Genomic DNA, 144,179 nt, shown 5'->3' with positions numbered 1-144,179 from the left:
GTAAAACAATTATTGAACTGAAAAAAACTATTGTTTATTTGGTAGTATTCATAAATACTTAAGACAAATCATTTCTGACATTAAGAAACATTATCACAATACGTTAACTCTTTCGACGTTTTGACCCATTAAATAAGCATTCCACAAGATTACCTCAGCAAGTAAAAAAAAAAAAGTCGCATAATAATTTTTTTCTGTAAATCTGCAAAAAATGTCATATGATATAGGTATCTAAATGATTGCTCTTTATAGGTCATTAATGACACACGTTACCATACGTTACGTTACCAAACAGACCTTAACTGACTGAACATCATTTCACTGACTATGGAATTGCTTGCTGAATATGACTCGCATGCATATCATTGAATATGATGTCGAAAAGTAAAGAAAAAAAAGTTTCGTGACTGAGAAAGTGGGCTTTATGTTTTATATCCAGGCAGTAAAATATTTCACAGTAGTAACCTATATAACAAACCCATGACCCATCAGTTTGACTCGCACAGTATGTATAAAGGACAGTCTGGAATGTCGGTTATCAGTCAATGTTTACTTTGTTTCATTTATTCTTGTTGTTTTTCCTAAAATGCTCATGTTGCGTCTTGAGAACAGGCCATTGGCCGTACAATAGTCCGCCCGTGTTCCCGTACTCTTTGCACTCTTCTTGTCTCTCCGTGCGTCTCCGTATGTCTAATGCTAACGTCCATATTCTAAATATATTTCTGTTAATAATTACGATGTAATAATTAATTGCAATGTTTTTAAAAGCGAATATATGAAATGCTTTTATTTGAGAACATATGTTTATTACTCTTGTTTAATCAAGTAATCCGCGTGTGTGGGGTGGGTGGGTGCGGGTGTGTGCTGATTATCTGGTTGCGGTTTTCCGTAACGTATCTTTATTCTTATCTTATCTGTCTATTATCATCAATGTGCAGTATAGTAGGCTATGTTTATAATTATATTCAAATAATGTTTCTTAATTCTTTCATTCTTTCTGGTTTTACATTAAGAATACTAGTTATTACCTGCAGTGTGTGGATGTATGTATGAAACGGTGTATGTGATATTTTTTACATTTGTATCTTCGTAATATTCGTAAAAGCTGTTGTTGACTTTTACAGTTATGGTCCCCATGTTGTTTACTTGTCTATGTTGTGATAATGCACCTGACCAAATTTCTCCAGTTGGAGATAATAAAGTTATTCTTATCTTATCTTATCTTGTCTCACTCTCTGTTTCTGTTCGTGTGTTTGTCTGTTTTCCCTTGCTTTCTCTCTTCTCCATCTCTCTGTCTCTGTCAGTGTGCATGCCTTTCTGTTTATGGTCTGTGTATTCCTGTCCTTTCTCTTTTTGCTCTCTCTGTCTGTTTGCCTGTCACTGCCTTCCTGTTTGTACCACCCTCCTCTCCATTAATTTTCTATTTCACTTGATGTCAGTGCAAGTCGAAGTGAGCAGCCCTGGAAACAATCGAGCGATCATCTGGGGATACCTGGCGCTTATGAATAGTGTGACTGTCATGTAGTAATGTAACTGTCATGTAGCAATGTAACTGTCATGTAGTAATGTAACCGTCATGTAGTTATCCCATTGCCATATAGTAATGTAACCGTCATGTAGTTATCCCATTGCCATATAGTAATGTAACTGTCATGTAGTGATGTAGCCGCCATTAAGAGATGTAACTGTCGTGTAGTAATGTAACCGTCTTATAGTAATGTAACTGTCATGTAGTAATGTAACTATTTCGTAGTTATGTAACTGTCATGTAGTAAAGTATCTGTCATGCAGTAATGTAACTGTCATGTAGTGATGTAACCGTCATGTAGTAATGAACCTGTCACTGACGTAGTTACATAATCGACTTTTACGTATGTGTCACAGTCTTTGCAGCAGCTATTCAGAAATATTTTTTTTGGGTATAAAATCTTTTCTTTTTCATTCAGGCATATGTTTTATTTCTTTCTTATGACGGGCGCAATAGCCGAGTGGTTAAAGCGTTGGACTGTCAATCCGAGGGTCCCGGGTTCGAATCACAGTGACGGCGCCTGGTGGGTAAAGGGTGGAGATTTTTCCGATCTCCCAGGTCAACATATGTGCAGACCTGCTAGTGCCTGAACCCCCTTCGTGCAAGCAGAAGATCAAATACGCATGTTAAAGATCCTGTAATCCATGTCAGCGTGTGTGTGTGTGTGTGTGTGTTTGTTGTAGTCTTCAGTTTAACGTCCTCCACTTTAAGTGATATTAGTGTGTGTGTTTTTGTGTGTGTGTGTGTGTGTGTGTGTGTGTGTGTGCGCGCGCGCCTCTAAGCTTTCAAGCACTGCCCATAAGCATGTCTATGTAAATGTCTCCAGACTCGCCTTCATTGCAAACAGCATTCAAGTGTATGGACAACATTCAAGGTAAACCTAACATCGCCAATATAAATACTCTCAAGAATAGGATAATGGGGAAAAAAAATATACAAAGGGGCACCATAACTTAAAACACCCTTCCGCTGTCTTTTGACCCTAGGTCACTCACTCCCCCCCCCCCCCACCACCTCCTCCTACGGGGCTGGTGACTAAGTGCTCTCCCCAACCCCCCCAACCTAGGAATCCGCGCTATCTTTCGGTTCTCTTTCACCCTGAGATTTTAACTTTGCGAAAGGTACCCCATACAGTTCAATTGGATTGCTAGCAGCAGAACCAGGATTTATATTTCAGGGCTACCATGGTATGGAAAGAGAAAACGTTGTTGATGTGTGGGTTTGCATGTGGGCATTGAATAATCCGTATTTCTTAGAATAAAAAGCGAGTAAATATGTAGATGTGTGTTCAAGTGTTATTGTCACTTTTTTTTTCCCATACCGTTGAGTGTTTTGTATTGATTAATGGCTTACCGTGGTATTCGGATTTTGTGTGTGTGTGTGTGTGTGTGTGCGTGCATGCGTGCGTGCGTGCGTGCGTGCGTGTGTGCGTGTGACTATGTGTTTGTACGTGTTTTCATGCGTACATGCGTTTGACTCTCTCTCTCTGTGCGTGTGCGTGTGCGTGTATGTGTACGCATGCGCGCGCCATACTATTGCGTTTTCTTTGTCAGGGACAAATTTACGAACCGGTAGTCCTTCACGTTGACACACAACACACAGCCGGAAAGGGGTCTGTATGGGTTCAGCGAGTCCTCTCCCACACCCAACACCACGCTTCTCTTCCAGCACACTAGTTCTGATAACACTGCAGATCGAGGGTGGGGGGAGGGTACAGGTCGTGGAGATGGTGGCTGAGAAGGAAAGTAGGGGCTGAGTGGCGAGGATAGGGGGACGGGGGGTGTGGGGGGTGGCTGGCTGGGAAGGGAAAGGATGGGGGTGGAGTTTGGGGACTGGGGTGGTTGGGGCGTGGAGGAGAACTTTTTGAGAACGATTTAAAAAAAGAAAAGAAGAAGAAGAAGAAGAAAAAAGAGAAGAAACAAAAGTTTTGAGCCTCGATCACATGGTGACCTCGTATGCTCTGCTCCTTTATCGAAAGATTTTTTTTCTTTTAACCGAGTTTACTATTTTCTTTTGCAGGAAACGAAGAGTGAGTTGACTGACATATTGTTCTGTTCGGTTTCGGAGTGTATCGAGACAAAGATGTTTAAACTGAATTTCGGATTTCCTTTCCACGATACAAAGAGTGAAATTGACTGACGACTGAGAAGGGATATTCATTTCTACTGCAGTGACCATAGTCCAAGTGAACATTTTAAGGCGACTTGAAAGAACTTGCAAGGTAATGCAGTATCTTCATTTTTATGTTTCCTCAACTCGTTCTTGTCGTCGTCGTCATTGTTGTTGTAACCTTTGCCAGTGAGGTTATGTTTTCACTTTGGCTGGCTGACTGATTGGTTTGTCAACAGGAGTATGCAAAAGGCTGTGCATGGATTTTTCGGAAATTTCACAGGAGTGTTGGTTATGGACCGGCAGAGACCAGTTCAAAATTTGCCATTGATTCGATTCAGTATCCAGATTCAGGGATTAGAAAAGAAAAGAAAAAAAGTTTCCTTCATCACTATGATAACGAGATAAGGGAGTTAATTATGTTTCTGTTCAGCATTGAGGCTCTTGGTGCGCCATCTCTAAAAAAATTGATATGTTGTTGTTGTTGTTGCAGCTGCTGTTGTTGTTGTTGTTGTTCTTCGTGTTGCTGCTGCTGTTGCTGTTTTTTCTTCTTCTTCTTTCTACCCCCACCCTCCTATTTCTCATCTCTTCTTCTAATGATCACCACAATCACTCATGTTCTTTCTCATCTTCTCTTCCTTTCCCCACACACGCGAAGTTTATCTGTATCCTTTTATCCTGTATTCCTGTATTCCGTTTGGTTCTATATATAAGGCGGCCTTTGTGTTCCGTTTGGTTCTATTCATGGCTGCCTTTGTGTTCCGTTTGGTTCTATACATGGCGGGTTTTGTGTTCCGTTTGGTTCTATACATGGCGGCCTTTGTGTTCCGTTTGGTTCTATACATGGCTGCCTTTGTGTTCCGTTTGGTTCTATACATGGCGGGCTTTGTGTTCCGTTTGGTTCTATACATGGCGGCCTTTGTGTTCCGTTTCGTTCTATACAAGGCGGCCTTTGTGTTCCGTTTGGTTCTATACATGGCTGCCTTTGTGTTCTGTTTGGTTCTATACATGGCGGCCTTTGTGTTCCGTTTGGTTCTATACATGGCTGGCTTTGTGTTCCGTTTGGTTCTATACATGGCTGCCTTTGTGTTCCGTTTGGTTCTATACATGGCGGGCTTTGTGTTCCGTTTGGTTCTATACATGGCGGCCTTTGTGTTCAGTTTGGTCCCGTATATGGCGTGTTTTTTGTAAGTGTCCTTTTGGTTCTACGTACGGCAAACAGTTTGCCCCTTTTGGTCTTACGTAAGGCGAACAGTTTGCTCCTTTTGGTCTTACGTACGGCGAACAGTTTGCCCCTTTAGGTTTTACGTACGACGAACAGTTTGCCCCTTTAGGTTTTACGTACGGCGAACAGTTTGCCCCTTTTGGTCTTACGTATGGCGATCAGTTTGCCGCTTTTGGTCCTACATACTGGGAACAGTTTGCCGCTTTTGATCCTATACTGGGAACAGTTTGCCTCTTTTGATCCTATACTGGGAACAGTTTGCCTCTTTTGATCCTATACTGGGAACAGTTTGCCTCTTTTGATCCTATACTGGGAACAGTTTGCCTCTTTTGATCCTATACTGGGAACAGTTTGCCTCTTTTGATCCTATACTGGGAACAGTTTGCCCCTTTTGATCCTATACTGGGAACAGTTTGCCCCTTTCGATCCTATACTAGGAACAGTTTGCCTCTTTTGATCCTATACTGGGAACAGTTAGCTTCTTTTGATCCTATATTGGGAACAGACAGTTAGCCTCTTTTGATCCTATACTGGGAACAGTTTGCCCCTTTTGATCCTATACTGGGAACAGTTTGCCCCTTTTGATCCTATACTGGGAACAGTTTGCCCCTTTCGATCCTACGTACGGCGATCAGTTTGCCCCTTTTGTTCCTACGTACGGCGAGCCTGTTGTCCCTGTTGATCCTGTATATACGGCGGATTGTATGTTCCTTTTGGTCTTAGATGTGTCGATTTTTACTCATGTCCCTTTTAAACTTGGATGTGTTTATATGTTTGTTTTTATGTTGGGCACGTGCTGTTGCCAAAAAGGAAATCTCTGTACCTAAGTATAGACAATAGATTATGTGTATTGTATTGTCTTGTATTGTATTGTATTGTATTGTATTGTCGATTTTCACGTCAATTTTTGGTCCCTCAAATAGCGATTTTTATCTCCCTTTTGACATGACAGTTTTTAAGTGTCTTTTGGTCCCTCACACAGCGTGTTGTGTGGTCCTTTTGGTCCTATAAATGGTGAGTTGTATGTTCCCTCTGGTCCTATAAAAATTATGGTCAGTTGTATGTTCTTTTTGGTCATATCTGCGGCAAGTTGTATGTTCGTTTTTGTTCAATATACAGTGAGTATCTGTGTCCCTTTTGGTCCAGTATATGGCGATCTTTATCCCCCCCCCCCACTTCTCCCCACCTTGCATTGAAGGTATTCGTCTTTCAGTTCGGTGCATGGATTTGATTCCAAAGAAGATATAGAACTGATTTATGCACGCGTGTTTTATCAACAAAATAGAGAGAGAATAAAGAGAGAATTCAACAATATCAGTCACAACAACAACAACAACAACCATCATCATCATCATATCATCATCAAAATCACAAATCTGATGCTTTAAAGTGTTTTTTTAATGTTGGTCTGTTTGACTTCCGTCGTGTTTCCTGACAGAGGATGACCCAGCTGTGGGTGACAAAGTCGGTCAAGAGGGAACCTACTGCAGAGGAAAGGTCGTCAGGTTATCAAGTTAAGGGGGCCTCAGCCAAAACAGTGCAAGACAAGAAGACTTCGTTACACACATGTGTAATACACACACACGCACGTACGCATACACGCACGCACGCACGCACACACACACACACACACACACACACACACACACACACACACAGAGCGGGTACATGAAAAAAAATCACGAAAAAAATATTGGCTTTCAACAATATACGCGATAGTGGCAAAAATTAACATGCGTTTTCTTAGAATGTGATTATACAAGCAAGAAGAAATAGAATCGACATGTTTTAATGAAGTAACCGACAGTGGAAAACAGCATTATTAGCCACAAGCCCGACAATGAATCAATGGTTAAGTCAGAATGAATGCATTATCACTCCCAGAAAAGTTATTAGCAGTGGGAGATATAACCTCTCTAAAAGGTACAAATCTGAGAGCAGTATATCCATCCAGTTTATCTTAAAGTAGTGTTCAAGTGTCACTTGAAAAATAATTTTTGATTACAATGTGGAGACACCCGTTTAGTCAAAAACCTTAGTCTTAAGGTTTGTGTACAATGCTGACTTTCAAATGTGAGAGCAGTACATTCAGACAGTTACTGAAGTAACATTACAATCTGTCATTGTGAATGTGAGGAAACCCATGAAGTATAAACACACAATAAAAGCTCATCCTCAACGTTAAAGTACAACACTGATTTTAAAAATAAATTTTTATGTTTTAAGTTTCTTATTGCGCTCGGCTCTCGGGACCTGATCTGTCAAATCTTAGCAGCTGGATTGTGTTGAAAACGCCCCCCCTCGCCCCCCCCCACACACACACGCACACACAGACACACACACACACACACACACAGAGGTTTTCGACATCCTGTACAGCAAAGAAGGCCACGTCGATTGTCAGTGAAGAAAGGTCTCTGTGTGGTTTATACCTTGCATGAGTCTGCTTCTGCAAGGCGGACCAGTCGGGGGTATATGTGTGTGTGGAAACGGAGGAAGGTAAGGCCAAGGAAATGTTGGGGTGGATACTATACGGGTAGTCGTTGCATGTGGACATACGGATAAGGTGAGGTTGACTGAGTGGTTCTTAATGCTTGCGTTACAGTTTCCTTGTAGGTTTGTTAGCCTGGTTGTTGTTGTTGTTTTTGCTTTTTTGAGGGGGTTGGCATATTTTGGTTCATTTTGCGTTGCTGTTTGCTTTTGTGTGAATAGAACAGATTTTGTTTTGGTCATGGAACTTGACGTTTGTTGTCAGATGCAAACCAATCGGTTTAAAAACAAGGATGAATGCATCAACTATACAAGAAGCTGTTGTACATTGCTGTCATGTCAGTAATCGTGAGTGACTGTCGATTGAGAATACGTTATCTTCAGAAAAGAAATGTCAGAATCTTTCAAATTTTCTTCAGCTTTATTCTCCCGGATCATTAATGACAATTCTGATTAGCACAAGGTCTGTTACATATTATGACGAATTTTATCTTCCGCTCCCAGACCCTTCTCCTGTCTCTCTAACTGTGAATGTTTGTTTCCTCTTGGAAAAAAAAAAACTGTTCTAATTTCAATGCGTTAATGCATTTTTACGTACCAGGGCTAGGTGAGAAAAGCATGTTAATTGCTTTTCTCATTTCCCCGGTTGAATAAAATTTCGTTTCGTTTCGTGTCTCTATCTCTGTTTGTCTATCTGTCTGCATTCTGTATGTCTGTCTGTCTTTGTGTCGCATCCCTCTCTCTTTGTCACTCCCTCTCTGTTTTGCTGTTGCTTGTTGCTTGCATCATTAGCATCATCGGCTTCCTCATCATTGTGTACGTATAATGATATGATTGTGTTTATCTGTTGTCCTAAATGTCTGCTCTCTCTCTCTCTCTCTCTCTCTCTCTCTCTCTCTCTCTCTCTCCGGTCATATCTCTTTCGTTTATTGTATGTGGGTGTTGAATTCACGTACCGAAATAACCTCCAGTTAATGTATTTCTAGATGTATCTTGCTACTATCTGCTTATTTATTACAACATGCATTAACTTTTTTCCGTGTGTGTGTGTGTGTGTGTGTGTGTTCCTTTCATAATTGTTATATGATTATTATCACGATGATGATGATGATGATATTATCATTATTGTTGTTGTTGTTGTCACATTGACAGATTGGAAGACTAGGTAATTCCATAATATTCTCCTCGTGTAATGAATTCTTGAGTCTTGAGTCTCTCTCTCTCTCTCTCTCTCTCTCTCTCTCTGTGTACAATGAGCTTATTCGTGGAAAGAATATTCCTGTTTCTTCCGTGTTGCTATGTTCATGACAAATCTGCTTAGTGAAACAGAATTGTTGAATGCCTGTTTATGCCTGTCATGTCATTTAAACGACGCCGTATGTTTCTCACTTAAGAGGTGACGAATTATGCTAATTGAATGATCTAGCACCCAGTCAGTAGCATACAATGTTAATTTTGTTACTTTGCAATGCTGTCTGGAAATGTCATTACATTATGTCTCCCACAGAAGGGTCATGTGTGTGTGTGTGTGTGTGTGTGTGTGTGTTGTCAGTTTTTGATCTAGCACACCATCATTTTGATTCTTTTGTTTTTCTTTCTTGTGACTGAATCTGAATTGACAGACTCGAAATTTGTGGTAAATATTCGCTAGCACAGGATCACATAATGGTTCCTGGTTGACTCACTTGTGTAAACAAAGTGAGTCTATGTTTTAACCCGGTGTTCGGTTGTCTCTCTCTCTCTCTCTCTCTCTCTCTCTCTCTGTGTCCGTGGTAAACTTTAACATTGCCATTTTCTCTGCAAATACTGCGTCAGTTCACACCAAATTTGGCATAAAAATAGAAAAATTCAGTTCCTTCCAGTCATCTTGTTTAAAACAATATTGCATCTCTGGGATAGGCACAAAAAAAAGAAAAAAAAGAAGCCAAATTATATGCAAACTGAACTTACTGTTACATTTGTACTTTTTTAATTCTCTAAACTTGGCACTTTGATCTGATATTCTGACACAACAACAAGAGCAGTCATTTTTATAATTTTTTGTTCAAACAGGAACTTCTTTTGCTAAGCATGGAAGTTATATTTATTTTGCATGTCTTTGGTGCAGATAGTAAAAAAGGGAAATTAATCTGCAATTAATGTTAGGGGGCTTAATTTGCTTTAAACTGATCTTTCTCATCTTAAACATTACATTTTGAAATTATACTCAATACATAAAAAGCTTGTGTGTTTTTTACTCTCAGTGTACAGGGCTTTCACTATGTTCATTCACCCAAGTGGTCTTTTTTTCGGAAAATACTAAAATCAATAATACGAGTGGACTTTGTAGATCTATTGGCTGAGCCCTGAAGGTCATGGGGAAAAATTAACTGCGTACACATATTTATACATATTCAAAGCGCGTGCTCATATTCTTCGCGAACGCGAAGGACGCCATTTTGTTTCAAGTTGTTGACCTGCCCGTTCAATCCTATATTCAATCGACAATACACGATAACATGTGATGGAAAGTTGGAGAAGGAGACCGTTATATATTTATTCAGAGAAAGATTTGTGAACGCCTCATTACTTACTGGATTATGCCCCAAACTGCCATAAAAATATCCACAGAATCAGTTGGAATTCACAGTTAAAAATAATAAACCACGAGAGTTAATACCCTTGAATTGATGAAACGTAAAAATTTCCAGTCTTGACTTTTCTTAAAATGAAGTCCTTTTCACTTCATACGACGTTTAGAAGTACTCGTACTTGGCTCTACATGTTATTAGTTTAAACAGCTTTAAAACTAGAATGAACATAAAAGAGAAATTGAATCGACCGTGTCAACAGGGTGTAACTAGACTTGTACATCTATCTAGATCCAGAGAAAACGGCTAAATGTTGCAGTGTGATTGTTGCGATAGCCACGTCTCCTTTACCGCGGACTTAAAAAAAATTTTAATTGCCCTTACAGATTTTTTGAATGCCCAAGATACACCAGAATAATATGATTTAAACAGCGTTCTCACTGCGAATACCGCAATTGATTTATCGCCCTTTAAAAAAGCATGTTTAAATATTATATTTTTGAACGTCAGTGAAGGAGCCACGATAGTGTAATGGGTAAGACAGTTACTTCTCACCCGAACACGCGGGGTTCGAATCTGCCGTTAGGACTTTTTTTTTCTTTTTCTTTTGACCCGAAGCTTTATAATAACAAATACAGAACACATTTTAACAATTAGATTTTTTTTAAAGTGTATTACAAGTGAGTCTTGAAGGCCTTGCCTCTCTTGTTTTAGCACGATAAAATACCCAGAAATTAATATTGCTACACATACTTCTTTGTCAACTTAGGATTTAGTTATATACTTTATATGTACAGCTTCAAATAGAACTACCCATGGATGTGTTTTGCAGAGGTCCAACCAGTCTAGAGGTTCCACCGTGCGTTGCCAGACATGGAGATGACATCAGCCAGCCAGAACTCAAACCAACCAGAATATCAGAACGTCAATTCTGCTTTCAACCGGACGAAGATATTGAAGCTGGCGATAACGTAAGAATTGAGTGGGTTTGTTTGTTTGTTTTTAAAGATGTGAGAATGCATTGTGCATTGATTTTTTCTATCGCTTTTTGTATTATTATCAATGTCCGAATCTGTAACTTGTCTTTCCAACTGATGGACATCAGCCAATCGAATACATCACCACTCTTTTTCCTGTACAAGGTCATAAAAATACAGTAAATTGATGTAGCAGATAAACACAAATCTTCTTTTTTCTATTTGTTCGAGATAATGTGTATTTCATTTTATCTATTTATTAAGACATCTTGCTATAGTGCATGTTCTTGAAGCTGTATGCGCCTTTTCGCTTGAAACGAAACGAAAAAAATATCTAAAAATCGTCGTAGAACAAAAAATAAAAATGCATCTTCTTTACCTCGAAAAAACAATGAAATAAATGCATTCATAAACCCCGAATTCATCGCAGTAAAAGCTGCTCTCCTCGCCCCAAACCCTCTCGCTCCTCCCCTTGTTTGCCCGAGTAGGTCTTTTTTTTATGTTTGATTAGTATTTTTGACATCAAACGTTTTGTTGTATGGTGTGTGTGTGTGTGTGTGTGTGTGTGTGTGTGTGTGTGTGTGTGTGTGTGTGTATACAAAGATGCATGTGTGTAATGTTTCAATGGCTCATGAAAAAATACAACACTTCTTGCTTTGCCTTATCCTGTCTCCGTCTCTCACTCTCGTATATATGTATATGTATATATATCCCCACCTGACAGAAGATAACCAAAATGAACCCTGAAGCCGCCCAGGCAGCCTCTCCTGAGCACCCGCCGCCCAACGGGGTGCATATTGAGCAGCAGCAGTACGAGCAGGAGATGATGACAAAGACGACCCCCAGGAGGAACGTGGTGGGCTCCATCCAGAACTTCCTCAAGACCCAGGTGCAGAAACACAATCGTCAGGTTGGGGTGGCGGTCAGGTGTATCCTCCTGGTCCTCTATTTTGCTTACTTCGGGTAAGGTTTTAGGGTATGAAGAGAGAGAGAGATAGGGATTATTATTAGATTATTAAATTTATTTATTCATCAATAGGCCTAGGCCCCTTATGAAGGGGTAAGTGACAATATAAGTAATAACAAACAAAATGAAAATATATAACCAACCATAATAAGTACACATATTACATAAACGCTGCAATGAAGTACAGCATCTTAAGATGTCACGATATCCCGAAATTTAAATGCCTGGTGTAAAAACAGTGCCAGATTCCATATATCAGCAAGTCTCGTGGATGACAATAATAAACTCAGCTTGAATAACATGTCTGTCGATAGTACTTAGGTGGTATATATTTTTCTCTAATTCTACAAAGAGCTGGACAACTAAAAACAAAATGTACCTCGTCTTCTTTGTCTTCTTCGTCTGAGAGAGAGAGAGAGAGAGAGAGAGAGAGAGAGAGAGAGAGAGAGAGGTGTAATGTTGGTGGAGGTTGTCTCTGGTGGTGTTGGTGGGGGTGGTTTTGTGCACGCGCAAGTACATACATACATGCATGCACACACAGTAGAGAGAGAGAGAGAGAGAGAGAGAGAGAGAGAGAGAGAGAAGGAGGGGCGGATTGACAGACAGACAGACATACGGACAGACACACATACACACACACACGAGAGAGAGAGAGAGAGAGAGAGAGAGAGAGAGAGAGAGAGAGAGAGAGAGACAATCACATAACAACATAATTCTAATAACATACAGATTTCACAGAAAAAGTTTAGGACCACTTCAAAACAAAACAAAACAAAACACACACAAAAAAAAGAAAGAAAGAAAGAAAGAAAGAAAGAAAGAAGAAGAAGAAGAAGAAGAAGAAGAAAATCGGGTGTGTAGTCATGAAATTAAAGAAAACCGAGAGATAATTTATTATGCAGGGTGCAGTCCGTCACCACCTCTGGCCTGTCATTGAAATGTCAGGTACACGTGCAACGTGAATATCCTGAAGAAAAAAAAGCCTTTGAAACGCCGATGTTTCAGTAAAAAAAAAAAAAAAAAAAGCAATTTTTCAGTAGTATATAAACGAAGCCGTTGCTTTTCATTGTAAAGAATCCACAAGAAGGCGTCCCTGGTTACGTATGATGCTCACTACATTGCTTTGCATGCACCGCTGTTTGCTTTTAAAGAAATTCAACGTCGTTTCGCATTGCTCAATAAAAGAAAAACGGTACAAAATGGTCCTTTAACTGTTTTGGTGAGCACTGAATCTATTGTGAGTAATATAATGTAATATGGTATAATATATTAGTGCGCATGCACAAGTTCATATATTGATATGCACATGTATGTGCGTATCTGCACTTGTAAATGTTTTTCCATTTATGTTTGTTACCTTTTTATGTACTACCCCCCCCCCCCCCCCCCCCGTACTCCCCTCCTCCGATATTCCGTGTAACCCCCAGTACACTTGGTAATAGATACATATTCTGTTCTGCTCTATTCTATTCATTATTCTCTCCAGCTACTGTATGTATTAGCGGTTCGGGGACGAAGGTATAGTTGGTAGTAAAAACATGATTATGTTCTATTCTATTCTATTCTATTCACATTCTCTCCAGCTGCTGTATGTGTTAATCGTTTGGGGAGGAATCTACACTTGGTAATAATGACATATTCTGTTTTATTCATATTCTGTCCATCTACTGTATGTATTACCGGTTCGGGGACGAAATTACACTTGGTAATAGAGACATATTCTGTTCTATTCTTTTCATTGTATTGTATTGTATTACTCTTTTTTGTCGCATCAGATTTCTCTGTGTGAAATTCAGGCTGCTCTCCTAAGGAGTGCATGTCGCGACACTACCAGCGCCACCCATTTTTGTTTTAATGGTGTTTTTTTTTTGCCTACAATTTTATTTGTTTTCCTATCGAAGTCGATTTTTCTATACAATTTTGTCTCTGACAACCCTTTTATTGCCGTGGGTTGTTTTACGTGCGCTAATTGCATGCTGCACACGGGACATTGGTTTATCGTCTCATCCGAATGATTGGCGTCCAGACCATCACTCAAGGTCTAGTGGAGGGTAAGAAAATACTGGCGACTGGGATTTGAACCAGTGCGCTCAGATTCTCTAGCTTCCTTGGCGGACGCGTTACCTCTGGGCCAACACTCCACACTCCATTCACATTCTCTTCAGCTACTGTATGTATTAGCGGTTCGTTGACGAAGTACACTCGGTAATAAATGCATGATTATGTTCTACTCTGTTCTATTTTATTCTCATTCTATCCAGCTACTGTATGTATTAGCGGTTCGGGGACGAAGTTACACTTGGTAATAAAGTCATAATCTGTTCTGTTCTATTCTATTCTGATCATATTCTCTCCAGCTACTGTGTGTATTAGTGGTTCGTTGACGAAGTACACTCGGTAATAAATGCATGATTATGTTCTGCTCTATTCTATTATATTCTCATTCTATCCAGCTACTGTGTTCGGGGACGAAGTTACTCTTTGTAATAAAGACATAATCTGTTCTATTCTATTCTGATCATATTCTCTCCAGCTACTGTGTGTATTAGTGGTTCGTTGACGAAGTACACTCGGTAATAAGTGCATGATTATGTTCTGCTCTATTCTATTCTCATTCTCTCCAGCTACTGTGTTCGGGGACGAAGTTACTCTTGGTAATAAAGACATAATCTGTTCTATTCTATTCTGAGCATATTCTCTCCAGCTACTGTGTGTATTAGTGGTTCGTTGACGAAGTACACTCGGTAATAAATGCATGATTATGTTCTGCTCTATTCTATTCTCATTCTCTCCAGCTACTGTGTTCGGGGACGAAGTTACTCTTGGTAATAAAGACATAATCTGTTCTATTCTATTCTGTCCATATTCTCTCCAGCTACTGTATGTATTACCGGTTTGGGGACGAAGGGTCCATGCGACTGCTGGTGTGCACTGTGTTCGGATGCCTGCTGATCCTTGTCCATCTCTTGCCAGCCACCTTCAAGGCCAGACTGGTATCAGGCTGCACCAGTTGCTGTAGGCGCTCGCCTCGCTTCAGCGTGATATTCCGCTGGTGAGATCCTGAGAGGGTTGTGTGTGTGTGTGTGTGTGTGTGTGTGTGTGTGTGTGTGTGTGTGTGTGTGTGTGTGTGTGTGTGTGTGTGTGTGTGTGTGTGTGTGTGTGTGTTTTGCTGCCTTGTTGATTGATTTTTGTCCTTTGTTTGTCTCTTCCATGTCGCTTGTCTCTGTCTTATCTTCTTTCCAACATTCCCTTGCCTGTTGTGTCTCTTTCTGTCGATCGTTGTATTCTGCATGTGTGTGTGTGTGTGTGTGTGTGTGTGTGTGTGTGTGTGTGTGTGTGTGTGTGTGTGTGTGTGTGTGTGTGTGTGTGTGTGTGTGTGTGTGTGTGTGTGTGTGTGTGTGTGTGAGAGAGAGAGAGAGAGAGAGAGAGAGAGCGTGCCACTGTGTTTTGGATGGGGTGGGGGTAGGAGTGAGTGTGTGTGTGTGTGTGTGTGTGTGTGTGTGTGTGTGTGTGTGTGTGTGTGTTTGTTTGAAATGAAAGTATACAAGACAATCAGAAGGCAGTGTGTAAGAAAAGGGAGTGGATGCATGTGTGCTTGTGTGATATTAGTGTTATGTGTGTGTGTGTGTGTGTGTGTGTGTGTGTGTGTGTGTGTGTGTGTGTGTGTAAAGGATATAAGAAAACACGGGGGGCGTAGGATATTTATGCTTTGGAGGACGTGGGGAGTCCACGTGTACCTACACTCACTCTCTGACAGGTCCACGTGTTCCTACACTCTCTGATGATAAGTGCACGTGTACCTAGACCCTCTGATGATAAGTCCACGTGTACCTACACTCATCGATAAGTCCACTCGTACCTACACTCTCCCTTCGCAGGACGCTGTACGTACTGGTTCTGGGCTTCATCGTGCTCTACACGGGCCTGGACATGGGTCGAAAGAACCCCCGGAACCTCATGTCCCTGTGTGGCATCGCTGTTTTTATCCTCTGCCTCTACCTGACATCTGCCAGCCCCGCCAATGTGAGTATTGCGAGAGTATACTGATACTGACACTGACACTGACACAGGTGGGCGTATCCGAGTGTGTGCTTTTCACTCGGACGTTTCTTGCTCGTGCGAGTGGATGCGGAAGGCATGTTTGGCTTGTACAGTGGGCCGTTGATTTAATGATGGGGGCGGATGAACACTCGCATACTAACAACAAACAACACACAATACGTACACACGAGTCCCTCAAACCGGGACCAGGATTTTGATTTCAGCCCCCTCTCCGGCCCCCTCCCCTCCTCCCCCTTTCCAGTGGCGACGCACTCTTCCCGGAGAAAGCAGCCCGAATTTCACACAGAGCAATCTGTTGTGACAAAACGTAAAACAATAGGCTACATTACCATTTCTGTAGACATATGCTGGTACAATACAATACAATGCAATATGATGCAGTACAATGCAATGCAAAACAATACCCCTTTCTATAGATATATGCTGGTATGATACATTCGATACAATATGATACAGTACAGTGCAATACAATGTAATGCAATACAATACAATGCAATATAATGCAGTACAATACAATGCAATGCAACACAATACAATGCAATATAATGCAGTACAATACAGTGCAATGCAGCACAATACCCTTTTCTATAGACATATGCCGGTATGATAAATTCAATACAATATGATACAGTACAGTGCAATACATTGCAATACAATACAAAACCCCTTTCTGCAGACGTTATTATGTTGATCCAATGTGTCCTGACAGGTGAACTGGCACCCGGTGTTCTGGGGCCTGTCCATCCAATACATATTCGCCTTGCTCATCATTCGCACGTCCTGGGGATACGAAGCCTTTGATTGGCTGGGGGACCGGGTCACGGAATTGCTGGCTTATTCCGACAAAGGAGCGCGCTTCGTTTTCGGTGATAAATACACTGACCACATCTTTGCCATGAAGGTTTGTGAAAGAGGCTTTAGGATTGGAGATTTTGCTTTATTCTTTTACATTGGGGGAATTCGATGGGAACTTTTTTCTTTCTTTTCTTAAACCTGCACCTTTCATTTTTGCCTGTGTTTAGGTTAACCGGAAACCTGTTAAAGATAAGAATTTAAAAAAAAATTTAACTGGAAGAACAAATCAGAAATGGACTGAAGTTGTGTGGTTCTTTTTCGTGAAAGAATATAAGTCACTGTATTTGTTTGATGTGATTTTGATATTCATTTCTTCTTGGGTCATTTAGATTTTAGTTTTTGAATTTGTTGACGGTGAATGCTAGTTGTGAATAACTCAAGGGGTTTCTGTTAATGTCTGTCTACACCTGTTTGTCTGTTTCCACATGTCTCTCTGTCTGTGTGTCTGCCTGTCTTTGTCTGTTCGCTTGACAGTCTTGAGTCGTGAGTGAGTGACTGGGTTGTGTGTGGAGGAGCGGGAGGGAGAAGAGGGTTGGGGGATGCGCGTGATTGTGTGTGTGTGTGTGTGTGTGTGTGTGTGTGTGTGTGTGTGTGTGTGTGTGTGTGTGTGTGTGTGTGTGCGCTCAAGCGCGTGCTTGTTGTTTAATCCGTGTGCAGTTGCCCGCACATATGCAGGTATGAACACTTTTGTGTGTGAGCAACGTGTGTTTGCTTAGCAGGGATGTAGAAATTCTTCCTTGCTCGCAACAATGATCAGTGAACACGATTTCTTATGCTCTTTCCTAATTTGCTTGCTCTGTTTTTACTTTGTCTGTCTGCCTACCTACCGTCCCGGTTGTCTGTTTGGCTAATTTTCTGTCTTGTTTACTTGTCTGTATACCTGCGTACATGTCTGGTTGTCTGCCTATCTTACTTTCCAGCTGGCTGGCTGTCAACACTTTCAAATTATTTTTTTGTTATTTTGTTCGAACCTATTTATTCTCTCTTCCTCTAGCTCTGCCTCTTTGTTTCAGTTTGTCTGCAGCTGTAGGTATTATGATTATATACATGAGCATGTTTACCAATGTATTTGAGTGTGTTCGAATGTCTTGTGTGTACTCCATCAATCCTTTGATTGTGTTTGAATGTTTTGATTTCATTTTCTCTTTTGCCCAAAGGGATGGATGTGAAATGGCTTATTGTTGCCGTATCTCTCTCTCTGTGTCTCTCTCTGTCTGTCTGTCTCTCTCTCTCCACACACACACACATATATATATATTGTTATAAATTCAAGTGCTATGATTATGTACATGTTATTCATGCATTCCAGTCTATTGGCACGATGATTATAATGCCATGCTTGTATTTCTACAACCCTTTGTTACTTTTTGTGTGTGAATATCTTGACATCTTTGTGTTATTGCCCTGAGGCCCTGGATGCAAAGAAGCATATGCATGCTTATTCCACTTCCCTCGTTAAAAAAAACAACAAACCATTCGTTTGTTCGTTCTTCCTTGTCTGTTTGTGTGTTCCTGTCGCGCTCAACCCTCCGTACCTTTGTTACCTCGTGGTTTTCAGGCGTTACCTGTGATCGTGTACTTCAGTTCCCTCATCTCTGTCCTGTACTACCTGGGGGTGATGCAAGCGATGATTGGAGTGGTGGGCAGGTTCCTAGCCTTTTGTCTCAACACCTCCCCTACAGAATCTCTTAGCGCAGCCGGCAACATCTTTGTTGGACAGGTCTGTCTAGAACCTGCCGTGTGTGTGTGTGTGTGTGTGTGTGTGTGTGTGTGTGTGTGTGTGTGTGTGTGTGTGTGTGTGTGTGTGTGTGTGTGTGTGTGTGTGTGTGTGTGTGTGTGCGTGCGTGTGTGTGTGTGTGTGTGTGTGCGTGCGTGCATGTGTGTGCGCGCGCGCACGTGTGTGTGTGTGTGTGTGTGTGTGTGTGTTTCTTTCTGACACCTCCCTATTAGACGTTAGGATTTTTTTTTATACGACAGACATTAGCCCCTCTGGCAGTGTCACAGACATCTATGTTAGAAATTGTTCCCTTTTATCATATTCTGTTGCTTTTTCGTCACAACAGCAGACTTCTCTGTGTGAAATATGTGGTCTGCTCTCCCCCCGCGGAGAGCACGTCCCCACGGTGCAGTGCCACTCATTCTTTTCTTTCTTTTTTTTCTGTCTGCAAGTGTACTTGTTTCATTAACAAATTGGGCGTTTCTACAGAATTTTGCCAGGGGACTTCTTCTTCTTCTGCGTTCGTGGGCTGCAACACCCACATTCACTCGTATGCATACGAGTGGGCTTTTACGTGTATGACCGTTTTTACCCCGCCGTGTAGGCAGCCATACTCCGTTTTCGGGGGGGTGCATGCTGGGTATGTTCTTGTTTCCATAACCCACCGAACGCTGACATGGATTATAGGATCTTTAACGTGCGTTTTTGATCTTCTGCTTGCGTATACACACGAAGGGGGTTCAGGCACTAGCAGGTCTGCACATATGTTGGCCTGGGAGATCGTAAAAATCTCCACCCTTCAGCCACCAGGCGCCGTCACCGTGATTCGAACCCGGGACCCTCAGATTGACAGTCCAACGCTTTAACCACTCGGCTATTGCGCCCGTCAACGGCCAGGGGACAACTCTTTTGTTGCCGTGGGTTCTTTTCGTGCGCTTAGTGCAAACTGCAAACTGCACAACAGGACCTCGGTTTTAGTCTCATCCAAGTGACAAGCGACCAGATAACCACACCAGACATTAGCCCCTCTGTTATTGTCACAGGTCTTTGTGTTAGACATTAGCATCCCTACCAGTGTTACAGGGCTCTCTGTTAGACAGCCTCTTTTATGCCATTGTTGCAGGCCTCTGTGTTTGACACTAGCCCCCTTACCAGGGTTATAAGCCTCTGTGTTAGACATTAGCTCTCTGTTACTGTTATATGCCTCTGTTAGACATTAGCCTATCTGCCAGAGGTGCATGTCTCTGTGTTAGAATAGCCTCTATGTCAGTGTTACGGGCCTCTGTTAGCTCCCTTGTGAGTGTTACAGGCCGCTGTGTTAGACATTAGCCTCTGTCAGTGTTACAGGGCTCTGTGACATTAGCCTCTACAAGTGTTACACGCCTCTGTGTTAGACATTAGCCTCTACCAGTGTTACACGCCGCTGTGTTAGACATTAGCCTGTCTGTCAGCTTTACAGGCCTCTGTGTTAGACATAAGCCTGTCTGTCAGCTTTATAGGCCGCTGTGTTAGACATAAGCCTGTATGTCAGCTTTATAGGCCGCTGTGTTAGACATTAGCCTGTCTGTCAGCTTTACAGGCCGCTGTGTTAGACATTAGTGTCTGTCAGCTTTACAGGCCGCTGTGTTAGACATTAGCCTATGTCAGCTTTACAGGCCTCTGTGTTCGACATTAGTCTGTCTGTCAGCTTTACAGGCCGCTGTGTTAGACATCAGTCTGTCTGTCAGCTTTACAGGCCGCTGTGTTAGACATTAGTCTGTCTGTCAGCTTTACAGGCCGCTGTGTTAGACATCAGTCTGTCTGTCAGCTTTATAGGCCGCTGTGTTGGACATCATTCTGTCTGTCAGCTTTACAGGCCGCTGTGTTAGGCATCAGTATGTCTGTCAGCTTTACAGGCCGCTGTGTTAGACATCAGTCTGTCTGTTAGCTTTACAGGCCGCTGTGGTAGACATTAGCCTGTCTGTCAGCCTTACAGGCCTCTGTGTTAGAAATTAGCCTGTCTGTCAGCTTTATAGGCCGCTGTGTTAGACATCAGCCTGTCTGTCAGCTTTACAGGCCGCTGTGTTAGACATTAGACTGTCTGTCAGCTTTACAGGCCGCTGTGTTAGACATTAGCCTGTCTGTCAGCTTTACAGGCCGCTGTGTTAGACATCAGCCTGCCTGTCAGCTTTATAGGCCTCTGTGTTAGACATTAGCCTCTGTCAGCTTTACAGATCGCTGTGTTAGACATCAGCCTGTCTGTCAGCTTTATAGGCCGGAGTGTTAGACATTAGTCTCTGTCAGCTTTACAGGCCTCTGTGCGAGACATAGCCTCTGTTTATTGTATTGTATTGTATTAATTTGCATCGTATCGTATCGTATCGTATTGTACTGTACTGTACTGTACTGTACTGTACTGTACTGTACTACCTTTTGTGACAACAGGGTGTCTCTGTTTGTGTCAGACAGAAGCCCCACTAATGATCCGCCCCTTCATGGAGAAGATGACCAAGTCTGAGCTTCACGCCATCATGACGGGAGGCTTCGCCACGGTGTCCGGCTCTGTGCTGGGCAGCTACATCACCTTTGGGGTGAGTGCACTGTGGCACCTTTGTCACGAGTACAGTGCATTGTGGCGTCTTTGTCATGAGCACAGCGCATTGTGGTGCCTTTGTCACGAGCACAGTGCATTGTGGCGCCTTTGTCACGAGCACAGTGCATTGTGGCGCCTTTGTCACGAGCCCCGTTCAGACCAGCGCGTAGTGTTCATGTGTGAGTCAGACAGTCGCTCAAGGTATGACACTCTCGCCCTTCGTTCGCCACCACTGTGTGGTCCTTTCTTCTGTTTGTTGCTCCAGTCTGCCTAATGTGATGCGGGGGCTACATAGTGTTGTTTGCACACCATAATGCCTATTTGTAACATTTCATTCCTGAAATAATTTGCTATGAACAATACTTTTTTTTCTCCCCCCTCAACTCTGTGAAGAGCTGTTGGGGTGCCACACAGAAATGTTCACCAGATTCTTCCAGTTCTGTCGATTGTGTGTCAAAGCCTGTATCTCTCTGCAAATTATTTTTCTATTGATTCTGCAGTATCATCAGTCCATCGTTGTTGGTTTCCCCTCCGTCTTCGTCCCTCAACAGTTTCTCGGAGGAATGTTTTAGCAAGGCCGTTGGATCTTGTTACGTGGCCACGTCAGCGTGGCTTTCTTTTCACAACTGATGTCAGCAGATCTTCATAAGGTCCAGTGTGTTGCTTGGTGGTTTGGGTCACTTGTTCATTTGTGATTTGATCAGTGTGTCTGATGTTTTAGTATCTTGTGATAACACCTCATTTCCTTGTTGTTCATTGGTGATGTGATCAGAGTATCTGATGTTTAGTACCTTGTGATGACACCTCATTTCCTTGTTGTTCATTGGTGATGTGATCTATGTATCTGATGTTTAGTATCTTGTGATAACACCTCATTTCCATGGTTTGATTTCTTTTCTTTTTTCCAGATCCACTGTGAAGGTCCATGTCTCGCATGCATACAGGAAGATGGAAAATACCACTGCACGCGGGAGTCTAATCTTGTGTTTCATGAAGATGTTGCTGTCCTTTCATATAGGTTTCAGTCTGGACAGTGCTGACGTTATTTTTGCTGTCCTTAAGAGGACATCTGATTAGGACCCTTCATTGCTGATGCTGGATCCAGAATAAGTGAGCTGTTGAATAATTCCTAGCTTTTGTCCCTGGACAGTTGTATCAGCAGTGATGGCGGTGTTGTGGATGGCCATCAACGTTCTGTTTTCGGCGCTGATTAAAATTGTCATATCTTGTCGATGCTTCGTCCAGTCTTTTAACAAGCTGGACGAGTTCTTTCTCACTACCTGCCAAGCCGTCGATGTCCCCTGAGAAGCGAAGGTTTGTGATGGTCTTCCTCCAGTGTTGACTCTGCTGACATGATGGTGCGTTCCAGGGATATGTTGAACAGCATGGGAGACAGAAGGCAGCACTGACTGACTCCAGCTTAAATATAGAACCAATATAGAACCACTCCCTTATTGCAACCTTTGTGAATATCGCACTGGTCGCTTCGGAGTACAGTTGCTGGGTGGTCTTGATAAGCTATTGGCCGATATATATATTTTTTCATAGTGGCCCATAGTGGTTCCTGCCAGACTGTCAAACACCTTGAAGACTATGAAGCCGTGGTAGAATTTCCTCTGGTGTCGAAGGTGCTAGTACCAGAGATAACCAATACAGACCTACCGAAAATAAAATAAAAAGAGAGGGAGCGATGATTTCACGGTGTTCTCAGTACGAAAGTTCAACAAGGGGGCGGGGGGTGGGGGGTGGGGGGGTGGGGTGGGGTGGGGTGGGGGTGTGTGTGTTAAGCATGAAACACTGGAAGCCCACAGCTGATTCGTATTGTTTAGAGCTCACCAGGTTTGCTTGCAGGTAAAACGCTTATCATTGTTATTATTATTGCTTCTATTCTTCTTCTCCTTTTTCTTGTTCTTGTTCTTCTTTAATTATCTATTTGCTTTCTTTTCTAAATACTTAAATTTTACAGTATTTTTTGTTTGTTTGTTCATTTGCTGACCAGGTGAAGGCCAGCTATTTGCTGGGTGCCTCTGTCATGGCTGCCCCTTGTTCCTTGGCTCTGTCCAAGCTGACCTTCCCAGAAACCGAGAGAAACACAATCGATGCCAAGGAAGTGTTCAACATTGCCAAAGGGTGAATATCCATGTCAGCTGAATAAGTTGTTTTAATTTTGTTTAATCTCAGGGTTTATTTTATTTTTTTGGTTACGTGTATTTTTCCCCATCACGTCTTCCGTCGTAAATTCTTTTCTCCCTTCCAACCTTCCCTCAGTCTTTTCTGCATAACGTTATTTAAAACAAATTCAGCAAAGAATGAAGATATTTTTGGAGTGCTTAATCTAAATCAGGAAACTTCACTACAGTCACTTGCAAAATATATTGCAGAAGCGAATAACATGCGACGAAAAAAACCTCAACAATAATAAAATAGTATCAGGTGTTGCTAATTGTGAAAAGTGAAATCTGTGTTGTCATTCTCATATGGAAAATATTTATGTTATACATTTATATATGTTTTTGTTTTTATTTCTCACTACATGCCATTACTTTGAATGCATGGTCGAACTGCACTTTGTTGCACAGATTGATTGATTTCGTTTTGGCTTTGTTTTCATCAATATTATTACTATTGTTGCATGTTGTTATTTGTATTATGAACCCCCATGTCATTAGGGCTGTAAAGCTATTGACATTAAAGTGTTCAGTGTTCAGTGTTCAGTGTTCAGTGTTAGGTTATACACAACTATTTAAATCTGAAATATCTGAAATGTCACAAACACCATTCCGTTTACAAAAAAGGGAATAACAGAAAAGAAACTGGCTACACCTGCACCACTTTTTCTTCCTCTGTTTCTTGAGACTGTATACACACACAGTAGTTTTCACATACTTCCTAAAACGCCCCCAGTATACTCGGTGTACATATGCCACTTCCGAGAAATGATATGGGCATACTGTAAAAACTGTCTAATCCAGTTGGTGGTGACTCCAGTTGCTAATGGAAAGGGAGTAAGCAGCATATACATGCGCGCACACATTTACACACACACACACACACACACACACACACACACACACACACACACAATAAGGGAGGTAAGGGGGTGGGGGTAGTGGGGGCGAGAAGAACAAGGCAACGCTTACATGCAACACCTTTTCCCATTCCCAGCTCAGCCAACAACGTGATAGAAGCAGCATCCTCTGGAGCCTCCACGGCCATTAAGCTGGTGGCCAACGTGGCCGTCAACGTCATGGCCTTTCTGGCCATCCTGGAGTTCCTCAACGCCACACTCACCTGGTTCGGGGACCGTGCCGGGATAGATGGTCTCAGCTTTGAGGTGAGGGTGTCCGCCCATACGAGGGGACGATTCATTAAAAAATAGCGAATAGTACATTGCAACGTGATCTAATGTTCGTAGTCCACTGTCGTTTTAATCATTGAAAATAGCTAAGTGTACACTGTAACGTAATCTTAAGTTTGTAGTGTACTGTCGTTTTAATCATAAAGAAATGGGTAATGGTACACTGTAATGTAATCTAAAGTTTGTTGTGTACTGTCGTTTTAATCATAAAGAAATGGGTAATGGTACACTGTAACGTAATCTTAAGTTTGTAGTGTACTGTCGTTTTAATCATAAAGAAATGGGTAATGGTACACTGTAATGTAATCTAAAGTTTGTTGTGTACTGTCGTTTTAATCACAAAGAAATGGGTAATGGTACACTGTAATGTAATCTTAAGTTTGTTGTGTACTGTCGTTTTAATCATAAAGAAATGGGTAATGGTACACTGTAATGTAATCTTAAGTTTGTTGTGTACTGTCGTTTTAATCATGAAGAAATGGGTAATGGTATACTGTGATGTAATCTAAATTTTGCTGTGTACTGTCGTTTTAATCATAAAGAAATGTGATGTAATCTTCAGTTTGTACTCTACTGTCGTTTTAATCATAAAGAAACAGGTAATGGTACACTGTGATGTAATGTAAAGTTTGTAGTGTACTGTCATTTTAATCATAAAAAATAGCTAATGGTACACTGTATTGTAATCTTCAGTTTGTAGCGTACTGTCATTTAAATAATAAAAAGTTAGCCAATGACACACTGTGATGTAATTTAAAGTTTGTAGTGTACTGTCGTTTTAATATGATATCCATGTCTGTTTGTGAATTTAATCTCATAACAATATTTTCTACGCTATGATATAATTATAAACTATGGGGTGGAATATTCTAATTAATCACACACTGTAAAATCATCAGTGACGTTAACCTCCTGCCCGTGTCACATTGTCATTTCGAGCTAATGTCTATGACCTGCATGCATGGACATTCACTGTGTAACGTAAAAAGCTAATAATGCATTCCACACATTAGAGTAATGTGACTAATGTCTTTTCCGTGCTGTGATAATGAGAAAAATAAGTGTCTATGTCACTCTATAATATCAAGCTGATGTCACTATTACATTGTGACATTAAGCAAGTGTTTGTGTGTTATGCTGTGGTGTCATAGTAGTATTTGTGCCAGGTATGATATTAAACTGAAATGATAAATAATGAAGCGATAAACACAAGTGTCCTTGTGATATTACGTGGGTATCTTGTAACACTGTGACACTAAGTTAATTTCTGTTTCACGCTAATGTCTTTGCCACCCATGTATGATATCGAAAGCAGCCAGTGTATTTGAACGCTTCAAACTACGTAGTACCACCCTAATTCACAGCACTTAAACTCCACCCACAAATTCGCATACCACTTTAATAATAATTTTCACAACACTAAACCTACCCTACCCCCAAATCACGTAACACCCTAATATACAATACTAAAACCCATCCCCCGAAACCACGTATTACATCAATTCACACGACTGACCCACTGACCAAACCCCGGAACACCTTAATTCCCGACGCCTACCCGCCCCCAAAACCACATTAAGCTTTAATTCAACACACTAACCCTCCCCCTCACAACCCGCATACCACCTTAATTCCCTACACTAACTCCCCACCCTTATAAGCCCAGTTTCCCCCAACTCACCATTCCCACTTCTCTTCAAAACGATAATACTCAAAATGTATACTTTAATACTCTAATAAGATGTCTTCAGTCACCGATATGTCTGAGGGGACATTAAACAAACTTCCTCCTCCTCCTACCTCAAATTCCCTTACCGCAGTTCCTGTGCTCCTACCTCTTCTACCCGGTCACCTTCCTGATGGGGGTGGACAGCGAGGACTGTCGCCGGGTGGCCCAGCTCATCGGCTACAAGGTCTTCAGCAACGAGTTCGTGGCCTACACAGAGCTGGGCCACCTGCTGGACAACCGGGACACGCTCCACAACTACACCACTACTTTTGGAGCCAACACCACCATCCTGTACGATGATCTGGACATCATCTTGCCCCGCTGGAACAGCACCAGGCTGCATGGGGGAGTTCTGATGGTACGTGACAGACTGTCGCAAGGGCCACATACAGCCCTAAAGCGCGAACTTTCCGTTTCTTTTTTCCCAATAGCGCTTGTACGCAAGACGTTAGTTATAAAGCGCGCCCTGAGATAGCTCAAATATTGTCCACTTGTTTTTTTGATTATAGTGTCCTATTGGTTGGTTGTTAACTGTTTTAGTCTGCCGTTTAATCACAGTGTCCAACTGACTGTTTTTATCAATTACAGAGACCAGTGGACAATTCTGGAACTGTTTTCTGTTGGAAGTTAGAGAACGTGATTCAGTTGGCCATATCGTTCAGTTTGCCATTCAATGACATTATCCAGTTCTTTGTTTGATGACATTGTCCGTTGGTTATATGATATGACATGGTCCAGTTTGTTATTTCATGACATTGCCAAGTTGATGTTTGATGACATAGAGTCTAACTGGCCACACAAGCCATTTGTGTTCATGAAAATGCGATGTTGCAAAGGATGAAGTTTAGTTGGTATCGGTATGCGAAAACCTTTATCTTTCTCTTTCCATCCCACCCCCCTTTAAAACTTTCCACTCCAACCCCCATCCCAACTCTGTCTCTCTTCCATCTCCCTTACAACACTGCTTTTCTCTTTCTTTCTGTCTGTCTGTCTGTCTCTGAGTCTGTGTCTGTGCCTCAATGTCTCTGTCTCTCTGCCTTTGAGTCCATGCCTTTGTCTCTATCTCTCTGTATCTCTGCCTTCGTCTCTCTGTCTGTCTCTCTTTCTCTGTCTGTCTGTCTCTCTTTCTCTCGCTATTGTTGGCACAAGGACAGATGGAAGACAAGGCAATGCCTAAATTTAATCTTCATCTTTGAGTAATACATTTTTGAATTTTTGAATCTCTCAACTTTCCCCTCTCCTTTATCTCCAGGCCCGGTCCGAGGTGATCGCTACATACTCGCTGTGTGGCTTCGCCAACCTGGGGTCCATGGGCATTCAGCTGGGAGGTCTGGGAGCCATGGCGCCCTCCCGTCGCTCCGACCTCAGCCGTCTGGTTTTACGGGCCATGATCACTGGCTGCATCGTCTGCTTCACTACCGCCTGCATCGCGGGTATGTATGAAATGTATGATACTCAGTCATGTTCGACTATGACCATCAGAACAGCAGAGGAGGCAACTGCTGTCTCGACTATCTGGGCTAGAATTTGATTATAGTGGAGAGTGTCTTGCCAAAGTTACATCCCCACTTTCTAGGCCAAGAGGGTTTTAGGACAGTCGGTGTTGGGGTGGTTCCCAAAGGCCAACTAGTCCCCAAGGCTGCAGCACTAAGAGCCAGTGCAATTTTGCCTCCTGGTTTGAGAGTCATAGTCCTTCACAACAGACTAAGCTGTAAATAGTATGGTGTTGGGATGGGCTGGGGTAGGTTTTCCGTTTCAGTTTCTCAAGGAGGAGTCACTGCGTTCAGACAAATCCATATACGCCACGTCACACCTGCTAGGCAGATGTCTGACCGGCAGCATAACCAAACGCGCCTAGTCAGGCCTTGAGTACATGCATGTATATTTGTATGTTTGTGCACCTATCAGAGTGGATTTATTCCACAGAAGTTTGCCAGAGGACAACCCTCTTGTTGCCATGGGTTCTTTTTCAGTACGCTAAGTAAGTTCGGGTTGGGTTATGGTTATGATTGGAGTTTATTTGGTTGGGCTGTGCTGTGGTGTAGCATCCCCCCCCCCCGGCCCCCCGCACACTCCCCCAATAAAAAGGTGTGGCCTGGTGTGATGCATGAGGTTGTGTTTTTTCGTGTCGTGTCATGTCGTGTATGTGTTGCGACTTGTGAATTTTCTGTGTTTTGCTGTGTTTTGTAACGAACCAAGCTGTTCGAAGAAAAGGACACACAAAAGAAAGAAGGAAAAATATGAAAGAAGGTGAAAAAAGAGGAATGGAATGCTAAAAGGAAGTTAAAGAGTGAAGAAGAAACTCAGGGGAAAAGGCAAACCGATACAGATAGTAAAGCAAAGAAATAAAAGCGGAATACAAACGTCAGAGTCACCAACATCATAATCTTAATTCCTGCCTGTGCTTATTTGTCCTTTAGCGTATTAGCATGATATGTGATGTTATTCCCAACACATTGTACCTTTATTATTCATTATAGGTCCTACTGAGGTCGAGGGCTCCATGAAAATAAAATGCACACCCGTGCTTATGTATGATCCTGACAAACAAAGAACACTTTCATGTCTTGTCTTGTTCTCTTTCTCTGTCTCTGTCTGTCTTTCTCTCCCACTTTCTCTCCTTATCATCTCTCCGTCTGTCTGTCTCTCCAACTTTTTTTTTATTTGAAAATTGCTTTAGTATCTATCCCTGTTTTGTAACATGTGCATGCTTGTTCAAATTCAGATTTTATTGATTGAACACTATCAATTTTCCTGCCTCTATCTGTCTCTGCCTCTCTCTGTCTCTCTGTCTCTGTCGCTCTCTCCACAAACACCAATATTGTGAACGTTGCAGGCCCTAACTGTTTTTTAACGTTGCAGGTTTATTTTTCGAGGAACATTGATCTTTCAAGCTTCACACATCTACCGGCACAAGATCTGATATCGTTGTCACTGGGAAGCACGTGCCTACAGACCACATGGCGTATCAACGCAGCATTTTCCAGATTCCATTGTTCGGAGGATTTATCAAAGATCTCTTTACCACAACCCATGGACAGTTCTTAAATGAATGTGAAATACACGTGCTTTCAGAACGAATCCGAAGCATTTCGTTTTCATTTCAATGTCCCTGTTCTGTGACATCATATTTTGTTCCTATCTCTGCCTGTCTGTCTCTGTGTCTGTCTGTCTGTTTCTATGTGTATTTTTTGTGTGTGGTGTTTTTGTGTTTTTGTGTTTGTTTGTTTGTGTGTGTGTGTGTGTGTGTGTGTGTGTGTACGTGTGTGTGTGTGTGTGTAAAGAGAGAGAGAGAGAGAGAGAGAGAGAGAGAGAGACGAACCGTCGTTAAGCTTCAGTGATTTCATCACTGGTGGTACAGAGTTGCCGGCCTTCCTTAGTAACAACTAGGTGCGCTCTTGGCGAACGAAAATGGCACTACTTGGTCCGTGTATTGTGATCGTGTTCCTGAGTCATGATTTGCAATGCACCCGGAGCCTAAAATAAGAATCCTAAGTTTGGTAAGTGGTAAACATTTTTTAGTTGTACTAACTGACTTCTTTCATATGCAAAAATACATTGATTTAAAACAATTGTAAACAAATTCGCAAGTGTAAAATAAACGCAGGTATATTCGTTTTTCGACTTCCATTTTCATCCATTTGGAGTTTTTAAGAGACAATCAGGAAAAACAACAACATTGTGACAGTTATTGCAAAACTTTGGTACAACGAAATGCTTGTTGCATGCTTATTTATTCGTTTATTTATTTATTCATTTTTCTTTGTCAAACTTTTAGTCTGAACGATCAAGCCTGCCAAGCCTGCAGGCTGTATAGTTGAAAAAGCTTACAGTGAACCGATGCAGAGGATTACTAAAAACCTCTAATCCAATAATCCATAATGACGGGCTCAGTCACATGGAGATAATCTTTGCAAGCCAACATATGCGTGCGACATTAAAGTGTAAGACCGCGACTGTGTTTCCTATAGAAACTTATGGCACTCAAACATGGAAGGTACGTCTGTATAGTTTACATTGTGATTTTATTGAAAGCGCGTTATTTAGGGTCCATGTGTGAAATGTTGGTTTATTTTGGTGTTTTTTTTTTATGATGATGACAGGGTTTTAAAAGTGGGTTCTTGTTTCAACACTTCACATAACAGTCATACCACTTGCGGAGGACTGTTGACTTGCTCTTTCTCTCTGTCTCTCTGTCTGTCTCTCTCTGTGTCTGTCTGTCTGTCTGTCTGTATGTCTCTCTCTCTCTGTTTCTTGGCTGGTTGGTTGACTGATTGGTTGATCATCGATTGGTTGTTCTTTTTGTGATTAGTTGGTTGGTTGATTAAGTTTGTGATTATCCGTCTGATTCTTTATTCTAATCTCTCTCTGTCTTTCCCTATCTCACTCTTTGTCACTCTCTCACTCTCTCGCTAGCTCTCTGAAACACACAAGCATGCATTCAGGAATGCACGTACACGGACGCAAACAGATGCCTATAAGCACACACACACACACACACACACACACACACACATCAATATATCTCTATATATTTGTATATATATGTACATGTATATATATATATATATATTTACACACACACACACACACACACACACACACACACACACACACACACACACACACACACATATATATATATATACTGACTGACTGACTGACTGACTGACTGATGATATATATATAGTCGCAGGCGCGCTTATACACATATACATGCATTCAGAGAGAAAACCAAAGACACTCACATTTTAAGCGACACACACTGCATAAGAATGGACATCTGGGCCTATTGTTATCTCTCTCCAGTACCTGGGCGAAATCCTTAATAGTGTTTTCGTTCATTAAAAGAGCAATGCGAATAATACGAATGATTACAGCCTTCACAGATTTGATCAGCAAATGATATTCGCACATTTTGAACGAAAGACTAAAAAAAACAAAAAAACAACAACAATAAAAAACAACATTAGTGATGGTTTTATAACCCATCAGTAATAGTACAAATGAATCGTATTTTCACTGTGTGTGCTTGAGTTCAAAATTATCTTTTGCAAAATACAACACTTTATACATTTTTGGTGGACATTATTCTGTGATTCAAAACATTTTGTTAAGAATGAAGGCATCAAAACAAGAGCCGCCTCTCTCCGTATCGAAAAGACGTCCAAACAAGAAACAGTGAACACTGTAAGCTCGGTATTGCCCTCGGAAGCATACGCAATTATATCTTTTATATACCTGACACATGTATTATTCCACCTTTTTCGAGAGTCCACAGGATGTATATCAAGGCTGCCTGCTCAGTCCTCAGTCTTTTCCTCATTCATGAACTGGTTGTTGAGGTACTGAATATGGGCAGAAACGGAAACCAGATGATTCCTGGGGCAGTGGAATAATAATAATAATAATAATAATAATAATAATAGCAACAACAACAAGAACAATAATAATAACAATTAAAAAGACTGGTGTTGTATTTTTGTCCGATACAACGAAAGGTTGCAAAACTCACTACCCGTTCTCAACAGTGTCGCAGATGGGGGTTGTCCTTTGCGCATGAACATTTTTTCCCCTGCTATTTCATCGATGGACTCAACTCCGCTGCAGATAACAGTGAATCTCGGAAAGACCATTGTTTGTTTTCTGTTTCAATACAGAGCTTATCCTGGTGTCTAATTACAGAGTGAACGCTTCTCCCAACTGAACAGATGGAAGAATGAAATCTCTGGGAGAGGAGCTCTCCGCAGAAAGAAAAGGAGATGGTAAGACCTTCATTCATGCTGTAATGTTATCTTCTGCGCAGAACTATCACCTATCGAGCAACTTTCACTCCAACAAAGGAAGGCAACTGTTCGGATTTTCAGCGACATTAAAAAGCTTTCAGCATTTTAAACGTCTCAAACCAGAAACTTTCTTTCATTCTTTTCTTTCATTCTAAATAACACACACACACACACACACACACACACACACGCACAAACACACAAACACACACACACATACACACACATACACACGCACACACACACACATTCTCAAAAAAGAAAAAAAGAAAAAAAAGGAATATACATAAATACATCATTTGCATGATTATGTTTGTTACCTTCACTCGCTATCTAATTTCCGCAAGGAATATATTAACCGTTTTTGCGTGTGTCGTGCTCGTTACGTCAAGAAATGTGAGTGTGTGTGTGTGTGTGTGTGTGTGTGCGCGCGCGGATATTGCCATTGCACGGCGTGTTTTGTTGGTCTAGTCATCACTGTAAAACACCAATATGGACCCTGCTGTATACATGAACAATTATTCAGTCCAATACTTGTATTTCGTATTCATTTAAAACTGGACGAAACCTCCTTCTGTTAAAAATAATGCTATGTGCATTTAATTGTAAGCTTTTGCAGAGAACGTGTTACTCCACGCAATGGAATTTTTGCCATGATAAAAATGTCCCCACAAATCTTCCATGGTTTTTTGTTGTTGGTACTTTTATAACATGAACTATTAATCATTCAGCCCAGTACTTGTATTATGTATTCATTGAAAAGTGGACAAAACTTTCTTCCGTTAGAAAAATGATGTTATGTGCACCTAATTGTAAGCCTTTTGCTGAGAACGTGTTTCGCTCCACGCAATGGGATTTCTGCCATGATAAGAATGTCCCCATAAATCTTCCGTGCTTTATTATTATTATTATTTTATTTTATTTTATTTTTGAACCTTTTATCCCAGAGGCCGTTTGACGCCATGCAGGACGTGCGAGGCAGCACAGACACCGTGCGGTCCAGGTCTGCACGTGCAACACGCCACAGGTCGCGAGAGAGACAGAGGGACAGGTCAGCGAGCAGGTGCAGCAAGAGTCGGGACGGCAGGCACAGGTCTGTGGACTCCAGCAGGGACTGGGACGGCCGGAGTGCCAGCAGTTCCAGGAAAGGACGCAGGAAGAGAGAGCAGTGAGTTGTGTGCCTGATGTGTGTGTGTGTGTGTGTGTGTGTGTTTTGACACACAGACATAGACTACAATAGCAATGACATTATCATGTATACTCCTTGAAGTAGTTTCTACTGTGTATTGCTTTGCTGGTTTTTTGATGCAAACTGATTATGTAGTTTTGAGATTTGTATTATGTATTTTTGTGGTTTGATTACATGATTTTCTTTTCTTGACAAACATAACCTTCACTTCAAGGGAAAAAAATCGATGACAAAAAACAATAGCAACAACGAAAGTAAACACGAACAATAATAATAATGATTAATAATCATGATGATGATAATGATAACAATGACAATAATGATAATGATAATAATAATGGTGGTGATGATGATGATGATGATGATGATAATGATGATGATTATCACCATCATCATCATGATAATAATAAAAATGATAAGGAAGATTACGAAGAATGCGACGATGATGGTGATGGTGATGATGATGATGATGATGATGATCATATTCATCATTCTACCATAACGACAACTACTACTACTATTGATGAAGATGATGGTGTTGAATGTGACGATGACGACGACGATGATGATGATGATGATGATGATGACAACTGTCCATCTTCCTTCCTCACTAAAATGGGTCACAGAACACATTTCACCAAAATCGAGTCTTCCCATTTGAGCCCACAGCGCACCCAGATATTGACAAGAACCAGCGACGTTCTCCTCCTCCTCAGTCGTCACCATCGTCGTCGTCATCATCATCATCATCATCATCATCATCAACAGCATCATCATCATTATCAACATCAGCTTCAGCATCGCCGCAACCATCAGCACCACCACCATCATCGTCTTCTTCTTTTGTTCCTGACGCCAGCTTTTTGTCCATTGGTGACAGGACTCCAAAGAGAAGGAAGCTTCAGCAGGCTGGTTACGCACAAGTCAGCAGCAAGGACCGTAAACGTCTGGAGGAGCTGGAGCACAGAATCCTTGTGAGTGAACACCGTAATTATGCGGTGCATTGTTCAAGAAGCATGTAGCAGGACACTCAACTGTATGTCATCATGAAATTAATAAACAATAAAGTCAGGAGATCAAATGATTAACAAATAGTAAAGAGTGGTAACTCTACATACACAAGGTACACATCACGTCATCAGTTTGGCTTTGGGTCCAGTCAACAGCTACTGTGCTGTTTCAGGACTGTGGAACACGAAAACTTCAGCTGATAAATGACATGCATATTATGAGCGAGATACGCACATACTCAGACCACGGTCAAGGGTATCGGATAGTGGATGTTTTTATTGTTAGTGAATGTGGGTATCATAGTGATGTATCGGTAGATAAAAAAAAACTTAGGTAGCCGTGGAAAATATATGTCACATTGTGATAAATTGCGAGGTTTGTCTGTTCCTCTCTGTTCCCTCTCTCCGTGTCTCTGTCTGTCTGTCTGTCTCTGTCTGTCTGTCTGTCTGTCTGTGTCCTTTTCCTATTTCGTTGTTCCTTTCTATTTCTACCGTGCCTCATCCCAAGATATTCTGTCTACTTAACCCATCTGTTGCTACCAACCTGTCTATCTTTGTAACTCTCACTATGTCTGTCAATCCACCCACCCACCTGTTTTGGATAACATGATTTGAGATTTAAACAATATCTGTTGTTGTTGTTGTTCAAGTCATAGGCATCTATCTTACAATGCAGCATGTAAGAAAGAATGTTAGCGTTGTTTCACACTGTTACACTGTAACATTCTGATTGTCTTTCAGGGTACAGAGGACAGAAGATCTAGAGTGGACAGGGATCAGAGAGAAACAGGTTCTTGTCAGAAGTCCATCTGCCAAAGGTACGGCAAAACCTGCTTTTGGACGTTTCTCATTATATACAATGATCGTGAGCCAAACTTCGACTAAATCACCAAGCTTTGTTTGCTTTTATTTATTTATTTTTTAGCACATATAATCTTTCACAGTTGTTTGCGTTTCGTTTCTTTTTCTTTTGTTTTTGTTACTTTGGGTGGTGGTGGTGATGGTGGTGGTGGAAGCACGAAATCATTGAGGCGAAAGGGGGAGATAAGATGTTAGAGACTGAGAGAGAGAAATAGAGGAAGGACAAGAACGGAGAGAGAGAGAGAGGGAGAGAGAGAGAGTGAACCATTGACAACATTCACTTGCGCATGAATTGTGTTTTACACATTGTGAAAATATCAATGTTAGTAAAAAGATTCATTAAAAAAACAACAACACACACACACACAAAAACCCCACAACATACCCGGATGACCCCCCCCCCTTTTTTAATACCTGTTACCAATCAATAAAAAGACTGTCTTTGTCTTAAATATCATTTAAAAAAAATCAACGGTTTCATCGTGTTTTTCCCCCTTCATGATGTGTTAAGAAAAGGCAGTGGGTATAGTCCGTTTCATCTCAAATCGCCAGTGTTATACATATATATGGGACTAAGTACATTCAGTTTGCTTTCAGGATCATACTGGGCAGTATATCAGACCAGCAGGTAATGCTTTATGGTGTTGGGGAAATAGACTATACGTTTGGTGATAATATTTTGTATTTCACTTATTGTGTTTGTCTTGCTTTGCTAATTTATAGCTTGTGAATTTGCCTATGGTTTTGGTTTTCCGTCTTAATTTCTTTTCTGAAGATGTTTTCATTCTTGCTGTCAGTGTATTTTTTTGCTTATTCCATGTGCTTTTGTTAACTCCTTTCTTGATTTGGCTTTGTGTCTTTCATTCTTTCAATCCTTTCTTTTTCCTTTCAGTCTTTCTTTTCTTTCCCTAACCTGTTTTAAGATTATCTACATGGCACTTATGAAATGCATTATTTGCCGCCCTGACGATAGGATAAAACCATTCTCTGACCAGCTTTCAGTTTCCACTTTTCCCAGTGACTTTATGAATTCCAGTATGTTGCGTGCGCAAGCCACATCAATATGTAACACTGACCCCGAGTTGTGAAATCTAAAATTAAATGACATTTGGCGCACAGTATTTGGCATAATTTGTTAAAACAAGCAAACACACACACAGAGACACACAGAGACACACACAGACACACACAAACACAGACACACACACACACACACACACACAACCACTCCAAAAAAACTTGGAGTCTGGATTAGATACTTTCTTGCGAAAAAAAAAATCCAGGGTAGGTTTCAGTATGTTTGATAGTGAAGATAATTTCATTTATTAAATACTTATCGTCGTGTTAAACAATAAATACGTCCCAATGGTTAATTTCTCTCATACAAGGACGTGCTACTTTGAGCCGATACTTCTTAGTTCTACCCATCAGTTTACCCGCCGGTTACTCATTGCATTTGGTATCAAGTCCAGAAGCACCTGTTTTGATTGGTGGAGAGAACATAAAATTGATGGGCTATCGGCATCGTGTGTCAGTCTCCATCGCCGTGTACTGCGCATTGTTTGTCACATTTTGTCTCAACCAATTTTGACATGAATTTTTTTTTTCGCATCTTATTAGTTCGCCTATGTATTCGGCTACTATTCACTGTCTTGCTTCTCACCCCCCGCACTTCCCTCATCCACTCTTGTATTATATTGGTCTCATAGTCTTTCTGTCTTCTCCCATCAGTCCATTACACATGCACCAAAACAGACAGACGCACGACCACGCGCGCATGCTTGCACACACACACACACACACACACACACACACACACACACGCACACACTCACACATCCTCGAGCATGCTACAGAGAGAGAGAAGAGAGAGAGAGAGAGAGAGAGACAGAGACAGAGACAGAGACAAAGAGACAGAGAGAGTTTCGCTACCCCACTCCCTCCCCACATAAACTTCGCAACCACCATTTACATGCCTAACTTTATATTTCAGCAGGAAGAAAGGCAAGTCTACAATCACCAGTGTTGCCCGGTCACAGCGCACGTGCACCTTCGACGACATCCACTCAGATGCTTCCAGCAGCGGGTTTTCCTCCTCCACCCCGAGACCTCGAACCTTTAACCCTACTCCCAGTCAGTCTGCTGGGCCAGGATTGTCTGGAACAAAGCAGGCTGCCCAAACACCCAGGTCAGGCAGAAAGGGAAGGAAGAAGGGAGAGCTGTACACGGTGGTTGGTTCAGCCCCGTGTCGGTCCTACGGCCAGGTGCATCGTGCGGGTCTAGGTGTCTGCGAAAACTACGCCCCTGTGGAAGGGAAGGGACAGTGGGGCAGCGACGCGGAGCGAGACATAGGTAGCATTGACCTGAATGTGGAGGAAGAAAGCCACAGCGGACATCACCATGGCTACGTTCCTTTTCCTCCTGGACCGGTCAGGAAACTGGATGAGGACAGTCTTGATGCGCGTGCCAAGAGAGGCACGGGCACAACTGTTTCTTCTTCCGAAGAAGAAGGTACTGACGAAAGTGAGGAGGAGGAGGGGGAGGAGGAAGAGGATGCAGAAGATAGGAACAGCAACACAGAATCTGAGCACGCTAGCGAACAGTCAATGATCATCAACGAAACTGTAGCGCAAAAGCCTGTGCCTGGTTATTTCATGTCACTGGACCCACAGTTTCTGTGCACACCCCGCTCCGTCAAATCCTCTCTCAGTCTGCCGTCTCCGAGAACTCCACGTGTGCAGTGTAGTCAACACACACCAAGAGGACACGTCGTGCCCACCGCTGCTCTGTCCCAAGTTCAAGTGATCATCAACACCGAAAGGAAGACCGACACTTGCGAGATCAAGTCCCAGCAAGGCACTCCTTACAGGGAGGGTTTACCTAGTGACAAGAAATTGAAGACTTTATCCAAAACGTCTATCGACCAGTTTTCTTATACGACAGAACAACAGAAAACTGCTGCACACACCCGGGCTGCGGTGGGGAAAGTGAGCGCAGAGGACGAACGAGCTTTGGATGAAACAGGACATGACGAAGTGAGCCGAGCAGAAGGGGACATTCAGGGCTACACAGGAAATGAAGAGTATGTCAGCAAAGACAAGGACTTGGCTCTAGATTGCTCAGCCTTCAACTCCATCATTGCAACCAGCACACCAAGAGAAAAGACGGACAGAGCTGACGTGCTGAGGATCCCTATCAAGGAAGGTCAAGCACATACTCAGCAAACACCAGGGAACACAAACACACGCCAGGACACAAAGATTTCTCTTGAACAGTCTACAGAACATCAAGATCAAGTACCAAGTGAAGAGTCAAACAATGATTCTTTTGATAACGATGGTGACCTGACACACAGAGGAACGCAAACGGAAGAACCTGCCCCTCTTCCGGTATCAACTGACTCACCAGTGCCGTCAATTGCTGACGTCACTAGCACTGAAGAGAACGAGAAAAAGCATGTGTGCCATGACCCAAAGAGAGCCCTGGAGCTTGAAGGACTGGACATCGAAAGAGGAGACGATGAAACATTAGATCTTGATACAGCCCGAGGCAAGCTGCCAGAAAACTCACAAATAAAAGCCATGGCAGAAAGAGGAGATGAAGGCATCTTGAAAATGCCAAAAGCCCCTTCAAGAGAATCTTCTGGGAAGAAAAACGGAATCTATCGTTTTTACTATGAAGATGACAGAGGGCTGGAGAAGGAATATTTTGTGGGTGATCCTTCAGCGCAAGAAACATATCTGACGTCACGAGGTGTTGCAGCAGATGAGACGATGAGCAACATGGGATCCCGACCCAGCACTCGGCCATCGTCAGCCTGTAGTCAGTCCTCACAGGCAAGCACACTGTCCCCTGAAACTGCTGTGTCCAAGAAAACGGCTGCTTCTGGAAAATCATCAGCCTCTGACAAATCGACAAGTAGTCGAAAATCAGCAACACCAGTGAAATCCTCCACGTCTCAAAATTCCATGACTCCATCAATTTCTCAAAAATCAGCAACGCCTGTGAAATCCTCCAGCTCTCATAAATCTGCCACGTCATTGAAATCGTCTGACTCTCAGAAAAGCAACGTTTCTAATAAAACGAAAAGTTCTGAGAAACCTGTTGTATCTGACAAAGTCTCATCTGATAAAGTCAGACGCTCTGAGAAAGTCACGGACGGGAGAGAAAAGAGCAGGACGAGGTCCTCTTCGAGAAGTAGTAAAACATCAAAGAAAAGTTATATGCAAGAGATGTCAGTGACTTCTTCTCCACTCGCAGACTCTACGACAAGTAACAGAGGTGAAAACAGGTTGAATACAACTGAGGAATCCAATACTGAAAATGTCGATCAGAATACAGGAAAAACAACAAATTTACCACCTGAAAGTGCTGACAAAGAAACAGTATCGGAGTTACAGGACAAAGCACCTTCGCAAGAGAATCCCAGTGCCATGCTCAACGCTCGTCTTGTGTTGCAGCCGAACCAGGAGGCGTTACTGTATAAACATAGTCGTTCTCATTCTGCTGGAAGTTCCAGGGGTAGCCTCACAATTCAGCAGACAAGTGTCCCTGGCTCTGGTTATTGTATTTCCAGTGAAAACCTTCGGGGTGAAGACGATGGCAACAGAAACTTTCCACAACCTGTTATGGTCCATTCTGTGGCTGCTGCCAAGGATCAGAATGTACACTTTCCAAAGTTGTGCATGCGATCCAGTTCACTTATTAGCCAAGCCAATTCAGAACCTGGAAACTTGGTGTACTCAACCAGAAGCTACGAGACCAACTATTCCTCTGTAAAACAGTATTCGGCAGATGTTTCTGAGTCAGTGGTGGAGACAGTTGTTGAATCTGATGCTTGCATGGTGGAGCCATCTTCTGAAGTCTGTCCCGATGCCAGGCCTCATAGCAGGACGTCTTCGGTTTCCAGCCAATCCTTTCACCAACAGCCATCCATCAAACACTTGCCTCATGCTCCTTCTCCATTGTCAAGGGCAGATTCTCCCAAAGTCAATTATAGAAGTAGATCTTCCTCAAAGGACAGTCATACCTCCTTTTCCAAAAGAGTGGACAGAATGAGAGAACAAACAGATGAGTTAGCGAAAGAAACAGCTGCCATTTTACATGACAGCCTCGATGGCTCAGCTGTACTGGCTGAACAACCTTCCTCAGCCCATCATAGATCCCCAGCATTCGCTTCGCCACAAGTATCGAGACCATCCTCACGACAGCATAAACATAAGCAAAGTGGCGAAAGTTCAGACAGATCCATGTCTGATTTTCCCCCAAAGCCAAGTCATGATCATGTCGAACATGAAAGAAATCGGCGACTGTCATCATCAAGCGCTAGATCCATTCGTAGCCTAGCTTCCGCTGACTTTCACGCCGCTCACCTTGAAACGCTTGTTTCCCAAGGATCGGACAGAGGCGTAAACGTACCCCACACTGGTGACTGTTCCCTGCCGATGAAGCAACATCACTCATTTGCCAGCAGCGCTGCGGGACCGGTGACAGATGTCGAACAAATATCGACAGTCCCTCCACTGGATCTGGACAGTTCTGTCACTGGAGTGAAACACCCAGCTGTACAACTCGCCAGTTACCCGCCAACACCTGGTTCCACGGTCAGGTCAGTGGATGCGTCACAGTGGGCAGCCATTAATAACAGTGCCAACTACGACCGCCCTTCCACCTCAACCCCCTTGACCTCTGCAAGAAAAGAAAAACCCTACACACCCAGCTCCCCAGCCAGCCATGGATCAATGAAAGACCAGGGAGAAACTGCACACTCGAGAACTGCTTGGAAAGCGGCCATGTCTTTTGAGCAGTCTTACGATGATCGTATTGAGGGTCCTCAATCAGCAACAGTCTACAGCTATGCATCTAATTCTGCTGTTGGTGAATATCCAGCAGAGGGGAATATGGACGCTACAGAAAAGCATGCTGAAGAAATAAGTGCAACAGACGTTGAGTCTTTTGTGAGAGTTGAAGACTATCAGTGGTCTAGAATTGACGGAACCGTTTCTGTTACTGCACATGAATCTGAAAAAGAAAGAGTAGAAAGAGAAATATCCGTCAATAGCATTATATCCGGAAAGGACAGCTCTTCTGTAGCAGAAATGAAAGACCAGAGAGAGAGTTTCATTTTAGAACAGAGTCAAAGATCTGATAATGAGAGGCCGTTTTCTCGAAGTGATCAGCTACTTGGAAACGATAGATCTTTTGCTGGTGAGAAATCTTACAGGGATGAACCACTGTCTGCTACCGGGGAAAGATCTGAAATGGAAAGGTCACCATCAGTGGCCAGTCAGAGATCTGAAAAAGAAAGACCACCATCTGTTGCCAGTCAGAGATCTGGAAAAGAAAGACCACCATCTGTTTCCAGTCAGAGATCTGAAAAAGAGAGACCACCATCTGTTACCAGTCAGAGATCTGAAAAAGAAGGACCACCATCTGTTACCAGTCAGAGATCTGAAAAAGAAAGACCACCATCTGTTACCAGTCAGAGATCTGAAAAAGACAGACCACCATCTGTTGCCAGTCAGAGATCTGAAAAAGAAGGACCACCATCTGTTGCCAGTCAGAGATCTGAAAAAGAAAGACCACAATCTGCTGCCAGTCAGAGATCTGAAAAAGAAAGACCACCATCTGTTGCAAGTCAGAGATCTGACGAAGACAGACCACCATCTGTTACAAGTCAGAGATCTGAAAAAGAAAGACCATCATCTGTTGCAAGTCAGAGATCTGTAAAAGAAAGACCACAATCTGCTGCCAGTCAGAGATCTGAAAAAGAAAGACCACCATCTCTTACCAGTCAGAGATATGAAAAAGAAAGACCACCATCTCTTACCAGTCAGAGATCTGAAAAAGACAGACCACCATCTGTTGCCAGTCAGAGATCTGAAAAAGAAAGAACATCATCTGTTGCAAGTCAGAGATCTGACGAAAACAGACCACCATCTGTTACAAGTCAGAGATCTGAAAAAGAAAGACCATCATCTGTTGCAAGTCAGAGATCTGTAAAAGAAAGACCACCATCTGTTTCCAGTCAGAGATCTGAAAAAGAAAGACCACCATCTGTTGCCAGTCAGAGATCTGAAAAAGAAAGACCACCATCTGTTGCCAGTCAGAGATCTGAAAAAGAAAGACCATCATCTGTCGCCAGTCAGAGATCTGGAAAAGAAAGACCACCATCTGTAGCGAGTCAGAGATCTGACATCCAAAGACCACTGTCTGTCGCCAGTCAAATATCTGAAACAGAAAGACCACCATCTGCTGCTAGTCAGATAACTGAAAAAGAACGACATCCGTCTGTTGCCATTCAAAAATCTGAAATAGAAAGACCTTTGTCTGTTGCCAGTCAAAGATCTGAAAAAGAAAGACCACCATCTGTTGCCAGTCAAAGATCTGGAAAAGAAAGACCACCATCTGTTACCAGTCAGAGATATGAAAAAGAAAGACCACCATCTGTTGCGAGTCAGAGATCTGAAAAAGAAAGACCACCATCTCTTACCAGTCAGAGATATGAAAAAGAAAGACCACCATCTGTTGCGAGTCAGAGATCTGAAAAAGAAAGACCACCATCTGCTGCTGGTCGAACATCACAACAAGAAAGACCACCATCTGCTGCTGGTCAAGCATCACAACAAGAAAGGCCACCATCTGTTGCCAGTCAGAGATCTGAAAAAGAAAGACCACCATCTGAAGGCCACCATCTGTTGCCAGTCAGAGATCTGAAAAAGAAAGACCACCATCTGTTACCAGTCAGAGATCTGAAATAGAAAGGCCGCCATCTGTTACCTGTCAGAGATCTGAAATAGAAAGACCACCATCTGCTGCTGGTCAAGCATCACACCAAGAAAGACCACCATCTGTCACCAGTCTGATGTCTGAAAAAGAAAGACCATCATCTGCTGCTCGTCAAACATCACAACAAGAAAGGCCACCATCTGTCACCAGTCAGAGATCTGAAATAGAAAGGCCACCATCTGCTGTTGGTCAAACATCACAACAAGAAAGGCCACCATCTGTCACCAGTCAGATATCTGAAAAAGAAAGGTCATCATCTGGTGCCAGTCAGAGACATGGAAAGGAAAAACCACCATCTCTCGTCATTCAAAGATTTGAAAAGGAAAGATCACCGTCTGTGGAAAGCGATAGATCTGAGATCGAAAGACCACCGTCTGTGGCCAGTAGAAAATCTGAAAAAGAAAGAACACCACTGGTAGGTGGTCAAATATCCGATAAAGAAAGACCAGCATCACCGGCCAGTTATAGGTCAGAAAAAGAGAAACCCCTGTACATTGTCAGTAACACATCTGACAGAGAAAGACTGTCATCTGTTACCAGTGACACAAGTGAGAGACAAAGACTCCCTGCCTTTTTTGGTGAAAGATATGGAGAGATAACACCGTGTGCTGCAAGTCAGGGAAGTGAGAAAGAGAGGTCTATGTCTGTTGCTCACCTGAAGTCCCAAGAGAAATCTCCAGTCATCACCACGGACAGATCTGAAGGAGAAAGGCATCCATCAGTTTCAAGTCAAAAGTCTGGAAGGGAAAGATTTTTGTCTATCAGCAGTGATATCTCTGTTTTCAGTGAAGAGGATATCCCTCAGTCTGCTGCTGGTCAGAATTCTGGAAAGGAAAGACTCCAATTATCTGCCACAAAAGGACCCATGGACGTGTCTGAAAGCAAGAAAGCGGTGTCTGTGACCAATGTGCAGTCCAAAGATGACAGGTCGTACTCTCATGCTAGCCAGAAATCTGAAAAGGAAAGACCGCCGTCTGTGTCAGTCAAAGATCTGAAATGGAAAAAACACCATCTGTTGCCAGTCAAATATCAGAAAAAGAAAGACCAGAATCTGCCGCCAGTCAAAGATCTTTTAAAGAAAGGCCGCCATCTGTTGCCAGTCAAATATATTTGAGGGAAAGACCACAGTCTGTTGGCAATGAGACTGCTGAAAAAGAAATCTCTCAGTCTGTTTCCAGTCCGAAATCTGATAAAGAAGGGCCACTTTCTGTTGGCAGTCAGAGATCTGAAAACGAAAGACCACCATCTTATTCCAATCAAGGATCTGGGAGGGAAAGACCGCCATCTGTTCGCAGCGAGAAAACTGAAAAAGAAAGACCTGAATCTGTTTCCAGCCAGAGATCTGGAAAAGATAGATCACCATCTGTTGTGAGTCAGGCCTTTGAGAAAGAGAGACCATCTTCTGTTGCTAGTCAGAGATCTGAAAAGGGAAGACCACCATCTGTTGGCAGTGAGAAAGCTGCAAAATCTAGGTCACCACCTGGTTCTTCTCAGAGACCTGAGAAAGAAAGACCACATTCTTGTTCCAGTCAGAGATCGGAGAAAGAAAGACCGCCACGAGTTGCCAGTCAAAAATATGACAAAGAAAGACCATATTCTGGTTCCAGTCAGAGATCTGAGGAAGAAAGACCATCACCTGTTACTAGTAAAAAATCTGAAAAAGAAAGGTGTCATTCTGGTTCCAGTCAGAGATCTGCGAAAGAACGACCACTATCAGTTGCCAGTCAGAAATCCGAAACAGATAGGCCGCCATCTGTTGCCAGTCAAAGAGCTGAGAAGGAAAGAACACCATCTGTGGCCAGTCAGACTGAAAAGGAAAGATTGCAATCGTTCACCAGCCACAAATCTGAAAAGGAAATACCCCCATCTGCTTCCAGTCAGAATTGTGCTGCCTATCAGATTGAAATGTCTGACATGAACTCCATTCCCATTTCTGTACACCAGTCTCCTTCTTTGGCAAGTCACATACAGGAGGACACAGTCCTTTCAGAAGATGAAGAGGTATCTGACAAGTCTAGAAAGATAACCGCTGTTAGCAGCTTGCACAAACATGAAAGGTCATTGTCAATGTCCAGCCAGACATCTCACAAAGAAAGATCATCTGTTAAAGAACAGAGGAACGAAGAGGAAAGACCATCGTCAGTAAATGCTGAGAAGCTGGAGAAAGAGAGACCGCCATCGGTTAACAGTCAGGGGTCAGAAAGGCGAGCATCAATAGAAATAAAAAGATTCGAAGAAGAAAGCCTTGTCTCATCTCGAACTTTCGAAGAAGATCCTCCAGTGTATGTTAGCACCCCACGGCAAGGAAAAGAAAAAACACAGTCGGTTAGCAGCCTGAGAGGTGAAGACGAGAGACCACCTTCTGTCAGCAGTTACAGACATGAAGAGAGACTGTCTTCTGTCAGTAGTCAGAGACATGCAGAGGAAAGACCACCGTCTGTCAGTAATCAGAGACATGAAGAGAGACCACCGTCTGTCAGTAGTCATAGACATGAAGTGCAGAGACCACCGTCTGTTAATAGTCAGAAACATGCAGAGGAGAGACCATCGTCTGTCAGTAGTGAGAGACATGAAGAGAGACCACCGTCTGTCAGTAGTCAGAGACATGAAGAGGAGAGGCCACCATCTGTCAGCAGTCAGAGACACGAAGAGGAGAGACCACCATCTGTCAGTAGTCAGAGACATGAAGAGAAACCACCGTCTGTCAGTAGTCAGAGACATGAAGAGAGACCACCGTCTGTCAGTAGTCAGAGACATGAAGAAAGACTACACTCTGTTAGTAGTCAGAGACATGAAGAGGAGAGACCACCGTCTGTCAGTAGTCAGAGACATGAAGAGAGACCACCGTCTGTCAGTAGTCAGAGACATGAAGAAAGACCACCATCTGTTAGTAGCCAGAGACACGAAGAGAGACCAACATCTGTCAGTAGTCAGAGGCATGAAGAAAGACCACACTCTGTTAGTAGTCAGAGACATGAAGAGAGACCATCGTCTGTCAGTAGTCAGAGACATGAAGAGGAGAGACCACCATCAGTCAGTAGTCAGAGACATGAAGAAAGACCACCCTCTGTTAGTAGCCAGAGACACGAAGAGAGACCAACATCTGTCAATAGTCAGAGGCATGAAGAAAGACCACACTCTGTTAGTAGTCAGAGACATGAAGAAAGACCACCATCTGTCAGTAGTCAGAGACATGAAGAGGAGAGACCACCATCTGTCAGTAGTCAGAGACATGAAGAAAGACCACCCTCTGTTAGTAGTCAGAGACATGAAGAAAGACCACCTTCTGTAAGTAGTCAGAGACATGAAGAAGAGAGACCACCGTCTGTCAGTAGTCAAAGACATGAAGTGGAGAGATCACCTTCTCTTAGTAGTCAGAGACTTGAAGAGGAGAGACCACCTTCTGTCAGTAGTCAGAGACATAAAGAGGAGAGACCACCCTCTATCAGTAGTCAGAGACATAAAGAGGAGAGACCACCCTCTATCAGTAGTCAGAGACATCAAGAGGAGAGACCACCTTCTGTCAGCAGTCAGAGACAAGAAGAGGAGAGACCACCATCTGTCAGAAGTCAGAGACATGAAGAGAGACCACCGTCTGTCAGTAGTCAGAGACATGAAGAAAGACCACCCTCTGTTAGTAGTCAGAGACATGAAGAGGAGAGACCACCTTCTGTCAGTAGTCAGAGACATGAAGTGGAGAGACCACCATCTGTCAGTAGTCAGAGACACGAAGAGAGACCACCATCTGTCAGTAGTCAGAGACATGAAGAAAGACCACCCTCTGTCAGTAGTCAAAGACATGAAGTGGAGAGACCACCTTCTGTCAGTAGTCAGAGACATAAAAAGGAGAGACCACCGTCTATCAGTAGTCAGAGACATGAAGAAGAGAGACCACCTTCTGTCAGTAGTCAGAGACGTGAAGAGAGACCACCTTCTGTCAGTAGTCAGAGACATGAAGAGGAGAGACCACCTTCTGTCAGTAATCAGAGACATGAAAAGGAGAGACCACCTTCTGTCAGTAGTCAGAGACATGAAGAGAGACCACCATCTGTCAGTAGTCAGAGACACGAAGAGAGACCACCATCTGTCAGTAGTCAGAGACATGAAGAAAGACCACCCTCTGTTAGTAGTCAGAGAAATGAAGTAGAGAGACCACCTTCTGTCAGTAGTCAGAGACATGAAAAGGAGAGACCACCTTCTGTCAGTAGTCAGAGACATGAAGAAGAGAGACCACCTTCTGTCAGTAGTCAGAGACATGAAGAGAGACCACCATCTGTCAGTAGTCAGAGACATGAAGAAAGACCACCCTCTGTTAGTAGTCAGAGACATGAAGAGGAGAGACCACCATCAGTCAGTAGTCAGAGACATGAAGAGAGACCACCGTCTGTCAGTAGTCAGAGGCATGAAGAGGAGAGACCACCTTCTGTCAGTAGTCAGAGACGTGAAGAGAGACCACCTTCTGTCAGTAGTCAGAGACATGAAGAGGAGAGACCACCTTCTGTCAGTAGTCAGAGACATGAAGAGGAGAGACCACCTTCTGTCAGTAGTAAGAGACATGAAGAGGAGAGACCATCGTCTGTTAGTAGTCAGAGACATGAAGAGAGACCACCTTCTGTCAGTAGTCAGAGACACGAAGAGGAGAGACCACCTTCTGTCAGCAGTCAGAGGTCGAAAGAAGAGAGACCACCATCTGTCAGCAGTCAGAGGCACGAAGAAGAAAGGTCACCATCTGTTAGCAGTCAGAGGCTTGAAGAGAGATCACCGTCTGTCAGCAGTCTGAGGCATGAAAAAAACATACGACCATCTGTCAGCAGTCAGAGGCACGAAGAAGAAAGGTCACCATCTGTTAGCAGTCAAAGACTTGAAGAGAGATCACCGTCTGTCAGCAGTCAGAGGCCAAAAGAAGAAAGGTCACCATCTGTCAGCAGTCAAAGACATGAAGAGAGACCACCATATATCAGCAGTCAGAGGCATGAAGAAGAGAGACCGCCATCTGTCAGCAGTCAGAGACATGGAGAAGACAGACCACCATCTATCAGCAGTCAAAGGCATGAAGAAGGGAGACCACCATCTGTAAGCAGTCAAAGGCATGAAGAAGAGAGACCACCATCTGCAAGCAGTCAGAGGCATGAAGAAGAGAGACCGCCATCTGTCAGCAGTCAGAGGCATGAAGAGGACAGACCACCATCTGTTAGCAGTCAGAGGCTGAAAGAAGAGAGACCGCCATCTGTCAGCAGTCAAAGGCATGAAGACGGGAGACCACCATCTGCAAGCAGTCAGAGGCATGAAGAAGAGAGACCGCCATCTGTCAGCAGTCAGAGGCATGAAGAGGACAGACCACCATCTGTTAGCAGTCAGAGGCATGAAGAGAGATCACCATCTGTTAGCAGTCAGAGGCACGAAGAAGAGAGACCGCCATTTGTCAGAAGTCAGAGGCACGAAGAAGACAGACCATCATCTGTCAGCAGTCAGAGGCACGAAGACAGACCACCATCTGTCAGCAGTCAGAGGCACGAAGACAGACCGCCATCTGTCAGCAGTCAGAGGCCGAAAGAAGAAAGACCGCCATCTGTCACCAGTCAGAAGCATGAAGAAGACAGACCACCATCTGTCACCAGTCAGATATCAAAAGAAGACAGACCACCATCTGTCACCAGTCAGAGGCACGAAGAAGAGAGACCGCCATCTGTTAGAAGTCAGAGGCACAAAGAAAACAGACCGCCATCTGTCAGCAGTCAGAGGCATGAAGAGAGACCACCGTCTGTTAGCAGTCAGAGGCAGAAAGAAGAGAGACCGCCATCTGTCAGCAGTCATAGGCACGAAGACAGACCGTCATCTGTCAGCAGTCAGAGGCATGAAGAGAGATCACCATCTGTTTGCAGTCAGAGACATGAAGAAAGACCACCATCGGTTAGCAGTCAGAGACAGAAAGAAGAGAGACCGCCATCTGTCAGCAGTCAGAGGCACGTAGAAGACAGACCGCCATCTGTCAGCAGTCAGAGGCACGAAGAAGAGAGACCGCCATCTGTTAGTAGCCAGAGGCATGAAGAGAGATCACCGTCTGTTAGCAGTCAGAGGCATGAAGAGAGACCACCATCTGTTAGCAGTCAGAGGCATGAAGAGAGACCACCATCTGTTAGCAGTCAGAGACATGAAGAGAGACCACCATCTGTTAGCAGTCAGAGGCATGAAGAGAGACCACCATCTGTTAGCAGTCAGAGGCATGAAGAGAGACCACCATCTGTTAGCAGTCAGAGACTTGAAGAAAGACCACCATCGGTTAGCAGTCAGAGACTTGAAGAAAGATCAGCATCGGTTAGCAGTCAGAGGCAGAAAGAAGAGACACCACCATCTGTTATCAGTCAGAGACCCGAAGTGGATACATCACCGTCAATAAGCAGCCAGAAACATGAAGTGGACAGGCTGCCATCTGCTTGGAGTCAGAAGGGGGAACAAAGACCTGCATCTGCTAGGAGTCAGGCAGGAGAAGAAGTACCTCCATCTTCTAGGAGAAGGAAGGAAGTAGAAAGACCTCCTTCTGCTAAGAGTCACAAGGAAGAAGAAATGCCTTCATCCGCTAGGAGTCAGAAAGAACAAGAAAGATCTCAATCTGCTAGGAGTCAGAAGGAAGAAGAAAGACCTCCATCTGCTAGAAGTCAGAAGGAACAAGAAAGGCCTCCATCTGCTAGGAGTCAGAAGGAAGAAGAAAGACCTCCATTTGCTAGAAGTCAGAAAGAACAAGAAAGACCTTCATCTGCTAGGAGTCAGAAGGAAGTTGAAAGACCTCCATCTGCTAGGAGTCAGAAAGAACAAGAAAGACCTCCATCTGCTAGGAGTCAGAAGGAAGTTGAAAGACCTCCATCTGCTAGGAGTCAGAAAGAACAAGAAAGACCTCCATCTGCTAGGAGTCAGAAGGAAGAAGAAAGACCTCCATCTGCTAGGAGTCAGAAGGAACAAGAGAGATCATCTGCTAGGAGTCAGAAGGAAGAAGAAAGACCTCCATCTGCTAGAAGTCAGAAGGAACAAGAAAGACCTTCATCTGCTAGGAGTCAGAAGGAACAAGAAAGGCCTCCATCTGCTAGGAGTCAGAAGGAACAAGAAATAATTTCATCTGCTAGAAGTCAGAAGGAAGAAAGACCTTCATCTGCTAGGAGTCAGAAGGAACAAGAAAAACTTCCATCTGCTAGGTGTCAGAAGGAACAAGAGAGACCTTCATCTGCTATGAGTAAGAAGGAACAGGAGAGAACTTCATCTGCTAGGAGTCAGAAAGAACAAGAGAGACCTGAATCTGCTAGGAGTCAAAATGAAGAAGAAAGACCTCCATCTGCCAAGAGTTTTATGGAAGTTGAAATACCCCCATCGTCTAGGGGCCAGAAGGAAGTAGAAAGACCTGCATCTGCTGAGTGTCACAAGGAAGAAGATATACCTCTATCTGCTAAAAGTCAGAAGAAAGCTGAAAGACCCCTATCAGCCAGGAACCAGAATGAAGAAGAAAGACCTCCATCTGCTAGAAGTGTTAATGAAGAAGAAAGACCTTCATCTGCTGTGAGTCAAAAGGAAGAAGAAAGGCCTCCATCTGCTAGGAGTCAGAAAGAACAAGAAAGGCCTCCATCTGCTAGGAGTCAGAAGGAAGAAGAAAGACCTTCATCTGCTAGGAGTCAGAAGGAAGAAGAAAGACCTTCATCTGCAAGGAGTCAGAAGGAAGAAGAAAGACCTTCATCTGCTAGGAGTCAGAAGGAACCAGAAAGACCTTCATCTGCAAGGAGTCAGAAGGAACAAGAAAGACCTTCATCTGCTAGGAGTCAGAAGGAAGAAGAAAGACCTTCATCTGCTAGGAGTCAGAAGGAAGAAGAAAGACCTTCATCTGCTAGGAGTCAGAAGGAAGAAGAAAGACCTCCATCTGCTAGGAGTCAGAAGGAAGAAGAAAGACCTTCATCTGCTAGGAGTCAGAAGGAAAAAGAAAGACCTTCATCAGCCACGAGTCAGATGGGAGGCAAAACCAGGAGACGACTTCCAGAAATACATTTGTCCCCAAAGCACGAAGATAGAAGGCATTCGGCTGAGAGTCATACACTTCAAGCATCAAGCATCCAGGAACATTATTCTAAAAAGAGACCATATTCTGCACACGGTTCTTCACCATCATCAGTTAAGGTGTCAGATACAACTTCCCCGTGTCCGAATAATGGCAAGACTATTCAGTCCTCGTCACCCGGTGACCAGTTCGGCCATACGAAAGAAAAGCAAACATCTTCCACGACACACAAAACAGAGACCAGTCAAACCTCAGCACACCGACAGAAGTCATTTGAAAGTCTGCTGGAGTCTTCGGTTTCCATCAGATTGTACTCATCTCAAGTAACCGATTCCAGGCACGCAACAGACGATGATGCAGAGTCTCCACGCAGACAAAGATCCCAGTCAGCTATACTTGTCAAAGATACAGAGCACCTTGCTCCGAATCGACCTAACGCCCAGCAAACAGGGAAGAAAAGGCCATCGTCAGCAAGTCCTCAAGCTGTCGTTCGGTCAGAGAGAAGTGTTTATCAAGACGCGTCAAAGAGCACTTCATCTCCAAGCGGTTCTAAACAGACCGATCAAGCACGATATACACAACACCCATCAGACGAAGGGATGCGGAACACCCAGGCACCAGTTCACCGTGGAGGGTTGAACCCAACAGCTCCATCAGCAGACTGCAAGCTATCTGATGAGGGCGGAGATCCCAGTACCGTTTTTCTGGAGGAGGTGAAATTCTCCACTGCCGATTCAGACAAGCCAGTTTCGTATAAAGGTTCATATGGAGAAACTGAAGGTCTTGACTTGTCCACGTGAAAGTTCTTCGTGAATCGGGAATCGCGCCTTTGCTGTTAATATTTCCAGTCATTGAGACTGTATTTGTGCTTCAAACATTATTTTGAAGATGTTATAATCCAGCATGCCCATGACACACATGATATCATACATGGTGTGCTTTAAAAAAAAAATTTTTTTGATTAAATAAAAAATTTTGGCACCCCCCCCTTCTAGTTTGCGGAAAACTTATTTCCACATAGAAAACCAATCCTACCACAGACGATATTTTCATAGTGGCATTCCTGTTGAGAACGCTTTATTGTAAGGACATATGAAGACATTAATCTCAACTTTTCTTCACTGCGGTGAATGTAAAATGTTTCTCAGATCAACAGCTATCAACTTTCACTGGATACCATGGGAATAATTTTGCTATGAAAACCAGTGGTTCATTAGTAAGGAGTCTAAGTTCATACCGAAATTTCCATTGACGAATCATTGGAGCTGTGCTTTCCCCACTTACTTTTAAGCAAACGGGTATGTGTATTCATGTGTCTCCAAATTGGATTGTATTGCTGTTGTTGTTGTTGTTATTTTGTTTAAAAGAATGTTTCATTTGAATATTATCGACATATAAGAGTGGGAGTGTTTCGCATTAATGCATTCTGCATATTAGCATGAATTATGTGCCAGAATACATCTTATCTTAAAGTTGTTTTTTTTTCACTTTATGAATATACTACTTTTTTTATTTATTGAATAACCTGATTATTATTATTATTTTTTAAAATCTATGTTTTGGTATCTCTTATTTTATTTGTTTCTATGATGACAACAGATTATATTGCTTGTGTAACGAGCGTCAAATGATATAGCATGTGTGTGTGTGTGTGTGTGTGTGTGTGTGTGTGTGTGTGTGTGTGTGTTGCTTCATATAAATAGATATTTTATGGGCTTTGTTGATTGTTCCAAAAGCTATACATTACAGTTATATCGAAACATTGATTTCCTTCCTTTCCTTTTGTACATTCTGCATTTTCTTTTGTTTTTTGATATTTTTCTTTTTAAATGTATATAGACAAGGTGTGCGTTCCCCTTTTCTTTTTCATACTTTCCTCTGAAATACAGGTCTTTTCTTCATTTTGAGCAAATAAATCATTTATTATTTTGTGTTCGTGAAAATTGTGTCAAAACGTATTACTGGGTTCTCAATAGTTTGTGATTATCATTATTATTTGTTAATGAATGATGTGTTTGTTGTTGTTGTTGTTGTTCTAATTGCCTTTAATGAATCATTTCTTTCTTCTAACATAATTCTTGACGTTTGAAGATAGAACATCATAAAGGTACTCACTTTGTTTGCTTTGAATTGCTAATTGGTGAAGAACGCGTTTGAAACTTTACAATTGGTTCAAACTATGTAAATGATATACGTCTTGGCATATCTGCCTTGGAAACACTCGTTCACACTTGACCTGTGATACTTAAACTAATGGATCAAATTGCGATTTAAAGATTTTGTTGTTGTTGATAACCCGTGGTATTTAGAATAATGAATCAGAACTGTTATTGTTTTCCATTTGGTACTAGAGCATGGTGCACAGTCCCATTTCCAGTATGTGTTCGCACTTTGTTATGAACGACGATTAATCGCGCACTTTGTCATCATGTTAGCGTCATTTTGTTGCGGTTGTGACGATTTGTTCTTGTTGTTCATTTGCAAAAAGTATTACGAAAGTTTGGCTTCAGCTATTCTGTACGCTATGTTTTGCCTGTGATACCCTCTTATTTGAACTGCTTTGTCGTCGTAGGTGTTGGTACAGTGGAGAGGAAGGATAATGGAAACTATATATATATATATATATATATATATATATATATATATATATATGCATACGTTGAATATTGTCTCAACATTATGAATATGTTTTTTTTCTATTGATTTTCAGAAAGTCTGAGGACTTTTTTTTTACATTTTTTTTATACGTTTGGTTATTGTTTTGGCTGTTGAATTTGTCTCATAAGCAAAACGATGTTGTTGTTTATAGCTGTTGAATTTGCCTTGTAACCAAACCATTATGTATAGCAGAGAAGACGGAAATTAAAGATAGTACACGAATCTTGCCCGGCATATTTACCTCTATTTCTTCACGGATATTTTTGCCCTAAAAAAAAAAAAAAAAAAAAAAAAATGTTGTTAAGGTTTAGGTTCGTCACAATCTTGATCAGTTGTTCTTATGATCTCATACTCTTCATACGGTTTAACATGGTTGCTACGTTCAAATAAATAACAACCAATACTGGAATGAATACGTTTATTTCATTTGTTGATTGAGACCACATTTCCCGGTAAATTGTAGATTAGATGCAAATACTCCGCTAGTTTTGAGTACATTTTGTGTGTGTGTGAGAGAGAGAGAGAGAGAGAGAGAGAGAGAGAGAGAGAGAATAAGGGAATGAGTTTATCATGTTTCTAAAAGCGTAGCAACTCACGGTGTTAGCTACTGATCAACACATGACTGTAATAATAATAATAATGGATACTTATATAGCACACTATCCAGAAATCTGCTCTAGGTGCTTTACAAAAACGCTTTTGATAACATAAAACATTATATCTATGTTACATACACACACCAAAATGTGACCACACACACACACACACACACACACACACACACACACACACACACACTCACACACACGCACGAACGCACGCACGCACACACACTGTAATTGAACGTATATCAAAATGTGTCTTTTCTTCGCATCACATACTCTTTTAATTGTGAATTAGCGTTTTAATGTTAGAAATTGATAATATGCTTCCGGGGAAAGTCATTGGTTACTTTGTGTAGTAAGGTTCGATTACATTATTATGATAATCATTTACTCACTTCAACTTTCCCCCACCATTTTGAACAGAATGTTGCATCTTGCCAACACCATTTCAATCATCTTATGACCTTGTTCCGAAGAATGCTGCTAAATGCTCCCGATGCCTTGCAAAATACAAGAGATGATAATATCAAGTCTGATCCAGTAATTGTCGCCGTTATCTGTTAGCTCGTTGGTCCTGCTGAATAAAAGAACATCAAAAATCACTGATCTCATTGATGATGACAGTGCGAATCACCAGAACAGACAGAGTACGATATTAGTTATTTCTTCTCTTGTGAGAATCGGGAAACATGATATATATTTTTCTTCTTCTTCTTGTTTTAAGATGTTTTCTGATGAATGAATGATGATGTATCATCAAGACGCTTTCTGATAAAGATAGACGTTTGCCATTGAGACTATGCATTGTAAATTGTGCGACTTTAAAAAAAAAAAAAGAAAAAAAAGAAAAGAAAAAAAAAAAAGAGTGCTGTGTATGCTAATCTTTACCATTTCAGTATTATTTACGAATCTCGATGGATAGTTGTTGTGAAGAACTCATGTTTCATGTGATACGTTGCTGTGGATTTACCTTTGAGAAGATTTTGTTTCGTTCTGATAGATCAGCATGGTAATACATATATGATCATAATTTGGCTGTATCAAGATTTTCTGAGTGTTGTTATCATTTTTCTTTCACACACCCACACCCATCCAACCCCGTCCACCCTCCCCATCCTCACCCCCACATATATATAAATTGAGAAAAAAATGTATATATATATAATGCTGTATAATTTTTTTTCACCGTTTTAGTATCATTGTTGATTCTTGTTACAAGTTTTTTTTTGTGCTTGTTGTTTGTTCGTTAGGTTATTTTGTGCATGATAAAAACAAACCGAACATGTGTGTAAAAGACAATGTTTATTGGAACATTATTCGTTTGTCATGGAGTTTGATTAGTGATTAATGTTGTTTATTTTATGCATGATAAAAACAACCCGAACATGTGTGTAAAAGACACTGTTTGTTGGAACATTGTTCCTTTGTCATGGACTTTGATTAGTGATGAATGTTGTCAAAAAGAATATGATTTTTTTTTTGATACTTATTTGTTTGCGTCCTCAATTTTGTCTATATCTAAAATGATTTTATCACTTTGGTCTTGGTCTTGTCTAGAAGTGATGTTTCACATGAAATACAATTCGCTCCGGGTACTGTGCTTTGCTTAAGGTGTTATCATAGAATCGAAGGTTTTTGTCTTCAAGTTATGTGATTATGATCAGCGTAATGTCTGTATTCTCTGAACTGTACTTTCTGCATAATTGGTACTGTGCTTTGCTTAAGGTGTTATCATAGAATCGAAGGTTTTTGTCTTCAAGTTATGTGATTATGATCAGCGTAATGTCTGTATTCTCTGAACTGTACTTTCTGCATAATCATTACACTATTCTAAAGAATGGTATTAAATTTATCAGTCTGATCTTCACTGTGTTTTCTTTTGCGTTGCTGTCACGTAAAATGAGAATAGTCGTGGAGAGAATGATGGGTCAGTTGTTCTTGTTGTGTATTTTCTGTCGGTTTATTTTATTTTATTTTATTATTTTTTTGTTATTTTTACTTTATTTATTTCATTTTATTTATTATTATTGTTATTTATTCTTATTTTATCATTTTATTTATTTATTTATTTTTTATTCATTTATTTACTTTTTTTTCTCAAGGCCTGACTGAGCGCGTTGGGTTACGCTGCTGGTCAGGCATCTGCTTGGCAGATGTGGTGTAGCGTATATGAATTTGACCGAACGCAGTGACAGCCTCCTTGAGCTACTGATACTGACACTGATACTGTCGGTTGAAAAAGTGACATGTTCCAGTTCGTGCTCTGCACGTGTGTGACAATAAATGAGTATAACGTTCATCTTTCCTTTTGGAGCGCACGTGTCTTTCTTTTCTTTCCCGTTATTTTTCCTCTGTTTTTCATTCTTTCTGTTAAATTTCTATTTTCGGTTTCGTTTTGTGGGTGGAATAATGTAACTGGAGATTAGGCCTCCTTCCATCCGCTTTTTTTTTTCACCTTTTTCCCCCCATTTGATTTATGGTCATTAGTGAAAAAAAAAGTTTTTCTTTCTGTGTTTCAGTACACTGATTCTTAGTTATGTGTCTTTGTGTCTTGTACATAGCCTCAATTATGTGTCACACATAGTTCATGCATTATTAAAGAAATTGTAGCTGAAGATATGTGCGTTTTGGCTTCATTGTCTCTGTGGATTGTGCCCCCCTCGGCCCCCTCACCCCCCTCTCCCAACAAAAGAAAAAACAACAAAAAAAAAAAAAAAAACAAACAAACAAAACCCCCCAACAAAACAACACCACCAACAACACAAAAACAAAACAAAAAACCCCCAGTGAACACGTGTCACACGTGTAAATGCACCTGTGGATGAAATCACACCCGCATGCTTTCGAGCGCTCACATCACATGCACACACACTTTCTCCTCTCCTCCCCATTCCCCGTCCCCAACCCCTTCGCCTGCCTCTCACATACTGATTCACGCACACACCATGAAAATACTCATATATGGATACACATACATGCTCGTAGAGGTCGATATACGTCAATCCCTCAGTTACGCCCTCCCTCCCTCCCTCCATCAACACATACCAACATATGTGCGTACCTGCATATATGTATGCCTGCATGCGTGTATTTATCCGTCAGTCCGTAAGTTCGTCTGCCTGTCCGCTCACACACATATATCCGAAGCCATCTTTAATTGATTAGTAAGTTTAATCGTACGCCTTTATGTACATGTTAAAAAAAATCGAATCACTTTCATACGTTAGAAAGCTTCTAGTGCTCTCTTGAAATATGACAATTTACGTCTCTTGGCCTCAAGGCGAACCATTCATCTTGCATGCTGAACACTGTCTGAAGCGAGAAAACAACAACATTATTTCACTGCTTATATGAAATAGAATAGCATATTCAAAAATTGAAGAAAGCATGCAATGCAACAGGAAGAACCTAGAAAAGACGATGCAGAGGAGAGACAAAAAAAAAAGAAAAAAAAAGAAAAAGAAAAAGAAAAAAAAAGAAAGAAAAAAAAAAGAGCAATGAAAATAAAGAAAACAAAAAACGGAACACGTACATATATGTCTACCAGAAATATAGATTTTTCCAGTGACATTATATTTTCAACAATTGTGACCTTTTAAATGGGAATAGGTCTTTGAAGTAAAATTTGCAACAGTTCTTATCCAGCCTACGCAGAAACCATTGGCTATTGAATGTCATGTTTAAATGAAGTAAGACAGAGAAGAATAAACGAATGAATGAAAAAGAAAAAAAATTACTAAAAACAACAACAACAACAACAAACCGAAAAGGCACTCGCTTGCTTGCACACACACACACACACACACACACACACACACACACACACACACACACAACATGTAACACACGCGCGCGCACACACATGCACACTCATACAGGGACGGGCGGACAGATGGGCAAGAAATAAAGTGAGGGGAAGGACGAGAAAGAGTGAGACTTTAGAAAGTCAGAGACAGTAAAACACACACCACACACACACACACACACAAAACGCAGAGAGACAGACAGAGAGAGAGAGAGAGAGAGAGAGAGAGAGAGAGAGAGAGAGAGAGACAGACAGACAGAGAGAGAGAGAGAGAGACAGACAGACAGACAGACAGAGAGACAGAGAACGAACGAACGAACAAACGACCATTATAATTGAGGGAAGTGGAATAAGCACAAGATTCAGCGCTATATGTATACCATTATTATTATTATTATTTACACCCAGCCCTCGGGCCAAAGAGAAAATGAAATGAAAAATATTCACAGAGTAACAAAGAGAGAGAGAGAGAGAGAGAGAGAGAGAGGAGAGAGAGAGGAGAGCGGAGAGAGAGAGAGAGGAGAGAGAGAGAGGGAGAGGAGAGAGAGAGGAGAGAGGAGAGAGAGAGAGAGAGAGAGGAGAGAGAGAGAAGAGAGAGAGAGAGAGGAGAGAGAGAGAGGAGAGAGAGAGAGAGGAGAGAGAGAGAGGAGAGAGAGAGATATAGAGGAGAGAGAGAGAGAGAGGAGAGAGAGAGAGAGAGGAGAGAGGAGAGAGAGAGAGAGAGAGAGAGAGAGAGAGAGAGAGAGAGAGAGAGAGAGAGAGAGAGAACAAGATAAGCCAAGACAAGAAACTATAAATTTCATTATCTCCGAGGTTAATATGTATCTATTAATAGGCACTGATGTACTTTTTTTTTAACATCATGTCGTCGCCCTGAATAGGGTCTACACAATAGAAAACGAAGACATGAATATGGTGGTAACATGATAGGGGAAAAAATAACATAAAAAGGCACCGAGAGAGAGAGAGAGAGAGAGAGAGAGAGGGAGAGAGAGAGAGAGAGAGAGAGAGAGAGAGAGAGAGAGAGAGAGATGATGGTAACATGATAGGGGAAAAAATAACATAAAAAGGCAGAGAGAGAGAGAGAGAGAGAGAGAGAGAGAGAGAGAGAGAGAGACAGACAGACAGACAGACAGACAGAGAGAGAGAGAACTAAAATTCGCGACGGTTAACATTTACATTTTCATTGATCTTATAAGGAAAAACAACACGGGGTGAATGCGTAAAGCAACGGTATCCATGACAGATGCCTGCAAGTCAGTACACTGCCATCAACATATACAATGCACCGTGGGTAAAAAAAAAAAGTTAAAAAGAAGAAAAAAAAAGAATAGAAAGTTAAAAAAAAAAGAAGAAAAAAAAGAAGAAAAAAAAGAAGAAGAAAGAAAGTTCACATACAAATACAAATTTCGAACTGGAAAACCCAAACCTGTCATTGATTCTGCATACATATGAAGCTGGTGTATTATGTACAGTTAATTAAGTGTTCAGCTGTAACACAAAGTTTGGATCATACGGAATTCAAACTCTGAAAGCGAATATTCAAATAATATACATTCACATTACAAAGACGGTCATTCTCAGCATAGAATCATGTATAGGAAGATGTTCACACGAAAAGTATAACAGTAAGTCTATATTTTGGCACATGTACACTGACTGTAGTCATATTACGGTTAAAAGAAAAGTACCATAACATGTTGGCATATATTCAGTGTACAGCGTCAGCATCACAAGTCAACTACAGGACAGTTCACTGAGCAAAAAAACCTTTGCCATCGTCGAACGGTTAGCTGATTAATTTGCTCAGTTGCCCAGATTGAATCTTCCTTCTTTTCTTTCTCTTGGGTAGTAAATGTGGTAATTGACTTTGCCTATTCTTTTTTTCCTCTTAATCTGCCAATGATGAAAAAAAAATCTGTAAAACGAATTCTGGACCCGGATGCAGCTATGGATCGCCACCGGAATCGTTATCATCATCATCATCATCACCACTAATTTTGCTGTTTTTGTTGTTGCTATAATTAATCTTTATCTCACTATCTACCATTACACTGTCATGTAAATACATTCATGTTTTGTTTCGGTACATTACACTAACTGATACTTCGTTCCATGTTGTGAAGATTCCTTTGAAATTCCCCTGGACCTATCCGGATCATAACCAAAACCATATCAATAGGACCATTGTTCAGAACGGACAAAATGTTCGAAAAAAAAAGTCTTCGGCTCGTTGCACCATTCGCTGACAGGCAAACAATTCATTATAACATAACCTATAGGTACAGGCAAAGAGCCAGCATTATACAAGTCCATCTTAAAGATGTATATTCCACAAGTATTTTCACACAGTTTTGCGTGGTATAATAATTCTTCAGCCTAACTTTCACGTTTCCAGTTGGTAGGTCAAAACCGAAGCATGGGACAGTACAATAATGCGTGCCATTCATTCGCTAATTATGCTCTCGGGTGAGTTGAATGCGTGCGTTAGTCTTGCATTCGTATTAATCAATGGTAGAATAAAAATACATGACAAGTAATATCATCCAAAGCTGGCTCTGCAGAAGCTGACATTCTTCAGCTACAGGGGTAGACTTTGCCATCGAAGTTGAGCGAGTAGATTTCGAAGTCCACGCCGTTGTGTGCCTCGTGGATCTCCTTGATTTCGCCCACAAGGTCTGGCGATACCGTCCTGTTTGTATGGATCTGCAATACAGAGAGAGATGTGGATGGGGAGATGCTATGCATACTTCCCTTTGTTCAGATCCATCAGTCGGCTAAAACCGTCATGATCATCGTCATCGTCACCATCATCATAATCAACGACGCACACACCATCACTATCACTACTATCACAATCATCATCCGCATCCTATCCTTTCCGTCATCATTAACATCATCAGTTCCACCACCGCTATCATCATTATCATCGTTGTTGTTGTTCGTTTTTCCTGATGATGATGTTTCTGTTGTCCTCATTCTTCTTTTTCTTCTTCTTCTCTTCATCGTTATCAGCATCAACAGTATCATCACTATCATCACCATCAGTTGCAATTCTTTACTTTTATTGCAATTGACTGACCTTCACAGTGTAACATTCGTCAAAATTAATACTTCGAAGGCGTCCAGGGAAAATATCATATGGGGTCATGTCATCGCAGAAACACCGTTCGCCTGTAGGACCACGGATCTTTGCCGATCACTAATTCAGTGTTCGGTTACATATTGGGATCGATTGCAAATCCGAAAATCCTTTCCTAGGGCCGAGCATATAATACGCTACATGATCAAAAGCTTCTTTTCCCCCTTTCCTTTGCAGACCTGTTCGATTTGCTTCCGGATAGGAACAGGCATTATTGTGCTTCTGGTTAACTTTTCGTCTGTAGGTTCAAGCAATATATGTGGTGTGTGCGTGCGTGCGTGCGTGTGTGTGTGTGTGTGTGTGTGTGTGTGTGTGTGTGTGTGTGTGTGTGTGTGTGTGTGCGTGTCTGTGCGTACGCATGCATACATGCGTGTGTGTGTGTGTGTGTGTGTGTGTGTGTGCGTGCGTGCGCGCGCTTGCTTGTTTGTGTGAATGTGTGTGTGTGTGTGTGTGTGTGTGTGTGTGTGTGTGTGTGTGTGTGTGTGTGTGCGTGTGTGTGTGTGTATGTAGACCTCTCTCTCTCTCTCTCCCCGCGTGTGTGTGTATGTATGTCTGCCTGTCTGTCTGAGTGAAGGAAAGCAGCAAGTCAAAAAGGAAGGGAGAAAGAAGGGAAAGGAAGGAAGGAAGGAAGGAAGAAGGAAGGAAGGAAGGAAGAAAAACTGAAAGGAAATTGAGGCAGGAAAGAAAGTAAATAAAGAAAACAACAGAAAGAAAGAAATTAAAGAAACAAAGAAAGTATCATGATATAATCATCGTCATCATCATCATCATCATCACCCTCACCATCATCATCAGCAGCAGCACAGCAGCATCAGAGTAGTCGTCATGGCCGACATCATCACAATCAATCATTATTATCATAATAACTAATCATCATCAATCATGAACCGTCATTCTTCTTTTTTTACTATCCGTCATCACTCATCCATCATTCATCATCAATCGTCCTCCGCCAATAATTTATCCATCAACATCAACATCCTCATTATTATCATTACTACTATTATTATTATCATGATTATTATTGTTGTTGTTGTTGTCGTCAACATCATCATCAGTAGTAGTAGTAGCGGCAGCAGCAGCAACAGTAACATCATCATCATTATCTTTATCTTGCTGTCGTCACCCCATTACCATCGTCGCCGTCGTCGTCAGTCCCTTTACTCACCACGTAGGGAGCCACTCCTCCGAAGTAGACAGTGGGGTTCATGCGCACCCCACGGTGTTTGATTTCATCCAGGTGGGTCTCCACCACACCAGTGCTCGTGTCCTTGATCGTGAGGCCTGTCATCAGCGTCTTCTTTTTCTGATACGGTTGGTTTGCCTCCCAGTTCCTCCACACGTCCACCTGAAGAAGGAAAAGCTTTTGAGCAGGATCGAGATCAGGATTAGTAAATGCAGTGGTTGTCGTCACCTTAGAGTCAGGACGTGGTGTCGGCGTGTTGGATCGGAACAACCGAACGTCAAAAATCGGAGTGACTCAGTGGCTCCGCTGTAGTGCAGGATCTTCTCTGGCGTGTAGGGTTATAACTTCTTGACGACCTAATATCGATAGCTCCAAGTGGACTGCTGGCATTGGCGGTGATTGGTTCATATTGGTGTTGAGCTTTTGTTGTGCCGCTGCTATGAAGTTACATAGCCTACCAACTGTGTACGCCTGAGCGGGAGCGCAGGCATTTTCTATGGACTTACGGACTCATTCTGTTTACAACTTCGTGCGCACGGACACACTATTCCTCCACGAGGAGCCATGGCTAACATTGATTAAAAAACAATCTGACTCTCTTTGTCTCTGTTTCTGTCGCTCTCACTCCTTCCCTACCCCCCCCCCCCCTCTCTCTCTCTTCTCCCTCACTTTTTGCTGATATGTCCCAAGCATAATAAAATAAGAAATGGATTTATTCAGCTAAAGTATTATCGAAATCCATCTATGTAAATTCTGCTTACTTATGTCTTGTACAAATGAACGCTGTCAAGTTTTGTTCACATAGCAATGCAAGCTACAATATGTAAACGTTCCCTCGTACACAGCTCATGTCATCACTTATGGGCCAGAGGCCTGACATTAAAACATTTTTTGACTTTGACGTTAACTCTCTCTCTCTTCTCTCTTCCTCGTTCCCCCCCCACCACCCCCCGAACCCCACCCTGACAGCAACTAACCTCTAGCCACGTGCCATTGTTGACCTCCTGGTTGCTGACATAGTACCCCCCGGTGGTGCCCTCCACCCCGGAAGGGGAGGGGTTGGTCAGGAGGTACACCAGTTTGCCCTGGGACAGGAAAAGAGCCTCGTAGTCCTCGGGTCCCTCTGCGTACATCACCACCCCCTCGGAGGCCCTGGTCTGCAGCTTCAGGTTGTAGTGAACGCTGTGCACCGTAGTCAGGTAAGGCAAGGTAAGGTAAGGAAAAGGTAAGGTAATAATAATGATAACAATGGACATTTGTTGAGCGCTTTCCTCCCTTAAAGAGAGCTCAAAGCGCTTTACAATAAACATCAACACACACACACACACACACACACGCGCGCGCGCGCGCGCAATAACTCACAAAAGAAAGAAGAAGAAAAATAATGATTTAGCGCACAATGATGTAAAACAGATTCAGAGACTACGCGTACTACATAATTGCACACACACACACACACACACACACACACACACACACACACAAACACACACACACACACACAAAAGGTAAGGTGAGGTAAGGGTAAGGTAGTGAAAAGGTAAGGGTGAGGTAAGGGTAAGGTAAGGAAAAGGTAAGGTAAGGTAAGGTACGGTGAGGTAAGGAAAAGGTAAGGTAAGAAGGTAAGGTAAGGTAAGGTAAGGTAAGGTAAGGTAAGGTGAGACGAGACGAGACGAGACGACGAGACGAGACGAGATACGACACGACTCAAGACAAGACAAGACAACATAACATAGCATAACATAACATAGCATAACATGAGGCGAGGTAAGATGGGGTGAGGTGAGATGAGATGAGGTGAGATGAGGTTTAAAAAAAAAGAAAAAAAAGAAAAAAGAAAAACAAAAACAAAACTTTATTATCTCAAATTACAGATATTTATCCATGTGCATCATCACAACACATACAATTAGTCAACATGAATATATGGTTGTTAGAAACAAACATATATTAAATATAGGCCTACGACGAAGGTACGAATGTAAAAGCTTTGCATTCATCGCTTCACATACTCACTCCATACACTGGAAGTAATGTGTCTCAAATGTTATTTAAAAAAAACCCATAAAGCATAAAGAAGTAATGAACATTTCGAATACACAAACACAAAATATGTTTTCAACATTGATTATAAATGGACTAATCACGTATATACATATATTTAAAAGATGAAAAAGTAATCGCTCTAAACTTCTTTGCACACGCATCCTCACACCTACTCACCCACACACACACACACACACACACACTCTCTCTCTCTCTCTCTCTGCGTCACACACACACACATTCATACACGCGCGCGCATACACACAACGCACGCGCGAGCGCGCACGCACACGCACACACTCGTGCGGGTACTCATTTATTCATGCACATTCGTACGCACTCGAACTCTAACTTTTTCTTCCTTTCTCTCTCACATTCTTTCTGACGTGACTTGAGAAGCATTTGTCTGAACGAATCAAATCTATATATACCGAACAATACAACAAACAATAAATATATCTTTTCATTCTTACTCTTGCGAAATGTCAAAGTTGTTAGGCTTGAACTCTAGAAAGCTTTCGCCTGGAAATTCGAAGCAAGGTCCTTTCTTGGCCTGAACCAGTGAAATCTGCAACAGTTAAAAAAAAAAAAAAAAAAAAAAAAAAATCGACAAAAACTGCTGATGTATCTAGATATTTTTCTTCAGTTTTATGGCTGTACATTTTCCATTTTCTGTGTAGGCCTACTTAAAAATAACAAGGAAGGCAGGAAAGAGAGAAATACAGAAAAAGAGACAGACGGGGATTTGTTTTTTCATATGTGTATGTGTGCGTGAATGTGTTCGTGTGTGTGTGTGTGTGTGCATGTGCATGGACGCACGCACGCGCAAGTAGGTAATTTATCCAATAAATGTCACAGTTGTCGTCCGTCCTTTCCAAGGAAGGCAATCAGAAGATTGCATCTTTAAACGTCCGGAATTCACAGTAACAGCCTGCGTGTTTCAGCTTTACCCGGCTCTTCATGCAATCTGCTAATGCTGTGGGACTATTGACGAAACAATCAGAATTCTCATTATTCCTCCGACCATTTAGAAGCCACTAGAGGATGGATTCTCTCTCTCTCTCTCTCTCTCTCATGCATGTGTGTGTGTGTGTGTGTGTGTGTGTGCGTGTGCGTGCGTGCGTGTGTGTGTGTGGTTGTTGTTTTCGTTTTGATTTATGCATTTTTTTTCTCCCTCTGTTGTGTATCTGTACTAACACCATGCTTTCATTTTATTAAATATTGTGTAGTGTAGACCCTATTCAGGGCGGGGACTGGATGTAAAAAAGCACACCAGTGCTGATCTATTATCCTCGAAATAAAGAATTTGTCTATGTCTTGTCTTGTCTTGTCTTGTCTCTCTCTCTCTCTCTCTCTCTCTCTCTCTCTCTAACTTTGCAGTGCTGTCAATGATTCTTCACGAAATCATGATATTATGTATATGATGTTTTGATGTGTATTTTTTCTTCTTCTTTCTTTCCTTCTCATTTTCCCCTTGAACTTATTTCCTTTTTCATTTACTACTTCTTCTTTCCATTAAAAAACAGAACGAATATAAGTATCATTCGATTATTCTGCTTCTGAGAAAATGAAATGATTTCATTCCCCTTCGTTCTCTTTCAAGACAACTTTTGTTTTCTTTGCTTGTTCGTTTATTTTTTTATATATTTTGTTCACCTTCTGTTTCTCTGTCTATAAGCATGGCAAGTCCACGATATTTGAAGCGTTTCATGGGTTATTTTTTTGTTGTCTCTTTGAAAGTTCATTCTGCATTGTGTACCACATATCGTTTTTAATGTGTATCCTGAAGATCCCTTTCATCGTCTGGATTGAAATAATTTTTTTTTATCGTTTTCCTTAATATCGTTTTCATTGTCTTTCCAGAAGAGCGTTTTTATCATCTTCACTGAAGTTATTTCCATCGTCTCTTATGAACTTTTAAACCGTTTACCTCATGAAAGTTTAAATTTTCTTTCTCGAAGATCGTTTTTATTGCCTTTCCCGTCGTTTTTATCATCTCCTCTGAAGTTATTTTAGTCGTCTCCCTTGAACTTTTAAATCGTTTTCCTAAAGATCGTTTTCGTTGTCTTTCCCAAAAGTCGTTTTCACTGTCTTCCCTAAAAAACCATCAACAGTTTACCCAAAGACCGATCGTTTTCACTGTCTTTCCTGAAGACCACTAATAGTTTAATCAAAGACCGATCGTTTTCACTGTCTTTCCTGAAGACCACTAATAGTTTAATCAAAGACCGATCGTTTTCACTGTCTTTATTGAAGACCACTAAAAGTTTAATCAAAGACCGATCGTTTTCACTGTCTTTCCTGAAGACCACTAATAGTTCACTCAAAGACCGATCGTTTTCACTTTCTTTCCTGAAGACCACTAATAGTTTAATCAAAGACCGATCGTTTTCACTGTCTTTCCTGAAGACCACTAATAGTTTAATCAAAGACCGATCGTTTTCACTTTCTTTCCTGAAGACCACTAATAGTTCGCTCAAAGATCGATCGTTTTCACTGTCTTTCCTGAAGACCACTAATAGTTTAATCAAAGACCGATCGTTTTCACTGTCTTTCCTGAAGACCACTAATAGTTCGCTCAAAGATCGATCGTTTTCACTTTCTTTCCTGAAGACCACTAATAGTTCGCTCAAAGATCGATCGTTTTCACTTTCTTTCCTGAAGACCACTAATAGTTCACTCAAAGATCGATCGTTTTCACTGTCTTTCCTGAAGACCACTAATAGTTCACTCAAAGATCGATCGTTTTCACTGTCTTTCCTGAAGACCACTAAAAATTCACTCAAAGATCGATCGTTTTCTGTTGCCTTTCCTGCGGGTTGTTTTTATCGTCTTCCCTGGGGATGTTGGATCGTTTACCAAGGATCCTTTTTGTTGTCCTTCCTTAAAATAGTGTTTATTCTCTCCCCTGGATAGCATTTTAGTGTTTAATTGAAGATCGTTTTTCCGGCAGATTGCGTTTGTTGACTTCCGCAGTGAAGACCATTTTTATCAGCTACCCGTGGCTTGTTTTGTTTTTTTAATTATTTTTAAAAAAATTTTTATTTATTTATTATCATTTTTTAAAATCGTGTTATAAGAAGATCGTTTCTATTGTGTACCATGAAGATATATTCATCGTTTACCTGAAGATTGCTTTTTCTTTTGTCCGGGAGATCGTTTTTATCATCTCTCCTGAACATCGTTTTTACCAAATCTCCTCTCCTAAAGATCATTTTACCATCTCTTCTGATTTAAATTTTTTTTTATAGTTTCTTCAAAATCATCCATCTAATCTCTGTACTGGCCAAACACTCACCCGCTTATCCATCCATCCATATAAAAAACTCCAAGACAAAGAAGAAAAGAAATGAAAGAAAAGCAGGCTTTCCAATATCATGGAGATCATGACTCCACACTTCCTCATTCCCCCACATTCTCTTACCCCCACACCCCTCTTTTCATATGACCATCAATTAGCTGCTAATGGCCAATAAAACAGAGTGACGACCAGCAACATATCCAAAGCTATTTAGCTTGCTGCTCGATTGTGTTCAATTGTATTTTTATTTGACAACACGACAGAAATCCAGAATATCATCAATCCGCGATTTTGTTGTTGTTATGTTGCAGTTTTTTCTGTTTAATGAGCACGTTTGTAGTCATTCATTACGCAAAATATTCTTTTCCATGTTGCAGTGTCCACCCAGGACAATTTAAATGAATGAAATTCAAAACACATTAACAATCATATCGATATAGGAAACTAGCAAACTATACATGCAACAATGAGCGAATATGATGCGATGTTTCAAACTGATAAACTCGTAATTTCGAATATTACGAACGTTTTATACAAACATTACCATAATTAGTATATGGTATTTCAAGAATGAATTTCACAAGTTCTTATGTTTATAACTAAACATATCTACTTTTTATTAAATATTTTAATGATGTGCAAATATGTTACATTAATATAAAAGAAAGAAAGAAAGAAAGAAAGAAACCATCCTTACTGTACTCGCAATAATTATAATTTTGAAAAAAACAAATTTCAAACAATGTCAATCAAACATGCCATTTTTTTCTGGCATGCTCTAAGCCATGAAGATATACATACTTTTCTTGATTTATAGCTGTACATTAGCTCCCTCAAATAGCTTGTCGCATTTCATTCATTCGACACATTGCATCATGAGGTAAAAGGACCTTTCTCACACTTCAAAATAATCGTTACAATAGTGAGTTCATCAGCTCCTTTACTTTTTGGTTTCTTATATCCTGTATCCATTTGCTTGCTTCATCCCTTTTATTTTATTTTTTTACACGTTGGTATACCCCTTCCTCTCCGAAGCATGAACTCAGCAGCCAGAGAGTTAATACATGCTTGGCGCATACATATGAAACGAATGTGTTTCAGGATAAAATGAATTACCTAAATGTTTAACGAGGCCATTCAGTTTTAAATCTTGAGAGCATTCGCCGAGTTAGATATAACTATCGAATTTGCACGCATATCATTTGAACAGAAGGAGAGGCCTCTCCCTCAGTTTATTATCGACATCTACATATCTATATAATGGAGGAAGACATATCTAAACTCTTTTTTTCCAACACAACCGTTGACATAATTCTATCACCACTGTTTTCTCCCCAGCCAATCACAGAACTGTTGACTTACCAAACACAGAATGAATCCAAGCAGATACATATCGCCGCGCAGTTGTATACACGTTGACACAAACACTTTTCGGAGACAAAGTTTTTCGTTTGTTGTTTTTTGTTCTGCCCCAGCTCGTATCAACAGAATCACTGAGTGTGAAAACCAAAGATAAACACTGATATCCGTGCGCCTGAAGCAGGTACCCCTTGCTATCTGATTTCTGGGCCACTGAAAAACACACAGAAAGGACTGACAGCAGCCGGGCTTTTATCTGATCAACAGAAAACAACAGCAAAGAGAGAGCGATCGTCTGCGCAGTCACAAACACAGCAGAGGTCTTGTGACTGGAAAATGCCAAGACCCCAAACCCACCTCCACCGCTCCATTCGCTGGGCTCCCATTGCTGATTCGCCGGAAACAGAAATTTTCGATTAAGCCCGTCTGTCACTTTTACCCTTTAGTTCTATGGTTGAGAGTCCACGGGTGTGTCCCGTGAGCCAGCACTTACATTATCATCATGGTCACAGATTAAGGATCATTGGGTCTTGTCACAAAAGCTGACGGCCGCCCTCCGTTTTGTCGGTGGTAATTCGCGGGAGGTGGCTTTTGTGTCTGTTAGCACACGCATCCTTGGTGGTGAATGGGATGAAAGGTGGAGACACCCCTCACGGATTATTTTGGGTGCGCGTTTACTGTTCGTGTGCCAGCCATACATGAATCATCAGAAGTGGACATTGACCCCTATTTTTCGTAATTTCCACGGAAAATCCCAGGGCAACGACCGATGTTGGAAAGTACAGGTCACACCCGTTGCCGATACAACGCATATTGCGCGTACTTCACACTCTCACTAAGCTTGGATACCTGCTTTCTGGAAGCATTGCGCATGTCAGCCAAAATTCCGGATATGGCGAAACGCTGAAAACAGATTTTGGTGACTGGAAAAAAAGATATATCATCACGAGAAAAGCAAACAATTGAAACTGCTCTTTAAAAGATAACTAACACTTTCAGCCTCATATCAGACAGTGAAAGACTCACTAACCATGCCACCAAGACGTAAACTGAGCATACTGGACCGGAACCACACCATGTCATGGCTGAACGAACATACGTGTGATGGCGAAGTGTATGCACGTGAACAAATGTGTAATCCAACGGCTGCACTGAGACAAAGCGGTTCGATGCCACTGGCACAGCAACAGGACGCCTCCGTTCCTGACGTCAGCGCTGCACTGAATAAGGTGACAGTCTCCTGTGCGTCTCCGTACTGGATGATCGAACAGCCACTTCCACCACACTGTGAAATGTCAGCCACGTAAACATAAGCACTTCGACACATCGCTACCGTCTTCAAGAGGCAGGGCTTCATACAAGGTTGGCAGCAGTCAGAACACTACCTGGCTCTGGCTCACGGCCACGCCTGACGCAATGGTGTCAGCGTCATTTGTAGCTGACTGGACAAGACTGGTCCCGAATCATCCCGTAGATGAGTGAAGGTTCATCGTTGCCTTCAGGACAGCAAGAAACCTGTTGGCGCTGAGCCGCCATAAGTACTTTAATCCAGTGAATGAAAAACTGTGCCGCAAGGTATACACCTTAGCGGCAGAATGGTTATCTTCGGGTTTAGCATCGACATCCATATCAGATGATGATTTATGGCATGTGGATAACCATTACAGGAAAGTGGGGAAAAGGGACCTGTCTCACACTGCACCGACACCACGAAAACGACGCGACGTGAAGAGGGGTAGTGATAATGTTCGTGATTCGGATTCACATTTTCAACGTGAACCAACGGCAGAAGACTCTTCTGTTCTGGTTTTCTGAGCGGCCAGTGCTGCCTACAAGGCCGAGATATTATGCCTTCATCTAATCTGCCCTACAAGCCATGCAAACTTCCTTCTGCAGGAAGCGACCCACAGAATGAACTGGACCCTTCGGTCTTCTGGTCTGGTATCGAGTACAGTACGATTCTTCTGGGAGAAGAATTGTTACAGAATTGTTTGGGAGAGGAATTGTTAGAGTTGCCAGAAGAAAAATTGTTAAAAGTGTTGCTTGGGGAAGAATTGTTAAAGAGTTGCTTGGCAGAAATATTGCTGAAAGAGTTTCTTGGGAGAAGAATTATTGAAAGACTTGCTTAGGAGAATAATTGCTGAAGTGTTGCTTGGGCGAAGAATTGTAACAAAAAGTTGCTTGGGCGAAGAATTGTAATAAAAAGTTGCTTGGGAGAAGAATTGTTAAAGAGTTGCTTGGAAGAAGAATTGTTATAGTTGCTTGATAGAATAATTGTTTTGCGAGATGAATTATTAAAGAGTTGCTTGCGAGAGGAATTGTTAGAGTTATCTTGCAGAAGAATTGTTGGAGTTGCTTGGGAGAACAATACTTAGAGTTGCTTGGAAGGAGAATACTTAGAGTTGCTTGGGAGGAGAATTGTCTGAGAGTTGTCTGGGAGAAGAATTGTTTATTCCCATTAAAATACATCTCTATGCATCAGTGCTGCATCGGATGTATTGCCGCAACCGACAGGCATACATGATTCTTATTTGTAAAAAGTATTTTGAATCACGTGAAAAGTGGGTCAGGGCTATTTGACTGAGAGTCTCTTTTGTTGTTGCTTAAAATGATTAACACTCCTGAATGAATGAATGGCTGTCAAACAATGGAAACAAGATTATACTCCTCCAGATTTACCACTGGGTTTTACTGTTTGACTGCACTCTATACTCCGTCCTTAACTTTTTGTGACCAGTATATAGCCTATATAGGCCTATCATAATTTCTGGTTTCAGATTATTTTTTATCACATGATTCCATGATGATTGGACCTAAAATTCAAAGAAGCTTACCAATACGTCTATTTACTATTGTAATTAAAAACATTATTCCACGGCGTTTTATCTTCTCATTTCTCTCTCTCTCTTTCTTTTTCCGGCCCATGACTACTGAAAATGTAATGGGAAAAAATATCTGGTCACTTTTAAGACATGAATATTAATGACATTTACTCGCATAAGAAAGCACGCACGTTCAGACTTCTGCGCACGCGCGCACACACACACACACACACACAGAGAGAGAGAGAGAGAGAGAGAGAGAGAGAGAGAGAATCTCGTGACGACACATACCGCCTGGAACATCTCACTAAGTACTAGCATCATATAAAAGGTCAAACAAAAGTCACTCTGACTGATTCTCCACGAAAGTGGATGCCTATTCAGTCGTTTTCGTTCTTCGTATTCAGTCTCTTTGTCTGTCTGTCTGTTTGTTCGTCTTAAAAAAAAAAAAAAAATCTTTTATATACATTTTTTTCTATTCTTGTCTTTCCTCTCCCCCTTACTCCTCATTCTCCTCTGAGTCTGTGTGTCCATCTGTCTATCATTTCACCTATCAACCTATCTATCTGCTTGTTTGCTGATCAATCAACGTGTCAGTTTAGGGTTTTTTTGTGTGTGTTTATCTGCCTGTTTCTCTATCGTCATAATAATTTTCTATTTTACTCGTCAGTCTGGTTTTCGGTGCATCTATTTGTCTGTTTGTTTGTTTGTCTTGTCAACCTTTCTCGCTAGGCCTATCTACTAAGGCTTTTTACTTTCCTTCTTTCTTCCTGCCTTCCTTTCTTTCAAATATTCACTTTCAGTTTAATAGGCACGTATTGGAGATCTCGCATTCAGTCAGTATTTCATGAAAGCAACACGCCACTGGAGATTGTTGGGTAGTGGGAAGAAAGAATCGCCAGTTTGTATTCTAGTCTTCCTTGCAGTGTAAAGAGACGTCACAGTTCAGTCCACTCCCCTATGAACCTGACTTTCCCCAATCCACGCCCCATTATGGCCAGCATGTGCGGTAGGTATACATGTGTCCACGTGTGATTCACGTGCACACGTTTCACCGCGTCTTTATGACTGTTCACTTGCAATCTTGCATGTTAGCAACAATCACGCACACACACACAAACACACACACATTCTCTCTTTATATATAATTATATATATATATATATATATATATATATATATATATATCACACACACACACACACAAACACACACACACACACTGACACACACACAGTGCCTGACACACCACTGTTGTCTGAGAAGAGAGAGAGAGAGAGAGAAAGAGAGAGAGAGAGATCCGGACTTTGGCATCACACAGACAAATCACGTAGCACAACTCCTAGTTGAAAACGATTTGACCGACTTTGAACAAGCATTTACTGTCCTGATTTGGCGACCTTTCTGCTGTGATGTTAAGTGATATGATTGAATGATATCATGTCTACAATGCCCGCTGGCAGCGAATTTACGCTTTGCCGTAGGCCAGACCGGATTTGCGCAATTTTTGGAAATGTCAGAAAAGCCCTCAGGTCAATTGATTTAAATAAATATTTATGCAGGAAAAGCATCATCACAACACAGGGCACACGTATACAGCGAGCGCTGCTGAAAACGTCATGTGTTCTGCTTGACAGATTTGGTCACTGCTTTTAGATAAGAGCGCTGCTGAAAATGTCATGTGTTCTGCTTGACAGGTTTGGTGACGGCTGTGGACCCACCACCAGTTCTGAACTGAACAAAGACACATGCCTTCAAATAGTAAAACAAACTGATAAAGTTCTCTTTGTTCCAAACAGACGAGAGAAATATAACAATATATACCTGCTATGTCTTCGACAGAGGTAAAAATAAAAAAGAAAAAAAAGAGTACTGAATTGCAAGAAGGAAAAAAAAAAAGAAGAAAAAAATGGGGATACACAAGCAAATAAATTGATGTCATCAAATCAACGGTGTTAGCAGAGATACACAACAGAGAAAAAAAAAATATGCATAAATCAAAACAAAACAACACACACATGCACACACGAACACACACACATGGCATACAGGCACTAGCATGGTGTTAGTAAAATGCATAGGAAAAAAAATGAGCGAGAGAGAGAGAGAGAGGGGTTGGGGGGTGGAGAAAATGTGTGTGAATAAATGAATGTAAAAATAAAACTGGTGAACAAATATCCCCTTGCTTCAAACCCTGTGAGAGAGCGAGAGAGAGAGAGAGAGAGAGAGAGAGTGTGTGTGTGTGCATAATGAGAGAGAGAGAGAGAGAGAGAGAGAGAGAGGGGGGGGGTAGGGGGCTGGGGGGTGGAGAAAATGTGTGTGAATAAATGAAAGTGTGTGTGTGTGTGTGTGTGTGTGTGTGTGTGTGTGCGTGCGCGCACGCATGCATGTGTGTGTGTGTCTGTGTGTGCGTGCGTGTGTGTTTCAGTAAAGGAGAAGAGGTATCAAGAAGTGAAAACAAGTGATGGTGTGAAGTATATTTCTGTTGAAAACATTTTGGAGAAACCGTTTTCTTCTTTTTACATTGACAACAGCTCCAACAATACCAATACAACCACCAATAATAACTGTAACAACCACCACAACAGTGCAAAAGGAAAGAAATTCAACACACTCACACATACCTTTACTGAAACACCCTTTTGACTTGGCTTTATTCATCTGTCTCTCAGCCTTGCTATTACTGTTTTGTGTGCAAGAATGAAATGAAGACACATAACAGCAAACAGAAGGTATAAACACCTTTATTTGCATATCAGTCCATTTCAGCACTCATTATAAACCAACAATCTAGATAAACATGTCTGTAAAACATAACTAACAAAAGAGACTCAGTACTGGAAGTTTTTCTTTTACAATCCGAAAAACGAACCTCTAAACAAGCTTTTATCACATGGTTCTTATCTAAAATAACACATAGAAAACCAGTAAAAAGAAAAGAAAAGAAAAACGTGAAAAAAACAACAACAAATGAATGAAAAATGAAATAACAGAAAACTAAACACAAAAGAACAACACAAGAGAGAGCAAAAAAAAAAAAAAAAAAGAAAAGAAAAAAAGAAAAAAGAATAGTGACTATAACTGTACAGTAAAAATTTAAATCACAGCTTTGAACATTAAAGTGATTATTATGCACCCCAACAAATTTGCTTAGCAAATTGATTAAACAAAAAAAGGAAAAAAAACATGGCTAGCTCATGGGAGCTTATGATGACCCAAGGGACTGGAGGAAAAACAGGTGTTTCCCACCCAAATGAGCATTAAAAAGTGAAACAAGAAGACCTCAAGAACCCACTGCCTTGTCTATAATCAAAAAGCAGTACTTTGGTACACCGATGCTGAAAGGTCAACTGACCCCAGCTAGATGGAAGGAATGTGAACAACACCCCACCACCCCTTACTGATTTTTCTTCTTTTTTGTACACTGAAATCAGTATTTTAATAAATAACTATAACCTGTGTGAACAGCTATCATTGAAGACAGCAAAAGATTCAAGTATTACATTCTTCTCAAAAACAACTATAATGCACACCACACCAACATGCAGACTTAAGATGAATGATTCTGCAGAAAAAGAAATGAAAATATAAAAACATGCAAACGATAGGTGAATAATCAAAGCAATAAGCTGAATGCATTGCAAAGCTATTCAATGAAAACATTTTCCAAACTTAAGTTAACTGAAAACTGGAACTTACAAGGCATGGGTTAATATATAATGCTGATTTTTTAATCATGTAAAGAGAGGATATATTTACAAATACATATATGATCAAGAAGTCTCATATCACAGAACAGATATATGACGAACCCATTAATGCCATGTATACATACACATCAATACCCAAGTCTTGATATTTATTCAATGCAGATATATTCCTCAGAGTAAACTCCTTAATGTCTTTTGATGATTCATACAGTGCACAAAATATCATTGTCTCAGAGAACTTCCAAAACAGATATACTGTATGAATTCCTTGACATCATTTACACAATTCAATGCAAATCCCAATTTTTACCACTTACCAGTACTGTTTCTCCCCACAAATCCACAATGCACTTTTTTTTATAATGCTGATGCAGATATAAACTCTTGATTCTCATCCATAACATTTGTAACAGACCCTAATATATATATATATATATATATATATATATATATATATATATATATATATATAAAAGAAACAATATTGGTTCGTTGCTAATGATTTCATTTTCAAATTGTCACACACACAAAAAAGAAAAATTCAAAGTCCAAAGTTTGAACTCAGCTCCGGTAAGTTCAGTTCATTGTCCCAGATGATCTGCCAGAATCCTTGCCAGTCAATGTGTCAGTGTAAAGCAAGATAAACACTTCAGGGAATTACCAATATCAGTCAGTGAGTTCTTAACAATTAAGCGCCTTTCATCAGCAGCATTCTGAGCCACAGATAAGTCATTACCCCAAGCACTAAAATATGAGCAAAGAATTTGAGTTAACAGGCCCAAAATTTTGTTCTCTAAGGATGCATCACCACAAAATAAACTACAGTATATAAATTCATTTATGCATGGCTATACAAACTTACGTGATATAACTGACAATCATAAAATCAAACCTTTTAGTTTTCTCGCTTCTGATGATAATATCAAATGTATATTCTGACACAATTACAAACAGAAAGAAAAAGGAAGGAAAAAAAAAGAAAAAGAAAGAAAGAAAGGGAAACAATTGTTTGTAAAAATAGGGGAATGTATTATGCAACAATATTGCAGCAGCTGGAGCAACCACATGATAGCAAAAACATAATGATAGTGGAGAGAACAATCCTAAACTAGGAACTATGGAAATAAAGTTTTCACAGCAAACAAATTCAGGCAATATTACCAGTACAATCTTCCAGATCTGGGGTAGGGAGTGATAAGAAAAATAAAGTTGCTGTAGCTGTTTCTTACTGCACATACTTTCAACACGAGCATCCAAGAACAGCAGCACTGATAGTTTGTGCACAAGTGAGTGTGCATGTGTGTGTGCATAAGGACAGGTGTGGGTATTGGAGTTTTAATTTTTCGCCATAATAATCTTTTACGAAATATGTTCTCTGTTTAAGTTTGAAGATGTCAAAGTGAGTGGACTGTTCCACATAAGCAACACCATACCTGCTGCAAAAAGGGGGGCAGTGCCTACTTATGCAGAAACCCAAAGCACTGGTCATGACAAAATGTTCTCTGCATGCTTATAATGTATTATGTGGACAAAAATGACAGTGTTAGTTTCATCTTCAGATTTTACAGCCTAGATTACTTTGTTTTCTTCTTCTCTAGAACTCATTCTCTTTGTAATCTTTGATGAAACAGATGCTGGATAACTGTCAGTTTCAATCAACCTTTCACTTGCTTCTGGCCTTCGTGTTTGTCTCCACTTGCAGAACGGCGCCTGTGACATGCAGAAGCATGCTTGTGACCAGAATGTTTGTCTCGACGAGCAGCAGTGATGGAGACAGGCTGGGCATTCATATCTGGGTCTCCAAACATCTTCAGACACTGGCATCGATCCTGAAAGAAACAAACCATCCACAATTTCACTGAAGTAAAAATAAGGAACGTATGAATATGGCATAAAGGTTAATGCATCTTGAGCCAGTGGATAAATGCAGTTTTATTTTAGCTTATTATCTTCGTGGCCTCTCACAGGCAATACTCTCACACTGCTCATCCTAGGTCTCTTTCTTATACAGTAACACAAAAATTCATTATGTTGCAGACTAAGTACCACAGGAAGCTATTTCAGGTCTGTGTGAGACCACCCTTCTAAGGAAACCTCTTCTTGTGATATGTTATAATTCTGCCTCTGCTGAACACCATCTACTGCTACTGATACTATTGATGCAACTGATACTGTCAGTAATTGGTTATTCAAACCAAACTGTATGATTCAACAATGCAAAGTGCAGACCGGCACCACACCCCTACAAAAATGGTCCTCACAAATGAGGTTTCCAATCAAGTGCAGGCCATGTCCCTTAAACAACTATTGCCATTACCATGAACCAGTTGTAACTGAAGACTTTCACAGAAAGTCACTGAGACATAAACATGATGAATCAAAACTGAGATCATCATGACAACAGTGCATGAAGGGCCACAGCAATGAAACAATTTTTTGGGGGAGTCCTTTTATCATAGTTCACCAAGTGTATCAACAAACACTTGACTGGCAAGGTTGGTTTCAGACGTTGAATTTATTTGTTAGGTTGCGGTACGTGCTTCCATCTTCCATACCAGGGGGAGGGAAATCCACTCGCCCCTTGACCTATTTAAGGGTGAAGGTTGAAGATCTATTATCTCCCTTGCATTATCTGCTATGACTTATCATTACAATAGCAGAAAAGGATGAAAATACTACTACTGCTATGATGAGTTTTTGTTTGAAATAGTGTGATACAACCATTCTCTGCAACTCTTTTCATTACATATTCATCAAATACAAGCTCATGGAATAACTGAGATTTGTGGTGTTGGTCTGGAAATTTGAGTTGTATTCTTCATGAGTGTAGATCACATTTTTTTTTGGCTGTGTGGTGACCCTCTTCCCATTTCAGCCAGTAGCACAGTCAAATCTAACTATGAGACGTTTGTAGTTTGAACTTACAATCTCCAGACATAAGTTCTTAATATTTGTCAAATTGTCATTACAACTGGTTATTTCTGTAGACTTCTTAAATGATTTTCTTTTTTACCGATTAACTTGGCATTCTGAATTATTCTTTGCTGTTTGGAATTGCTTTTTCTTAATCTAAAGGACTGATTTAAAAAATCTTATTTAAATGCAGACAATCCCAATCCAACCTACATGGTTAGAATACTCAAGAAATATATCATTTAATGCGTATTAGTTAAGTAGCAATCATTGCAGAGTTAGAACTGAAGTTGCAGCTCCAGCGCAGAACTGAAACTGCTGCTCCACAGTCTGCTAGTTAGCCCTTTCTCTCAATGTTACAATAAGCAGTAGCAAAACCAAATCAAGTGCTATCATCTGAGACAGAGAGTCAGAGCTTATCAAAAACAGCTGACTGGACAAAGCACATGATGCAAAGGATGACTAGACAGATTTAAATAAAGAACATTCTAAAACACCAAACTTGTTATTTCTGTCACATCTACCACAATCAGTATAAAACTTCATTCAGTTTGTTTTCAACAGTTTTATACACCCATGTTTTTTGGGTTTTTTTTTGCCTTTATGAACCTTTTAATGCATTTATTGCATTTGAGATCAACAACACACACATTGTATTGACTGTTTTGTCAAGTGGTAAGTGAGTGAGTGAGCTGGGAGTGAATGATGGTCAAAAATGATATTTCAGGTATAGATGGGCTGCTCACAGCTACTAATCCATAGGCAATAGACTTGAGTGAACAAACGTTTTGCCTAAAACCGTATGTTGTAAACTACACTTTATCCAGAGAGGCTGCTGCAGCTTCAGCAATACCTTATCGTCAGGAAAACACTGCCCCAGCAACTCCAAACGAAGCTTGTCCACATGCACTGCTGCTCTGAAGTCCTCCAGTGACACTCGCCCATCGTTGTCAGTATCCTGAAAGATAAAAAAGACCTCATGGTCAGTTCTTTCCTTTCAACCTATAATGTGCTGTTCCTGTCACGCATCAGTCAAACTGTCAGTCCATCATGCCTCATGTGTTGAGAACCAGTTGGGCAACTTCAACATTTGTTGTGCCCCATATTGGAATACCCTGTATAAACAGTACACTTGAGCTTGCAAAAGATGTCATCCTGTCATGTGTCATAAATCAACTGGTCATTTTTAACAACTTTTCATGTAATGGTACAGCATCACATCTGCTTCTTATTAATTTTTGACTCACTTGTGTAAACAAAGTGAGTCTATGTTATAACCCAATGTTTGGTTGACTGTGTGTGTGTGTATGTGTGTGAGTGTCTGTGGTAAACTTTAACAATGCCATTTTGTCTGGAAATACTTTGTCTTTCAACACCAAATTAGGCACAAAAATAGGAAAAATTCTCTTCTTTTCACTGATACTGTTTTCAATGCATTTAGGATGGGCACACACACACACATACACACTCACACACAAAATAATAAAGAAGCTAAATCATTTGCACAATGAATCTACTGTTACATATTTTATTTCCATTCACAAAACTTGACACTTTGATTTGCCATACTGAAAGACTGATCAACAGCAGTCTCTATGTTGGATGATAATGAAGTCACACACCAGCAGAGACTCTGCAATGGTGCTGAAACACTTTAGTAATTTCCGTAGCGCATGTTCTGATTCCACACATGCAGGATATATATACCGTCTACCAAATCCCTAACCGACAACAATAGCCGTTTAGATATGAAGCCAGACTGATTGACGATCACCCCCTAATTGCAGATCACCACCATGTCCCTCCAATGACAGTCCCCATGAATCTCTCTTTGACAGGAACTCACCACAGACATGAAAGTAGAGGGGAAATCGAAGCTGGGGTCACTACAGGACACAGCACGAAAGGCCACAAATATAGGACTTTTTTTCTATTGTTTTGCCAGAGGACAACACTTAAGGTCCGTTTATACAGAGCGCGAACGCGAAAGCGAACGCGGTTTTTCGTCCTGGAATATTTTAGTCATTTGTAGAGGAACCGTTCAAATAGAGTGCGAACGCGAACGCGAACAAATTTTTGTTCGCGCGAACGACCGCCTTGATTGCCCCCAGAGCGAATTTTCTCAGAAGGTCGCGCGGCTTTTTTGCTATCAACCAATCAGCAGGTACTTCCCTTGCATCATTTCCACAAACAGAAACTTGTACGCCTGACCGTTCCAAGAAAAAGCTAGGCACTAGCGTCAGTCTACTTTGCTTGTGAAGTATTTCTGGAATTTTGCAGAATGAAAATGTAGTTCTTGTACGAGGTGGTGGTACTCTCCAAATTCACTTCTTCTCTGTAAAATTTCGTGCACTGACACACGCCTCTTTCTCTTCCTCCGTTGTTTTGCGTACAAATACAGTACTATGATCTCCTCCGTGTCTGACTCTACCTGCACCATGATTCCAAATGACCAAATTTTATCTCTCACAGCAAGAAAAAGATGAGCTGCCTCGAAAGCCGTCGATGGTTTTCCGCGTTCGGGTTCGTGCTCTATTTGAATGGCAAAACTGCTCAAAAGTCGCGTTCGTGTTCGCGTTGGACGCGTTCGCATTCGCGCTCTGTATAAACGGACCTTTATGCTGCCAAGAGTTTCAGTGTGCCAAGTATACACCTTGGTTTATCATCTCGTCTGAACGACTAGAAGCTCAGTTTCATTGGGAGGAAGGGTGAGACTAGGATTTGAACCCAGACTCTTATGGACACTGTATTGGTCACCTAGTAATAACTATTCAAAAGTGAGCAGACATGTGTTGAAATGCTCACCAGTTTCTTGAGGGCCATTTCTGTCAGCTCTCTGATACCTTCGTCAGCATCATCTTGGTCAGCATCATGAGATTTCTGTGGAAAAATATCCATTCACATACATTAACGTTTTGGAGTATTTGTTTTGCATTGTTTTAATGGTAAGGAATGTTCTCGTTTATTTATAAAAGCTTCTCATCACAAGTGCTCTCCTTTTATTTTTCAAACTTGTTTAATTCATTTAAAAAATACCAATGCACTAAGCAATCATATTCACTTGCCTTATTTTGGATATTTTTTAGAAAGAAAAAAAAAGGAAACAAACATATCATTATGACATTAGTACACACAGAATGGAAAATGAGAAAGGGTTGTGAATACATATATGTATAACCCCCCTGAAAAAACCACAGCAACTTGAAGTATTCATATGGGTGGAACTTGATTACACTGCAATGAGGCTGACATATAGACTGCAAATACAACACACTACTTCCAGAGGAAAATACAATATCAGGCCTAAAGCATATTATCCTACATGATCAAAAAAAGGTGATCTCCCTTTTTTTTTATCATTATCTCAATCAACATATTCACATCATCAAATTAACGCAAAAGTTGAGATCTCTCTCTCTCTCTCTCTCTCTCTTGTGTGTGTGTGTGCATATGTGTGTGTGTGTGTGTGTGTGTGTGAGTGTGTGTGTTTGCCAAACTAAAGACTTGTGACACATCAAAGACTTATACTATTTGGTTATGAAAAAACAACAACCATGCAACAGGTAAAATGAATATCAAAAAAGAAACACAAATTTACAAGAACCACTCACTGTAACTATGCAGTTTTTCAGAAACTGGATCATCTTTTCCCGTGTGACATGACCATCTCCATTCAAGTCATACACTTTGAAAGAAACTGTACACACAAAATAAAATAAAAATAAATGTAAGAAAGCAAAGACATACACACACATATGCACCCCCCCCCCCCCCCCCAACATACGCACATATACACACACACCAGCACTGAAAATGAAACTTGAAGATAAAGTACACGACTCACAAAACAAGAAAGAAATTGTTTAGATCTTCCAAGTGACACATTTTGGGGTTTTTTGTGTTTTTAAAAAAAAATTTTTAAATGTAAAAACATATTGTTTGCTTCCAATATACTTCAGTTTTCTGAACATTTATATCAACTTGTGATCATTGTGGTTTTCACATATGTGAAACATTCATAACTTGTGAAAATTATGGTTTTCACATAATAATGTGTGAAAGATACATAATGTATTTCTTGGTTGAAAGATGAAAGAGAGTAATGCTCAGCATCTCTGTTGAAGATTGAATATCTCTGGATTATAAAGCAAATTTCACTGGGCTTATGAAAGCAAAAAGATTGAATATCTCTGGATTATAAAGCAAATTTCACTGGGCTTATGAAAGCAAAAAGATTGAATATCTCTGGATTATAAAGCAAATTTCACTGGGCTTATGAAAGCAGGTGCTTTTTTCTCCACATATCCACACGGATTATTATAGTAACTTAAAATCAGAATAAGCCTTGTTAACTGCGGAAAGGAAAAAAAAAAGAGAATAAAAACAGTCCCATTTCAATATGTTTGGAGCAAAATGTGTGATAAAAGCAAGGTGCTCCACTAATCTGATACTGATTATATAAAATAGTGAACATGAGCATGCACATCTGTGTGTACAAACATGTGCAACAGCATTCTATAAAGTCCACAGATATAGTCCTCAAAATTCCTTCTTACAATTTGCTTTCTCATCCAAGTCCTCAGTGAGGAGAGATGCCATCCCAGTGACAAAATCATCCACTTTTAAATGCTGACTGTTGGAAGTCACATCCATGGTGTGGAAAACTGCAACCAGAAGTAAAACACCTAATATGTTTGTGTAACAGAAACAAATTACATACAGCATAGTAAAAAGCTCATCAGCTAAATGTGAATATCATTAATACTTTTATTATCAATATTGTTATCATCCAAACACACCCACACACACACACACACACACACATACACACACACTCCTTATCATTATCTATGCCAACATATAGAAAGAATGACAACCAGAACAATCGATAAGCAGTCTAACTCTAGGTACACTGACTTTGTTCCAGAACATAACACAGGCCAGTTAATTTACAATAGAATAGTTCCTTAAATTATAACTCATAAGCAGTAGTGACAAACTTACGTCTGTCCAGAATAAAGTCATCCAGGATGTGGAAAAGGCTCATGATGCAGTCACGAAATGAGACACGATCCAGACCTTTGTCACTGCAATTGCAATTGAACAGTTCAACCAGGCTGTGGATCACTTTCTTCTTCACTGCAAACACACAAAACATGTATATGATTCTTTGTTTACTTTTGGAATGGAAGCACTGGAGGGGCTAAACCTTACAGGGGCCTGATTTTAGCAGATGTGTTATCTTATGCTTCATTGCAAAATATTCTCATGATTACAACCCTTAAATTGCTATCAATCTCTTTTGACACAAAACAAAAATAAAGAAACAACCAGTCAACCAATAAATCAATTCCCAATAAGCCAACCAACCAGCCATGCAAGCAGTCAGCTATATGACCAACCACTGAAACCAACTAACCAGCTACAGAATATAAATGAAAGCAACAGAAAGCTTGTGCTGCAATAGGTTTTTTAACACACAGTTTTGTATAAGTGGGTTCAAATTGCAAAGACGTATTGTTCTGTGCACTGTCTATGACAGGTGTTTGGCATTCATATCCGTTTGGTTACAATGTTGGGTAAACATTTATATATGAAAGGACAACTAAGATCTATACTGCCCATGACAAAAGTTCAAAGAAAAGCAACAAAACTGCTGAAAGAACAATAAGAAATCATACTGGCCCTCACTATGGGAACAAGGTTAGGAGGACCTTATACATTTATGCAGTTTTGATGATAATGACCAAAAGATTTTGTACACACACACACACACACACTTGAACTGGAATCAGACGTTTGAGGCCTGTGAAGGCCTGTTTGTTGTTCAATTAGATACAGTATACCAGCATGCGTAGCTTAATGATAGCATACTGGGTCATAAATACTTGGAGAGTTGTCCCAATGAGTGTTGAGCCTAGTCTTGAAAGATGACATGGTTGGGGCAGTCACAACACTGTCTGGCAAACCGTTCCATTTATTAATGACTCACTCAGTAAAGCAGTAACTGTGCACTTTCAGTCTACAATGTGATTTGTTTAACATTAGACTATTACCTCTTCTCTCCCTACTTACTGCAGGTGATAGTTTGGGATTTGTGGTCTTGTAGATTCCATGTATGTATTTATAGCAATCAATCATATCTGCCCGCTGCCTCCTGTGTTCTGGACTAGGTAGCTTAAGGAAAGCTTGTCTTTCATGATAAGGCTTGTTCTGCAAATGACCAATCATTTTCGTTGCCCGTCACTGTCTTTCACCTCTCTGCACAATGTTTTCGACTGCGGGTTCACACACACACTCTGAACTGATGGTGCACAGTGCTGCTAACTTATTAAAAGAACGCACATACTGACAGAACTGTGCAATTATGGAACTGATTTCCTGTTCATTTGAAAAAAATGAACTTAACTTTGATACTTTCAAAAATATTTCTTATCCAATATCACAGGATTTAAATTTTTTTTTTTTTACTTTGAAGCAATGGCAATCATGTACAATGCAACCACGGTACAGTGTAAAATGTATTGAAAGCAAAATGAGATGGCGCATGAAGCCAAGGTCATAAAAAAAAAGTCAGGCCTGTAACAATCCACCACTGTTTACTTTTCATTTTTTTGTGATTAAATGAAGCAAATTGTTGCTAAACACCTCTGTAAACGTAGTAAGTATTTCCTCAAAATGAAAGGAAACCACAAAGCCCAAGTGCAGCCTTTATCGTGACTTCGACTACCACCGCTACTACTACTACAACTGCTGCTGCATCATGCTGCTGCTGCTGAAACTGCTGAGATGAACAACAAAATTTAATTTCCGGTCTTCGATGCACACGAAACATTCAGACTTGACTTGACTTGACTTGACTTGATCAACGATTGAGGCTATTTGCCTGTTCGTTGTTCCTACGACTTTGTAGTTTGGTCACTGGTTTGTGAGTCCATTACTCTAGACAGGAAGGGGAGAACCTAGCTGGATGGTTCTCCCAATATTTGTCTAGCCTTGTCTTGAAGGAGTTCAGGGAAGGGGCGGTGACAACACTGTCTGGCAAGCTGTTCCATCCGGCAACTACCCTGTTTGAGAAGAAGTTGCCTCAGATATCCAGGCGAAATCTGGATTTCGTCAGCTTGAAGGGGTTGCCTCGGAGGTCTCTTCTGCTATTGTCGGCAAGCTCGAATTTGGGATTGTCTACATTGTAGAAGGCGTGCAGGTATTTATAGACCTCAATCATGTCCCCTCTGAGACGCCTGTGTTCCAGTGATGGTAGATGAAGGGCCCTCAGTCTTTCTGGGTACGGTTTGTCCTTCATTGACGCCAGCAATCATGTTGCCCTTCTCTGAACGTCTTCCAGTTCGGCGCTGAGGGTTTTCTGGTAAGGCTGCCAGACTGCATGTCCATACTCCAGGATTGGTCGCACCATGCTTTTGAAAAGCATGACAAATGTCTCCTCTGTCAGGTGGTCGAAGGATCTCCGTATCACTCCTATTGTTCAGTTTGCTTTGGATGTGCACTGAGCGATATGCTGCTTAAATTTGAGCTTGTTGTCAATGACGACCCCAAGATCTTTTTCTGTTTCGCTTTCTGTCAATACAACAGTGCAATCCTTTCCATCCCCGCTCTTTCTTGTCATGTGGTACTTCGCCTCTGACTTTCTGTTACCCAGCTTGAGTACACTGCATTTTTGTGGGTGGAACTTCAGCAGCCATTTTTGTGACCAGTCTTCCAGTTTGCCCAGGTCATCTTGCAGGAGCTCTGTGGCACCCTCCTCGTCACTTCTTGCGTACACTTTTGTGTCATCCGCAAACATTTTTACGGATGAACTGATGCCTTGTGGTAGGTCGTTGATGAAGATGACGAAGAGGAGGGGACCAAGCACGCTCCCCTGAGGAATGCCACTTGAGACGTTTGCCTCCCTGGAGTATGAGCCGCTGACGACTACTCGTTGGCGCCTGTTCCTCAGGAAAGCGTCTATCCACCCCAGAACCTTGCCTGTAATACCATGGGCAGTTGCCTTCAGAAGAAGCCTGCGATGAGGGACAGTGTCGAAAGCTTTCTGGAAGTCCATGTATACTGCATCCACACTCCCTCCATCATCCAGGATGCTTATCCATTCGTCCAGTACCTGTAGCAACTGCGTGGTGCATGATCTTCCCGTGACAAAGCCATGCTGGTGTTTGCTGATGAGGTTGTTTTCCTGGAGATGGTCTATCACTCTTTGCCTGACAATCTTTTCCATGCATTTGCAGATGATTGAGGTCAAGCTTACGGGGCGGTAGTTGCTGGCTTCTGATCGGCTGCCTTTCTTGAAAATGGGGGTAACCTTGGCCTGACGCCACTCATCTGGTATGTCTCCCGTCTCCAGCGATAGTCTGAAGATGTGGGCAAGTGGACTCGCTAGGATGTCTGCGGCTCTTGCTAAAATCAGAGGGCTGATTCCATCTGGACCAGGGGATTTTCCAGTGTGCAGGGTAGCTAGGAGCTTTCGAACACAGTCTTCGTTGATTTCAATGCTATCCAGCTCTTTCTCATAACTGTAGGTTGGTGGGTCGGGCATGTTTCCTGGATCCTCCTCCACAAAGACACTCTGGAAGAATGCGTTCAGAGTCTCTGCCTTCTCCTGGTCTGTCTTTGTCTTTCCTCCTCCTTCCTTCTTCAGCTCTGCTACACCAGATCTTGATGTGGTCTTAGCTTTCACATAGTTCCAGAAGACCCTAGGGTTATTTTTGGATTCCTTGGCCACTTCCATCTCATGTTTGATTTTGGCCTTTCTGCACATCTTCCTTGCTGAGTTCCTTGCCTTTATATAACTTTGGTAGTCATGATCACTTCTTGTCTGTTGCCACTTCCGGAAAAGCTGGTGCTTTTTTCTCACTGAAGCGAGTGTGTCCTTGTTCATCCAGCTTTTCCCTCTGCGTCCTGATGATCTTGACTGTGGTGTTGACTTTTTGACAGCTGATTGGAGTTTCTGTTTGAAGACTGTCCATGCTCCGTTCACATCAAGTCCCGTGAGTTCTTCATGCCAGTTCACTTCAGAAAGCTCTTGTCTAAGAAGATTGAAGTTTGTCCTGGTGTAGTTGAAGCGTGTTACCTTCTGAGCCTTCTCATATGCACAGTTGAGGCTGATGATAAGCACGAAATGGTCACTTTTCCCTATTCCAGCAGTAGTGTGGATGTCGCTAATTATGTCGTCTCTGTTTGTGAAAACAAGGTCCACTGTGTTTGATTTCTGACCTTCTCTAAAGCGAGTTGGCTGTGTCTGATGCTGGATCAGAAAGGCGTCTTTAGTCGCTTTCAGGAATTGGGAAGCATAGTGCGTTGGTCCAGCAGTACTACTATCCCTTCTCCAGTCTATATCTGGGTAATTCATATCACCCATTATCAGTAGGTGAGAAGTCCTCAGTAGTCCGGCTGCCTCTATGAGACCATTGAGTTTCTTATTGTTGTCCTGTGTACTGTTTGGGCTTCTACAGACCAGTCCTATTGTGAGTTTGTCAGATCCATGGAGTTGACAATCCACAAACACTGCCTCTTCCAGGTCCTGTGTATTTAGATCTTCACAAGGTAAAGGTTTCAATTCACTTTTCACGTAAAGCACCATACCTCTTCCTGTTTCCTCCAGGTTGTGGTACAGTTCGTACCCTTCAAGTGAGAGTTCACATACCTGTATCTCGTATCTGCAATGTTTCGGTTTCACCTCTGTGATTCCAATAGTGTCAGGATGATGTATGTCAATCAAAGCTTGTAGTTCTGCTCGCTTGTTCATCAGCTGGTCTGCATTAGTGTAGAGACATGTGCAGTTCCTTAGCACATTTTCAGATTGGCGAGAAAAAGTTGAACAAGAAACTTGATTTGAACTCAAAGATGTGTTTTTTTCCTTTAAAACCTTAGTAGGGGGATTGTCAGAAGAAACTTTCTCTGAGTTCACCCTCGAAAAACAAGAAGTGTTTTTAAAACTATGTACATGTTTTTTCCTTTTCATTTCTAGCTTGGCTTGTCCTTCCTCTGGGAGTACTTCCCAATGTTCACCACTCTCCCCCTTCTCCGGATCCACACAGCTATTTCGTCCCCTGACTGCTCAGATTGCTGTCTCTTGCTTTTCAGTTCTTGAAAAAGTTCATCTTCCTCCTTTCTTTCCTGTGGAGTGAGGTCTCTCCTTACAGCTATTTTCGTAAACAGTTTTGTGTCTTCATCCCCTTCTCTTTCTTCTTTCTTGGCTTTGTGGAAAGCCCTCAAGACTTCATCCCTCACTGACTCACATGAGAAAGTCAGCCTAAGTGGTCTAGTTTTTTTACCATCCTCATCCATCTTTCCAATGCGTCTGTGTTCAACCGGTTTGTGTGCCACCCGGATTTCTTCAAGAAAACATCCTATCTGGTCACTATCCTTCTGTATTCTGTCTTCTTTGTTCATCAATTTGCTTTCAGGTAGCTTGAACACCATGATGTTGTTCTTCCTTCTGACTCTTTCCTCAATTTCTGAAAGCTGTTCTTTTTCTCTGGAGGCAATAATGTCCTTGATCCCTGCCATCTGTGTGTTATCTCTTTGTGTAATCGCATCCTCCAGAATGGCTTTCTGGTTCTTTGTAACTAGTGTAGACTCAGCAACCTTTTGGGATATTTCTTTCACTGCCTCCACCATCTTCTCTGAAAGCTTTCCATCGTGTAAGTCTGCAAGTGACTGGTCTACCTGGTCAACCTTCACGGCCAGCTTCTCTACTTCTTTTTCAAGATGCAGTACTCCTCCTAAGTATTTGGTTGCCACCTTGTTGCATTGCTTTGAGCAGTAGAAATGGAGCAGGGGTAACTCCTTCATGCTGTCTTTCTTAATAAGCTCATAGGTATTGTCATCCACATTTTCACATGAAATATGGTACCAGATCTCGCAGAGTTCACACTGCAAAGCCTTGTCTTTCTTTGTTAAGTTAGCGGAGCACATGCCACAGTCATCTTTTCCAGTGGCTACACTAGATCCCTTTTTTCTAGCTTGTGCTTGTGACATGGTCCGCCTTGTTACTATCACTTTATGAGAGCTTGATTTACAAGTACAGTGAGCTCCTCTTCAGGCTTGCCACAATTGTCTCATGCGTAGAATAAAGACGAAAAAGTCACTCACCGGTCTTCAGGTATGTGTTGAGTGTTATACAATGTGCTCGTTGTACCGTTGTAGGGGGTAAGGTAAGCCGAGAGGTGTAAGAATGAAGTGCTTGAGTGGGATCGCTAAGCATCGATGTCCGCCATCGATGTCCGCCATCTTGTGTCGTCGGCTACTAGTCACTTCAAAAATCAAAAAATCAAAAGTCTGTCTCTGGAATCACAATTTCGCCTGGCAATCTTACTAATTTGCACTTCTACGGTCTTTGAAAAGTCTCTGCACAATTTGGAGATCATACCATTCAAATAAATCACTTTATAGTCATTATTTTCTAGAGCTGAAGAAGTTCTCAACCATTCCCAAAACCACACACCGGCTTCAATAGTGATAAATAAAACAATAATAAGCACCAGCGATATGTTAACCATCTTACATGTTGTTTTAGGCGCCAGTTCAGACACTTTCTGTTCTATCTGTGCACGAGTGGACCCCATCTTGCTTTTGAAAAACAGAAGAGTGTGGAAACTGGTCTTTAAGTAAAACAGACGCCAGCTGACGATCCCAAACAAAGTGGCTTCTCCCAGTTGCCAAGACAAATGCGCATGTGCGACTGCAGAATATTTTCACACTTTATTTACCAAATAATAGAATACGGACTTAACGTATTAAAGGACAGTTGCATTTAACTTGTGTTAATAAAGAAAGTAATAAAATGGTCCTCCTTTCTTTTCATTTGAGTATTTATCAGCTTTAATTTTTTTTCTGTTCCGCACTTGAATGAAAACATGGCAGACGTAGACTCGCTCCATGACATCGAGAGTTCTGACTTGGATGCTGATCCAAGCGCAGTTGAGGCAGACGCTGAAAGCGAGGAGCCAACTGAAGAAAGGTAAAATTCAATACCATTTAACTGGTCTCATAACGCTTTGCATCTTTGATTATTAACCTGTTGGATAACGTGTTATTCAGTGAAGTGAAATTTTACGAACACAACAGCACCCGATCACCCATGCCTTGCCCATGCTTTTGTTTCTTCTTCCCTGTGGGTTTCAGCTTTAATTTGTTTAAGCTGTGACAGTATGCCTCTCAGTATGAGGATTAAATGTTTTGATCCAGAGATTTCTTATTTCCCCTTCATTTCTTGTAGATAAGATTTTTCAAAATATTTTTAAAAGGAATTGAGTAAATGACAGACGCATTACTAATTCGTGACATTGTAAATGTAATTTGTAGTCTACCATCTTCACGTCACGTGTGTGTTAGAGTAAGATTTTAGAAATGTTGACATGTACCAAAGATTCAAAATTGACCCCCCCAAAAAAAACCAACATCAACAACAACAAAAACCCAAACACACACAAAAAACACTAGTCGAATATACAAATATAATGTGCACAATCATGTGCATGAAAACTCATTGAAAATTGTGTGCAACATTTTAATGTATCATAATTCATAAGTTGATATGACAACTGCCAGCCCACCACAAAGAAGAAGATAAACCTCATGTAACCTGTACACACACACACACACACACACACACACACACTATTAATTAACCAAAATCATTAAACATTTAACTTCATTTCCAGCATTGGTGCATATGTTGCATAGATTTTATTCACAAAATGAGACAGCATGTTCTGGAGGCAGATCTTCAGTTGAAGACATTGTGACATTGTCCTGTTATACTTATTGCTTTATGCTTTAGTTTAACATTAAGTAGTTTATTACAGATCAATTCTGACACTGAGATCACTGTAAATTCTCCTCTGGTATGTGGCCCAGTGACCTAACATTGAGAGCTCCACATGGTCAGCATGGTAGAGTGTCATGGCACGCAGACTTTCAAGTGTAATGGTAAAAGAACAGCAAACGCTGAGTCTTAAACTCATCTTTATCCAAATTTCCTCAATCCATAACTATATTTCACAAGTTACATCCCATCAACAGCCTTTTGTTCATTTGATTTGTGTGTGGTGTCTGTTCAAATTAAAAAAAAAAAAAAATCAGAGGTATATGGTGGTGGAAGTTTTCATAGACAGTGATAGTAACAAGGAGCCATATCAGTGATTTAGATTTTAGCCGAAGTGATGACCAAATAATTAAGATTTTAGCTTAGTTGATCACAACTTTGATGCAAGACTCAAAATTAATAATCTCTTATTATCATGCCAAGTTTTTAGGCAGTGAACTGTCTTAGTGTCTACAAATGAAATCGCAATTGTGCTTTTTGTTCCACTACAGTGACTACCTGTTCGACAAACAAATTTTCTAGGCAGCCTCTGGTCAGGATTGCCACTGGCTTGAGGCAGCAGTGCCCAGGATGGATTACAGTACCCCCCAACCCCACATAAAACAACAACAACAAAAAACAAAAAAAACAAAAACAACAACAACAACAACAAAAACCAACAAAAAAACAAAAACCACAATCTAATTACAGCCCAAGAAACCAGGCACATTTATCACTGTGTCAGGCTGAGAAAGCCCATTCTTAACATGTATGACTGGGCAAGTGATATGTTAGACAATCATGCATTTTTTCCAAAATGTTGGTTATGCTTCTGATGCCATCAGATTAGTTTTGAGTCTTTACTTCAGATAATCTGAATACCTTATATATATATATATATATATATATATATATATATGGCTTTAGTTTCACATGATTATATGTGTTTGTATTTCTTTTTATCACAACAGATTTCTCTGTGTGAAATTCAGGCTGCTGTCCCCAGGCTACACTACAGCGCCACCCATTTTTTTGTATGTTTTCCTGCATGCAGTTTTATTTGTTTTTCCTACCAAAGTGGATTTTGCTAAAGAATTTTGCCAGGAACAACCCTTTTGTTGCTGTGGATTCTTTTATGTGCTCTAAGTGCATACTGCACACGGGACCTCGGTTTATCGTCTCATCCAAGTGACTAGACCACTACTCAAGGTCTAGTGAAGGGGGAGAAAATATTGGCGGCTGAGCCGTGATTCGAACCAGCGCGCTCAGATTCTCTCTCTTCCTAGGCAGACGCGTAGGCGGACCTCTAGGCCATCACTTCACTATGACGCCATTATGATGATAGGCAGTGCACATTATCAAACATTTTTTTGAGTTGGTATAAACATTTAGATATATATATATATATATATATATATATATATATATATATATATATATATATCTCACAAATGTTTGTTCATGTTAGTCATCTTTGTTTTGATTGAGTGTTAAATGTTTTGAATTATTTGGTAATTTTCATTTGTGCACTCTGTTTGAAACCTAGCATTGATGCAGCATCAAGAAAGAAGAGCAAAAAGAAGAGGAGAAAGCCTCGTGACATTGAGCGCTCCAGCGGTGACTCTGACACTCAAGCTTCCAATGATGAAAATGCTCGAAAGTGCCACATTGTGAGCAGTGAAAAAATGAATAGTGACCAGTCACAGTCTGGGGTGGAGGCAGATTCAGAAAGCCAAGGATCACGTGACTTCAAAAAGATGGGAGGAGATGGTGACTCACACTGTAAAGAGGAGGCAGACGACACTCAGGTTTGTTGATTTGTTCTTCATTAGTCTGCTTACTTCAGGCTTGAACTGATAGACAGTCATAGTGATACCACTACCAGAGCACTTGAACACTCCGGAAGAAGAGAAAATATATTTGGGGATGGGGGTTGTGCTTGTGTGTTTAATTGATTCATGCATGCATTAGTTGGGAACAGAATATTTCTTAGTTGGTCGGGGCCTAATTATTGCTTGCACAGTTACAGCTTCCGCAGATGAGCTGCATCTTCCATTCTTTGTCTTGAGTCTTCCACTGTTCCAGTTCCATTGTGGCCATGAATCAGTACTGTCAGCTGATCTGAATTCTAAGGGCATTTTATCTCTCTTTTATCTCATTTTGTCTACAACTGTACAAGGACCACAAAAATTGGTTTCCAGAGGAGAAATAGCACAACAAATTATCAAATAGTGATACATCTGAATATTGATTATTATTATTCTTAGATTTTAATATTCATAAAAACAATTGATTTGTGTTAAACTTCACAAATTAGTTTGGAAATCAAGTCATATTCAGAAAGAAAGGGAAACTATTTCCTGACCTTGTCAGTCTAAAACGAAAGAATGAAAATCTTTTGATTCCATTCTTTTTTTCTTTTTTCTTTTTGACTCACTTGTGTAAACAAAGTGAGTCTATGTTTTAACCTGGTGTTCGGTTGTCTCTGTGTGTGTGTGTGTGTGTCTTTGTGTCTGTGTGTCCGTGGTAAACTTTAACATTGACATTTTCTCTGGAAATACTTTGTTAGTTGACACCAAATTAGGCATAAAAATAGTAAGAATTCAGTTCTTCCAGTCATCTTGTTTAAAACAATATTGCACCTCTGGGATGGGCACAAAAAAATTAAAAAAAAAAAGAGCCAAATTATATGCAAACTGCATTTACTGTTATATTTATATTTTTTGTATTCTCTAAACTTGACACTTTGATCTGATATTCTGACACAACAACAAGAGCAGTCATTATTATAATTTTTTGTTCAAACAGGAACTTCTTTTGCTAAGCATGGAAGTTTTATTTATTTTGCAAACGTTTTGGTGCAGATAGTAAAAAAGGGAAATTAATCTGTAATGAATGCTAGGGGACTTAATTTGCTTTAAACTGATCTTTCTCATCTTAAACATTTCATTTTGAAATTATACTCAATACATAAAAAGCTTGTGTGTTTTACTCTCAGTGTACAGGGCTTTCACTATGTTCATTCGCCCAAGTGGTCTTTTTCAGAAAATACTAAAATCAATACGACGAGTGGACTTAACAGATCTATTGGCTGAGCCCTGAAGGTCATGGACAAAGATCAGTTGCGCACACATATTTATACACATTCAAAGCGTGTGCTCATATTCTTCGCGAACATGAACGACGCCATATTGTTTCAAGTTGTTCACCTGCCCGTTCAATCCTATATTCAATGGACAATACACGATAACGTTAATATGATGGAAAGTTGGAGAAGGAGACCGTTAAATATTTATGCAGAGAAAGATTTGTGAACGCCTCATCACTTACTGGATTATGCCCCAAACTGCCATAAAAATATCCACAGAATCAGTCGGAATTAACAGTTAAAAATTGTAAACCATGCGAGTTAATACCCTTGAATTGATCACAATGAAATGAAAAAATTTCCAATCTTGACTTTTCTCAAAATGAAGTCCTTTTCACTTCTTATGATGTTTAGAAGTACTTGTACTTGGCTCTACATGTTATTAGTTTAACAAAATACTCAATTTTCATATCAATTTTAAAACTATAATTTAGTATAAAACTAGAATGAGCATAAAAGAAATTGAATCGACCGTGTCGTACTACATTCCTGGCGGGTGTAACTAAACTTGTACATCTATCTAGATCTAGAGAAAATTGCTAAATGTGCAGTGTGATTGCTGCGATAGCCACGTCTCCTTTACCGTGGACTTAAAAAGAATTTTTTTTTATTTATTTTTTTTTTTATTGCCCTTAAAGATGTTTTGAATGCCCAAGATACACCAGAATAATATGATTTAAACAGCGTTCTCACTGTGAATACCGCAATTGATTTATCGCCCTTTAAAAAAGTATTTTCAAACATTAAATTTTAGAACGTCAGTTAAGGAGCCACGACAGTGTAATGGGTAAGACAGTTTCTTCTCACCCTGAACACGTGGGGTTCGAATCTGGTTAGGACTTTTTTTTTTTTTTTTTTTTAACCGGAAGCTTTATAATAACAAATACAGAACACATTTTAACGATTAGATTTTTTATTTTTTATTTTTTATTTTTAAAGTGTATCACAAGTGAGTCTTGAAGGCCTTGCCTCTCTTGTTTCTTATATGAGTTGATCTGATGCCATTCTCCACATTGGCCTCCAAGGATCTTAAACCAGGTAATTTCTCCCAGGATGAAAAAGCCATCCTTAGCTATGCTGGCAGACAGACACTGTAAGAAGAGAAGCTGAGCACCCTTTTGGAGCTGTTACAGAACTATTTGTTTTGTTCATCTTTTATTAAAAGTGTTTTGGCTTATGACCTTTTGCTGTTTCAGTGTTTGCCTCCCCCACATCCCCCACCTTTTTTTTTATCTTTTTTTTACAAAGGTTAGTGGCCCTTGGTTTTCCTCATGAAACAGAAATTCTGGATTTTTCCCCCCTCTAAATGTGAGATTTGAATTGAAACCATATTGTTTCAGAGCCATGCAACAAATAACCATGTCTCCTCACTTTTTCTGTGCCCTTCAAGTTTATTCATGCGAGAAGTAAGATGTACTGGACTGAGAAAATAAATACTGATGAAATTCTAAATCTTATATCTTCATGTGGTTTCAGGGTGGTCCAGTCACTAACTTGGCTCAGCTGAAAAAGGCTGTGGAGCTTCTGTCTCAGAAGGAGGCAGCTGTGGCACCAAAGAATCTGGAGGAGGCCAAACAGAGAAAGTTCCACTTCTGGGAAACCCAGCCAGTCCCTAAATTTGGTAAGATTTACAGTGGAGGTGTGTTTTGGGGCCTGCGGTCTGTGACTCACTGTTGATTATATTATGTGAAATTTAGGAGGTCTTTCTGCAAGTTAACACTATCTCAGCTTCTTGTTGCTACCAGAGAGTCTTGGAAACTTCTTTTTACCAAGAGCAGCGGCAGACTCATGAAATGATTATGCAGATTTAAGTACACTTCAGCAGTATTCACTTCTTTTGTTACTAAGTGACTTATCATTTGAATTCTGTAGAATTACAAGGGGTCATCAGTGCATGCTGAATCAGAATACACATTACAGGACCATCTTGGATGCCACAATGGAGAAGTAAGAAGTCCAGTTCTGTGTAGGCGAACACTGAAACAGAGGAGCTTAAAGTAAACCATTTTTTGAAATGCTTCAAAATGGACTCAGAGGATGGCCTCATGTGCACTTATTAAATAGATTTATCGTTGTGGCTCATAGCTGGGACGACAATGCAGGGCTGTCATAAATGGATGCATGTGTACTGAACAAACATATACTTAATGAATTGAAGTTGTAGCCTATCAAAATAACTGTTGCAGATGAAGTAATAGTTGGGAATGAGGAAATTGAGCCAGACAAGCCTGTTGAAGAGATTCGGGCGGAACCCTTGTCACTGCCAACTGGGTTCTGCTGGGACACATTGGACATCAGTGACCCTCTCATTGTAAGTTCCAGAATTTTCCAGTGTTTATCTTGTGTTTCTGTGTCCAAATGGTTGACAGGTTCTGTATATATTATATATAGTTTTGGTGGATTCGGGGTACACTGTACACATAATACCCAACCATAGTTACATCCACACACATCACACATTTCATACAACATCTGTGCATGCATGCAGATGTCCATGCACAAATTGAAGATATGCTGCTGATAGATTATGGATCACAAAGGAACCATTTCAGGGTTGAAATTTGCATTTATTTACTATTAACTAGCTTACTATGTATGTCAGCAGTTGTGTCAGCAGTTGAATTTGCACAAACAAACATATGGAACTGCATGCATAAAAGTGCATACACTTGCACCTTCTCTTAGACAGTTAAATAACACTATACCACGTTAAGCTTGTTGGCAAAGGATTTATCAGACAATAAGCCTGTTTGAAGTTATCATGGGTTGCATTGCAGGCAAACATATGGAAATAAAGGATGTTTGTTTATAATTTGTACTGTTTTTTTTATAACTCAAAAGACAAACAACATTTCAAATTTATAAGTTTTTTTGAAAGACTGAAAGGTTTATATGTTTCTTATATTAAAAAAAAGTGAATTGTTTTGATTTACATTGATTGTGGGATGTTTTTTTTTCTGTTGCAGCTCAAAGAATTGTACACCCTTTTGAATGAAAACTATGTGGAGGATGATGACAACATGTTCAGATTTGACTACTCTCCAGAATTTTTACAATGGTAAAATACTGAAATAAAAAGCTTGTCAGATATCAAAAGTACCAACATATTTGTTTCTGTCTGAATGCATGCACATATCATATGTGAAAAGTGTATATTTGTGTATGTCAAATTATTTAAATAAAACTTTGAATCAGCATTTAGAGTATTGTGAAGAAGTTTTAACTTCATTGACTTACAGTTCATTATAAGATAAGCCATGGTTTCAGTGTTATAATTGTGTACTTTTGTGTGCCAGTTAGTGTTATATATATAATTCTCTTTTATTGATTCTTGTAATTTTTCATCCATTTGTTAGTTTTCTGAATACATGATAGCTAGGTGGAATTTTGTTATGATTGTAACATGTACTACACACAACAAATGGCTCAGTTATGTATCTAATTTTGTCTCGAGTTTTGGATTTCTTTTCCTCCTGAAGGTTATGGTCTTTGTGAAGTCTAGTGTTAATGATGGGAAGATACATGTATCTAAAACTGATGTATTTTTGTTACTCCACCCCTATCGTCAGGGACTTTGATTGTAGTAACATATTTGTTGGTCATATTGGATGCAATCTGCTGTGCTTGCTGAGGTACTACTGAATGGTAGTCATGGCCCATGTTGTCTTCTTTCCAGTTATACAAGGCATCCAAAACTGGATCATTTATGTCCTTGGCCAGCTCATGTAATCAAAAGTAAATGTGTATGATAAGACTGAGAATTTGTCAAGACAGGAAACTGTTTTAGCGGCAATCACTGTATCAGCAAGATGGGGAAAAGTGAACTGTGCTACTCTTGTGGTTTATTCAGGTTTTGCTTTCTTTTCTACATTTTAGATGTAATTGACCAATGACAAACTTTAAACATGGTAAGTGTATATGATGTTAGACTATGTAGGGCTTGGGGTATATGATAGTGTGTCTAGAGCTTGGAGTGTAGGGACTCTATGGATACCTGGGTGTGTGCAGGGCTCTCCAGCCTCCAGGATGGTTACGGGTCTGGCACTGTGGAGTGCGGGTGATAAAGAGCAAAAAGCTAGTCGGCTTCATCAGTGCTGTTCCAGCCAACATCAAGATCTACAACAGGTTAGTGGTAGCATTTACACATATGGTACTGATGTGGGGGCTGTGTGGCGATAAGACTGATAGCTTTTGAATGTATCTCTTTATTTTTTCTTTTTTCTTTTTGCTCTTGTATGATCTTTTCAGTTTTCTTTGTTTTTCCTGTAGTGCTTACTTCAACAATATCATGTACAGATAATGTGAATGACTTGTGTCGGACAGTGATGCAGACAATGTGAATAATCTTGAGGTGAAAACGAGGAAATGTTGCAAACTAATCATTACCCCTGAAAACAGAATATGACTGCCTTCATTCATACCAGTGAATGTGCGAGTCGTAGCCCACGAACGTAGATGATAAAGAAGAGGAAGAAACTACTAGGCAGTGTCATGTTTTATTCTGTCCAGGCTTAACATCAGCTGGTATGAGAGCAGTTTGTTTTTTTGTTTTTGTTTTTTGTTGTTGTGAATATAGAATTCTTGAAAACTATTATTTGTTATAAAAAGGGAATTTATAAATGTTATTTAAGATGCTGCTTTCGTAAAGTAAAACTTTTTCATTTTGATCATCTGAAAAGCTGTATATGAATTAATAATCTGGCACTAAGGATTTTTCCCCCTGTTAACAAAGAAGATGCATCATTTTGAAAGGAACAAGCATTCATGAAAATTAGCAGTTGTTTTTATTCTTGTTCTGCAGGACCAAGAAGATGGTGGAGATCAACTTCTTATGTGTGCATAAAAAGCTGCGCTCCAAGCGGGTGGCCCCTGTGTTGATCAAGGAGATCACTCGCAGGGTCCATCAGCAGGGGCTCTTCCAGGCTGTGTACACAGCAGGGGTGGTTCTACCAAAGCCCGTAGCGTCTTGTAGGTAAGAGCAACAGTCAATTTGGATGGGGGTTTAATGAGCTTTTTTTGTTGTTGCTTTTTTCTGATGCCCTGGAAAATTGGGAATGGAAATTAGTCATGAAATGTATTAATGTTATTGTAAAAAGAAAAAAAAAGTTTCATTTTCATCTTTCAGCAATTGTATTTCAAATTTGATTGTTTTGTTCTCTGTTAAAAAATCAGTTAAGTTTATCTGCATTGAAAAGTTAAGATCTTTAAAATGTCATTGTAAGGAACTCCAGTCAGAGAACAATGGGCATGACAGATAAGATGTGCTGGCTTGAGAAATCCAGTGGTGTTATGGCTGTAGACAGCTGTATCAGCCTATATATATATATATGTAAAGTAAGAATATGGCAGTCTCAGTCATTACCAGAATTAGAAAGACCAGTTTATTGGTGTGTGTGTGTGTGTGTGTGTGTGTGTGTGTGTTTGTTTGCGTTGTGTCTTATGTATGTATGTATGTATGTATGAATGTATGTATGTATGTGCATATGTGCTTGTGTGTGTCTTTCAGTTTCAGTTGTCTAAATTTTTGTTGTTATCATTATTTCGTTTTTATCTTTTTATACCTGATCTTGATTTAATCAATGACATCACCTCTTTTAAATGTTCTTTCTTACCTGTGTTTCAAATTATATGCATATGTTTTTGTGGGGATGTTTGAGTGTGTTTTTAGTGCTATTGTAAAACACATAGAGCTTCAAGAATATGCACTATAGCAAGATGTCTTAATAATTAAAAAATAAATGAATATTTTATAGCCTCTCTTCATTTTGAGTCTGATGATCTGAACTTATTCACCAAAATCTGGATCCAGAGAACCACTAATTTTGTGGGCTGACAACTGGAAGAACACCAGGCTCGAACCCCATCACAGGCGAAAATTATTGTGGGATTTCTTTGGACCATGCCTGGCTCTTATCCAGAGTTCTTAATGCAGTATACTCAAGTGGGAAGACTGAATGCAGTGTCATTGAGTGGCATTCAGTTTATGGATATGACTTTGGGACTGTTGCTTAGATTACCTAACCAGTTCTGTATGTGTTTTATCTCATGGGCATTGCTGATCTGGGAATATATGAAAGGAGATTTAGAGTACCCAGACCTAAAATGGACCTCAATAGCAGCATTGTCTTGACATCTCATCCATCATCAAAGACAGAAAAATTGCCCCAAATGTTCTTGTCTTCATGCCCAGCTCTCAAGGTGACTTAAGTTTTGATTTCCTTTCCGCCTCCATGCCTGAGGTGAATTCTCTCTAGGTTTCCGTGTTAGCAGATTCATGTGGACTGTGGTTATTAGAGGGTTCTGGTTGCCATCTCACTCTTTGGAGGGGTTGGGGTGGGGGCTGGGGGAGACGCTCACTCAGTCTTGTTCCACAACTAAGCGGTTCTTGTTGTCAATAAGGGGCTCAGAAAGTTGAGTCCTGCTTACGTTGAATGAAAATAGGCTCTACAAAAGAAACACAGAAATGATTTGGCAGAAGGGCAGGGTCTTGATTGTTTTTGGCCTTGTGGCCAGCCCACATTGATAGCTCTCTTGACTGCTGGCACTGTACTTTGGTAGCTTAGCTAGGGTGCAGCTGTGTAAAGATGATTCAGGCTGAGCAACACGAAACAGCATCACCAAAAATGATGCAGATGGAAAAAAATGAAAATGAGAATAAGATGGAAAATGTTCCAGAGAACCACTGACAGATAATTTATTACTGTGTTCAGGTGTGAGTCTGTGTGTGTGAGTGACCAGAGGACAGCAACTCCTATAGGTCAGTGCAGCAACATATTTGTGAAGCCAGAGTGAAAAGAATGTTGTGCTTTGCAGGTACTGGCACAGGTCCCTCAACCCTAGAAAGCTGATTGAAGTGAAGTTCTCACACCTCAGCCGCAATATGACTATGCAGAGAACGCTCAAACTGTACAAGCTGCCAGATGTAAGTTGTCTTGGTTAAAGTTTTCAGGTTCAGGTTTGATGTTTCTTAACAAACAAGCAAGTTAGGGTATAAATTTGAAAGGACAACAGCCAGTTCAAGCCAAAACTTACAGTAAATATGTAATCCTGTACATTGTGTTAGAAGTTGCAGTAAGTTCATGCTTTAAACAAGAGTTGCATAAAGCAAAATTGAAGATTTTTTTTATTTTAAATATTTTAAATATTTCAGATTATGTGAATAAGATATGCTTTTGTTATAAACAAAATATAAATTTAAAAGATACACTGCAAATATTCGTGAATTAATTTGTGGATTTGTTTTTGACAGTGCACTTTATTGCTGACATGCCATTGGGGTATGTTAAGTGCACTTTCCTATCCCTTTTTTAGTATTGCTGGTGAGAATGATTTTGATGTTAGGTAAGCCTGTAAAAAAAGAAATTATGAGCTTATCCATAGACTGAATGGTTGCTTGTTCTTCCGTTTTCAGACGCCAAGAACACCAGGCTTCCGGAAGTTCACTCCAGCTGATGTACCAGAGGCTTATAATTTGCTTAGCAGGGTATGTATTCCTGATAAAATTGATGTTATTTCATGTCTTATTTAGGGCACAATAAATTTTAAAACATTGGCCTTTTCATATGTATAATGGATGTTTGGTTAGTTGCAGCTGAAAAAGTCATGATTTGGAATTTGAAAGATAAGAATTTATACATTCATACACATACCCATGCATGCACAAATATGCATGTGCAGGTGTGCTCTCTCTTTCTCACACTCACAAACACATGGGCACGCACATACACATACTTTTGTACGTGTACACTCATTTATTCAAATGCAGGCATTATATGATCAATGAATAAACAGAAATTGGACACTTATTTATGAGCACCAATCCTTTGAAATAGGACAAGCCTCACTGAAGAAAATTAGACTTACAACAGCTTATCCTTTCTCTTGGTTAGATACAATTGTCACAAATACTGACATGGTGATAATAAGTGACTCTTCATCAGGAAATGAATGGAAGTCACTTTTCATGATTTCATGTTGGAACAAAATACAAACTTTGCAGGTGTAAATTGTTGAAGTTGGGATTTAGGTGTATTGATTCTAGTCACTTTTCAGTATAACTGTGTGACATACAAATCAGCAGACCATTGTGAACAAATTTCTTCAGAACACTTCTAGTTTATACTCTGAAGATGTGTAAAATCTACTCGTTTTCCTGACATTTTAAAAACAGGATACTGTCTGCTAGGCGGTAGCTCAGGTATTGTATGCCAGATTTCAAGACAGTTTTCATTGCTTGCAAGAGCATCAGAAGCACTTTAAAGAGAGGTAGGGTGTGTGAATCACCCAAATTTGACTTAACTCATGGTTGTCTATGTTTGTATTTATTTTCTTTTAAAGTTGTTTCTTTGCTCTGCAGTATATGGGGAAATTTGATCTGGCGCCACAGTTCTCTGAAGAAGAATTCCGGCATTGGTTTATACCTCGGGAAAATATTGTTGACAGCTTTGTTGTGGAGGTAAGTATACAGTACTTGCATTTTGACTTTGGGTAATTCTCATGTCTTGTATACTGTGGTGCTTTTTAAACACTTGACTACAGCTGATGAGTATGCTCATCAGTGAAGAGTTAATACCTCACTAAGATAAGACATAGCTTACATATCAGGGTGTCAGATACCACTCTGTATTTGGGACTTCTTCCTCTTAGGATTGCATTACTTTTTTTCAGCAGTCACTTAAACCATTGATAAGCACACAAAAAGTAGTAATTGGTTTTCAAATTTATGCCCACTGGTCTTATTTTACCAAGATGTGGCAGTCAAGGAATAATGCCTGCTCTGTCTCAGTTAATATGGTGCTTATTAATATAAATTTATAATTTTTGCACATTTGTAAATGAGTAAGTGCAATAGTGTACAGAAATAAATGATGATTATTAGAGAAGTGGGTAAATTACTATTTGACTTAATGGTAATAAAACTGGAGTCAGTCATAAAGGTTTGGGGAGAAGGAATCTGAGGTGGTTTCATTTTGTAAAAAAAGAAACTTTTAGAAACCTGTTCTAGAACAGATGGACAACAGTTCCAATAACATTAGGTTCCTCAGTGTCTTAAAAAAAAAGAATTAAAAAAAAGACATTTTATTACACAATTGAAAATTAGAAAAAAGAAAAACTCTTACATGCACACACACACACACACACACACATAACCATAATACAAAATGAAATTAGAAAAGAAACGATAGGATGCCAACATTTTATTACACAATTGAAAATTCGAAAAAAGAAAAACTCTCTCACATGCACACACACATACAACCGTTATACAAAATGAAATTAGAAAAGAAATGACAGGGTGCCTTGGCATGTTTCAGCGTGATGGAGAAATCACAGACTTTGTCAGCTTCTACTCGCTACCCTCCACGGTGATGCACCACCCGACCCACAAACTGTTGCGGGCTGCCTACTCTTTCTACAATGTGTCTGGGGCTACACCCTGGGTGGACCTCATGCAGGACGCCCTCATCATTGCCAAAAATGTAGGTGCACAATTACCTGTAATTTTTAGACTATAAGATGATGATTTTCCTTGCCTTTGAACCCCTTCTCTTAATGAATGAATGTGCCTTATTGCTGCGGATGAAATTACTAGCAGAAGAAGTTGGCATTTTCTGGCATACATCACAAAATAGCACAAGGTGAAAATGCAGTGTTGATGAAAGGAAAAAAAGAAAATGGGGGGGGGGGGCGGTAAGAATGTTTTTTTGTGTAATAAATTGAAAAGCGATCTGAGGTCGCCACACAAAAACAAAAATAGATAAGTAACGAAAGACAAGAAAGAAAAAAACAAGTAAAGAAAGTATAAACTTCCCTTCCTTGAGTTTTCACCAGGTTGAACATAATTCGACCACACCTAATGTGCAAGTGCACCTTGTCAAAAGGAATTTTTTTTTAAAAAGCCTGTCTTTTCAAGGAGGGTAAAGAGTGAGATTGTTTTGGCTGTGAATGTGTGTTCGAGATTGTTTTGGCTGTGAATGTGTGTACAAAGAGGAAAAGGGCTTAGAGAGACAGACATGTGTGTTGTCTGTATGAGAAGGGGAGTCATTTTTACCGTGTATCAAGATTACAAGATGTGTGTATATATATATATATATCTATGACTGGAAAATGCAGGTGGTCATACCACAACATCAACCCCTCTTAACCCCTAGGCTGCCTATATGACAAGATAATTCGTCATTGCAAGCATGTACACTTCGCTGCCACAGTGACAAGATAACTTGTCATCGAAATATTCTGACTTTTCCCTGGTTTGCATTCAGTTCGTTGACAAAAATAGTGATAGATTTAGCTTGGGGGCCTATGTCATGAGGCAGTCCTTTATTTGAACGTTTTGGTTGGGTTACTGTTGTAGTGTTTGCCTGGCTCCTCTCCTCGCTCGCTCAACAAAATGTCGGACTAACGCCGTGCTCAAGACATGCAATTGTGGTGAACTAAATCAACCAGAATTGCTTTCTTTAGCCGATGCTCAGAAAGAATTGAAGCGTAATTTTGAAGGAGAACAGTGGTGAACATTTATAGGACAATTTGATAGAAAATGAAGGGAGCAATCAAGAGAGTGACCAAGATACGACTATCAGTAAGTGATGCCGGCTGTACAGGTATAGCAGACGACAGAAAGTGACCAAATTTTCAGCAGGACACAGTGTGAGCAATTTTTTGGCACTCAGCCAACGCAGTCTTATGAGAAGTGGATAAAGTGACCATGTGACAGGGGTGAAGAGGAGGGGGGTGGAGACTGAGGTTGCGTGGCCTCACATCCACATTATCACTTGGAGAAGTTACAATGTATTGTGTATCTATCTCTTTTTTAATTTTTATTGTGGTTGTTCTGGTATGATTTTGTGTGTGCAGATATCTATTTGCCCAGAAAATATGATATTTTAGTGCAAATTACCTGACTAATGTTTGTAATGAACAAGTTGAAAATGTGACAAAAAACAAAACACGGATTTCAAAGCAACAGCATGTCACTAAAAATATATAAAATGGGAAAACATTATGTGTTTTGTATTCTTTATTCATGTACCTTTCAGAAAATATATACTTTCATGGGTCTTTCTCCAATAACAGAGCACAGTTAATAAAAAAAATTAATACATGGCAAATAGATTTCACTTAAATCTTATTTTCCTGGCAGAAAAATTGTGAATTGTTCTTGAAGTTTTGGCTAATATGTGGAGGTATTATACACTTGCTTCCAAGTACCACTTGTTAAATTGCAGGAAAAAACAATGTTGGTCGGCTCCACTGCTTTCTTTAATTTGTATAATTTAAAAATCTCCATTGATCAGTGATGTGCCTTTCATTTGTGCATAAAGTCAAATCTGTGTTGTTCAGTGATGCATCCCTGTGTGCAGATGGGGTTTGATGTGTTCAATGCCTTGGACCTGATGGAAAACAAGCAGTTCTTGGAGAAGCTGAAGTTCGGGGTGGGGGATGGATTTCTTCAATATTACCTCTACAACTGGAAATGTGCCTCCATGGAGGCCAACCAGGTCAGTCCCTCTGCCATTCTGTATGGGTACTTAGGCAGATGAATATGTTTTTTTTTTTTTTTTTTCCTAGGCATGCACTTCTTAAGCATCTGTTCTTTAGCAAACAAATTGATGCAGTATTAAATGCATGTATCTGAACAAGAAAAATGGGCTATCAAGTTGTCTAGCTCCAGTCCATTGGCACAATGAAAAAAACAAACCCTCCCTAAAAGTATAACTGTGCACAGGTTTCTATTGAGTGTGTGGCTTTGGATTTGGAAAAACCAACAACTAACAGTTGTGTGTGTGTGCTCCTAACATGAATAACAAATAGGCATACCCAGTAAAAATTTTAGACTGAAAATGAAGGTAAAAATCAGTTTTTGTACAGAAGACCAGTCTTTGATATAGCTGATAAGATGCCTCCACCACACACCCTGAGCATTCAAAAGATTTAATGGAATCCTTTGAAGTATGTGATAGTAAAATGCAGTGTTGGTCACTAGTTTTTCCAAGGCAGTTCTTCTTGCCCAGTAATCTGCTAAATACCTTTTTCTGCCAGTAAGTGCTGTATATTGTCAATTTTTTTTTTAATGATTGTGAGAAATCCCCAACCCTCCTTTTTTCTTTTTAAAAGATTTTTTGTTGTTTTTGTTTTGTTTTATATATAAAAGCTTCTTGTTCAAGCATTGTTAATACTGGTTAGAATCATTATTTTACAACAGAAAACATCTTCACATGATTAAAAAAACAACTACATAAGTGGAAAGCACAACATTTGCTGTAAACTTGAAATTATATATCTTTACACCCTCTGTTTCAGGTTGGCCTAGTCCTACAGTGATCCTTGGGGTAGTGAATCTTGCGGACAGAACAACTGAAACAAGAATTGTTTGGGAGGAAGTTGTGAAACCACTGACCAGTGTGTGCTGTGAACGGAGTACGTGTAGAGTGGATGGGTCTCATGATCACCCACCCTGTCTGCTTGTTTTCACATTATTGTATGCCTTGCCCACTGCTGGCATGTGTGTGTGTGTGTGTGAGAGAACCTTTTCTCTCGTCTTGGCAAGAGCACGAGGGCAGCAAAGTCTGATTGCAATTAAACATGTGATTCAGTTGTTTGTTGCACATGTGAATGCCAGAAAATGATTGTGGATGTTGAAGGTCTCTTGTGTTGAAGGTGTTTTGTTTATTTTGGCAGTTACATGTATCGGTATGAACAAGTGAAAACAAATGAAAGACAGCATTGATCAAGTCGTCCCTCAGCCTGGCATAAATCTGTTGCTCATCCTTCCATCTGCAATCATATAAATGCTTTTTTGGGAAATGAGGCTTTATTTTGTCTACAAGAGATATTAACGACTGTTGACAAGTTTGCTTTCTAGAAATGAAAATCTTTTTTGTTTACTCTGTTTTGTCTGTTGATTGTTGTATCCACCATAACCATGACGTGTGAGTATTTGTACAGTTTCAATGAAATCTCTGGTGACAAGTTGAAAATGATTGACAGCTGTCAACATTGTTTTTTTGTGTGGTGTTTTATGTGACATGTACTTTTTTTGTATTAAGTTAGTGTGATGCTGCCTGCTGACGATGAATGTATCATGTTTTGTTCTTAAAATTTTTATTTTAATGACATCTATATTGCTTTTAAACATTTTGTTTGAAGCATTTGTACATATGGAACTATCTCATTTTATGGGAAAATTAATTTTATGACATAGAAGAATAGCTGGGGCAATAGAAGGTAATTTGTAGATCAGCATCAGCACTTGAAATAGTTGGGATAATAGAAGGTAGTTTGTAGATGAGAATGAGCATTTGAAATTTTCTAGAAAAATCTGTGCAATCTGATATCTCATTTTATGGGAAAATTAATTTTATGACATAGAAGAATAGCTGGGGTAATAGCTCATTTTATGGGAAAATTAATTTTATGACATAGAAGAATAGCTGGGGTAATAGAAGGTAATTTGTAGATCAGCATCAGCACTTGAAATTGGTGGGATAACAGAAGGTAGTTTGTAGATCAGAATGAGCATTTGAAATTTTCTAGAAAAATCTGTGCAATCTGAAACAAACAAAAAAACATCATGTTGAAAACGAAATAAATGTAAAACATCGTCAAGATTTCCTTTTTGACCAGTACATTTAGTAAGGTTTTATTTTACAGAACTCGTTAACGAGCTTCTGGTTAGCTGGTTAATATTTCTGTTAAACGGTTTTTGAGAATAAAGTGAAAACCTTATCTTTGACAGTGTGAATCAGAACAAAGGTCAAAGCCAAAGTGCAAAGATGTGAGAGCTGCACGGAAATGTGCATTTTCATTTCATTAAAACAAAAAAAATCTAAGGAAAAAAAAAAAGCATCTGTCAGGCGTGACTGCCACAGGAAAGCCCCAGAGGCCATTCCTGATATCTGTGCAAATCCTAATAGAAAATAGGGGAGGGAGAAGGGGGTGAACCTTAGGTATGTCACCAAAATTGATGGGGCAGGCAACACTCTTCACTCCCAGGCCCCCCAGTGAGGTGTCACCTTTTCACACCAGGGGCTTTCACAGCCCACGCCCCCACCCCTCTGTCCCTGCCTGCTCCATACTTTTTTGATTCAGTCCCCCTCACATCCCTGAAAGTGACTTAACACCAGTCAACTCTAAATGAAAATGGAAATTTCTTTGCTTTATGACTTTCTTAAAAGTTGAAGCACATGGTGTTCATTTTGGACAGTATAAAAATGCTGCCTGTATCAGAACCCTTTGGTCTGCATGAAACACATCGTTACACACAAACAAAACAAAACCTATCAATATTTTTCTAAAGGAAAATCAGCACTTTCTATATTTATGTAAAACTGATTATGTCTCAGATGCTCACTGTTGCAGAAAAGGAAAATATTTATTTCCATGGAAATGCCAATAAAGTCATCACATGTGCTGCCTTCAGTATCTCTGAGAATAATTATGTTTTTACTGTCACTGCTTAAGTGCATCATGAATTTTGTTGCTTGGTTGGTGAGACCTTTATTGAGTCGTATATTTTTCAAAAGTTGCATGTTATAATTTGAAATTTGACTGGTTTGTATTACCATCACTGGGTATGTTAATGATCAGTTTTTGATTTGTGTTCCATGTGGCTGGTTTGCAAGTTGGCAATATTCATTGTATTATACTACCAAGTCTTAGTTAAGATCTGTTTTCCATATTTATCTTTAAACAGGTTGCAACATTATTCCTCCGTTACAGCTGTGTAATCTCAGAGACATTTTGTTTTTATGAGGAAACACTTACTCATTGAGATGGATTTGAAAGTTGTCAAGTTATTTAACAGTTGTGACTTGCAGACCACAAAGCAAGATTCACAATTGAGACTTACTTCCAGTTGGGGTGCATTTGACATGGTGATTATGTTGTATAACATATGTGGCAAAGTGAATTTCTGAAAGATATGTGACAAAAGTTCATTTCTGTAAGGTATGTGGCAAAGTGACAACTGATTTTCTGTGTTTTCTTTTACTGAATGATGGTGGTGATAGAAGCAAATGCTGAGTAATACTGTTGGAATTACACTTGTGATACATGTAGAAAATGTGCATGAGGTTGCAGAGTGCAAGTGTTTCTGATGTCTAAAATGTTGCATGTGCTGTCTGATTCATAGGTTTAGATTGATAATAAATTTTGAAAAGTTTATAAAATGTGTGCCTTTTTAAAAATTTTTTAACACACCAGCACACACAACTACACAATATAATGAACAAAGACAAAAGCAACCAACATGTTTTGACTGTGACCTTTGGAAATATGCTTGCATATTTTATTTTATAACTGAACAGCACTCACAGTTGCCTAAAACTTTAGGTTGCTGTGACTGCTGAACCCTTTAGATTTTTACAACATTAAAAAAGTTTGTTCTCATTGGTCACATACCGGTATGTGCATGTTAGTAATGCCCTGCATCACATACTTTCTCAGAAAAACAATATAATCACTTCGGTTAAAGCACATTCACCAGCAATTGTTCACAAATGTACATGCACAGCAGGAATACCCACTGGACTTCAAATGAAAGAACCATGTTTGCCTATGCAATAGTGAGGAAGTGCTGGGAAAGCCATCCCAAATCCCCCAAACACACACAAGATTGTGTGCAATGTGCATGGCAGCTTAATAATTTTTTGTTGGAAAGCCTGTGTACACCCACAAAATTTGTCAGTCCAATACACCATGCATTTGATGCCCAGAGTTGGAACATGTCTGCAGAGGAAACAGTTAAATCTGGTCAAGTGGTCTGAAATCTTAAAGTTGGTGAACACATCAACAATTTCATGCTCTTTCTTTTTTTCACCAACAATTTAATTTTGATGGGTCTGTCTTCTTTATGAAAACTGATGAACTAATCAAGCATTTCTTACATAATTGGGGGTTGGAAGCAGGAGGAGAAGGAGTGTAAACAACTGGCAGAAAACAGGATCCTGTGGATGAAGGAAGTAGTGTCAGTCGTGTCCAGCACAAAACTGTTTGAAGTACTAAAGAAGTGATGCTTTCACACTGTCAATCTGCTGAGGAACTGCCTTTGTCACTGGTCTTACCAAGTTCTGTCTCTGCACTCATCTTGAACTGTTTGGACACAGTCTCAGAAATCAACTGAAAACAAAACAAATCATGAAGATTAAAAGGTGTGTAAGTGACAAAGTTCTGTATTAGTGCAGAAGCATCAGACATGCTTCAAGAAGTTAAGCATTATATGATTAGACTAACATGAAAGAAAACAACACAATGCGATGGCAGGCTTAGCCTTCAAGAAACTTCTTGCAAGGAACAGATGAAACAAAATGGAGGTAAATAAAATCACAGTGCAGTGTACAACAATCAATTTATCAGTTATCACTTTGGAAAGTTTGAAATATGACTCATAAAGTGCTGAACAAATATAGTTCTCAAAGGAAAAACCAGCAAGCCTACTAAAGCAGCTGGCACTAATGACTGTTAAAATTCAGTTTTGAAGTCCGAAAATAGCTTCCTCTGTGCTCATGTCCCTGTGTGTGTGTGTGTGTGTGTGTGTGTGTGTACATACAATTAACAGGACATCAAATTTACAATCCCATGTACCTACCTTCGACATCCGTTTACGGATTTGTTTGACAGAAGTCATAATGGAAGCCTCCACCTTGGGCTCCACAAGGGGCCGCTGCCCTAAAATATGCTCCCTAGTTTCAGGATCTGATGGAAGTGATGGCCCCTGATCTTCCCCGAGTCTAAATGCTTCTCTCCGAATCGCTCTGTTCATTTCTTCATCCTTCTCTTTGGCCACACTCCGTTTTGAAGAGATACTCTTTTCTTCTGACTTTGTGTCTTTGTTCTCTTTGATTTGTCTTGGCACAAACCGTGGTGGAGGACCTTTAGGTTTGTAGTGCTTCACAATAACCTTGTTGCTACCTGCACAAGGGGCTTTTGTAAAAGATTTTGAAGAAAAGTCACTGGATTTGACGACAAGTGAACAACGTTCCTGGGAAGATATATCCGATACTGATGTAACAGGCTGTAGTCTGTTATCTGCTGTCCTGTCACTGCTTACCAGAGAATTGAGGGAATCACCTCTCCCTTCAACACTTTGATGGTCCCTTTTAATTTTGCTATCCCATTTTCCCTCACTGTCCTCTGGTGGCAACCTGGGGTCATACCCGGGAGGGAAGCTGGCATTGGCAGAGGGTACCCAGGCAAACCCGTAATCTTCTCTCGTAAAGTGAGGAGTTTTGTATTGGCTGGCATCAAAACTGACTCCAGGCATTGGCGGGGGTGGAATCTGGAATGTAACATCATCCAACAGCAGATCAGATGTACAATTTCCTTGGCTATGCTGAGCAACACGACCAGAGCCATGTACAGATGGGGCCATTTGTGTTCTCTGGGAAGATGAATGAACACTGGTTGCAGGAGGGGAGCTGGATGCAGTTACAGATGAACTTGTGGTTACTTGAGGCATCAAAGGTGGTGGAGGTGGTGGTGGTGGTGGTGGAGGTGGCAGTGTTCGTGGTGGTGGCTGATAAGAGACGGGTGCTTCAGGCAGCGCTGACCTTTGCGGAGATGGCAAACTCAACCGACTTCCATTTGAAGAACCAGTTGTTGATGGTATGGGCGTTGTCTGAACACTGCTGCCTGATTCAGACTCTTTTTCTGTAGAAAATGCAGTCATATAAGAATATACACGGGAAGATCTATGTATACAGAGTCTCAGCATCATAGACATGTACACATATGCACATACCCACACATCCAAAACATAGAGAAATATATAATTACCACACACACACACATACACCAATGCTTACCCTAGGCCCGAAGAGAGATTACATACAGAAATAAGGCAAAAAGAGACTGGGTCCTACAAATTCAAGCCTGATGCTTTCTTTCATTATGATTAACCCTCTCAGAATTGACACATTTTACTATGCAGTAAGCTGGGAAAATCTAAGAAATGGGGAAAAAAAAAATCATGCTTGTAATCTCAGTTCAGTCATATCTTACAAATTATCAAAGAGAACATATCTCCATGCTTCACACCTAACAGTAATATCAACATTCTCAGAAATAACAATCTTTGCATTACGCACCTTAGAACACACACTCCATCACGTCATAATGCCATGATTTTTGACAACACACAAACAAAGAGACACAGACAAGAAAAAACAGAAAATGACAGAGAGACAAAGAAAGGTCACACTGCACTTCCCCCGTTTAACCTCCAACACAAACCCAAACACAATGCACTACAATCCCACGCCCAAGACAATCAAGGGAGTAATTTCTTCTTGCTAAACAGGCGTCTTTTCTGCTTTGCTGAGCGAATAAAATCAAATCATGTTGCTTAAAGCCCAACACAAAGGTGCCATTTCAGGGTGAATACTCATCAGTTTTTAAAATCAGTTTAAAAAACACACCAACATCAAAATAATGCTAACAGGTCAATTAAAGCAGCATTAAAAAGACCAAATCGCAACCTTCCCGAAACAGGAAGTGTGGTTATTTGAATGACATACATGCTGTAGGCCAACAGCACAGTCAAGGGTCAAACTTACCAAGTTTCCTGACTTTAGCAGCAATGACTTTACGGCGATCTTGAAGTTTCTCTCGTGTTTCTTGGACTGTTTCATATTCAGGGGCATAACAGATGTGCAAACTTCCTCCAAAAAAGGAATAATCATCCAGTTTTTTCTTGGCAAATCTGCAAAGCATAACATAAAATCAATTAAAAAGAAAAGAAAAAGAAATCAATAACCAGCGGGGTCTGCACTAGTTGGGTCACGGTTAAGTATGTGTAATTAAAGATAGATTTACATGGTGTTGCAGAATACGAAATGCTGAGAGAAGTTTGAACAAACAACAGTGCTTAATGACTGGATTGGCTTATATACATAATTTGTGTGTGTGTGTATTTCGCAGACATATATATCATTTTTATATGTGTATATAAGTGTGTATGCCTGAAAACATGAATAAGCATAAACTTTATGACTGTGTGTGTGTCTCTGTGTGAAATCTAAGAAGCTGCAGAATGCCATTAATCATACCTTGCAGATTGAATTTTCTGGAACTTGGCAAGATAGACTTCAGTGAACTTGTCAGCAGGATACTCATCCAGTGGATACAGATCTTCAATGGTTCCATATGCTGTCAGCAGTTTGGCCAGCTGATCTTTGGCGCCCACAGCAGGCACATTCTGGATCAGCAAGTACCTGGATTCTTGATGAACTGTATACACCTACAGAATCAGATAAAGCAACTACATGTATACCCTCTTTGAAATTATGATGACTAACAGTTTCAAGAAGGTGTCAAAGTGTGCGGACTGATCCATAGCCAGCTAAACCACACCTGCTTTAAAAACAGATAATGACTTAACTTTTTTTAATATAAAAAAGAGCAGATACCTGACCTGCACACATACCCAATATGCTAGTCTGGCCTTGAGAGCGCACTCTAGGTTTGAAAAAAAAGGGTGTTTTGTTTTAATTGTGAGGATGATAGCTGACTTTGCAACAGTACAGATAACCCATTTTGGTCTGAGACTGTCATATTTCAGTTTCAAGGAGATGTCAAATCATGCGGAGTGACCCATGATACAGTCCTGGGTCCGCAACACAATCATTTTCATCTGCTTTCAAATAAAAAGAAAACGGGAACGAACATAGACTCAACGACTTCTAATAATCGCCAGTGATCCCACAGGACTGGATTTTCACAAGGAACATAACATACCTTAACTGATGTCAATTTTCTACCGTCTCGGTAGGCTGGTCGAGTGGTACATACTTCTTGTTTAACATGGTGTTTTGGAATATTTGACGATTCCATGACTGCCGACGACCAAACGATGAAAACTTTCGCGAAAAGGGAGAACACCAACCGATAAAAAGGGAAGCTACTCCAGCAGTATGGAATGTAACCAAAGCTGAAACCAAGCGATTCGAAAGTGTTTGTTTAGAAGAAGTAAATGTTGCGAAACTGTTGCCATTACACATTTTGTACCACAGAGCCTGATACGAGTCTATATATGACATTTTAATCACATCCACTCGCTGAGTAGATTTGGAAGAAAAGAGCGGCAGCATGTTTTTAGTTGGACTGACGGGCGGCATCGCCACTGGGAAGAGTACTGCTTCCAACATGTTTAGGGTGTTGGGGATACCAGTTATTGATGCTGACAAAATAGCGAGAGATGGTATGTATGTTCGAATATACACAATGTAACATAAAGTGTGTGCGCGCGTGCGTGTAGACAAAGGATATGTATAAGGACGAAAGAGGTGCATGGTGAGAGCGACAGCATTGTGAACATGCCTCCCAGTGATCAAGGGATGAAACCGTCATCAAGGCCAATAAAACAAAAAAAATTGGGACAACTTTTAACGCGCGCGCGCGCATGTGTGTGTGTGTGTGTGTGTGTGTGTGTGTGTGTGTGTGACTATTTTGTTTAAATGTGTATTTTCAGGGAGCTAATGGGAACACGCTGGATCATGTGCACTCATTGTAGATATTATAAGGACTCGCTTCAATTTAAAATGATTGCTGTAATTCCAGTTGGTTTCATACTTAACTGCTTGATAATGAAATTTGGAATAAACTGTTACCTCAGCTGAAACAAGTACCAACTATTCAAGAATCAACTGGTTGATTCATCAACATTCTCTTTCTAGAAGTTTTGACAATTGAAAATGATAGTTGATACCCTAGTTTGAAATGACTTATTCAAAAGCTTTACATCTGATTTTGGCGCTACTACAACAACTTCTACTACCATGACTCCCACTAGTACCACTTTTACTTCTTCAACTACTACTACTACAGTACTAGAACTGCTGCTGTTACTACAACTTTAGTGATCTAGTTGTGCTCACAGAACTGAGGAGCCTAGTTAGCACAAGCATCAACTCTAACTTTGGCTCCATGGTCAGTGAATGTAAACTAACAAGCCCTTCCTAGGCCAGCCTTTGTCTCCCCCACTATCTGCTTGCATGCAATGACCCCTATTGGCACTTTCTCATCAGTTGATTCTCTGTGTTTGTGTGAAGACCTGTGCACTGTACAGTACAGAATAAAAATAATAAATTTTCATAATAATAAAAAAAGCACAACCATACATCATTACATGATTCAGTGTTTTCACTGGATGTAATGAATGGAACTTGGAAGAACCCAAAACAACAACATATTACGTTCACTTAACACATACATCTGCACACACAAACACACATCTGCACACACACAAACACACAGGCACACATGCACAAAACTAGATTCATTCAGCAATATGTCTACTTATTATTAAGTTGCATACATGCAGATAAAAGATTCCAGGTTCCATATATATACATATGCACATGTGTTTCAGTGGTGCAGCCTGGCATGCCAGCATGGAAGGCCATCAGAGAACAGTTTGGAGAGGATGTATTTCTGGAGGATGGTCAACTGGACAGAGCAAAGATGGGAAATATTGTGTTCTCTGATGCTGACAAACGCAGGCAGCTGAACGGCATTACCCACAAAGAAATACGCGGTGTTATTCTCTGGGAGATATTTCTGTGCTATATAAAAGGTTTGTCAGTTTTGTGGACCACGGTTGAAAAATGGCTATAATCTGTATAAGACTGATTAAGACAATAACACACACACACACACACACACACACACACACACACACACACACACACACACACACACACACACACACACACCTATTTTTGGTAATCTTGCATGATTATATATTGTATCTTATTTGTTATAACACTTTTGATATGTAAGCATACATTATTACATGTCAGCTTGTGTGGATTTTAATATTAAATTACAGACTTTATAGTGATATTGGCTTCTTTCTTTTATTTATACTTATATATTTATTGTATGGTTGTGATGTGTTTTTTTTGTCAAACTGTGACACTTTCTTACTGCACATGGTACTATAGTATAATCATAATTCACAATCCTTTTATTTGAGACAGATATATGTTAACATAATAGAACATAATCCACAATAATGTTGATTGAAAATGTGTGTGTGTGTGTGTGTGTGTGTGTGTGTGTGTGTGTGTGTGTGTGTGTGTGTGTGTGTGTGTGTGTGTGCAGGTTACCAGTTTGTTGTGTTGGATCTTCCATTGCTTTTTGAGTCCAGAAACATGATTTCCTTTGTCAGCTACATTGTTGTGGTGTCCTGGTAAGTGGTATACATATCACCTGTGTAGCTCAGGAATGTAACAGCCATCCCATATATATGTATCTATGTCTACACATTTCATAGTTGCTTTTGCCTCATTTGAAATTATCAGGACTATGATTAAGATCCCCAAATCCTTTTCATGTATTTTTGACATATCAGTATTTTAGCACTTTCATCCTCGTACACCATGCAGATATATATACAATTTTGACATGACATTTCTGTATGATATACCCATACATATAAATAAATAGTGAAAGGCACAACATTTGTTCCTTGTCCTTTTTAACCAAAGTCTGGTGGCTTAGACTATTGATCAGTGTCACCTGTCCATTCCATTTCAGAACTAAATCTCTGACTGCCTGGAACTGTCACTAGTGTCAGTGCCTCTTCATATTCTGGACACTTACATTAATAAAATTTATGTACACACACACACACACACACACACACACACACACACACACACACACACACACACACAACACCACACAACACAACACAAACTCTGAGAAGAACTGCATGCTTGCGGTGTCGTCAATGTGGCATGAAAAAGGTTAAGGTGAAGTTTAATTGTTCCCATTGTCATCCGTTTCATAATTATGATATATTTGGAAAGCGTCAGTCAGATTGTGTACTATTATACTGGTTTTACTCACTTATTCATGACATTTTCCAGCACCGAGGGACAGCAGCTGCAGAGGCTGATGGCAAGAAACCAGTTTTCACGTGAAGAAGCAGAGTCCAGGATCAACTCCCAGATGCCGCTGATGGAAAAGCGTCGCTTGGCTTCCTACGTCGTCGACAACAGCGGGACTCGGGAAATGACGGAGAAGCAGGTGCTGGACCTGTACAACAAGTTCCGGCACTCCAGAGCTCACTGGCCTATGCGCATCCTGGGCCTGATGAGCCTGGGCTTGCTTGTCTGGATAGGTTTGAAAATAATTGGAGCATTTTTGTAGCTGGAGCTGTGAGTGTGAGGGGGAAAAAAACACACCAAAGTTGCTTGCTGTGTGCAAGGTGTGTGTCACTGTATGCATGTGTGTGTGTATGTGTGCATCTGTGTGTCTGCGGGGGGGTGCGTGTGTGGTTTTAGGGGGTTGTGGGGGGGGTAGTGTGGGGGAGGTCTGTGGGGATCACTTTTGTGTTTGTTAAACACTGTAGACACACATATGTATATATATTTGTACACACACACACACACACACACACACAGAAATGCACCACCTACCCTTCCCAACCCAACAACCTACTCTTTCCCATCTAAAAAAGTAAAAGCTTTTCAATTAATCAATCAAACAGATCTCCCATCAGTGAGCAAACTGACAATCATCAGTCAGTGGATCACTATTGTAATACTAAACAGACATCAACTATGTTTTGTCAGTGAATGTTGATTATGTCTGAAAAATAACCATTATTGATCGGATCACAAGAGGGTTGTGTTTGTGTATCTTGAATGTCAGATTTTTCCATGTCACCTTGAATATCAAAATCACTGTCACAGAATGTATGTCACATTTTACATGTTATGTTTTAAATGATGTTAACAACTGGAAAAGAATATTCCATTTGTATTGATCAACAACCTTAATATGATAAGCGTATGATTTATGTTCTAATTATGCTGGGATCAGATATTTATCTGTATACCATCAATAAGATGGCACATTTTGCATTCCAACACATATCATATGAACATAAGAACTAGCAACACGGTACACATTGTATTTGCAGCTTATAACTGTGCTGGTTTCTGTTTGGGAACAGATCTCTGTGCCATCAACAATAACAACCCCCCCCCCCCAAAAAAAAAGAGCTTTTAACCTTCCTCAGCTGAAATCAGGTACCCATTCACACCTGGGTGAAGTGAGGAAAATTGGAGTAAAGTGCCTTTCTCAAGGGCATAACACCATGCCGAAACTCGATCCCTGATCACTGGTGCATACTAGATCAGAAGACCAACACCTAACCAACTCTGCCACAGTGCCTTCACCAGCATGAAGTTTATGGTTTGTTATTACTGTGTTGTACCAAACTCAAAACTAGTGTGTTTGCAGATTGGTTAACATTTGAAAAGAACTGGACAACCTGTGAAGACTTTTTGTTTTGTTTTGATGTATTATATATAACTTGCACTAATTACTGCTTGTGGAAATGCTAACAGTCATGCTAACAGGCACTTGAAAGTTGAGTTAAAAATACGAACAGATAAAAGAGAAAAGGTACAAAAATGTGTAGTTTAAGGAAAGGCATATAGAAGAAAAATAAAGCAGGTTTCGGCCTTCTGTTACAGGTAAGGAAAGATATAAATACAGAGTGATTTATGCAGTTGTAAAATCATGATGTATGAATGTATGAGTGGCAGTGTGAGTGTGTCATGTGTGTGTTTTAGCACAAATACACATACGGATGTACATTTGCACATGTGCATGCTTGCATGCATGTATGCACACATGTTAATGGAGATGAATGTATGTTTTTGGCACTCTGAATCTAGTTGTATCATTTAAATAAAGAATATTGTGGATGATCATGATATACTGTTGAAAATCAAAAGTTTTACATAGACCGCTGTTTCTAATGAAATGGTTCTTATATTGAGCGCAAGATACTGTCACCTCTTTTCTTTCACCATTCTTTAGCTGCCCCATGTTCATAGCTCATTCTGATGAGAAGACAAACCAAAACATATTACTTTTAAGAGACTGTTAGGATGTGCTAATTTTGGTTCCTGTAGTGACTTTTTGCAAAGCTTTAATTTGTTTTCAAGTGTCTTCCACTTGATGGACATGTCTTTGGGAGTTTTGCTTGATTTTCCTGACTGACAGTGCAGATGTGAGCATTTCTGGGGCCAGGTTGATGCGAGGATCTGATATGAAAAGAAGTGCTTAATACAATTTTGTAGAAGTGTCCCATACTGAACCAGATCTTTGTATCTGCATCTTCTTCCATCATTGTAGAAGAAATCAAGAAAAATTGCACCAGATTTTGTAGCCTTCCGTGCTTTGCTTTCGTTGTGAAACCAGTTTTAAGTTCCCCTTCATTTCCAGATGGGAAAAGAGTGTGAGGAAGACAAAGGGAAATGTAGCACAGAATGGTTGAAAAAGGACTGAAGGAGAATGGCTGTACCTGGGGGAAGCTTGCTTAGACAGCACGAGACCAGCAGCAGTGGAGATCTATAGGCTGCAGTGAAGTGTTAGTGGCAACGCATCCACCTAGGAGGGGGGAACTGGGACAGACCAAACCCTGTTGCGGCTGTGTTTCAGAGATTCTGGATGGGTAGGTGAGGGCAATGCCATTGAAACAGCGCAGAAAAGATGGGGCAGCAAAAGCAGAACATGTTTCAAATAATGATTTATATTAGTCGGTATGCTGTTTTGTAGATAATTGTCAAATCATGTTTGGCTTTAAATGAAAATTGTTGACATTGATTTTTGTTCCATTGCCCGGTGGAAATGTTTTCTAGCTATAATGTTTGTCCAATTTTGTAAGCAGAAATAATTTTTGACTCTGCTGTGTTTGACTAGTTTTGTTTGTATGTGGTGATTTTGATAGTTGTGACTGTGTGAGTGTGTGTGTGTGTGTGTGTGTGTGTGCTGTGAGAGAGGTAGTTGGAAAGAAGTGGGAGAGAAAGATTCTCTGAATGTTAGACTTTCACAGTTTTCATTTAAAATCTGTCTTCTGCCTTGTCCCCAGTGTTGCATTTATCAGATTTACGTATATTAGCTGTCACTATTCCCACCAAGGTCAATAATCTGTGGTGTAAATTTTTTGACAACTATGCATATTAATGATTAGATATTCCTGTGATGATATGATGATGGGTATTCGGCGCATTTGGCAAATTGGCATTTTCTTTGTTGGTGTTGAGGATTGTTCAGAATTCCACTGCATTTTGATACTGATGATGATTATTGCTTTTATATGGATGGTTTTGTGTTCATAATGTACATATGAGATGTTTCTTTATCACTGGGTGGTGTCTTTGGTTCGTTCAGTTTTATTGTTAGGTTATTCAGATACAGATTAGTGATTGGTGTGTGTGTGTGTGTGTGTGTGTGTGTGTGTGTGTGTGTGTGTGTGCATGTTCATGTGTGCACTCATGCATGAATGTGAATTGGTTGTTGATTGATTTTATTTTTCATAAAGAGACTCATAATCATGAGAGAGAAAAAAAACACCCCAAAATATTCAGCTTACAATTTGGTTTATCATTATCTTAAAATTATAAACAAGATTTGTTGGTTGTGACTTACTGCATTGTTTGCATTGTTAATCAAGACTGAATGTAATTTGTGTTCATTGTTTGTGTTTGCCCTTGTTTGCTCATGCATATATATTTTTTTTTTGTCTCGGGGTTGGGGGACGTCATTGTTGGGAGGTTACCTACAATGTGTGTTCACACTCTCGTAGCCAGTGTGGTGTACATTTCTTAGGATAAGATGATTGCTCTGCAATGCTGGTATGGATTACCTTGACATATTGGCAGCCACATTTTGTAAACCTTCATTTGGCTTTGATTTGACCAAAACAAACATGCACACGTGCGCGCACACACACACACACACTCTCTCTCTCTCTCTCTCTCTCTCTCACACACGCATACACACACACTCACACACACACTCTCTCTCTCTCTCTCTCACACACACACACACAGACACAGACACACACACACATACACACACCTTTGCTATGGAGCTAAATACACTTCAGGTTCTTATGAATAACATGTTGTCTGTTCATTCAGTTAATGTGAAATGTGTGTTATGTTTTCTTCTGTTTTTGCCTAGTTAGTATGAAAAAAAGAAGCCATTCAGTTATATGTACTTCTGGTACACTTATGCAATGATGACAATTATGAGCTTAATGATGTTGAATACCATTTTTGATTTGGTGTCAGTGAAGCTATCTCAAACAACCAGTGTCAAATATTGTTTGGCAACCACAGCAGAGACTGCAGCGGGTGATTCAGAACCACAATATACCACATTATGGAGGCTGAAATTTTGTCTGACCTGTGAACATGTTGGATTGTGGAAACCACAAGGCCAAAACCACCACCTTGACCCCCTTGTTTCAGAATATGGGGCAAGGTCGGGGAAGAAAAACAAAGTAATTGTAATGAGTTGATTGGTGGAACATGGTTCTGATGCTTTGTTGTTTTTTCCTGTTTAAAATTTGACTTGGAATATGTGAAGAAAGCTGGAGAAGGGGGCATTGTTCTTGCTGTTGTCAGCCTTGGAATTTTGGCTGTCCCGGGGAAAGCCCATATTTGCATTTTAAAGCAAACAGGTTTTGTCATTGGTGGGTTGTGGCCTACTATACAGTTTTGAATGAAAATTCCATACATATATTCATATTCATTTTTTAAGATACAGATTTATTCATTTATCAGTTACTATTTTTTATATTTATTTGTTCATTATTATTATTTTTTCTTTACTTATATCAATCTGTTAACTTTTTACATGCAACACAAGATGATTAGATAGGTGATTAATATTCTTATTTATTTATTTGTTTGTTTAATTTTCTTGTACTTAAAATAACAAACATTGTATGATCATTATTTGATGATTTGTGGGATGTTTATTGATAAGACTTAAATGTTTTCTTCCGTGTATGTTGCATCATATACATGATGGAAAATGTGGGAAGTGGAAATGTAATAAAACCTTGTTTACAAGAGTAAAAAGGAAAATAAATCAAATACTTATCTCATTTTTAGTGTACATTTTTTAATGTGAACGCAAGACAGTTTCATGTTTTTTTTGTTGTTTTTGTTTTTTTTTGAGAACACTGTTGCATGTTATATATTAAAAGTACCATTCTTTGTGTACCAAAGTTGTGGGGTTCCTTACATGTGAGCAGGCGTTTCACGTGTTCTTCATTTACATATCTGATAATCATGACAATGTACATCTTTCATTCTGAATGTGGATTTAATTCAGAATCATTATAGCACATGAAGCTGTTAAGTGGTTTACAATAAAGGTTCTTTTCATGTTTCTCTCAATTTCCAGGTTTCAATACTTTTGAACTGGGCTTGTCAATTGTGTGAGTGTGGCCGACCCATTTTCATTCACAATGTTCATATCTGATATGGACTGTGAACCTTTGATTCTGAACGCAAGGCATTTTTTTAAAATCCACGGTAGCACATGAAAGAAAGAAAGAGACAGAAAAAACCTGATGGATTGACAACATTGTAGAATGGGTGGAAAAAATTTGCAAATACCCAAGCTTTGACACCCAACCGACAGATCAGGAGGAATCAGGTGAACAGTCCTGTGTGGCGAGAAGAAGAAGAAGAAGCACATGAAACTAACAGTTTATACATTAAATACATGGTTTCACACATCTCACCTGGGCATGTCTGGTGTGGGGTATGGCTTTTCCATTTAGGAAGTGGGTTGTCCATATCTATTCAGGCTCGCTGGTGGCTGACGAGGTCAATGCAGGACAGGCAGGTCCGTCTGCAGCGGCTACAAATGAAGATCTGTCCTGGGTCAGTTTCTGTGATGTCATGGGTTTTCCTTTCCCATTTTATCACCTGCAGGATCACTTGTGTTTCCTCGTAAGAGGTGACAGGTGTTTCGCCAGGTCGCAGGAGCTGTGGCTAGAGTGGATCACCGTCGATGGTCAGTGTGATAGGCGCTGAGGACTTTTCAAGGAATCCTTGTGGTGGTGTGTGTCCATCGAGATCGATGATGACCATCGTTGTTATCCAGCTGGGGGATGGGGGCAGGGTGGTGGTGGGGGGGGGGGGGGGGGGATGCTCATGAATCTATCTGTGAGTGCGCAGATGGCTGAATAGTCCAATCTGCGCACGAAATGTTCGCCGACAGTTGGGGCAGACAAAGACAGGCATATCATTGCCAGGGAGCTTGTATGCCCGTGACTTTCTGGCCTGCCTCTTCTGAACAGCTGCAGCAGTCCTGTTGGAATCCTTGTACCTCTTTATGGCGTCACACTGTCACGGTGACCAGTGGAGAGCTCCCCGTACAGTACATTATGGCCTTGATACTGTTGACCTTCGCTTGTTCAAGGACTTCGGTGTCGGTGACGAAGTCGCTCCAGCTAATGTTGAGGTTGGTGCGGAGGCAGTGTTGGTGGAAACGATCAAGGTGATGACGACGATAAGTGACCAACGCCTGAGAGCCGTGGAGGAGGGTGGTCAGAACAATGGCTCTGTATACGTTGCTCTTTGCACCATTCTTCAGATGCTTGTTGTTCCAGACTCTTTTGTACAGTTTCTAGAAGCGTTGTTTGTAAGTCTGTTTTCAATTTCTTTGTCGATTTTGGCATCTTACGATATAGTGTACCGACTGGCGGATTGTCTTCAGCTCTGTCACACAGATGGTGATGTGAGGAGGTTAGTAATCATCTTAAAATGCAGGCTGATGGAGAACTTCTGTCTTTTCAGGCTGACTTCCAGTCCGAAGAGCTTGGTAGCCTCTGCAAAGCAGGATGTTATAGGTTGTAGTGCTATCTCTATGTGGACAACAAGGGCAGCAGCATCAGCAAAGAGAAGCTCACGGATGAGTTGTTCCAGTACTTTGGTTTGGGTCTGTAGGCGCCTAATTTTGAACAGACTGCCATCAGTACGGTACCGGGTGTAGATTCCGTCTCAGTCATCAAGGTCTTCAGTGGCCCTATGGAGCATCATGCTGAAGAATATGGTGAAAAGAGTCGGCGTGAGTACGCTCCTTGCTTTGCTCCATTTTCTGTGGGGAAAGGCTCTGTAGAGGTCGTTGCTGCATCGGACTTGGCCATGTTCATTTTCATGTAGCTGAATGACCATGCTGAAGAACTTATGAGGACATCGATCCTTGTCGTTTCATGATTTGCCATCGACCTTTCCTGCTCACAGCGTCGAACGCTTTGGTGATGTCAACAAGTCACGTACAGCCCTTTGTTCTGTTCACTGCATTTCTCTTGGAGCTGCCTGAGAGCAAATACCATGTCGGTAGTGCTTCGGTTGGCTCTTGCTGGCTATCTGAGAGGTGGCGTTCTGCGATGGTAGGCATCACTGAGTCTGTTCAGGAGTACTCCGGCAAGAATTTATCCCTGCGGTGGAAAGTTGAATTATTCACCGATAGTTGGAGCAGTCAGACTTTTCCCCTTTTCTGTTCTCATACAGGGTGATAACTGCGTCACGTCTTCTATTTCCCGCACATTAGGACAATACTCAAAAGACACCCGTGGAGGTTTTGTGTCCTCACGATGTGTATTTTTACACAAAACTCTCTCTCTCTCCCTCTCTCTCTCTCTGTCTCTCTCTCTCTCTCTCTCTCTCTCTCTCTCTCTCTCTCTCTCTCTCACACACACAGAGTACAGAGAGACAAAATAATCTTTGGCTTAAGTATGGAACATAATATGGCAGTGAGAAAGTTTCAGTTTCTCAAGGAGGCATCACTGTGTTCGGACATATCCATATACGCTACACCACATCTGTTAGGCTGATGCCTGACCAGCAGCATAACCTAATACGCTTAGTCAGGCCTTTGGTGCATGTATATATATATATCAATTGTGTACCTAATCAAGCGGATTTCTTCTACAGAATTTTGCCAGAGGACAACAATCTGGTTGCCTTGGGTTCTTTTTCAGTGCGCCAAGTGCGTGCTGCAAACGGGACCTCGGTTTAAAATCTCATCCGAACGACCAGACACTCAGCTCGATTTTCCAGTCTAACTCGGGAGAAAGGGCGAGAGCGGGATTCGAACCCAGAGCCTTACGGACTCTGCATCGGCAGACGAGCGTCTAAACCACTGTGTCAATTTTCCTCAAAGTGAGGAAAAACAAAAACAAAACAAAATACCACCACCAACAACGACAACAAGCCGAAACCACAAGACTGCGTGCATTATTAAAAATGCCTTTGCGGAGCTCCATAATCGAGTTTGGCGTTTTCAGCAATTCTGTATCAGGCTTGATCAATAATGCAGATGGCGGGAGTGGCTCGATTGACAGAGGATCCAGTTTCATTTCTGTCATGACTTTGAATGTGGGTCTTGCTTTGTAATTATTTCGGCCTCCCTGTCACTCTCACACACCATTTTTTACCCCATTCTTTTTATGACAACACATGTCAGCTGTGTGACTGCTGAAAGTACATGTACGAGCTCGTGTGTGCTGATGAATGTATTTGCGCGCGTGTGTGTTGATAAAGGATGGGGCCTGAGTATAGGCCTGCATGCGTGAGTGTGGGAAGACTGGGGCATCCGTGAGACTGTAAATTGGTGCATTCACGCTAGCGCATGTATGTACATGTGCATGAATGTGCTTCAGTCCACACACACACACACACACACACACACACAATCGACGAGTTATATCACTTGATCGACACTCGTACATGAATTGTCGCACGTTCAGTCGCTGACGTCACGGAAAGGTACGATGACTCTTGAGGCTTGAAAAGACTCGCGCGATTTAGCCCATACCAATACACTGAGCTGGAAAGGATCCCGGTTCAGTGGTTATGAATCGCAACCTTTTCGGCGAACTTCAACAAGCACTTTTGTCTGTGAGTGCATAATAGATAGGGGAACCACAGAGGTATTGTTTTAGAGAACAATACATTTTAGGACTCTTCAGCCTTCCGTGGATGAGTCAATGAAGGCACACGTTCAAAAAATCATGATGTGTACATTTGTTTCTGCTTTCATGCGAGACTGCTTATTTGTTGCACGTAAGATGTGCATAGCCTGTATGTGTGTGTGTGTGTGTGTGTGTGTGTGTGTGTGTGTGTGTGTGTGTGTGTGTGCATGAGTGCGCGTGTTTGAGTTTATTTGTTTATTTATTCATCTATTTTATTGTGTTTTTTTTTCTTTCAAATTATTATCTATATTCTTATTACTTTTCTATATTTATTTTATTTAATTCATCTATCGATTTATCTGTATCGTTTTATTTTTAAATTTTGTTTTTATTTACTATTGTAATTATCAAATCATTAATTTGATTACTTTTCTTATGCAGAGAGAGAGAGAGAGAGAGAGAGAGATAGAGAGAGACAGAGAGAGAAAAAACACGTGCACACAGACACACTCAGACAGACAGACACACGCAATCGCACACATGCGCGCGCGCGCGCGCGCACACACACACACACACACACACACACACACACACACACACACACACACACACACACACACGTCTTCACTTATCACCGTCATGACCATCCCATCACTTCAAGACACCCAAGGCTAGAAACTAACCAGTACAAAGTTTGCGCTTTCGTCATAAAATTTCCACTTTCTTCTGGTCCGGAAAACAAAGACTTATGTCACTGACTCACACCCCCCCTTCCCCTATATCTCTCCCCCCGCACCCCTCACCCCCCACCCCGACCCCTCCACTCTCTCTCATTTCCAAGTTCTGTAATGAATGGACAAATTAAATCGGCAGTCACGCTCATTTTATGCCTCACTACTTATTTCTCGATGTCCTGGAATAGTAGTGCCAAGTCCAGTGTCCATCAATCAATCAATCAAACAATCAATCAATCAGTATCCATCCATCCATCTTGTTTGAATACTTTTTTTGTGTGTTAAATCCAATTTACTGATTGATCAATTTTGAATGAGGCGAATGTTTCATATCAAACATGCTGTCAGACTCTTGACCCGTTAGGGTGCTGGTCTGTACATTTTATCTGTTTGTCTTTGCTCTCCCCTCTCCTCTCTCTCTCTCCCTCCCTCCCCCCTCCTTCTCTCTCTCTCTCTCCCATGTGCATGTGTGCATGCGCACACACTCCAACATACCAGATAGACGTCGCGTCTATAGATGCGATGTTCTCAAACTCTATTTCGCATCAAGACTCCCAGGGGGTTTGTTTGACAAAACCCAGCAAAATATTACTTAGCGTGTTGATATCTGGTTTTGTCAAAGTCATGTTTCCGTACAGTATTTAAAGCTATATAAATTCATGCGTTAATTATGATTATTACTATGATTATGATTATTATTATCATCATCATTACTACTACTACTACTACTACTACTACTACTACTACTACTACTACTACTACTACTACCACCACCACTTCCACTACTACCACTGACACATCTGACGGAAAAACACCTAAATTTATGGGGCAATAATGTAAGTCAAGGACTTAGTAAAGACTAATTCACGTATTTTTTTGTGAAAAAACACGATATGAGATGAGTTGCTTTTGTTCGTTTGTTCGTTTGTTTGCTTTTTCTTAGTTTTTGAAGTGTCGGGTTGTTTAAAAAAAAAAATCCGGAGTAAGACAGGTTTTATTTTTCGTATGGCCTGGCCATTTGAAGCGATGGCTGTTGGAGATTTCAAAGATCTCAGCAGCATTCGACACCAGTCGCTGCCGTGTCAGGGAGCAAAAGGTGCAAGAATGCCTTCGGTACACTGGCAGTCTGTGTTGGCATTCTTGTTACTAAATATCAGCAGTGGTAAGTGCAGCTGCGCGGTCGATACTTTCTTTCTTTCTTTCTTTCTTTGTCCTTGACAACTCAGATGATTTGCTTTCCAGTTCTTTGGTTGTTGTTTTTTCTTGAGGGTAGAGGGTGTTTGTCTCATTAGAAAGGGCCTGTGCAACGTAAGGCAAATTGAAAGCACTGTCCATATCATGTATTTTCCATATGTTCAGCAGAGTGAAATATGTTGTCTGTACGTATTTATATTCCACCTGAAGGTGTTCCATTCTATATAATATAATATACTAAAACTATACTATACTATAATATAACATAATATGTATGACGTGATGTGATGTGGTTTGATGTAAAGTAACATGACATACCATGACATAGCAACATAACAGAACAGAACATTACATAATACAATACAATACAATATGTCATGATAATGATATGATATAATATGACATGACATAACATAATGTATTGTGATGTAATGTAATATAACATAATAGAGTATGATATGAAATGATATGAGATGATGGTGTTTTGTAATTGGAAGATTGTGTGTGTGTGTGTGTGTGTGTGTGTGTGTGTGTGTGTGTGTGTGTGTGTGTGTGTGTGTGTGTGTGTGTGTGTGTGTGTGTGTGTGTGTGTGTGTAAAATAACTATGTTTAGAAAAGGTGAATACTTTGCTGCAAGAGAAAGTTGGACTAATGATGGCATTGTGGTAATTGTCTATGAATACAAAGGAATATATTTTTCGACCCGTTTGGGTTTTGTATTTGCTTGTTAAGATCTTGTAAGTAAAGCAAACAGAGCTTTGCTATCAGTTATGTATAATTTAAGAAAATTGAATCACTCATTCAACCAGTAGTACTGTATGGAGCTGTAGTTTCGGGTCCTGATGCCGCTTCAAACCCCAGTTAAACGTTCATTTGTTTGCTTTGAAGTATCTTTGTGTTTCATTAGAAATGCCAAATAGCTTTGTATATGGTGAGAAAAAATCGATATCTATTAAAAAAAAAGAGGATGTTTCGGTTGTAGAGTGCATTAGTTAAAACTCACTTAAATGGATCAGTCTCGACCACCCGGAAATTTTGTAATATACTGTATCACAGGGTGAGAGAGCTAAAGTTAACTGGGTTACAATTGATGATGAGGATGTTGTATGATAATGGGTTTAGTGTTGTTTGGTTCAATCAGGGTGTCCGGAATCAAGTTTATTTTTTACTACATGATGGGTGAATTGATTGTGACAATGGCATGAGTGACATACACACATTGAAAACGGTATCAGATATACAACGAAAAATCTAATTTATCCATTGCACCGCATTCCTCTGCTTTGACAATAAACATTGACAGACATTTGAAAAGAATAGTCACTAAATGTAGAGTTGGCGTTTCAAAATCAGCAGACAGAGTTTTTATTCCAGAAAAAAACCCAACAACACATTTGAAAGTGATTTACTCTGCCCTCTTTGTCATATAGAATGCTGTGGAAAACGAAACGCACTTTATGTTTGCGTGTCCACGATTAACGAACTGTGGAGAGTTATTTATACCTTTTTTATCATTGATGTTCGTCATTATGGTTCTTATATCAGAAAACGATTACTTTAAACGATTTTAACAAAACGATTTGCCTCCAACTTGTATAAAATGTTTATATTTTGGGATAAGCCTCTCATGTGGAGTATGTAATTTCTCCTTCAAATATGGTCAAGGTTTTTGAATTGTGCATTCTCAGTCTCTCTTTATTCTTTCTTCCTCCTTGAATCATCTCTTTATATCTTCCTCTTTGTCTTTTGTATTGTTTTGTGGTTTTCCACCTTAACCGTTTTGAGGCGATTTATTTCCAGGGCAGTTATGTATGTATAGTTTCCGATGTCTTCTTGTTCGTATTCACATTTGGTTTATCATCTATCCACTTCAAAGAAGCGCCAGACATATTCAGTTTTGCATAGTTTGGAAAAAAAGACACTGCACATTATAATTAATCATTAGTTCTTTTCAACTGGCATATTTACTGAACTTTGTATGTCTTTGCATTTGTTTCTTTCAATGCTGAATTTTATACTGTCATGATATTCGACATGGTTTTCTGTCTCCCACTATTCCTTATTGTTATATTTCGTTCTCTCGTTGATTGAAATTATCTTTCTATCCCCCTCTCTCAGTCTCTCTTCCCCACATTTGTACAGAAACAGTTTTGTCTCAATCGGAAATAATATGTAGCATTTGTTGATTTCGAGAAAGCGTTTGATTCTGTCAACAGAACGTTGCCGTGGCCTATTTTGCTTTAAAAATAGTATCCGTGGAAAACTTTATAAATGTGTCGTGAGGATGTATGAGTGTGTTAAGGCAAGGGTGAGATCTGGCGCTGCTTTGACAGGATATATCAACTGCACTTCTGGTGTAAAGCAAGGTGATGTTTGTAGTCCCGTTTTATTCTCTTTATTCTTTAATAAGCTGGCACGTGAAGTTATACGTTGTGGAAGGCATGGTGCACAGTTTGCAGATGATTTGCTTGAAATCTTTATTCTTTTGTTAGTTGGGATAATTATTATTTTATTATCGGAAAATGTAATTGGATAACATACTCAACTAAATAGTTTACAAAGAGCTGCTTTTTCTTTACAACTAAAAGTTAATGTGACATAAAGCAATATAATTGTATTTAGAAAGGGAGGATACCTTGCATCCTGGATGCCCTTGTATTGCCGCCATTTTCCCCCTAGTCCTCACCAGGTTCGAACCCGCACCTCCAGGTTGGTTGCCACTTCAGGACTGAGTCACCTTTTCTGGCAGACGTTTTAACCACTGAGCCATCGTACGCCTAGTTTGAGTTGGGAAAATTTAATCCTTATGAAGTTTACTTTACTGGAACACTTTTCTGCTGCTTCTGTCATTGCCTTGAGAGCGCATTTCCTCTCTCTGCCAGAGATCGACAGCTGTTTCATGACGCTGTAGGCAGATGTGCTCACAAACCCTCTTGCACCAATCTCTATGGCGAGGACTTTGGCTTGGAAGCCAGATTCTCTCAGGTTGCTGGCTAGACTAGCAAACTTCTCGGTCTTGTAGATGTGGGTTTCCTCCTTCTGCTTTCGTATGGCACAGTGAGCTCAGTCAGAATCGCTTGTTTCGTAGCCTTGTAGTGGAGTACTATGTCAGGTCTCATGCTGCTCTTGCTGATGATTTCCGGGTGTTTCTTCCCCTCTAGTGGGCCAACTGTGCATTCCCAATCTTCAACACCATCAAGCATCCCACATTTCCATGCTTTGAATGAGATAATAGAGAACAGTTGATCCCAGTTAGATACTGTGAATACTCTTACCTGTTAAGACTTGTCATGTTAATTTAATCGTCAAAAGACTGTCAAGGAGTTTGCTCTTTATCTATATAGAGCACTCAAAGGGAGAAGAGTTTGTGTTACATCATGAAGACTTTTGAATGTGTGACTTCAGGATTTTACTGTCTATCCCCCTTGAAAGGGGCTTTGGCCAAAATGAACAAATCATCTCAATTTCATTCTCAACCAATGTCTCAACCCCCCCCCCCCCCTCTCTGTTCGCCATTCTCTCTCACCTCCGTCTCTCTACATATCCCAAGAAATGCGCAATTTTAGGATTCCCTTTTACTCCAACTGCTTCGTAACGAACACAGCACTGTGATAAAGAGATGTACCGATGTTTGTTTTCCATGCGTTGCATCAGAAAGCAGGAGAGCTCCCAGTCTTAAGTGGAAGACAAATTTCTAAATTATCATTAACTCGTTATTTTCTTTTAGTTTATTGCAAATATGTCCTTACTAATTACTGTTATTCGTTCTGCTCAAGGTTTGTTTTTTATGTGTGTGTACAACACGTATAAACAGATGTTTGCAAGGTGACATTAAGAATTCTGATTTCCAAGTTCTTTCGATGTGTGTGTGTGTGTGTGTGTGTGTGTGTGTGTGTGTGTGTGTGTGTGTGTGTGTGCGTGCGTGTGTGCGTGCGTGCGTGCGTGCGTGTGTGCTTGCGCGTTTGTGCGTGCGTGCATGTGTGTGTGTGTGTGTGTGTGTGTGTGTGTGTGTGTGTGTGTGTGTGTTCTTAGGATGGTGTGCGCCTGTGCTTGACGCTGTACATACTGTGAGAGGGAACACCGGCGATTTTTTCAGCCCTGACTACCCTAGCAACTACCCCGAAAACTATGAAGGACTGTACATCGCTGTGCTTAACACGCCTGGCCCTCAACAGGTATCGTAATTGTCTTCGTCTTTGCTGCTTCTGTGGATAGTTTCTTCAATGGTTGATTGATTTGAGCCAAAGTTAGGCAGGCCGATATATGGTATGGTGTGGTGATGGGTGGTGTGGTGTGGAATGGTATGGTATGGTATTGTATGGTATGGTATAGTCATAAGGTATCTAGTTGTATAGTATGGTGCAGTACTGTGTGGTGTTGTATGGTATGGTATGTGGGTATGGTTTGATATGGTGTGGTATGGTATGTATGGTGTGGTATGGTATGGTATGGTATAGCATGTGGATATGATCTAATATGTTGTGGTGATGTATGGTATGGTATGGTATTGTATGGTATGGTATGGCATGGTATAGTGTGGTATAGCATGGTTCGGAATTGTATGGTACGGTGTGGTGTGATATGGTTTGGGATGGTCTTGTATGGTATGGTATAGTATTGTCATGTGGTATGCTGTGTAATATGGTACAATACGGTAAGTTATGGTATGGTGTTTGGTACGGTGTGGTGTGGTATGGTACGACATGGTACGGTATGGCATAGTATGATATGGTATGGTATGGTAGGATATTGTATGGTATGGTATGGTATGGTATGGTATGGTATGGAATGAAACGTTATGATGTGGTGCGATGTGGTGTGGCATGGCATGGGATGTGATGTATGGGGTTTTATGGTATAGCTTGGTATGGAATGGTATGGTCATGCGGTATCTTGTTGTGGAGTATGGTACGGTACGGCGTGCTTTGTAGGGTGTGGGGTGGTAAGCAACACACTTTATGCCTTACCACTTATTTATGCCTTACCACACACACACACACACACACACACACACACACACACACACACACTGTGCACCGAGTCACTTTCCCAAATAAATTACTTGTCTTTCTACACAAACACACACACACACACACAGAAAGAGAGAGAGAGAGAGAGAGAGAGAGAGAGAGAGAGGGCAGGGCGAGATAGATTGCTGAACAAAAAAAAAAAAAAATCAATGATGTGTAACCTTTTAACTTTGTGATTCAGCGTTGTCAAGGCATAGACTGTCCCCCTTCAAAATTAGCTTTGTTCATGCGTGTTTAATTTGGATCCTGAATCGTTAGCCCACTGCAAATGCTCTCCAAGATCACTTTGGCAATTATTTAGACTTACAAAGAAGACCCTTTATGTTTACCATTATTATGTATATATATTGTCTATGTTACATGTGTTTCTTTTTTCCCCCTATGGCACATATGCAAACACAATTAACGCGTAGGTCTATGTGAAGTTGTAACAGAAAAAAAATCATGGGCAAAGCAATCTGTTTAAATAACTAATCTTTTTTTTTTTTTTTTTTCAATTGCATTTGAAATGTGACATCCAGCTTCAATATGTAGGAAAGAATAGCGTTAAGTATACAACATTGTCAAACAAACGCGTTTACACTGTAATATCAGTTATCGTTACAATTTCCTGTTTATGACTGGAGAACTGACAGGTCCAAAGATAGTGGCAAAATGTATCTTTAACTGCTCAACAAAAGTTCTGTCTAACACTGCAATTGATCTGCATAAAAAAAAAGCCAAACAAAAAAAACAAAACAAAACCGCAGTAATTGTCACTTGTTTCACGTGACTGAACCAATTTAGGTTCTGTTTGTTCATTTTTGACAGCGTCTTTTAATACGTTTTCCATTCCACTATGAATGCTATTTTCCGAAGTTCACAAAAATGTTTCATCGACAAAGATTTCCCTCACGGCATAACATCTGCTCCTTTCATATAATGCCATAACTTTGCAGATCTTCTAAATCAGTAGATTAAAAACAACACCAACAAAAACAACAACAACAACAGCACACACACACACACACACACACACACACACACACACACACACACACACACACACACAAAACCCAACCCCGAAACGGTTTATCAAGCTCTGCAGTTAGCTGAAATCAGGGAAGATTGCGCGTTTGAGCGTAGGGAAATGTAACAAAATGGGAGAGGTTATACGGACTGATATGGTCGTTTTATATCTTTGTTTCTATAACACCAGTTTCATGTTTCCAACTGTTGTTCGAAATTTATGCCAGTTATGTTACTCAATGTATTTCATGCTCCAACAGGAGTCGAAGCATTGAATGTTTTTTTTTTCATTCTTCTTTATAAATATGTATGTATGTATGTATAAAAAAAATGTCTTGGTACGTCGGGACCCTACGATGACAACCAAGATACATATATATGCTCCCGACGGACTACCAAGATAGATAGATAAATAGATAGATAGATAGAGAGAGCGAGAGAGAGAGAGGGACAGAGAGGGCGTAGAGGTCATGTGTCACGTTTGAATATAAGGGTGTGTGTCATATGTGAGTATAAGGGCGCGTGTCATGTGTGAGTAAAGTGGGCGTGTGTCGTATGTGAGTATAAAGACGTGTGTCATATGTGAGTAAAGAGGGCGTGTGTCATGTGTGAGTATAATGGCGTGTGTCATATGTGAGTAAAGGGGGCATGTGTCATGTGAGTAAAGGGGGCGTGTGTCATGTGAGTAAAGAGGGCGTGTGTCATGTGTGAGTAAAGAGGGCGGCGCGTGTCATATGTGCGTAAAGAGGGCGTGTGTCATATGTGAGCAAAGAGGGCGTGTGTCATATGTGAGTAAAGAGGGCGTGTGTCATATGTGAGCAAAGAGGGCGTGTGTCGTATGTGAGCAAAGAGGGCGTGTGTCACTTGTGAGCAAAGAGGGCGTGTGTCATATGTGAGCAAAGAGGGCGTGTGTAATATGTGAGTATATGGGCGTGTGTCATATATGAGTAAAGAGGGCGTGTGTCATGTGTGAGTATAAGGGCGTGTGTCATATGTGAGTAAAGAGGGCGTGTGTCAGATGTGAATAAATAGGGCGTGTGTCACTTGTGAGTAAAGAGGGCGTGTGTCATAATTATGTGAGTAAAGAGGGCGTGTGTCATATGTGAGGAAAGAGGGCGTGTGTCATATGTGAGTAAAGGGGGTGTATATCATGACCACTGTGGGTTCAGCGTTTGTTCTGATTACGTGAGAGAGAGAGAGAGAGAGAGAGAGAGAGAGAGAGAGAGAGAGAGACAGACAGACAGACAGACAGACAGACAGACAGAGGCAGACAGAGAACAGATCGATCTTTTCTTTGTTTACTTATCTGTTTAGATGGCCAGTGTAAAGCTATTGTTTCTTCATCATTGTTAATTTCGGATTTCGTTGTAGTTGTTGATCTTGGTGTTATTGTTGGGTCCTGTCATCACAAAAGCGCCTGTTGTCTTATCTTTTTTTTCCAGGTTCGTCTTGATTACACGATGGACACAGACGTGTTGTTAAAACCGTCGGGCAAGCAGACCTGCATCGCTTATGTATACATACCTGACCTTGATTTCACTGTGTGCGGCGAGCGTACATCAACTGAGTATTGTAAGTTGGCTGACAATGGAATGTTAGACGCATACAACAAGCCTTCGATTTTTAATTTGTTTTTTAAAAACATTAAAATTTTTTTTCCTCATAGACTCTGGCCTATATGGTGTCGATGCGTTCGGAAAACCTCAAAATCAACTGCATGCCATAAGCATTCATGCATGTTTCATTCAACACTGCAATTAAGTCGTAACAGACTTTATCAGTTGCTGGGCATTGCCAAACCATTTTATCAATGTTATCTTTAACAGTACGACAAAATTTACAGTTGTCACTGGCAATCCCATTTCTTTCAAAATCACATTTGTCCTTTTGCATCCATGGATGATTTTTATTTGAAACCGTATCATTTTTACACCAGAAATACAGAAATGTATTCTCCCAATCGTTTTCAACGTCATGTTTTTTTTTTTGTTTTTTTTGTTTTTTGTTGTTGTTGTTGTTGTTGTTGTTGTCCCAGATTGTACAGCTTTTCGGTGCGATATTATTTTTGACGAGGGGGTTATACAGAACAGTCTGGATGCTCTGACGACAGCCATGAAAGTTTCAAAGCAAAGTGACGTAATTATGCATTTAATGTTATCTATGTTAACATCAACCTTCCATATAAGTTTTGATACTACTGCAGATATGTAGCCACAAAACGTAACACTGTCGATATGTAGGTATGCATGTGGAGTGATGGCCTAGAGGTAACGCATCCGCATAGGAAACGAGAGAATCTGAGCGCACTGGTTCGAATCCCGGCACATTCGTCAGTATTTTCTCCCCCTCCACTAGACCTTGAGTGGCAATCTGGACGCTAGTCATCCGGATGAGACGATAAACCGATGTCCAGTGTGCATCATAGCACTTAGCGCACGTAAAAGAACCCACGGCAACAAAAGGGTTGTCCCTGGCAAAATTCTGTAGAAAAACCAACTTCGATAGGAAAACAACAACAACAAAAAATACAACAACATCTGCAGGCATGAAAAAAAAAAAAAAAAAAAAAAAAAAAAGAGAGAGAGAGAAAAGGTGGCGCTCTCAGTGTAGCGACACGCTTTTGCCGGGGAGAGCAGCCCTAATTTCACACAGGGAAATCTGTTGTGACAACACGGACACTGTTTTGGAAGATAGATTTCATTCTCAGTGGGAAAACGCTCTCAGTAACAATGTGCCCACACACGCTTCAGTTGTGTACACACATACAATACTATGTCCTTTATGTTACACGTTGCATCCCACCATCGCCTCGTCCCCTATTCATTTCTTTCACTTGTTATTCGTCTTTATTCGATTCCATTTTCCATTTGATTTATTATTATTTTTATTTTTAAATTGTTTTATGGCTTCGACCAGTTAAGTTGGAAAAGCAACATCTGAGCACAGTTACAAGGTTATGTAATGCAGTCTTTACTCCAACCAATAACCTGTTGTTGCTTTCCTCTCTCGGAGATGGGAGCACCACTAAACAGGCCTGGTTAGCGGTGTCTCTGGATTAACGAAGGGATCCTCTCTCCTCTACAGCCTTCGTCAACAAGGGACAAAAATCGACTCAAATCAGTCGTCACATATTTCTCTCCCTTAGAATTCAACTGTCTCTCAGACTGATGATTGATTTCCTTTGACCTCTTATCATATTCTCCCATTTTTGTTTGTTTGTCGTTTCCCTTTTGTTTCTTTTGTTTAAAATATGTTCGCTCCTCCTATGTAGCCGTCATCCTGTCGTTGTCATGTTTCATTGTTTCTCTGTGACTCAAAAGAGGTCATGGAAATAAACTCATCGTTCATTGTCGCTTTGTCTGAAGGATTCAAATCACCATCCACTCCACCCCCTCCCATCCACTCCCTTACCACCCCCAACACCCCCACCCCCTTTTTATGTGTCTTTTGAAATTGAATTTAGTGATGGAGCAGTTGTTTAACTGCATTTGTTTTCCAGCACTATCATAATTGTCGTCCTGTTTTGTGAACACGTGTGCGGCGAACTTTTGATGCGTCAGACAAGTTGGCCCCGAGTGCAGCTCGTGTACGCATCGATCGCGGCTTGCACGAGTATATTAGTCCTTCTGTCTAGTTTGTTGGTGGATGAATGTGGATGAGAGAGAGAGAGAGAGAGAGAGAGAGAGAGAGAGAGAGAGAGAGAAGATGTTGATGTTGATTATGATGTTCACTGTTTCAGTATCTATTGAAGGAAACACGTTCAACTTTTCCTTCCATTCGCATGGGTATGTTAATGGAACTGGAAAAGGCTTCAACATCAGTTTCTCCGTCCTGGAAGGTTTGTGCTCATTCACCTGATCAGATTTAAACATACACTCACACTTATTCATTCATACGCTCGCTCGCCCGCGCGAGCGCGCGCGCGCGCACACACACACACACACACACATTAGAGACACTTAGAGAGAGAGAGAGAGAACCATTCGCACGATTTACATGTAGTCGTTTCAAAATACAGCGTAAATAAGTATTTTCACAAATAAGCGTTATACAGATATATTTTCCGAACAATAAGATGTAGATGTGGTAAATACTTCAGGCTAGCAGCAATTTTCAGTGTGGTTATTTATCTAAAAGCAGAAATCTTACACTGTGGTTAAAAGCATTATAAAAGTGCGGCTATTCAGTCTTGCAATGCAGCCATCCACTTGAGAGCAATTTTACAACTGGACTGTTTATCTGAAAACAATCTTGCGATATGGCTATTTATCTGAAGAAGCAATTTTGTAATATAACTGTAGACCTATACATGAAAACAATCTCATAAGGTGACTGAATATACCTACCCTGAAATCCCTGAGAGCATGACAAAGGAATCACTCATCATACAATACTAGACAGTGTCAGACACATCTTACTTTCCCCAACTAAAACACTCTTGATGCAATCAAGCCAGTGTGAGGAAGAAAAAAAAAACACCCTCAATATCTTGACCAGCTGGTTAGTTCATGTGTTGCCTTTTCTGTCAAGTTGACGATTTCAGACAGACAAATCAGGATCAAAGCATAAACTGTATCAGCTGGAATACAGGCTACCCAAACATGAGATTAAAAAAAGTTAACTTTTTAATATATATATATATCAACGATGCTGATTTTGCAGGTAACTGCACACCAGCTTTACGGTTCGAGATCAGCGGCAATGGTGGAAAGAAATTTCTGCCCATCACGGATATCCTAACAAGGGACTCTCTGGTCATCTCGGTGAGAAGCTGCAACCACGTTGTGCTCGGACTCACCGACGGCCATCGCGTACCCTTCCGAGACGCGTGGAGAAGAGTGAGTTTTTTTGTGTGTTTTTTTGTTTTTGATTTTTTTTTTTTACTCCACCGTCCGACTCACTTTGCAACCCCAACATCTTATCAGAATCCCAGTAAAAACTCTGGTTAGAGTGGCAAGAGGGGTGAAAGAGAGGGTGTGGGGGAAGATCGATAGGACTTGTGGGGGTGGGGGTGGGGACGGGGGTGTTAAGAAGAAATGGAGGAGGCATATAAGAAGAGCAGAAAGTATGGTACACCAGAAAGAAGACTTATTATTTGTATATGTACATGGATTGAGGGGGGTGGAGGAGGGGTCTTGGGAGGAATGGGCGGGGTGAGGGGCTGGAGACGGGGGGTAGGGGGTGGGGAGGGAGGTGTATGTGTATGGTTTGGTGATTGGGCACTTCGGAATGGGTGTGGCAATCGTAATGGCAATGCAGCAACAATTTTATAATCTTCGTCCTGTGGAACAGGCGCTTGATTTTAACCTTAAGATTGCTGCCAAATGCACTCGTTGCTCTCTCTTTCTCTCTCTCTGTGTGTGTGCGCGCGTACGCGCGCGCGTGCTTGTGTGTGTACTTGTCTGTTCACTATTGTACTTGATTTTAATGATGTTATAGTTTTACACTATATTACAAAGTGCCTGTATTTTACACGATTCTTTCTCATTTGACTAAGGGCGAAAGAGGTGTAGGGTTAGAGTGATTTCATTTCTGTGCATCACTCTACACGTGAGCACGGAAGTAAATCCGAAAATTGGGGATCATTCTAACTTATTTGTTAGACTTTTAGAAATCAGTTCTATCTGTTATAATTTATCTATCTATCTATCCAGCTACTTTATTTCGTTTTTTTTGGAAACCCATTTCATCATGCAGAAATATCTCCAGTGATTTTACCTTTACTTTTCTCTCCCATGTATGTCATTATTATTCACCTTATAGAACCGTATCATGATCCGAAAAAAAAACAGGACGTCACAGTTAAACATTTCGATATTTACACTGCTGGCACATGAGTACCCTTCCCAACTCCTACACATACAGTAAAGAGTCGGTATCAAGTTCTGCTTCTTTTGACACGAACTTACTCCCTAGACGAGAATAAACAAATCTAACGTCAAGACTAAGAATCAGTATGTTATTCCCTTTTTGGTGGGAGAGGGGGGGGGGGGCACACACAGTGGAACCATAGGAAAAGAAAACCTGCAGGGCCCACATGCACAAACGCAAATAAACAATCAGCAATATAAAAAGTATAAAAAAAACAACCAAAAAACAACAAACAAACAAAACAAACAAACAAACAAACAAACACAAAAAACCCCTGAAAATTACAAATCCTTCGAATTTGTCCCCAAAAGCTATGTCTCACCTCACTGACATCGCTTAATTAAAATCTTGTGATTTGAATGGCAGGTGCACATCGGAACGTCTCAGTCAAAACTTTCATGCCACACGCCCAGCAGAGTAGAGAGTTGTGTTGGGTCGGAGGAAGGAAATAGGACTGTCGACCATATCCAGCCGATCTTGGATTGTTGCGAGTTCCGGACTTTCTGGATCAAGTGGACAGACAGAACGGTGGAAGTGGGAGAGGGAGCAGTGGCAGGGAATGGCACGTTCTTGGCTGACACGTATGAGGAGAACCCCTTGCCTATACGCTTCATTTATGTCTTCTTCCCAAAGACCTCTGGTGATCCGGTGGATGTTGCATTTGGTAAGCGGTGCCGGTGCACGTGATCATGAACTCAAACTTCTCCTCCCCCATTCGAGGGGCATGTGGTGTCATAACTGTACGAACTGCTTTTAGTATCCTCATATCAGCATGAATGGAGCTGTCCTGGAGACGGCTGATGGAAAATAAAGAAGAAGAAAACAATGATAATAATAATAGTTAATAACAAACGATGATGATTATGATGATGATGATAACAATGATATTAGGGCAAAGAAGAAGAAGAAGAAGGCGAGCAAGAAGAAGAAAGTGGTGATGATGATGATGATGATGATAGTAATGATAAAAATAGTAATAATTACAACATGAACAAACAAAACACAATGACAATAATAACAAGAAGAAGAGGGATGACGATAAGAAGAATCAGAAGAAGAAGAAGGAAGGAAAGAAGGAAGGCAGGAAGGTAGGAAGGAAGGAAGGAAGAAGAAGAAGAAGAATGATGATGATGATCAGAAGAAGAAGAAGAAGAAGAAGAAGAAGAAGAAGAAGAAGAACAGTGATGATGATGATGATGATGATAATAATAATAATAAGAAGAAGAATGATCAGAAGAAGAAGAAGAAGAAGAAGAAGAAGAAGAAGAAGAAGAAGAAGAAGAAGAAAGGTATAAAGGAAGGTTCTGAGTAGTTGTTTCCAAATGTATGATTATTTTCTCTTTTTTTCTGGCCAAGGTCAACGGTCTTCCCACCAACAGCCTCACGATCTAGCTAATGCCATACACTGACTGGTTTTCAGAAGCTCCATTCCCAGATGAGTACTGCCAGTCTCAGCCTTCTTTGGCACCAGCAGAGATGTGCCTAACGACAGAAGCCACCACGGAGACGACGGCAAAAGGTAAAAGAAAAAAAAAAGAATAAATGAATGAATGAATAAATAAATAAATAAATGCATACATGAATACACACATAAACTTTAATTAAAGACGAACAAGGAGCCTCACTTGTTTTCTGAAAACTTATCCATCTGGGTGCCCTGGACGTTTACTCGTAGACTGTAGTTTAGTGTAGTTTACTTATTGGTGGTGATAATCCTGGTAGTATCAGCTGCAGAAGTAGGAGTCGAAGGAGAACGACGAAGAGAAGGAACAGTAACATGGGTGACGGGTTTGTTTGTGTGTTTGTTGTTGTTTGTTTGTTTGATTTTATTCACCGTGAACAGTCTAGTCTTAAATCTCTCCGTACCACCACCACCACCACCACCAGCAATAACAACAACAACAACAACAACAACAACAACACACACACACACACACACACACACACACACACACACACACACACACACACACACAGGAGGCAACGGTGACGTCGTTTCACCGCTGATTATGCAATTAAGCCATGGCTAATGACCAAGTAGAAATAAACGGTTTCAGCTATCACAAACTGCAACGGTTTGGTCTGTGGGGTGTGCTCAGCAGCTGGGGGGTGGTGTCTTTTGCCGGTTGGCTCTGCAGTCATGAAATACTGGCTGGTACACCCATGGGGATACTTCTTCTGTCGCGAGTTGCATCCTGTTGTCTATTTTGCTTCTGTTCGAGAGCAGTTATGTCCCTTGAATTCTTAATGGAGTGTCCTGTGCGTGCCTGCACCCATCGTGAACACAGCGCAGGCCTCCAAGGGTGGTGCAGGATTGTTCCAAGGGCGGATGGAGACAGTGCTTCTCTGGGTCCTCCACAGCACCTATAGGTGTTTCTCTTTCTTCTAAGTAGAAATAAACGGTTTCAACGGTCACAAACTGCAACAGAAAATTTGTTTGCAGAAACTTAATCACCATTACCCCTGCCATCACCACAGTCAGTTATACTGTTGTGGGGACTCTAATGTTGGCATTCATGACGTTGCATACCATAAAAGGAAACATCATGCATACACAGAAAACTGAAAGCGGCATTTTGAAAAAAAAACCCAACAAAAAGCATGTGCTGGAAATACCGATTCATGAATCACAAATTAGCAATGATATGTTTGTAAATGTCTGGAAGAAGCAGAATGATTGTGTTCCATACCGTTGGTTCACACAAATAGAAGAAAGGCCACAATGCCTGTCATCATGGTTCCGCGCATCATTGTCTTGTCACAGCACACAGGAGGGGAATAGCAGCTAAACCATAGCACCATAACCGGGAGAACACAGACGACCATGCATTTTGCAGCTGCGCCTCTGACTGTTGCAGTTTTCTTCAATTGTTTAGCCGCTGACAAACCAGTCATCTGCACATTACACAAAGTCTATAAAAAATTTTAAACTGGTTGTACAGTCCAACCCCGTACATTGTTGAATCTCGATATCCTCCAGAACCGCCCTTGTGGAGCCGCAGTAGGGCTTTCTAGCCCGTGTCTGGAATTTCCTCTTAGGTCTTTTGTTGGAGAAATGTCTACCAAACTTTTTCACGTTCAGCATCGTCTGTTGTGCTGTAACTTTTTCCAGTTCCAAGTGGCCTGAAAGTCGTGTCGCATCCTGTTAGAGAGAAAGCATCAAATGCCGACCGTCGTCAAGCAATGAATCAAGTGCTTGATGTTCCAACACCTAGTTGTTTCTTCTTGCCTGACAGAACGAAAACAAAAACAAAACAGTGCCATAAACTGCTGCACCGATATGGTGTGTTGACATCATTAGAATGTCAGTGTCTTCTCTGATGACAGCAATCGCCTGATGCTCTGCACGCTGTATCTTTTCATTCATATTTTAAGATAAGATAAGATAAGATAAGAATAACTTTATTATCTCCAACTGGAGAAATTTGGTCAGGTGCATTATCACAACATAGACAAGTAAACAACATGGGGACCATAACTGTAAAAGCCAACAACAGCCCCAACAAATATTACGAAGATACAAATGTAAAAAATATCACATACATCGTTTCATACATACATCCACACACTGCAGGTAATAACTAGTATTCTTAATGTAAAAACAGAAAGAATTAAGAAACATTATTTGAATATAATTATAAACATAGCCTACTATACTGCACATTGATTATCTATGTATCGTTATGAAAAGAGATTTGATTATCTAGATTCATTATGTTTTGGAAACTTATTTCTGTAAATGATGATTTATTTTAAAATTCATTTCGCACTTCCTCCCAGCGGCTTGGGCGCGCATGTGCTAGCAGCCGTTGGTGTCAGTGCAGCCTTCTAAAAGTGAGGTTGAAAATCCGTGGTAATCCTAACCCGTGGTTACCAGTTCTTACGGATTCCATTTTTTTCCGGATGTCTAGTCAGATTTTCCAGTCAGTTTTCACGTCCGCTAAAGTCTTTACCAACCACCTGTGCACGTCCATTCTGTTTGCATGTCATGCCACCTGCGTGCTGTCCGGTGTGCAAGCTAAAGAAATTGTGTGTGTGTGTGTGTGTGTGTGTGTGTGTGTGTGTGTGTGTGTGTGTGTGTGTGTGTGTGTGTGTGTGTCTCTCTCTCTCTCTCTCTCTCTCTGTACGTACAGACGGATGCCACAGCCCCCGGATCCAGCTGGAGGATTGGGAGCTGCAACCCATCACGGACATGGTTAACCGGACCAGCCTGAAGATGTCCTGCAATTCCTGCGCTCCTGTCTTCGTGGCTCTGTTC

General features: G+C 40.6%; 6 protein-coding genes across 8 annotated transcripts; 3 read left to right on the top strand and 3 right to left on the bottom strand.

The window, feature by feature from the left end:
- The first annotated feature begins 3,536 nt into the window (after nucleotides 1–3,536).
- On the top strand, nucleotides 3,537–29,234 carry LOC143279518 (solute carrier family 28 member 3-like). 3 transcript variants are annotated; one of them, XM_076583575.1, is made up of 13 exons: nucleotides 3,537–3,749; nucleotides 10,755–10,893; nucleotides 11,624–11,862; nucleotides 14,742–14,918; nucleotides 15,745–15,889; nucleotides 16,638–16,829; nucleotides 18,342–18,503; nucleotides 20,945–21,070; nucleotides 23,072–23,202; nucleotides 24,238–24,406; nucleotides 26,251–26,517; nucleotides 27,412–27,592; nucleotides 29,022–29,234. In XM_076583575.1, exons 3-13 carry the CDS (start codon nucleotides 11,636–11,638, stop codon nucleotides 29,042–29,044), a joined length of 1,800 nt encoding a protein of 599 aa, XP_076439690.1. In that variant the 5' UTR covers nucleotides 3,537–3,749; nucleotides 10,755–10,893; nucleotides 11,624–11,635; the 3' UTR covers nucleotides 29,045–29,234. The 3 variants fall into 3 exon arrangements, with proteins under 3 accessions (XP_076439690.1, XP_076439688.1, XP_076439691.1); XM_076583573.1 differs by lacking the exon at nucleotides 3,537–3,749 and adding an exon at nucleotides 7,233–7,361; XM_076583576.1 differs by lacking the exon at nucleotides 3,537–3,749 and adding an exon at nucleotides 7,362–7,428.
- A 30,028-nt stretch (nucleotides 29,235–59,262) lies between these two features.
- Nucleotides 59,263–69,212, bottom strand: LOC143279517 (uncharacterized). The gene is made up of 5 exons (XM_076583572.1): nucleotides 68,934–69,212; nucleotides 64,744–64,838; nucleotides 63,202–63,406; nucleotides 62,207–62,386; nucleotides 59,263–60,602 (listed from the first exon to the last, which is right to left on the bottom strand). Exons 1-5 carry the CDS (start codon nucleotides 68,961–68,963, stop codon nucleotides 60,474–60,476), a joined length of 639 nt encoding a protein of 212 aa, XP_076439687.1. The 5' UTR covers nucleotides 68,964–69,212; the 3' UTR covers nucleotides 59,263–60,473.
- A 5,268-nt stretch (nucleotides 69,213–74,480) lies between these two features.
- Nucleotides 74,481–90,038, bottom strand: LOC143275563 (calaxin-like). Its single transcript, XM_076579766.1, has 7 exons — nucleotides 89,894–90,038; nucleotides 83,380–83,514; nucleotides 82,932–83,039; nucleotides 81,987–82,072; nucleotides 81,181–81,255; nucleotides 79,229–79,333; nucleotides 74,481–77,291 (listed from the first exon to the last, which is right to left on the bottom strand). The coding sequence occupies exons 1-7, from the start codon at nucleotides 89,952–89,954 to the stop codon at nucleotides 77,118–77,120; spliced, it is 744 nt and encodes a 247-aa protein (XP_076435881.1). The 5' UTR covers nucleotides 89,955–90,038; the 3' UTR covers nucleotides 74,481–77,117.
- Nucleotides 90,039–90,231: 193 nt separating this feature from the next.
- LOC143275547 (glycylpeptide N-tetradecanoyltransferase 1-like) lies at nucleotides 90,232–107,674 on the top strand. Its single transcript, XM_076579741.1, has 13 exons — nucleotides 90,232–90,349; nucleotides 92,742–93,003; nucleotides 95,820–95,964; nucleotides 96,530–96,654; nucleotides 97,310–97,401; nucleotides 98,352–98,468; nucleotides 99,145–99,315; nucleotides 101,157–101,265; nucleotides 101,755–101,826; nucleotides 102,700–102,798; nucleotides 103,658–103,822; nucleotides 105,704–105,841; nucleotides 106,644–107,674. Exons 1-13 carry the CDS (start codon nucleotides 90,246–90,248, stop codon nucleotides 106,662–106,664), a joined length of 1,620 nt encoding a protein of 539 aa, XP_076435856.1. The 5' UTR covers nucleotides 90,232–90,245; the 3' UTR covers nucleotides 106,665–107,674.
- Nucleotides 107,675–107,823: 149 nt separating this feature from the next.
- Nucleotides 107,824–114,199, bottom strand: LOC143275557 (uncharacterized). The gene is made up of 5 exons (XM_076579753.1): nucleotides 114,075–114,199; nucleotides 113,387–113,577; nucleotides 112,895–113,040; nucleotides 110,929–111,989; nucleotides 107,824–110,459 (listed from the first exon to the last, which is right to left on the bottom strand). Exons 1-5 carry the CDS (start codon nucleotides 114,168–114,170, stop codon nucleotides 110,367–110,369), a joined length of 1,587 nt encoding a protein of 528 aa, XP_076435868.1. The 5' UTR covers nucleotides 114,171–114,199; the 3' UTR covers nucleotides 107,824–110,366.
- A 59-nt stretch (nucleotides 114,200–114,258) lies between these two features.
- On the top strand, nucleotides 114,259–122,548 carry LOC143275539 (dephospho-CoA kinase domain-containing protein-like). Its single transcript, XM_076579729.1, has 4 exons — nucleotides 114,259–114,537; nucleotides 115,708–115,911; nucleotides 116,442–116,529; nucleotides 117,212–122,548. The coding sequence occupies exons 1-4, from the start codon at nucleotides 114,426–114,428 to the stop codon at nucleotides 117,492–117,494; spliced, it is 687 nt and encodes a 228-aa protein (XP_076435844.1). The 5' UTR covers nucleotides 114,259–114,425; the 3' UTR covers nucleotides 117,495–122,548.
- Nucleotides 122,549–144,179: the final 21,631 nt, after the last annotated feature.

This window comes from Babylonia areolata, chromosome 2 (genome assembly GCF_041734735.1).
Source record: "Babylonia areolata isolate BAREFJ2019XMU chromosome 2, ASM4173473v1, whole genome shotgun sequence".
Lineage (NCBI taxonomy): Eukaryota > Metazoa > Mollusca > Gastropoda > Neogastropoda > Buccinidae > Babylonia > Babylonia areolata.
The sequence above is the reverse complement of the archived record's forward strand: the minus strand, read 5'-3'. Positions and strand labels throughout refer to the sequence as shown.

What these genes read in the sequence shown, in the direction of transcription:
- LOC143275557 (XM_076579753.1), bottom strand. Translation starts at nt 114,170, where the DNA reads ATGGAATCGTCAAATATTCCAAAACACCATGTTAAACAAGAAGTATGT. An exon ending in CAGAAAATTCAATCTGCAAG is followed by an intron (nt 113,041 to 113,386) that starts GTATGATTAATG and finishes TATGCTTTGCAG; the next exon opens with ATTTGCCAAGAAAAAACTGG. An exon ending in TGCTAAAGTCAGGAAACTTG is followed by an intron (nt 111,990 to 112,894) that starts GTAAGTTTGACC and finishes CATTTTCTACAG; the next exon opens with AAAAAGAGTCTGAATCAGGC.
- LOC143279517 (XM_076583572.1), bottom strand. Translation starts at nt 68,963, where the DNA reads ATGTATCTGCTTGGATTCATTCTGTGTTTG. An exon ending in TTGGATTCATTCTGTGTTTG is followed by an intron (nt 64,839 to 68,933) that starts GTAAGTCAACAG and finishes TAACTGTTGCAG; the next exon opens with ATTTCACTGGTTCAGGCCAA. An exon ending in AACTTTGACATTTCGCAAGA is followed by an intron (nt 63,407 to 64,743) that starts GTAAGAATGAAA and finishes TACGGTGCACAG; the next exon opens with CGTTCACTACAACCTGAAGC.
- LOC143279518 (XM_076583573.1), top strand. Translation starts at nt 7,300, where the DNA reads ATGAGTCTGCTTCTGCAAGGCGGACCAGTCGGGGGTATATGTGTGTGT. An exon ending in GTGTTCAACATTGCCAAAGG is followed by an intron (nt 23,203 to 24,237) that starts GTGAATATCCAT and finishes TCCCATTCCCAG; the next exon opens with CTCAGCCAACAACGTGATAG. An exon ending in TGCATGGGGGAGTTCTGATG is followed by an intron (nt 26,518 to 27,411) that starts GTACGTGACAGA and finishes CTTTATCTCCAG; the next exon opens with GCCCGGTCCGAGGTGATCGC.
- LOC143275539 (XM_076579729.1), top strand. Translation starts at nt 114,426, where the DNA reads ATGTTTTTAGTTGGACTGACGGGCGGCATCGCCACTGGGAAGAGTACT. An exon ending in ATTTCTGTGCTATATAAAAG is followed by an intron (nt 115,912 to 116,441) that starts GTTTGTCAGTTT and finishes GTGTGTGTGCAG; the next exon opens with GTTACCAGTTTGTTGTGTTG. An exon ending in TACATTGTTGTGGTGTCCTG is followed by an intron (nt 116,530 to 117,211) that starts GTAAGTGGTATA and finishes GACATTTTCCAG; the next exon opens with CACCGAGGGACAGCAGCTGC.
- LOC143275547 (XM_076579741.1), top strand. Translation starts at nt 90,246, where the DNA reads ATGGCAGACGTAGACTCGCTCCATGACATCGAGAGTTCTGACTTGGAT. An exon ending in AAGCCCGTAGCGTCTTGTAG is followed by an intron (nt 99,316 to 101,156) that starts GTAAGAGCAACA and finishes TGTGCTTTGCAG; the next exon opens with GTACTGGCACAGGTCCCTCA. An exon ending in CTTATAATTTGCTTAGCAGG is followed by an intron (nt 101,827 to 102,699) that starts GTATGTATTCCT and finishes TTTGCTCTGCAG; the next exon opens with TATATGGGGAAATTTGATCT.
- LOC143275563 (XM_076579766.1), bottom strand. Translation starts at nt 89,954, where the DNA reads ATGGGGTCCACTCGTGCACAGATAGAACAGAAAGTGTCTGAACTGGCG. An exon ending in ACTGGCGCCTAAAACAACAT is followed by an intron (nt 83,515 to 89,893) that starts GTAAGATGGTTA and finishes GTGTGTTTGCAG; the next exon opens with TGAAGAAGAAAGTGATCCAC. An exon ending in CTTGGATGAGAAAGCAAATT is followed by an intron (nt 82,073 to 82,931) that starts GTAAGAAGGAAT and finishes TTGTGTGTACAG; the next exon opens with TTTCTTTCAAAGTGTATGAC.